This window comes from Mizuhopecten yessoensis, unplaced genomic scaffold (assembly GCF_002113885.1).
Source record: "Mizuhopecten yessoensis strain PY_sf001 unplaced genomic scaffold, ASM211388v2 scaffold3575, whole genome shotgun sequence".
Classification (NCBI taxonomy): domain Eukaryota; kingdom Metazoa; phylum Mollusca; class Bivalvia; order Pectinida; family Pectinidae; genus Mizuhopecten; species Mizuhopecten yessoensis.
This window is the reverse complement of record NW_018405113.1, coordinates 1,195,911-1,322,707: the sequence shown is the minus strand read 5'-3', so window position 1 is coordinate 1,322,707 and position 126,797 is coordinate 1,195,911. Positions and strand designations below refer to the sequence as shown.

At 34.7% G+C, this 126,797-nt stretch overlaps 4 protein-coding genes across 6 annotated transcripts; 1 reads left to right on the top strand and 3 right to left on the bottom strand.

Annotated features, from left to right (window-relative positions):
• Nucleotides 1–12,653: 12,653 nt before the first annotated feature.
• On the bottom strand, nt 12,654–17,847 carry LOC110447692 (UPF0676 protein C1494.01-like). The gene is made up of 8 exons (XM_021493538.1): nt 17,667–17,847; nt 17,056–17,174; nt 16,707–16,773; nt 16,398–16,496; nt 15,334–15,433; nt 14,463–14,551; nt 14,029–14,139; nt 12,654–13,640 (listed from the first exon to the last, which is right to left on the bottom strand). Exons 1-8 carry the CDS (start codon nt 17,829–17,831, stop codon nt 13,464–13,466), a joined length of 927 nt encoding a protein of 308 aa, XP_021349213.1. The 5' UTR covers nt 17,832–17,847; the 3' UTR covers nt 12,654–13,463.
• An 11,265-nt stretch (nt 17,848–29,112) lies between these two features.
• Nucleotides 29,113–37,397, top strand: LOC110447730 (Williams-Beuren syndrome chromosomal region 27 protein-like). Of its 2 annotated transcripts, XM_021493616.1 has the most exons (6): nt 29,113–29,182; nt 31,825–31,959; nt 32,830–32,958; nt 34,136–34,271; nt 34,856–34,948; nt 36,781–37,397. In XM_021493616.1, the coding sequence occupies exons 2-6, from the start codon at nt 31,861–31,863 to the stop codon at nt 36,900–36,902; spliced, it is 579 nt and encodes a 192-aa protein (XP_021349291.1). In that variant the 5' UTR covers nt 29,113–29,182; nt 31,825–31,860; the 3' UTR covers nt 36,903–37,397. The 2 variants fall into 2 exon arrangements, with proteins under 2 accessions (XP_021349291.1, XP_021349292.1); XM_021493617.1 differs by lacking the exon at nt 34,856–34,948.
• A 7,406-nt stretch (nt 37,398–44,803) lies between these two features.
• LOC110447727 (sulfotransferase 1C3-like) lies at nt 44,804–71,625 on the bottom strand. Of its 2 annotated transcripts, none has more exons than XM_021493611.1 (5): nt 71,212–71,625; nt 49,400–49,711; nt 49,000–49,109; nt 48,346–48,544; nt 44,804–45,208 (listed from the first exon to the last, which is right to left on the bottom strand). In XM_021493611.1, exons 1-5 carry the CDS (start codon nt 71,381–71,383, stop codon nt 45,093–45,095), a joined length of 909 nt encoding a protein of 302 aa, XP_021349286.1. In that variant the 5' UTR covers nt 71,384–71,625; the 3' UTR covers nt 44,804–45,092. The 2 variants fall into 2 exon arrangements, with proteins under 2 accessions (XP_021349286.1, XP_021349287.1); XM_021493612.1 differs by having other exon boundaries at nt 48,346–48,532; nt 71,212–71,624.
• A 12,907-nt stretch (nt 71,626–84,532) lies between these two features.
• Nucleotides 84,533–100,420, bottom strand: LOC110447728 (sulfotransferase 1C3-like). The gene is made up of 5 exons (XM_021493614.1): nt 99,908–100,420; nt 89,115–89,426; nt 88,700–88,809; nt 88,188–88,374; nt 84,533–84,885 (listed from the first exon to the last, which is right to left on the bottom strand). Exons 1-5 carry the CDS (start codon nt 100,077–100,079, stop codon nt 84,770–84,772), a joined length of 897 nt encoding a protein of 298 aa, XP_021349289.1. The 5' UTR covers nt 100,080–100,420; the 3' UTR covers nt 84,533–84,769.
• Nucleotides 100,421–126,797: the final 26,377 nt, after the last annotated feature.

Here is a 126,797-nt window from a genome sequence, read left to right as displayed (position 1 = left end):
GCTATTTGATTGGTTGGGAGAAAATTAAACAAAAATCTCTGTCACCCTCCGAAAATACATTGGTTTTAAGGGGCGCGGGTGATATTGCCATGAGACAGTGAAAAATATCACATGCGCAAAAAATGTGCGTGCACCGCTTCGTTTCCCCACCGTGATGGTCACAAGAACGTTTGACGGCAACAGCAAATTTCATCAAGCGCCGGTGCGATAGCGATTGTAAACAGCAGACTATCAACAAATATTATCGAGGTTTGCTGCCGTTTCTGAGCTACAAAGACTTTTGGTGTAACAAAATAAATATGACATTCATTAGCAGGTGACAGTGAATATTGTCAACCCTCAAAAACCCATTGTCACCCTCGGCTTCGCCTCGGGTGACAATGATTTTCTCGGGTTTACAATATTCACTGTCACCTGCTAATAAATGTCATATTTATATAATGTCAATCTTCACACCCAGGATATAACTCCATCTACAACGACCACAAACATATGTCTTTGATCACTATAGCTACAGAATTCCTCTTATAGAAAACCAGGTCATGACAACGTCTGTAGAATATCTACAGCGGAGGTTGAAACCCCTATGATTTATCACACTAAGTAAAGTAGATATGGAGTAGTAAGGTAGTACATCAACTGTTAAACATAACCTAATAATTATTGTCTGAAGGAGGTGATACATTCTGCCAAGCTGTAAAACACTGACAATGAAGAGAATGTTGTGTCTTATATTTCCTATTTTTAAGGTTAATTGAAATGCATGCAACTATTTAAGTCTTATTTTTCAAGTAAAAACATTATCGATTGAATGTTCGCATCCCCATCTTGGGACACATCTTCGAAATTGTTCATAGTCTTTTCTTCATCAGTTATAAAATGAAGGTTATTACTCAAAAAATGTTTTATGCGGACAATATCATCCTCGACGTACATTTATCGCTAGTGGAGAAGGGTAAACGGTCTCGTTTCTATTGACAACAATAGAGTGGTGTCATCATTTGACAGTTACAAGCAAATACTGACATACAAAATGTTTGATACTTGATGTGTATTTAATACCGTTTCTTTTAGAAAATTAGACAAATTAGGTTTGATGTTTCCCAAAAGTTCCCTTTTGTCTCTACGTATACAGATTTTTGCGCATGTCATTAAGTGGATAAGTGTATTGCTTATGACTGTACTCATTAGTTTGCCTTGCTTTTTCGTTGTCACGTCTCTGGTTCGTTCTTATTTTTAGGACGTGAAATAGCTTACATTTGATTTAGAGTCGATGGAGTTTAAAACTCTTTCTATTCTCCTTGCACTTCGCTTTTTCAGAACTCTTTAGAGTTTACGTCCATGTTGGTTGTTTGCATCGAAATAAATAAAAATAATCACAGTAATAAAAAGTTTCGGAAATAATCTATGTAGCATGCTTTAAGGCATATTGCTGGTTTGGACAGGAGACATCAAGGGGATGTTAAATGTGGTGCAGAAAGTGGTTACAAATGACAATATCAGAACTCAAACAAAAAACTAAAACAGAAACTAAGCCAAGCGATAAAAATATAAAAAAAACCCACCAAAATGCTCTCCAATAGTGTAAAATATCAGTCGTCGCTTTGTTAATCTGAAAATTTACATATTACTATATTCATGACTCTGTGTGAAAGGTATGCTATTGAGACGAATGCAAAATGATGGGTGTAAGGCAAACGAGTTTTCCCCTTATTGTCAACTGACTGACATAATCATTTTATAGAATATCCAGCAAGGGGTTGGCTTTCTTTTCGTGCTTTTTTCGTTGAAGATATTTTAATTATAAAGAGACGGGAGGATTTATATTAATTGAAACGTTTAAAGCCCCATTTCGAAGGGTTGTGATCTGTATCGGGAAAAAAATATGCTTATGCTTGGATATTGGCAGAAAAACATTTATAAATACTTGCATATAAATGGTTCACAATGTTATAAACCACATGCTACAGGGAAATAATTCTTTACAAGGACACACATTACTATTTGTATATCTTTTGATATATATGTATATAACGCAGCATATAACATGAAATCGTTTGTAAGGGAAATACGTAACGTTCAATGAGACTGTTATATCCACATGATAGGTAAAAAACCCGAAGGAAATAATACCTTTACAGAGCCAAATATAAAGAGCATCACTTACCTCCTGCTTTTATAAAAATATCGCAATATAGCGGACGTGTCCACTTATCTGTCCTGATAGAAGCTACTTGCACTTCTAGTCATGCGCTTCCCTCGTGCAATACTCATCTGTTAAGTGAGGAAGTTCACCAGTGACCCCTAGTGTTAGCTGTATTCGCCTATTCATATCTCACTTTGCACACAAATTCGGTTAAATGATTAGGTAATCTGAACAAGATAGTATCCGCCCTATCAAGTTTCCGGAGAATCGAGCAAATTGCAAGAGCTTTTCTGCTTCTATTTTTTCTTATACATCGCATTGTCACCTACAACACAAGAATAAGCACCTAGTTACCAACAGAAACGAAACGGTAAAATACGAATAATTAAAGTTCCCATGGTCATGTTTAACTTTGAGTATCAGACAATATACGATTTTTCATCAAATGCATCGCTTTTATGGCATTACTTTAATATTTTTCGGCTGCGCCAAACATTTAAATACACTTAAGCTTACAAAATGCAGTGACAAAGGGTATACAAATATGCAGAAACACAAACATGACCTGCATCTAAAAAACCAACCCTAGTAAATGCAATGAATGGTCTTACCATACCAACGACGTGATCAATTTAAATGTTTTACGATTAACAACTTATTATTAACGTAGAATGCTATTTTTAGGTACGATTACTAACCAATATATGAATCACTTCGAAATGTTACATATTGGGTGATTTTTATCGACTGTTTTGGCTGATAATAAAGGTTAAGGTCATATATCTGGCATACAAAGATTGTGGTAAGATATCATAATAAAAGCTTATAAAGAGAATACCTTTTTTTTTTAAATTTCATATTCTTGAGGATAAATGGAATACAAATAATTTTACTGCGAATTGAAAAGAAGAATGTGATATGGAAGGCTTAGAACGCATAGCGTATTCCTTTTTGAATGCATTCATATTACAGTATAACTTACTTTTTCACCCATTTTTTATGCAGACAAGTTTATCCTCGCTTTCTATTTCTTGGTAGCAGTGTAGTGTTTGACAAACTAAGTATCACTTACAGTAATTGGCAACAGCTAATATATTGGACTCTCTAATATTTAATTCAAACTAAGCATGGCAAATGATAATACACAATGCGAAGAAGTTTTTGGATTGATCTTTTGTTAATTTTGTCGAGTTGGGTTTACAAAGATCCCTATTTAATTTTAGGAATTACAAGATAAGCGCTGTTATTTTTTGTTGTTTGTCGTTTGCAGGATAGGTTCAAAGCTGCCGGCAAAATAGCTTTCCATAATCATGGAGAGGATAAAGATACACTCATAAATAAAACAATAATACAAGCTAGTGTTTCCTGATATTAGTATGTTCGTGTGCTTTTGACTGTTCACATATTAGGATAACAAGGCTTCACTAGTATTTGGCTCTTGTGATGAGACTGACATTTGCAATATGAAACAGAAATAAGCGACTTTGGTCCATTAATTTTTGCCACAATGCTGCAAATCTAAACATGACTCTCAACTTGCAAACATGAATTCGGTTAAATGATCTGATTAAGTATGTGTCATGCGTGTTCCCACGGTCATATCTGTCTTCGATTACACGGATAATATAAGGCATTTTACCTCCTGTATCTCTGTTTTTTAATTCTAGTTGAGGTGAAAAGATACAATGGAACAGGTTACACAGGTGTGTGCAGGTATGATTTACCACTATGACGTCAATAGGAGTTCACCCAAACGACAAGTTCTAGTAAATGTTACGGTCTAGCAATGATGTAAATGTATTTTAATTCCAGCTGATGTGAAAAGATGCAATGGCACAGGTAACACAGGTGTGTGCAGGTATAAATTACCACTATGACGTAAATAGGAGTTCTGTGATAGCGTAATTTGGGATAGTTGGCTTTGCCAGAATTTGCTCAAAATTGGGTTGTCAAATTTTGGAGCGCCAAAAATTGGCGTTTGATAATCATGTGTTCTTAATTTTGGTGCTTTAAGCTATATTTAGCTACTAAGTCGCTCCATCAGTCTATTGTTTAACGTTGGTTGTGCAGCTAAATAACGGAGCTCGATAGCCTCTATAGCCTTTCCTTTCCCAGGTAATTTGCTGATTACATGTCAGTAGGATACGAGGTATTGTCAGATTCCATGAGTCTTTTTTATTTCGTCACTTCTATCTGGGAACCACCGGGAGAACGTATACTTACCGCGATACTTATCTGCATACCTTGGAACACAACTAACACAATAGCCGATATGAACATTTATGACACCTCCAGATGCAGACATACCTTTATTGACATGTCATGTATGGAGTGTGTTAATGTTTTGAAAAAAATCCATGATTTGTTCAATATGAAAAATTATAGCCCACGGAAGTCAGCATTTGGTGCCTAATAAATTAGTAGGAATACGGTCTGTCGGAATCCGCATGTTGTGGAAGCTTATTTTTGGCATCGTAAAAATTTCGTTGTGTTTGTTTTGGCTCATTCACTCCAAACGCTAAATAAATCAAACTATAACCATATCCAAAATACCTAAGTATAGTAACAGTAATACAGAACGATAAAAACATAAAGTTTAACGTAGAGTTTTGTTTTTGTGTATAAATAATAAAAAGAAAAAGCTAGCATTGGTACTTATTTTGGTTATCTGGTATAAATTGTTTTGCCTGAAATTAAAATTAAAGCATACAAAATACTGTGCATTTCTATGTCTCGTAAATTGACACTGAATAATAATATTTTATTGCTGAACTAAAAATTAGAAATAATATTAATCTTTCTTTATATAACAACAATAAAGAGACATGCTTAACTATCGATTACACTTTTTTGTGCGAATGGAAGCGTGCATGAAGTGTGTCTAAATATGGGAGGTAAAAAAAGTGTATCAGCTTTAAGCCGAGATGGTACGTCCTACGTCCGACCTGAGAATGGAACTCTGGCCATCTTGGAGACTACCTGTAGCATATTAACAGTCAGACAATGGTGCTCAATTGCTATAAGATCAAATGAGTAAATATGCCGTGTGGATAATAAAATGATAGTAACATCGTGAACTGTCAGGGTCCTGGTATGAAAACAATCACCTTTCAACAAATCAAAGTATTTTAAGTATTATTTGTCTTCAAGATTTGTTTTAATAAGTATAAATAATCCTAACTTGCGATATTGTATTGCAGATTCTATAAAAAAGATTTGACCCTGGTTGATTGCAATCTTATATCTGATAAGCTTATTATGTTCATACCTGAACAAACACAAATGCAGGATTAATAACGGACCCCTCATTAATACATTAATAACTGACGTATTCTTTCATTAGATGCAATAGTTTATGTGACAATGGATTTTAACTTAGTAAAACTCAATATCAGAGATATAGCAAAATAAATTGCATCACCAATTTAGAATGAATATATGAACAAAAATCTGCATATTTAAGTTTAACTTTATGTAAGACGATCAGCTGTTTGCAGAAATCATGTTTCGAGAAATTAGCGGATTATCTTTAAGCAGTGCATCATATAATTAAGCAATGAATGTTTTAGCAATTGTTGTTATGGTCCTATAACACACATTGATATTGATGACAAACTTAATAAAGCCCGGTAAAAACATTGGGTAGTGTGTTTTATACATACTATGTTAAAATAAAATATTTGTTTCATACATAAACAATGTTTTTTTCATATTTTGTAAGTGTCTAATTTAACAAAAATGAAAATAAAATAAAAAAGGATATTATAAAGCGCCTTATCCTCCTGTAGCCAACAGCTCTAGAGCGCTTAACAATATAAAAATAATATACATTATATGTAGTAAATCTACAAAAAAATGTATATATACAGTTCATGAAAAATATATATAAGATATTTGTCCTTATTTTAAATGATACAGCTCCTGAACAGCACTATTCCTCAACGAATTCTGCTGGTAAGTTGTAGACAGATGGAGTCTCTTTAAGGATCCCTGCCCCAGTGCATTTTGTATTTATATACAACAACCTCCCCTTAACTTCTGTTCGGATATAACTGTAGCACAGTTGGACAACGACACAGCTGTTGACCAGGTAGCCCAAACGGTTAGAGCAATATTACATCAACTTGAAGTCCAGGGTTTGAATCCCGATTGAGACCCGTTGATTTGTTTTACAATCAGAACACTGTTGTTGATTTTGTTTTGTATATTTCATTTTGACTCGTTCTTATTTAAGCCCCACAGGGTATGGTTTTAGTTTCAGAAATGATTTATCTAAGCTATAATCATTCCTGAGGAAAACAACAGTTCCAACACCTAGTTACAGTATTTACAGTAGTATAGGGATATTTACCATGTACCAAGGAACGGTCGTGGAGCTAGGTCCGTAAGGTTTGTATCATGGTGGTTTGCGAATAGCCAGTTTTACAAACAAAAGGACTCTGAAGGTGTAATTTTATACTGATGTTTAATACACAAAATACAAATAAAAATACAATACAATACACATTCGTAACTTATATATTGATATCATTTTGTTGTTATTTCAGTCGCGGCAAACTTAGCTGTGACCACTTATAATTTCATGGTAGCCAAAAATACATTAAGTGAGGACGGATAAGCACATTCACACTGAAACTTGTCACCTTAAAGAATTGATGTTATATCAACCAATACTGTACACTCATTTTGTGGTATGGACAATTTCGACTATTTCTTGTTTTTTGAATTTAAACTTGTTTAAAATTATAAATATATTGATGTATTTGTATAGCAAGTCAATTTTGCATCTCTTTGGATGCTTGAACAAATAACACAACACGTTTTAATGCTATACGTGTAGTGGGTCCTCATATTTAAGGGTCTCCGTGCTACCACCAACAACTATAAAACAGTCTTGGAAATTGTAGGACTATAGCTTTGATAAATCATTTCTTAAAAGATAACCAAACATTGTGAAAAGATGAAATGAACAAAATGTAATCAACAACAGTATTTTGTGTGTAAAACAACCAGCAGGGCTAGACCACGAACCGAACACTGTACTTCAGATTGTTACAATATCGCTCTACCTGATCAACGGATGTGTCCTTGTCCATTATAACCAAATGGTAGCTAAGGGTAGGATAGTGTATAGAGGACAATCACGGTCAGTGGGACAGGGATTCCTAATCTATAGACAACTACACGCTTTATGTTTGGTCGTGGGGCCAAGGTTTGGGAAATTAGGGTAAGCATTATCTAGAAACAAACACAGTTATCTTTTCCCGAAGGTTATTTTTATAGTCTTTATATTATCCACGTACTTTGAATGTCGTACACAAGTTTCAAGGAGAAGCAATCCTCAAATGAGACTATGTCATTTAGACCTATGTCGGCGATATTTTTCAGCAACTTCAAATATTACATCTGCGATATTGATTTCGTTCGAAAGAATATTAATCCCATTAATTATCTTGTGGACGATTTCTTGACAATTCTTATTGACCGATGTCTATTACAACAATTTTGTTTTAGTAGCAAATATCAATTAATGTAATAAATGAAGTGAGTTTTTTTCTTGTGATATGAAATATGTATTAAGTTCAGTAATACATTGTATGTAAAAATATTTTGTAATATCAAATCACAGTGTTTACGAAATATGCAATGACATACATTTGCCGACCCTATGCAAATATAAAACTACCTGTTATTTACGCCGGACTATGTTGGAATTGTCACGTAGCGGGTTACGGCTGATGCGCGAGGACCCTTCGTGATACGGGAATGAAAGCTGATATATGTGGGTCACACTAGGTCCTATGCACTTACAAATAATGTAAAAAAAAATATGCAGACGATATGCTTTTTAATATATAACAACAAAATTTGGAAACAACATTAATATATTTTTGTCCTATCTTGACACGGAATGAATGACTCGGCATTCTTAGGGGCTGCTCTCTGTTACTTAATCTAACTACAACATAGTTGGTTACAAACATATCTATTTACAGCAAAAGGAAATTAAAACAACACACTTAACTTAAAAGAAGAGTGGGGCGATCCCCGGCTTGAGCGATCTCATCAAGGCCTTTGATAGAGTTTGGCACAAAGGGTTACTACATAAACTAAAAGCATATGGTATATCGGGCAATGTTTTTAACTGGTTTGAGAATTATCTTGAAGATAGAAAGCAGAGAGTTCTATCTGAAGGTCATTTTTCTACTTTTAGGGTTGTTAATGCCGGTGTTCCTCAGGGATCAGTTCTCGGTCCTTTTTTATTTCTATTATACATTAATGACATCACTGATATAGTCCAGAGTAACATTAAGCTGTTTGCAGACGATACATCATTATATGTCATCGTAGACGAAAACCCACAACTAGCAGCAGATTATCTTAACCAAGACCTAGATAGAATTAACAACTGGGCTAGTACATGGGACATTAAATTTAACCCCTCTAAAACCAAATCATTAATTTTTTCTAGAAAAAAAGAACCTATCCATCCTCTAATTAATTTCTCTAATACTTGTGTAGATAATGCCCATGATCACAAACATCTTGGATTAACTTTTTCTGAAGATGGCACTTGGTCTACCCATGTTCAATTAATATATGAAAAGGCTAGTAAAAGAATAACAATACTTAGGTATCTGAAATATAAGATTGATAGGAAATCACTATGCAAAATATATACAACATTTATCCGCCCAGTGCTTGAATATGCAGATATTGTCTGGGACAACTGCTCTGACAATCTTAAAAATTTATTAGAATCTGTACAACTAGAAGCTGCAAGGATTATCACAGGTCTAAGGAAAGGTACATCACACCAAACTCTATATAAAGAACTAGGTTGGGAATCCCTGTCTGATCGAAGGATGAACCATAAGCTAACTCAGATGTATAAAATAACTAACAATTTATCACCCACATACCTCCATGACATAATTGATCCTCTTACTCATAACCCAGAAAATGATAGGTATACTCTAAGAAATGTAAGAATGTTTAACCCACCACTATGTCGTACAGAATCCTATGCTAAAAGCTTCTTCCCAGTAATGTGCAACAAGTTCAATGGACTTGAAAATGATATAGTACATTCCCCTACTCTTAATAAATTTAAGGCCAAGGTGTATAATAAAATATGTTGTAATAATGATATCTCGGATGTATTTAAAAATTGTGAAAGCAGAAAGGATAACATAATCCTATGTCAACTGAGAAATGAGGCGAGTAACCTGAACTATGATCTATTCAAAGATCACTTGAAAGAGTCTCCATCTTGTCTGTGTGGTGATGCTTATGAAACTGCTACACATTATCTTTCACAATGTCCAATGTATACTAATGAGAGACAAACTTTAATAAATGAGATTTTTGAAGTGTGTCCGGTTAATCTTGATACTAAAACACTTCTTAATGGAAGCACTGTGTTAAACAATACTGAAAATAAATCTATACTTGATAGTGTTCTAAAATATATATACAACACAAGAAGACTTGTTTAACTAATTAAAACAATCTATAAATTTTGTTATATATAGTCATAAATGATAAAATTACTGTCCTTAAACCATTATGTGATTCTACTGATTGTTATATTTACATTGATGTTTTAATATTATACACCTAAGGGATTAAGCTTTGTAAGCTGTTTTTACTGATGGGTGCAATAAAGTAAAACATAAATGTGCTAAGTTTGAATGCTTAGTGTTCTGTGGTTTAATCTGGATTCTTCTCGAGTGGATGATATGTGAACGGTAAAGGCCGTTAGAGACTTTTTGTCTGAAACTCGATGGGATGAAAGATTTACACATAGAACACTGGCAATACATCTTACACATATACTACATTATCAAAATCTTCTAGCTGAATTGCCTCATTTTATTTTTTCATATTTTGATGTTGTTGTATCCCTTACTTTTTATCACTCCTACCAATGATATATATATTGATACTAAATGGTTCTATACTTCTAACTACTTCATGCAACAGCAGCAGGGTATGAACAGGGGGCACTAATGACTTGCAAAACAAAAAACAAAAAAACAATTGTAGCAATTTCTCTGTTTAATATATCATTAGGGCATTGCTTTCCTATTACTAATTAATTATGATTGACTTTTTAATATGAGCATTGTATAGCTAAAAATATCAATTAAATATTTATATGTAATTGAAACATACATGGAATTATCTCCCCTATACCATCTGCTATATATATATATATATGTCTATGCTACCTATTATATATGATTTGCATCAATATTTTCTTACAAACCATTTCATTCATCTTTGTCTTTGTCATGTCAACCAAAGGAGAGAACTTATATAGGCCTAGCCTGCTGTTCAATCCTATTGTTTACTCAATAAAATATGATGAAATAAAATCTCAAGCTGGTGACTAAAATAAGTTGTGGGGTTATCCCCAAGGCTTGAGCGATCCCAAGCTGTGGAGCGAGTAGCTAACAGGCGGCCCTGCAAACAGGCATCGAGCGACCCCGGTGCCTGAGTTTTTCAAAGTATAAGTAAGAACATGGTTTACAGAGCGATCCCCATACAGTATTAAAGAAATATTATGATGTACCTATATAAAAAATAAATAAATAAATAAATTAATAAACCTGAACAAGCAAGGTGGTGAAGGGGTGGACGGTGGGAACAAAAACAGACAGTGCTGATGCTGAGACTGCTTGAAATGCCTGAAGACAATATCTAAAGGGCTATCTCTATAGGCTGAATGACCATTGGTCAACCAGGTCACGTGACATACTGTACAATTTACCAAATATGGTAGCGTAGATCGAATAGTAAATATTGTGTACAAACAATTATTTAGGTAAACACAAATAAACATTTTATGCACAACAAAACAAAGAATTAAAGTTCAAAAACTTATTGAGTCTAAATTTAAAGTAACTTGTTCAGGTTATATTAATTATCTTTTGGCATTCTTAGGGGCTGCTCTCTGTTACTTAATCAAACTACAACATAGTTGGTTACAAACATATCTATTTATAGCAAAAAGAAATTAAAACAACACACTTAACTTAAAAGAAGAGTGGGGCGATCCCCGGCTTGAGCGATCTCAAGCTGGTGACTAAAATAAGTTGTGGGGTGATCCCCAAGGCTTGAGCGGCCCTGCAAACAGGCATCGAGCGACCCCGGTGCCTGAGTTTTTCAAAGTATAAGTAAGAACATGGTTTACAGGGCGATCCCCAACAGGCACTCTGACTAGCTAAGCACGCCCTATAGTCACCTACCCTAAAACTATGTTAGATTACCAAAAAGCAAACCAGGATTAAGAAATGTACGTGATTTAAAGGGGGTGCTCCCCGGCAGGCACACAAACTGGTTATGATTACAAAAAATAAAAATACAACAACAAGCATATAATGAATTGGGGGTATAATTCCCCGAATTACATTTCCAAGACAAACGTGCCCACTTAGTTTTCACTATAATATCAGTAATAAAATATCAGTCTATTCAGGCCATGGTTTTTACATGTAACGATATATTTGCTTCTCCAGAGCCTTTTTTTCTGATGTTTGTGTCCTGCTGATAAATAAATTACTTAGATAATGTTTTCTGTACAAGGTAAGTCGATCTATGCCGCAGCTACGCTATATTCGCCATCACGACCTGTTTTCCATCCATCTACCAGCAGTGGCGTAGCAAATAATTTTTCGCAGTGTATGCTTACGTAGATGGAATAAAAAATCTACCAGGCCTTAGAAGCAATCTCCCGTGTTCTGGGAACACCTTTTTGTCTGATTATTAACAAGTAAAAAATATACCGGCTAAAATAATGCTAAAAGACCATTATCTGAGGATAACACGGTAGAGTCTATAATATGTTCCATCGGACTAAAATTTTCAAGAATATTTTTTTTTTATTTCTCTTCCTTTTTTTTAATTGATACGGACGGTCCATATAAATCATTAAAAAACCATTAATAAAAATATCAGTTAAAAAATATCTTTAAATGTTTAGTGAATGCTTGAGCATACAAGCATACATGTATGCTACGCCACTGGCCAGTATTATAAATCTGATCACGTTTCACAGATTTTTGGTGTGATCGATAAACATTAACATGAACATCATGCAAGAAACCCTTCTCTTTTGATGGCACATACCTTGTTATATACCATTTTGACACCTGTGCCTTTGCAACTGTAAAAAACACTTGGGTTACACTAGCCCATTCACTTAAACTATAAAGCGCAGTTTGACTTAAAACTGGTAGACTACAAAAATAATCTAGAAATGCAAAATCTTTTTCAAATATAATTGGTTTTGGTCAAAAGTCGACATGCACTGTCTTGGATTAAAGATTAACATTCAGCATCATACTCATTATATACCCATTAACGAAGGTAAAGGGGAGACATACTGGATTTAATGTGGTCCGTCTATCTGTCAGGATTATACCCGATCAACTACAGTTTTCATCTAAACTTTCGAAACTTTGTGGATATAGTCATCCCACATTGAAGTTTTGCACCTGGACTTATTTTTTGGATCCGACTATTTTTGTTGCAGTTATGCCCCTTTTAGTTATGATGAAAGACTGAATCTTGTCAGAACAACTACAGTTTTCATCAAAACCTTTCGAAATTTCCAGTGATTAATAAGCGGGTAACTTTGATGGTTAATAGTTTTAAGTTTAAAAATAAGCACTTTCTCTTGAATGTATATCAATAATAGTGTTGGCATTTATAATTGCTTCATTTCAAATTTCACCTTTTACATTTCATTATTTTCCATGTTCAAATATCTGACTAACGCCTCTTTCAGTACTTCGTTACTTTGATCACCGTCTGATGTACTACTGTGGCTATTACATGATACAAATGTGTCTATTATATATATGAATATTAAATTTGTATAACCGTGCAATAATTTATTTCACGTTACTTTATGTTGTATATAAACATAAAATTCTTTTTTTTTCCTTTTTCAAATTCGGATTCATTGCAACACAAATACGTGCTGTGATTTGCTGTTTGTGAATCAATCCCTCATTCACCAGAAAAAAAACAGCATATTGGGTAATGTGACCTATACGTGAACATGTATGAAAAATTATAATTTCATTTACTTTCAAAACTATCACACTATGTAATACCAATAATTACAAGTCATTGCTCGGGGATTATATGAAGTAATATAACAATACGATACTATCTTGGATACATTACAAGTCTCTTCTTTTTAGAAGCTGTACATACATTTTGTATTGTTAGTAGTGTAGACATAATACGCTTGTATGTTTTGAGAATGACCCCGTAACACTGGTCTGATTGTAACATTGTACTGTCAGTACGTTGGTGATAGTCTCTCCTGTATATACCTCACACTGGAGATGGGCTCGTATTTATCAGACTTATCTAGACAGCTGATCACCACATCGTTGTCTGGCACAACAAAGAACGCGACAGACTGACGACTCTTTGTCTTCCTAATTTCTTCATCCGGAATCACCACTCTGTGTTTCTGAAATATAACAATTAAAAATATTTTCCATGCTTTTAATTATCTAGTACATGGGTATACTTTCAAAATTTGTGTAAAATCTAATTGATGTTATAAATAAAAAAGCAGCCGACTGTTTAGACGTTTAACGATTCACTTCCTTATATTGCACAATACTACGATTTATTACATCAGAGGATAGTGACAAGTATGCAACAAAAATGTATCAAAACACTAGGCCTCCAGCAACCCACATTCGTCAAATTAAGGTTTCGAAGCATTCAATGTCTACTAAGACAGTAGCTTACTGTTTTAATATGGCTTTGCCGGCAGTCAGAGTCTTGCTATTGTTAAAATTGTGAAATTGATGAGCTGAACACCCAATTCGTGCACTTATTAATAAACTTACAGTTGCAATGAGTTTGTCGGAAGTCCATCTTTGCATCAGGTCTCCAATGTTAATCAATATGGTACCTGGAATCGGGGAGGCTGGAACATACTCTCCTTGTAGGTTACAAACCTATTTATGAAAACCAATATAAATGCAGTTGTATCAAAATATTGTTAAATAATATTTCCAGAGAATGTTTACTTCTGGTTTCGGACAGAAAAATAAATATTCTCAATACATGCAAGATGAATTTGAAGGCAACACTTTCGGTGTTGCAAAATATAAGAAAAATGCATCAGAATCTTAATGGATATAAATATAAGTTCAAGCCTCCATTTTAGACTGGCTGAACCGTGAAATACTATTTCGAATTGTTCGAAATATATCTCATAAGAACTCTTGACATAAAAGGAGACATATATTGTATGCATGGATTTTTAAAGTCGATTTACTTGCAGACCACCAACGTCGTCCTGAAACAGTAGTGTGAGGGAGCCAAAGTCCGAATGTTCTCCACAACGAATCTGGTTCGGTTTGATCTCTACAAAGTAAACGTGACCATTATATTGGTGACGAAGGGTACACGACCGTAATATTGAGTGGAATTTTCACAATTAATGGCTAAGCAAGGACTATTCAATTGTTACTATTGTTTCCATGACAACATAAAAGTACAATAATTCAATGTACCTTTTCACATGTATACTTTGGTGATTATTCCGTCCGAAAAAAGTTATTACGAACCATTTTGAATCAAGCACAAACGGCTTTATACTACAAGTATATCTAATTAAATGAAATACTGTCAAGAATTTACCGACGATCGTTCTCAAAATTGTCTACTTATGAACTTGTGATGGTAGTTATAAGCAATTCTTTGGAGAAATCATTACGATTTATTGAAAAAGGTATGACGTATGGAGTAGTAATCAAATGAACGACAACATCCTCTTTGCTAAGAATATGTAAATGACTTGATTATGTATGACTTGTCTAATCAATATTCCAGCAATATCGCGAACAGGAAAAGAAAAAATATCAAACTTTAAAGTAGCACACTTTTAGAAAATGTTATTCATGCTTGCTTCAGGATAACATTTGTTTTATATTCCGTCTTTGCGTATTGCAGAGTTATCTTCTCTTGAGAGCAGGGATTGATTGTTACGTCATTGGTTTGTGTGTGAAAATTACGTCGTTTTCTCAAAAAATGATGACGTTACTCTCAAAAACAAATGACGTAACAATCAATCCCTGTTCTCAAGAGAAGATAACTCTGCAATACGCAAAGACGGAATAGGTGTGTCACACAGAACATTTCGGTACCTTCATCAGACAGTAGTGATGGGTAAAAAATCGTTCTCAGTGTTGAGGTATTGCTCTTCTGTCCAATGGTTTGGTGGCAGTTTCTCAGGAAATGTTTGTCCTGCAATGCATTAGTAGAAACACACATTTTTTAAAAAGCGATTTATTATTCAGAAAATATATCATAATGGTAACTATTGAAATAATGTTCGTTCAGTATATCTTTTATATATTACATTGGTCATACATTTGTGGGCCAATAAAGCTAATAACGTCCCGACTTTACATGCAAACAGCCGGGGTTCGATCCTCTAAGCTGTCGTAGTGTACAATATTTAGAGAAATTGTCTTTCTCCTTCCCACACAAAGTGGTCTAGATGAGGCTGCAGTGTCTGTGGTGAAGAAATAAAGTGAGGAGGCAATATAAGAAAAGATGCCATTAGAAACACAGACTCAAATATATGATCACTGCATGCTAGATAATGTAAGATTACTTTATCCATTGAAATTGTACAAGCAGCTACATATGTACATTTTATGTGTAGTATGTGACTAAAAAGCAATGCCCCTTAAACATCAGTGTTATACGGACCATGGAACCAAATCAAAAATAGATTGTGGCCGGGATATTCCCTTTTGGGCAGAAGATTTAATAGGTAGGTGAATGCCTCGGGGCCTGCTGGTTGGATATTTAGGTGGCAGAAGTTTCAAAAGTTTTATTTGTGGGTTGAGCAATATATATAGTTGTAATATGCATAAAAAAAGAATAAAAAATCAAGTCTGCTTTTGTCTGGGCGAGTTTATTAAGTGTGTAATTTGTTGTAAAATTTTTGGTGCCGAATTAAATACAAGATGGCGGTCCCCATGTAAAAAAAGTTCAAATTGGCAAATTTTTTAAATATTTTATTTACAGTTGTGTGAGATGATATTCTTCAAAATGAGGGCAGGTAAACCAGTGATGATAACCCCATTTAACCAGGACAGTGTTAAACGTTAACACTATCGTCTATGGAAAATCATTTGGTTCTGCGGTCCCTATATCTATCGTCTTGAGTTTCCCATTTTTACGATAAGATAACACTCACCTCTAAGTCTAGGCCTATTGACATCAGGTCAAGAATTCTATGAGACAGCTGATGACATGCTGCACGGACATTCTTCATGGTAACCTCAAAGCTTGGACATCAGGGAAGATCTGATGAAAATAAATAACAATTCTGTTTAGGGAAAAAAGACATATTTATTCGGACAAAGAGCTATTTGAAAAATATACCGATTCAAATGTGGTAATTTGTCTGTAAAACATGACTTAAAGTATGGTATGAGTACACCTTTGTATTTAGTATCGTTTTACCTGTATATATAAGTCTGAAACGCGTTACAGTGTACTATACCTCAACTCCATCAATTGGTGTGTAGTTGTAAGCCTCTTTATAATCACAGGGTCGGTCTGGATTTAATCTTAATAAGACAATAAGTGATTCTAAACGTAATTGTGAGTAACAAACAAACAAAAACTAGCAGCAAAAAGCAACAATAGGCGACGATATTAACAACAACTTACAAAACAAAGAAAAGAAAATGCATCTGATTTACACAGTTGTTAACGGTTTACTTATACCGAAGTATTTTTGTGTCTTTTGAAATGGAAATTACTTCATTTTAATAGATACGAGTGTGTTTCTCGAATGTTGACTTCCTCAATAACAGATCGACCGGGCGTTTATATTTTTATGTTTTTACGTTTCTGTCTCCCGAGGAATCCATCCATGAATTTCACTAATATGTTGTCGTCGATATGTATTCTTGTACTCAAGTGGCTTTTCAAAGAACGTCCTCGACACTGCAGTCACTTGATTGATCTATGAAACAAGATATTAAATGAATGCACTAAGTAAACGGAATTCATAAAAATAGAATTGCAACCTGCATACATCTAATGATTATTATGTTGGAAGATCATTGGTATTTCATGTTCATCTATATATCCTAGTCATTGTACAATTTATTGATACATATAAGGAAGGTTTATTAGTTATACATATGAACATTTTTTTTTTATATTGACCTTCCATAGTTCTACACATATAAATGTCTCTGATCCCTTACCGTTTGTCAAAATGGATGACAACGAAATGACTATCACAGACAAAATTACAATGTTTCTGGAAAAGAATTCTCATCGCGTTTAAAAGGTATATCTTTATAATTATGTACATGTGAAAGGTCCGAGGTGAATGTAGTATCCCTAACGATGCTGGTATACTTGCTTGACAAAAAAAAGTCCACACTATACGATTGAATCAATAGAACTAATTCTATTGTTGCAGATAAGGCGAGTTATATTAACATACCAGAGACTGGCTAATTCCATGATTTTTGATGTAACAGAATCCAATGTCCCTCAAAGCTCCGCATAGACTGTCAGCCACAGGTCGGACAGTTTCTGTGTCCACCTCTTTTGCATTGACCACGTCAAGGCCGTACGCTGATATGTCTACTACTGGAACTGTCACCATATTCGCTATGCCACCAATTCAGACCTTGCTGGTTATATTGATATCTGTTGTGAAATGAGTTATGTAATGTTATTTAACATGTAAGGCGCCTTTAAACCTGCAACCGCTGAGCAAACTGTGTCTTTACACACTCGACAAACTAATTTCACAATGATTCTAATGCCAAAGTGTATAACATATTAAAATCATTGAAAGGAAAATTAGCCATTGCAATGTATTTTATAACCTGCGAAAATGCAATACGAAGTATGTGGGTGAAACTATCACAAAGCTCAGTATCAGAATAAACAGCCACTGCTTCTCTATTAAGAAGGACAAACCAGATTTCCAGGTAACAAGGTATTTTAATCTACCTAGCCAAAGTTGGAAGACATGCTGATGGTAACAACCGATCATTGCCCTACCTGAAATGATTTGACCCATTTTTAAATCATTTGACCCATGTGACCTTGATTTTCGAACAAGGTCATTCCGTTGAACAAACTTTAAAGCCTTTCATTTCAGCATGCAACTTGCCAAATATCACCATCCTAGACCTTTTGTTTAATGACATTAGGTCATTTACAGATCTGACCAAATGTGACCTTGAACGTGGGTCAAGGTCATTCAAATGACTTGAAAGCCCTTCATCCAAATATCAAAATTCTGGGCCTCATGGTTATTCAGAAAAAGTTGTTTAAAGATTTTAAACAAATTTGACCCGTGACTTTGAATATAAGTAAAGGTCATTCATTTGAAAAAACTTGGTAGCCCTTCATCCAAGCATGGTAATAGCCAGATATCATCATTCTGGGACTTTCGGGACATACGTTTCCAGCGTAGCCGAAATTGACATCGATTTTATGGACAACTCGTACACATTTGACACCTTTGTGTGCATACGCTTCACTGGTCATTTGTCTGATGAAGGTGACAGTGTACATATCGTACTAGTCATCGAAACGTCACATAGAAAATTGTATTGGGTGTGTAAAAGAACTTCTTATAAGATATGCAGAATTATTCGCAATATTATATATAAAATGTATATAAAGAAATATACCAGTATATAACTTTAGTGCATTTTACCTTTGTTCAGGGTGAAATGCCCGGATGAGAAATGTATACGATTAATAAAGACATTCAACCGTGTGCATAAAAATTAAATTGTGAATATGACATTAAATGGCAAAAACAAAAACAAAAAAATATTCCAAAACACCAATAAATGGGGACATAATACAACTTTGATGTCGCTAGTGTGTATCAATGAGAAATCGAATTCTCAATTATCTGACCCCGTTTTTAACGGTAACCCTTACAGTAGAACACTCATGATATATTCCGATGCGCTGCTTTAATTGGTGTTTCGTATACTTAGTCAAAATCGGGTACATTTGAGAAATATTTCATCCCCATCTCCATTCCCTCCTTAAAAAACCCAGTCATATCTTTGCATCTTTCTGACCGATTAAGAAAACCTACTTCTGAAGACGCAAGGTACGCCTTAGTTGCCTCATAAATTATATTGTTCTGCCGCCAGTGTGTATCAATTATATTGATATAAGATGTTTTTAACTTTTACTATTGAACAATATATTCATTTGAGCATTGGTAATATGCTCTGTTTCTTTTTCCATATATTTCATTGACGCATTTAATGCAAATACATTCATGCAATCCTTTTAAGACGTCGTAATTTCTAGACGTCCGCATTATGTGTACTTATATATACTTTATGACGTCATTTTTTGACGTCTTTTAAAAGTATGTGTGCTCAATATATGACGTCACAAATAAATTCAAATCGCATGAAGAGCCCCAAGGTGGGCGAAAGCGCTAGCCGATTATACTCATCCTCGATTTCCAGGGGTCACGATCACCTACGCAGAGAGCGTAGGTGATCGTAACCCCTGGAAATCGAGGATGATTATACTAGTCTTCGTGTTTTGTTTTATTTATATTTTTACTGTCACATGGACATTTAAAACTATTTATCGCTATATATATATAGAATTAGTTTCTGGAAATAATGCCGGTGTGATTTCTGTTAACATTTCCAAAAGTGCCTCTGGCGTTTCGCTCTATACCTCTATACACTACCAAATAACATATTGCAAAATAAATACAAACACAATTACAGACTAAGGACTTAGATAGAAGGATTGGCAACAGTTCAGTGATGTCGCTTATGTTTGCCCACCTAACGTTTAAGCTTGATCCTCACTTTGACTAGTATCTCCNAGGTGATCGTAACCCCTGGAAATCGAGGATAATTATACTAGTCTTCGTGTTTTGTTTTATTTATATTTTTACTGTCACATGGACATTTAAAACTATTCATCGCTATATATATATATGTACAACTGATCCCTTTGCACAAGAATTAGTTTCTGGAAATAATGCTGGTGTGATTTCTGTTAACATATCCAAAAGTGCCTCTGGCGTTTCGCTCTATACCTCTATACACTACCAAATAACATATTGCAAAATAAATACAAACACAATTACAGACTAAGGACTTAGATAGAAGGATTGGCAACAGTTCAGTGATGTCGCTTATGTTTGCCCACCTAACGTTTAAGCTTGATCCTCACTTTGACTAGTATCTCCCTGTAATGCACTTGCGTGCTGTCGTAAACAATTGGCTACGCCACGTTGTTTACCTACGTGACTGATAATGTGACACTGGTCAGTAAACAAATAATAACAAGGGCAAAAGCGGCAGGATTTAGAAACAATTTGTAACTAGTTTCAAGTTCATAAAAATACACTCTGTGAATATTGACTTGTATGAAAATTTATCATGCAATAATTATCAAAGCAAAGTGTTGTTTAATTTACAGTTTAAATAATTCATTATCAACTACAAAATACGCCTTTGATCGCAGACTTCCGTCTGACAACTGGTCATTTACGTCCTATTATATCACAATGTACGTAAAGTAATAAATCAGTATTTCAGGAAATCATAGTATAAGCTGTCGAAAAAATATAAAAGTTATATATTGTTTTAAACATTTATGAGGTCATACTAACATCGTGTTTCTTGGACATATTTACCATAAATCGCTAAAATTGAACATGTTCGGTAACAGCAAATATTATCAAATACAATAATAACAGTTACTTTGCCCTGTGAGAGAGAGACAAAACATAAACAAAAGCAGTACGTCTCATGACAGCGAGACTCATGTCAAATCCGATGCGACCACTCTTCCAGAGAACGGTTAGATTAGCCTTGCTAAGCGAAAGAAAGATATTTCCAATGTCGTAGAGATAGTTGGTCTTCAATCTAATCTTATTTCGTGATAGAAAGCAAAGGAGACATTGTAAGCGTTTGGTCTCCTCCAACATTAGCAGAGGAAATAACAAATATTAAAGATAAAACTAATAATTATGATCAAACCGAGTCCGTGTACGTACATGAAGTTCACCTTCCTGAAAATTGAAAACGTTTTTGAGAAACAAATGAACCTGACTTACCATGTACTGCAATCAGCAAAGTGCAATGATCTACATTTTATCTATCAGGTTTTCAGCGAACGTTATCATGATAAAGGGTGAAGATTAACACATACGCATACTATAAAATCTCTGTAATAAACCTGAATTAAAGATTTATGCATTTTTTTAAAGAATGAAATCAGAACAACCTAAACAGTTAATGTAATATTTGCATGCAAATAATTTGTTAGGTATGCATACTATTTCATTGACGCATTTAATGCAAGTACAGTCATGCAATACTTTTAAGACGTTGTAATTTCTAGACGTCTGCATTGTGTGTACTTATATATACTTTATGACGTCATTTTTTGACGTCTTTTAAAAGTATGTGTACTCAATTTATGACGTCACAAATAAATTCAAATCGCATGAAGAGCCCCAAGGTGGGCGAAAGCGCTAGCCGATTATACTCATCCTCGATTTCCAGGGGTCACGATCACCTACGCAGAGACCGTAGGTGATCGTAACCCCTGGAAATCGAGGATAATTATACTAGTCTTCGTGTTTTGTTTTATTTATATTTTTACTGTCACATGGACATTTAAAACTATTCATCGCTATATATATATATGTACAACTGATCCCTTTGCACAAGAATTAGTTTCTGGAAATAATGCTGGTGTGATTTCTGTTAACATATCCAAAAGTGCCTCTGGCGTTTCGCTCTATACCTCTATACACTACCAAATAACATATTGCAAAATAAATACAAACACAATTACAGACTAAGGACTTAGATAGAAGGATTGGCAACAGTTCAGTGATGTCGCTTATGTTTGCCCACCTAACGTTTAAGCTTGATCCTCACTTTGACTAGTATCTCCCTGTAATGCACTTGCGTGCTGTCGTAAACAATTGGCTACGCCACGTTGTTTACCTACGTGACTGATAATGTGACACTGGTCAGTAAACAAATAATAACAAGGGCAAAAGCGGCAGGATTTAGAAACAATTTGTAACTAGTTTCAAGTTCATAAAAATACACTCTGTGAATATTGACTTGTATGAAAATTTATCATGCAATAATTATCAAAGCAAAGTGTTGTTTAATTTACAGTTTAAATAATTCATTATCAACTACAAAATACGCTTTTGATCGCAGACTTCCGTCTGACAACTGGTCATTTACGTCCTATTATATCACAATGTACGTAAAGTAATAAATCAGTATTTCAGGAAATCATAGTATAAGCTGTCGAAAAAATATAAAAGTTATATATTGTTTTAAACATTTATGAGGTCATACTAACATCGTGTTTCTTGGACATATTTACCATAAATCGCTAAAATTGAACATGTTCGGTAACAGCAAATATTATCAAATACAATAATAACAGTTACTTTGCCCTGTGAGAGAGAGACAAAACATAAACAAAAGCAGTACGTCTCATGACAGCGAGACTCATGTCAAATCCGATGCGACCACTCTTCCAGAGAACGGTTAGATTAGCCTTGCTAAGCGAAAGAAAGATATTTCCAATGTCGTAGAGATAGTTGGTCTTCAATCTAATCTTATTTCGTGATAGAATGCAAAGGAGACATTGTAAGCGTTTGGTCTCCTCCAACATTAGCAGAGGAAATACCAAATATTAAAGATAAAACTAATAATTATGATCAAACCGAATCCGTGTACGTACATGAAGTTCACCTTCCTGAAAATTGAAAACGTTTTTGAGAAACAAATGAACCTGACTTACCATGTACTGCAATCAGCAAAGTGCAATGATCTACATTTTATCTATCAGGTTTTCAGCGAACGTTATCATGATAAAGGGTGAAGATTAACACATACGCATACTATAAAATCTCTGTAATAAACATGAATTAAAGATTTATGCATTTTTTTAAAGAATGAAATCAGAACAACCTAAACAGTTATGTATTATTTGCATGCAAATAATTTGTTAGGTATGCCTACCTTTTTCTTGAAGTATAAAAAAATGTATCCATGCTTGCATTAATGCTTACATGAGGATAGATCTACCTACAACCCTATGTGAATATTTACTCGTACTTATTAATAGGTTAATAAGATGTCGTAATGGTATAACTATACCAGTAAAGCAAATTGATCTTAATGTCCATGTGCATATAATTATCTTACAAACATTACGTGATTGCTCGTGATAGCCACAAGTGGTCTCGTTTTGTAGTATAATGTAGTTTAAAGGTTACTAGTGCATGCACTACATCAGCGTGACTTCATAACTGATAACAAAATGAGACATTGTCTGACCTGTAGCATTAAACTAGGTCAATTTTGGACGGCGAAAATGGTAAATAAATGAATAAATAAATAAATGCGAAAGTTCGGAAACTGTCCATGCTGCGAGAATGGACTGATCGATGCCCAAAATGCTGATATTTGTTCGTTCTCTGACAGAATGGACAGTTTTGGGTCTTTTGCCTATTTAAAACAAAGAACCCATTTGCATTAATAATAGACGCCTATTTGGGTTAAGACTGGTATAGAACAATGTACCCAAAATGAAGTTAACAATGACGAGGCATATGAGTGTGTGCAACATGAGATTTTGTAGTTCATGCATGATTGCATATTGTAAAGTTATTTGACAATTAGAGGTAGCGGTAAAGTAACTCTCGTTGAACCTGATTCTCATATCCAAATACATATATAATTAATCCTGGGCATTTCAGAAAAGTCGTAATTCTCAGAAGATGACAATATCAATTTCTTCATGATTTTGAAATATTTTTAATGTAATACTTTGTTGACTAATGCAACAAGCTCAACAGAAAACAATAGTGAAATTGTACTCAAATACATCATGGTAAAGAAAAATGCTAAATCGGAGGATAAATCAATAACAATCTCAGTTAATACCTAAACCAATACGGGTGGCAGTTAAATGATCTCACTTCCAGGAAATACACAGTATTAATTTGTGAAAATTGATTGTTATTCATCAGGAAGTGTCTATTAACTCTACCTCCAAGAATGGATGTTTGTGTGTGAAGATATTTTGGATTATTCCTGAATCAGTTTTTTCCATTCCATTAATAATTATATTTTAAAATAATGATTGGATGATTCCCTCATCCAAATAAGTTTAACAGCAGTCTATTGGATTGATTTGTTCTAAAAAAAATTCTCAACAAAATTTGATTATTGCCCTAAATATAACGATCGGTGGTGTTTCGTTACTGATCAATTATTAGTGCCAGCGATTTGAATGAGTACTTTTTCTACTGACGTGGTCAGTACAACGATAGCTGGGGCATTTTATAAAGCAAAAGTAACAGGGATTTGACAAATAACACAGTTGTTCAGTTAATTTTTATTGAAAAAAAAAAAACCCAATTCATACCGTTATTCAAATGGTTATGAAATGAAGATCAAACCTATGTGCAAAATCCCCATCAACGTCGCTGCGATCCATGTCAGATGGCTGATGAGTGATGGCAGGGTGATGGGTGATGAGCGATGCAACCCATGTCAGTTGGATGATGAATGATGACAGATCATGCTAAAAGCAATGCTGTTGCATTTAGTCAACGATCACACCAGATCATTTTCAGGCTAATGTTTCATTTTCCAGTCGAATGACTTATGTCTTTTATTGTATCATATTGTACGAAGTCACTAGCATATTTTCAGAATTAGGGATAAGTCGGAAGGAACAAAGTATAGCTACGAATGTTCATGGGTAAAATATGATATGGGGATGACTCATCCATCCCGTTCAGTAAGCTCCATAACAAAATAGTGCCGAAGGTCCAAATGATTTTCTCAGTGAGTTTTGGGGTCTGTATACATAATTTAACGCTTAAACACCTTCAACTAAAATGAAAAGTATTTGAAAATAAACTTATTATGAGGACACACATGTCTTACCTTATGTTTGTTCTATTTCATGGAATTTCGCTTTTGTTCACACGAAACCGTACCTCTTGCTCCCTCACTTCAAGATTTATAAATCTGTCGCCAGCGGGTTCACTCTACAGATTGATCTTATCCGTCCACATAAACTAACGAAACGAACTGCAGTTAGATTTATTAGTTGCTTCTTGATATTATGTTCCAATCTGTTAAATGTAATAACCGCTGGCTACAATTTTAAAATGGATGGGCGAGATACAAACGAATTTCTGCAACCGATCTTTGTTTTATTTTCATTTAACAAACAACCTCATAACAATTAATTTGAAGCGGAAAATTTTGAGAGGTCACACCTACCGTTTCATTTGCAGAGCATGTAATCTAATACATTTTCACATCCGATCAAGGAAATGAACCCCGTCCAACACGATAAAATGCTGTTGATATCAAAATAATAAACTGATGAATACTGAGGTAGAAACTATCATAGATAGATATACAACGTTTGATAGATATACAACATTTGATAGAGCGGCCTGTTTAGCTAACATAAGCCACTCTAAAGCGCTTTACAGTACATAGATATACAACTTTATACAGTCAAATTTTAGCATTAATTAATTAGCATGATCTATAGTTCCACCCCACTTAAATGCTACAGCACAGATACCGCAACACCCACCCCGGACCATTTTATACTCCACCTGGGTTGTTGGAGTTGTGTGGTCAGGAGAAAACACTTTCTCTGAATATTCCATGCGTACGGCGACTTCGGGGATCGAACCCCGGCCACCTGCTTGGAAGGCCGGAGTGTTAACCACTCGACTAATCCGCCCATCATCCGACCAATCATAGCATACATCTAATTTATTCACTAAGATAGACTCGGTAAAATGTCAATATATTAGTACCAGTGCCTCAACTTTGTCTGCTACTCAGACAGAAACGACGCTTTGTCAATATATTGGTATCAGCCTTTTCTATTCACTGTGATAGAAACGGTTAATTGTTAATTGATTAATGTCAGTGTCTATATTTTCTGCTACTCAGACAGAAACGACGCATTGTCGATAAATGGCTGCCAGTTTCTCCTGTAAGTACTGCAAATCTGAAATTGGTTCGTATTTATTAGAATTATCAAGGCTCCGGATCATCAGATCAATGTCTGGCTGGATAAAGAACATAATAGATTGGCGGCTCCGTCTTTTGTTCGCCTCTTCCTCGATAATTTGTCTTAATTGATTGCATTTTAAAATGAAACTGATACATGCTATGATATTGAGATTTGATTTCGTACTGCAAAAATGAACACTGAAATAGTTTATGTAAAATATGTCTAAAAATGATCAGTGTTCATTTAACCACTGCCTTCTGATACTTCGCAAATGATGCACTTTCTTACTGTGACGATTAAATGGTCAGAAGTCCATCTCTGCATCAGTTCCGCAATATTGATCAATATTGTTCCATGGATGGGAGAGGCTGGAATGAAGTCGCCGCGCCGGTTACACACCTGTAAACAACAAACCAAAAAGAACAACTGATATTTCCAATTGCTGATACTTAGGATCCCGAACGAGTGCCGGTTGGTTATCATGTTATCTAATTCGTGTTTGTTTGTATTTTTCATTTTTTTTAAAGACACCAGTTAACCGAGTGTTTTTTTGACACTTTAAAAATTCACCAATCATAGTTAATTGACACTTTGAAAATTCCCTAATTACAAATTCTCTTGGATATACTATTTTTTTACGATCGGAGACGGACAGACCGACCGACAGACTTACCGACTGACAGACCTACAGACCGACCAACCAACCGGCAGACAGACAGACAGATACTGTGAAGAAATAACATAGCATAGATGAAACATACATGAAAGATAAAAAAAAGATATAAAAATATATAATAATCCATTCTGCATAATATTTGCTTAAGAGTCGTTTGTTTTACTCAATAGTATATCCATAGCTTTATTTAGTGGCAGTAGTGGATACAATATTGACCATAACATGGAAACATTGGCCCTTTCCCCAAGCAGTTCATGGCGTTTTCTCTGGAAATATCTGTCCTGAAATAAGATTGTATACCGTTCAGACATAGCACATACTGGAAATTCAATTAAGTGTAAGCAACAGTATTTGTTTTCGGTTGCTAATGGCGGACATAATTGTGTGTGCATGCATGTAAATAAATATTATCTTACACAGAACAGATCAGTTTGTTGACTATTATTAACTCTTATAAAACAAAGATTAATTCAATGAAAAACGTATATTGGATGCACAGTAGGTGGTCATAATTATTGTAGCGCCTTTTGTTGCTATACAAATATAATCTTTATTTACTTTACAACAATTATGTTTAATTGTTATTTCAACTTATATTAATCACACTTGATGTTAGCGCAGGGGGGGGGGGTCTTACTCTGGGAGGAAACCAGAGTAACCCACGTGGTCGGGCTGGTGACCCAATACCTGTTCACGTCCGATCGGGGAATCGAATCCCGGCCGCCTTGGTGAAAGACGAGTGCGTATCCACTGCGCCACTCGACCATTTTTTTTTTTACAGATTGTTTGTCAGTTTTACTTTGCTCATATTCACGCTTGGCATTTATTTTCAAACTCTGGTCGATAAGACCAATTGAAAATAGATAAAAAAAACCCCTTAAAGGTTGGGCTTACTTTATGGCTTCGAGATCATGCTGAATTACCTAAATGCACTAGAGAGGAAACAATCGCTACAAGGTTTTATTTAACAAAACATCAAGAGAATAAACCGATGTGTCAATAAAACCGCAATTCGAACTCGAAATCGATAAAACTACAGTAAAATAGGAACAAAGGAAAGACTTACACGAGGACCATTCACAAATCACGAGGAGAATAAGACCATGTGTTCCAGAATTGATAAGCGTCTTGCATCGACGACACCCGCCATGTAAATATAGGTCAAATCTAAGTAATGTTACGTCCTCTTATAGAAAACCCCAGTTGAGATAACAAAACCACAAGGTCCACTAAGCATATTTTCCAGGTGATTATAATGCCGTTCACAGCATGCTTTACTGTTTATTGCATCCTTTTAGTACTCGTTTGACACCATTCCTAGTCTTATACAGTGCTCTTTTTGTAGTAGATAGGACTCTAAGGTTATGTGAATTCATGTTTTGTAATTGAAAATGGGTGTTCATAACAGTCATAGACCGTTCTCGTACTTATTGAAGGATTGATTCTTTGTTCTGTAGGTTTTATGGGGTGATGAATTGAGTTGTCCTTGAGACAAAACTCTGAAAACCTGCATTCATACGCACAGGCAATGTTAGTCTGATCAATCCCATGGGCAAATGAAACAGGATAGATAAACGTCATTAAGTCATTAAGTCTAACCTGAGTAGAACTTGAAATATTAAATGTTAAAGGATTCTATAAGAGGCGGCTCATATAGTAACAATTCATTATCGGAGTTTTTCTTTTGTCTTCTGCTAAGGGGGACATGGAAGAATTCGATGGTGTTCATTGGGCAACCGTTTTTTTCTGGAAGGGGTGAGGAGGTGGTACACACTTCTTTTTACATGGTCATGGCTTTTATTGCTGGTTTGCTTATTTCTCAAATTTTGCTCAGTAATAGGCTACAAGCCCTCATATTTTTGTAAAGAACTGCCCTGCTGAAGCCTTCCACTAGCTTATCTCCCCTTAGTTTGAAACAACCTTTAGGCAACCAAGAGTTCACCAAGAGTTCACCAAGAGTTCACAAATATAACAAAAGTATCATGTTCGCTTTAATATTAAACATTTTAGAGACAGGGACTGCCTTAAATGTAATCAGTAGACCTGAACCGTCCTAGTTTTTAGATGAGTTCTTTTCACCGGTTGACTGCATTATTTATGTAGGATTTTACAAGTGAGTATAATGAGAGTCTTCAGCCTACATACACACATTCCAGTAATACATACACAGGGTACTGCTTGTACGTTATACAGAGTCACAGACAGTGTAGCCAATGCGATAATATTAGAAGGTAAGATGCATGATTTATATAATTATTATCATATACATTGGCATATTTTGTACTTATATAGAATTTTTGTAAATATGTAGAATTATTTCTATTTTCAAAATCGTTTCATGTCATGTCGATATCAATATTTTACAGTACTTTTACGTTTCAGACTACAAATGTTCACCTACAAATCATTAAAACTCGTTTCCCAAAACGGGACACATTTGCAAAAGCGGCCAAAGAAATTGGCATGTCTTTATATTTATACACTTTTCATATTATGATACTTTTATATCAACCGATATTTTTATCAGCTTTATTAGCTGCCGCTGATGGTTACATGGACAGTTTAAAATTTGAAATACATTGTAACTACGAAAACATTAATTTCTTAATTTACCTCCTATGCGAAGCTTTTTATTTGGGTATCAATTTCATCAATTTCAGACACCTATTTTCTCATCTATATTATCTTTACTGATATCTACTTATGAACAAACACTTCCTGAATTGATAATATGGTTTGAAATACATCAATATTTAACCGAAAGAACTGTTCTTGTTGATTAACAACGGTTCGCTCCGATTTTAGTATGGGTTTGCACTACGGACCTGCCATGGTAAGCATCCGTATTCACGCTAGTGTGTTCATTCCACAACTTGAACGTGAATGTGTGACCGGGGCATAACGCCGCTGTCACATCTTACGGTCACGCAAAGTTGTGGAATGAACACACTAGCGTGAATACGGATTGCTATATAAGCTTATGAATCAAAACTATGCTAAATATTTTGATGGATTTATTAGGTTTTTAAAGTTTTGCAACAGCAAAGGTCACTATATGATGTCCACTGACTATTGGTCCAACATACCAGGACATATTTAAGCCTACAATTACGAAATCCAAATGCCTCGATTTTGGGGCAATATGACCAAATTTTACAAGCAACATTTTACAACGTTTTTGCACAAAGAAGTGAACCCAATATTCAAAATTGTTTATAAAACAAATATAAGTGAAACGTTAAATTACAATATGTATTTGTTATTAATCTTAATATTGGCAAAGCTTAAAAACCACAGTGAAGTATTCTGTCATGCAACGATAGCAATATAATAAGAAAAATACTTGCAAAATAATAACCTGTTTAAAATAGCTGGTTAACAACGATGGATCCCTCCATAATAATTTGATATGCTTAACGTCTTAATGAATAGCAATAGACTTTTGATTAAAACTTGCATGTAGTAATTATATTATAGAAAAAAAACATGATCTATGTTGTATCATTTTTTGTTTTGGTTAAATTGTCAAATTAATGAATGATTGTCAATTTTCATAAAAACTACGGCTATTGTCATATATATGTCATGTGACATGTTCTGTATAACTCGTAAGTTTTATTTGTTTCCTGAAAATTGCGTGGGAACACCCCCATATTACTAACAAACATGTACTTCAGACAAGCTAAATGGCCCCGGTTGCCAAATGGTTGGTTAACTTAAGTCAGTTGTTAGTGAACAATCGCAATTTTTGCCAATAAGAAGAACGGTCTTTCAATGCAAAATAAATCAATCAAAACACATCAATCTTATTTGTTTCAACCAATCTAAAGTAGAGAAACGATGTTAGATGCTCTTAGTTTTGTTATATTTGTATTTTATTTTTCACAAACCACTGCTTAACTCTAACCAGCCTTGGAGCAAACAATGTCTGAATTGTTCAGAATTTTGTTACATGCAATATTAAACAAAGTCACGCTGTGTAATTTAATGTAGTTTAGGTTCAAATATCTATCTGTAATGTTTACGTTACTCTACATTTATACAAATATAACACATCACAACAATTGTGAATGTTTCATTGTTGGTCACAAGCACTTTTTGTATTTCTCAAGAAGCTTCCTTAATTTATTTCTGTGTTTTTCATTGTAAATCGCTGTATGATGAAAACCGTCGAAGAAAGCTTTTATGAGTTAATTCAAGACATAAGCTGTACTCTAATGAGGCCGGAGTTAGATATTAGAATTAGGCGTATTTGTCTACAATGTGAGTTTTAAGAAAGTCCAATCGTTGTTATTTTTAATATAAAATGTGAAATTTTGCATTAACTGCTGGAAGTAACTTATAGTTGAAACTTACCAGTAGTGTTTTCTTCCTTGAGATATCAACAAAATTCTGAAGCAGGTGATTTTTATTTTTTTTTCAATATTGTTCCCTCTTATGTTGGTTTTCTGGCGAGTCTAAACAAACTTATAGAAAATATAATATTAATGAGGAATAATTATAATGTCTGTTTAAGTATTAAACTTTAAATTCAAATATAGACACCGGGTTAAGGATAATGATCAAGGAGAAAATGATAAGATTCCATGTAAAACAGTAGGTCATTTTTCTCTTAAATGTAAAAGAACAACAACGCCAATTCAACATAACCACAACATCCTTTTTTCTCTCTATCGATAATGTACAGTGTTTTTTGGGATTATTACAATTATCAATGATATATCCCGAAAATGATTAAGGTTTCTATGAACTAGCTGTGCGTGTTTCGAGGGAATTTAGAAAATAAAAATCGTATCCTATACGTGGCTTGGATCAGGGAGCTTTCTAAAGTGTTTTTTTTTAAAATATTTTTTTCCATTTTTGTTTCTTCAAGTGTTTTCACGCATCTGCAAAAAAAAAAAAAAAGAATATGGATCCCGCAGAGAGGTGTTTTGAAGGCCATACACAAACCAAGACCCGTGAGGAAAAGACACAATTCTACGACTCGTGGAGCAAACAGTATGAAGAGGTACGACTCACTATAATATTTTTAGTGTTTATTTCTCTCTATCAGTTAAACGTATTATAACGTCCTTATTTATGCTTTTTTTTGGTTGTTTTTTTCTTTTTTTCCCCACTCATCATTTAGAGGCCGGCAAACTTTTAATGTTGTCTTATTTTCGATGTATTTTCTGCGATTTCGCAGTTTGGCAGTTTGGATTGGAAACACTGGGCTGTTTTTAAGACCGTAATTATTTTGCAACGTTATGACGCCAGTATACCACATCCTTGACATTCCAGAGGCTATGCTCTCCTAAGTTCCCTGCACTCCTGTTATATGTCATGACAAATTCGTAAGCACGAAGCTAGCTATTTGATTGGTGTCTGGTATAAAAAATGACCAGTTCCTAGGATAAAACCTCTCCTTTGAAGATTATATTTATATATAAATATCAATGTAGTCAGTCCAGTGTTTGATCAGTGAAGTGGCTTTATATAATAAAAATTCTGATAGTCTTGAAAGCCATCAGACATTTTCATCTTATGCAATCTAAGTATTTAAAATGATTACTTTCAAAGTCGCTTACCCTCATGTTTTAAGTATAAACGGCAACATATACTTAGGTATATAACTAGTTAAACTTACTTTTATTGTGTAAATTATCAAATTATTAAATTTATAATAATATGGAAAACGTAATTTTACTAAAGCCTTTTATCAGCAATGTATATTTTTATCTGTATATTTTTTAACATGTTATGTGATGTGAGAAAGGAACTTTCGGTGGTTTGAAATGGACGGAGGATTTACAATTAGCATAATACTTTCAATTAAGATCTATTTATAAAGAAAAGATATGCATGCTTTTATGTCGGATTTCACTATTTTCATGGAAAGGACATGCACACTGTTGAATATCGTGGTCCAGCGATTGTTGCCGATGTACTTGCTGAATTATACCCCGGAACACGAGAGAATGTCTGCATACTAGATGTTGCTGCAGGAACGGGTTTAGTTGGTGTAGAGGTATTGTATTTGTTCTGTCTTCATGCAGGTAAAGATATTTATAATTTTGGAAACCAAAACAAGTTGCTGTAATTATGTCTATATTTGGGCAGTATTTGCGGTTAAGTCGGATATTTTATCTGTTGAAAGTAATAGTTTGATAGCTCTACGATGCAGTGTAGTAATTTTTTTGGGCATATTGTATCTATTACAAAATTGTATGTGTACAATCACGTGTGTATTTTGCTTTCATTTTTAAAGATACAGGGTGGTAGATTCTGCTGGTGGATTTCTTATATGTTGATATACCGTTAGGTTCAATATGTCCATACATTAACTATCATTATTTATTGAAAAGCGAAGACCAGCCTCAATGCATGGCATGTCAAAAACCATTTACAGTAAAACACTTGTTATCTGATTGCAGCAACAAGATAATTTTTATGTAATAATTTAACAGATCTCAAATTTCTTTTCGAAACAGTCAATATCTTACCTACCTAAATATGTTGGTCTGTTTAAAAAGAAATAACTAATCATAGCCACTTTTACTTTTAAGTTAACGTTTATCTTTTCCCTTTTCATTTGTTTGATGTAATTTCCTTTAGTATGTTTTATCTACCTTTTGATTGGCTCTAATGCCCTCTTTAGTGTTGATGGACCGTTAAAATGCAGTAATAATAACATTCATTAATATACCTCTACTTTATTTACTCTATATAAAAGTGATTGGTTAAATCGAATACATCCCCACTTTTGCCTGTCTGTGTTCTAGTCCTGTGTTTTAGTCTTGGAACTAAAATACACATACACTCGGGTTTCCGCCAAGCCAATCAGGCGAGAGGTGAGCGGAGCATGTTACCGAACTCGGAAACGACGCGCGAGGTGGGCGGAGCTTGCTACCAAACTCGGAAGCATTTGGCTCTATTGCCATCAAAAGAGTAGTTGGGACGTGAAGCAATACAGCTTATTGTTTACAAATATTTTCTAGTTGAAATTATCTCTCTTGTGTGTATCGGTATAATAAAACGGTTAAAGTATGGGGTTGAGGGATATATCAAGTTTCTGGTGTCCCTTGACCATGCCTATTTCCCTCGGCGCTCGGGACACCAAAAACTTGCTATAGCCCTCAACCCCATACTTAAACTGTATACTATGATCCCTAATCAAACCATCTTTAATTGTCTTTGCTTTTAAGCTAGCCAAGCAAGGATTTGTCAAAGTCGATGCATTGGATCCGTCTCAAGGAATGTTGGATGAAGCGAAGACAAAAGGTGTCTACCAAAAGATGATATGTTCTTATTTTGATGAAAAAGAACTTAATATTGAACCAGGTTTGTAATTTTTTCAAGACAACTATTTAAATATCCTATTTTGTTATTAATCACTTCAAGCCTAATATATTAACTATCATGATCAGCTGAACTCTGTATAAAATATAAACTTGTTATACTACAAACATTTGTCCAGCAAATTTCGCGATACATCGAGGGAGATGATTTAAGAATTGTTCCGGAAAAACTGAAATGAGGATTTCGAAATAAATTGGCGGTCAGCGAGGTGGCAAATGACACGATGTACACAACTATAAAGGTTTTTTCGCGATGTTCATAATTCTCCGAAAAAAATAGAAATTTCCGCGAGTATCACAACTCAAATAATATTTTAGTTCTACATGATGTGATACAAATCTTGCATTAATTTTGTTTTATACTAAGTTTTCCTGTATACAGTATTTTCACATAGATGTGTCGCCATTTATTCTGATTCCAAATCAAAATCATACAGCTGTACAATAAATTTAAATAATTTAAAATGAAAATTAAAGTAAGAGACCAGTTGGTATTAGAACATTGCAAAACGTTTATACACGCACTGTTTATGTGTAAAATAAATCTCATATTGTAATTTCCAATAGATACCTATGACGTCATCGTTATATGTGGAGCTTGTAGCAATAGGCATCTGCCATGTGACTGCTTGTGGGAAGCCGTACGTCTGGTTAAACCAGGTAAAGTGGAGTTATAAAGATATTTCTTTAAGACGTTCTTAACTATTATTCATTTATTGAAGACTAAGCAGGCTATTAGCATAAAAACGCAACTAATAGGAGTCCCTCGCAGACTCTGGTGTTTTCATTCTTCTTTTGACCCTAAACATGTCGTAGTAGCCAGTTGGAATGATACGACCGGTTTGGTGTCGTGCTGATGAATCTAAACGTCCTGCTGCTGTGTCTAGAATATTATATTGCATTGATGCACTCTAAAATAATCTTAAAGCGGTGCCAATATAGTGGTCTGGGCTCAATCCGAAAACCCTTACAGACCAGATCCAAACTACCAAGTGTCTAAGGCCAGTTAAGATGCACTTTTAATATGCCACCTAGCTGATGTGCCATAAACTAGACACAATAGCATAGCATTCCATATGGTCACCAGGTGTGCAGGACAGACTCGAAAAAACTGTTGCAATGGGTGCAGCCGATATATTTTGATCCCTTCAATGTCCTCTTATCAGAATTTAGTAATACTTAAACCACTCAACAGCACTTTTTTACTTTTCAGTCTTCGCCGACAGACTATTTAGCGTATTTGCACCAAGCTCCGATGTAGCCGTCCCTTCCGAACCGCTCAACATGTGTTGAAACTTTCTGTTAAACTAAATATAAATAACGAGCGATTACCGGCGTAGGGGAGAAAACTCGTATTACCTGAAAAGATAATATTATATTTTACGTGGAAAGTTTTGAACTTTAGTTAATAACTGTTGTTATAATTTTGAAACGGTAACCATGTGCATCATAATATTGCGCTTAAGTGCATTTATGCTTCTTATACGAGATGCAATTAAAGTTAGTGATTAGCTAAACTATCTTGACTTTGTTTAGAGAATAATTAGCCTGAGGCTATTGTATAAGAATTGTGTCTCCAACAGAAGCATGGGTTCTTGTTTACTTTCTGCTTAAACCATTTAAGGTTGAAAGAATTTACCATACATTTGTGATGAATTCAGGGAAAGCTCTACCCAAGGGTTAGCTCTATGGGGTTAAGTAATTAAGGGGCATTGTCGAATGTTTAACTTAAACAAAATCTGATCCCGAAGATTGATATTTCTCTCCCTGCAACACACAGAAATGATCGATTACTTTTTTCCAAACTTTTCTATTGTAAAAATTAGTTGCGAAAGGCCAAGAATAGTAATAAACTCTTTGACTGAGATTTCTTTGTCAACATCATGCAGGAGTTATAAGAACAAGAATGCACATGTGAAGCGCGGAGAAATATTTTTGCATTGAATCGTAAGGGATATATAAAAATATCTTTTCTTCTCTCAAATCTGATATACATTTTATTGTAAGGCCATCCTCGATATCCAGGGGTTATGCTCACTTTCGCTCTCTGCACCCCTGGAATATGTCATAGCAAAATTGAAGGCAATAAGATAGCTGTTTGATTTGTCTCAGGTAAAAAAAACCAAAAAACGCTAGGCTAATACCTGTTCTTTGAAGGTAACAATGGAGAGACGCCCGACTTCAAAGCCTGTCAATGTTTACCGTTACACGGCCGCGAGATTCTTTTGATGTACATCAAAGGATCAAACTAGACTTCTCGTCTTATCTTCAAGGTGCTGCAGACTGAGCCTTCAATATTGCTATTACATATTCCAGGGGTGTAGAGAGCGAAAGTTAGCGTAACCCCTGGATATCGCGGATGTTGTAAGGCATACAAATACCACTGACCAATGTTCTAGAGTTTGGCTATGAATGATGTTTTCTGTAGATAGATATTAGGACAACTTTTACTCTAATACTTATAATACGGATCATGCGTTTATATGTTGTAGGGGGCTATTTTGTGATGGCTACTCGTCCAACACAGCTGAATACGATACAGGAGTACAAAGGACATTTGGAACCCTTAATGGACGAGATCGAAAAGGAGGGGAAATGGGAAAAAGTCCGTTAGGAGATTGTTTCTGAATATCACAAAGAAAAAGATGGAATCGTTTTTGTTTATATAATGAAATAGATTTTCGAAATTGACACGGTTAATCGTGATAGATACGTTCCCTTAATGCTTTTGGTTTTCACTTTGACCGCAGATCCGTAAGTTTGAACAAAAATCTTAAACAACTGGAGAAAACGTCAACAGCAACAACGAATATGACATTTAATAAAAAAAAAATGTGTTTCACGAAATGTTCAGGATACATATAGCTTTGGCTGCATTCATCGCAAAAAGGGACATCATCCAAGATGTAAATATTAAAATGTGTATGTCTTTTATTAAATCTTTATAATCAGTTTTAATCACCAACGAAAAAACAATCAAGATTATCACTCGATTGTGGCTTGTTTCTACTCCAAATATGAAAACAATGTGCATTTATGTATGTGTACTAAAAAAAGCGAATAAAAGACTTTTTTTACCTTTGTAAAAAAGTTCCGGTCACCTGAAACACTACTTTGTTTTGTCTTTTTGATGGTAGTTTGGTGTTAATTAAATTTCAGCAGAGTGAAAAAACCTACAATTCGGTTCAATTAATTTTATAATTGGTGTCATTGAGATTGAGTTTAGATAAATATGTACTATTGACTCCTTTATGTCTATGTAAAAGCAGTCTCTATGTCAACACATTTGTAGAGAGTCTCTTTTTTCTTTTCTGTTTAATCATTGTCGTGTGTGTTTCTATAAATAGCTATTTACTATTCTTAAGTGATTTTTTTCATATCTGAATATCAATTTTACAGTTTCAGTTTAACAATATTAAAGAAAGGTGTAGTGGTTAACAAACTCGTAAGTTGTAAACCTGTCTTCCTCAGTTCAAACGTGCATTTTTATGAAGAGGCCCATATCGCTTAAAGTTTAGATATAGTTCCAGGGCTCTTATTCATGAGTCCGTTCTCATGCTCAAACTCACATTGTGTGCTCAAGACAAATTTCTTGTTCTGTTGATGAATAAATTAAAAACCGTATGATTTGTAAGAAGTTTGAAGACACCTCAATCTGATTACAGTTTAAAAATGTTCACACTTTATTTTTTAACGTGTCACGTGATTTAAGCGAGTTGCAAGAAAGGTGGTTTGAGCACAGAATCCATGCTTGAGCATAAGAAAAATTTCATTAATACGGGTTCAAAAGAAATTATATTGATATATGTAGATTGTGTATGTCGATAAATCTCTCTTGTTGTTATTTTTTGCTGTTTTTTTTAAAGGGAGTTTCAGTATTTTGCTTTAAATAAGAAAATGGAAAACCGTCAATATTTCGTAAGTTTTAATACAGAAAAAAGGAAAAACAACAATTTCACGTTAATGTGTGGAACCGTCATAATCTTATTAGCAAATTAGTGCTTAACTGAGTAGTAGTAATATATTTAATCCAGTTATAGATGTTTAATAAAACTTCAAAGCGGTTTCAGAAAACTTCTATTGAGTCAAAAGGGTTACATAGTTCCTTTCTTTGTATCTGAGTCCGTGCGTCCGTCAGTCCGAAGTATAATGCTTGCGTACAAGATATATCTAGAATCCCCGTAATATAATTAGTATATATTTACAACATTGTATGGTGATATCAAGTTCTTCATCTTAGACTTTGTAAGTCATCGGTCATGGGTCATTTATGTACAGTCACGTAATTTTGAAATGAGAAAAAATGTGTACACGATATTTAACGAACCATTATGTATGATGCACTGTTACATGGAATTCTACTCCTGGTTCGGTCAAAGTTGAATGGGCCAAAGGTCACGCTTAAGGTTTTACGTGCCTAATAATGCTTCATACATTCTGGTATGGTTACTGTTATGCAAGAGTTTGACATTATCTACATATACGCTAGACAATGCTAGGGAGGTTGCCTTCCTTGTGTCAGGAAAATAATTACAATAGATTTAACAAAATTATCAATAATTATGTTAGGTAAACATAAAAAAAAATATCATAAATGACCCTAGACCCTTGACCTATGAAATGTACTGAACGTATATAAATCATATTCAATCAATCATTTATCAAATAACGACAACACATAACAGTGTATATTATATATGAATAAAAAACACAGTATACAAAACGTAGCCAATATAGGTAAACCGACATACACTATGTGATCATATCTTTGCATAAAGACATAGGCTAAGTTTATAGTTTGATATTCATGTAATGACCACTCTCCACTTCGTGATAACACATTTGTAGCCGTATCACATTGATGTGTTCGTATGCTGCGTAGAGAAGGGAAAACACCATGTCTGCTTTAGAGTCAACAACCAGGAATCCGCAACGGTAAGATTTTGATAAATACCAAAATTGTTTTAATACTAAATTGGGATATGTGCGTTTGTTTACATCGTCTTTAAATATGCCAATTTGAAATTGTATTGATATAATATCAAATTTTACTATAGCGTTAGATATTTGATATTTTTTATTTCTTTTCAAATTCGCAATGCAAGATCACTTTCATAACATTGCCCACATAATTGTTTAGAGATAAAACAAAAAACGCTAGCTTTTTCAAATATATTGCAGTTTAATATTACATTGCATTAAAACTCACGCATCAAAACGTATTTTGTAGGTGTAATATAATATTAAAAGATCACTACATTGGATATGTTGTTTCTTCATTGTTATACCAATACTTGTGATGCTTTCTACCTTAAATACAAAGCATGGCAGTATAATGAATCTATTATTCTCATCAGAAAACATCATAAGTATATGAATGTAGTCCTTTTGTACCTCAGTCTATATTGTGAACTACTATTGCAACTCTGGATAGCAGTTATCATCGTTGCCAAACAGTGATAAAATGCGTAATGGTTGACCTGAAGGTAGGGCAAAAACAGGAAAAAGAGGAAAGCAACAGTAATAAAAGCGAACTTGAATTTACTCAGCTTTTACTTCATTCAATAAAGTAGTTGTCTTCCTATTTCGATTAGAACATTGAGGAACCTGCAGTTGGCGCCTTTGTTTATATCTAAAAGCATGAGAGACATTACAGTCCAAAGGCATTTTCTTTCTATAAACATTACATTTCCTCATGTTCAAGCCGACACAAATATTTACATACTTCTGTTGACTTTACAATAGAAAACTATTCTAGTAGCACCTGGAGACTTTGCGACACCGGAGATGGCAGGTCAAAAGATTTACTCCCAGATACCGGACACTACCGAAATAACATATTCGGAAGACCTCGAAAAAGAAACAGTTATAACCGTAACACTCAACGATGGCGAAACGGTCCGGTATCGGAAACGAAAACAACAGAAAGGCAGAAGTTTTCCGAATGCATAGCAACGTACACAGCACCCGGTAACCAAGACGACCAAAGTCATCTTTGCAGCATTATTTCTGACGTATGTTGGATATTCTATGACAGTAGAATTCGGCTCTGAAACTCTTTAAGACTTCTGATTGGAACAATACTGTGGTATCTCCTTCTATCGTGGAATCTGATTAAAAAGTAGAAATGGTTTGCAAACATCTTCGGCAGCTTAAATGTCAGGGCAGAATTCAACTTAAGATCAGAAAATATATCCGACGGTAAGTTACTTTATAATTTCATATAGACAAATACTCAGTGTACCTAACAAAAACTGACTGAACAATTATGCTTAAGGGTGTACTCCTCTGAAAATTTCCGGTGTTACTTTTTTTTTTTTATCAATCATCTATTTTTGGAAAAGGGAGTTAATGTATATTAGGAAAGGAAAAAGAATCATATGTTCGTATGTTAGTTTTATGTGTTATGATCGGTCGAAGACACTAATTTAGCATAATATGAGATTTAAGGTGATTTTGTGGGTTTTGACCATTTACAGAACAATTTCATACAATATCATCCAAGTGTGTTATCCGATATGTGTCAATGTTTGCAGTATTTATTTAAATTAAGGAAGTAAAATTTCTTAAACTGATTCATATAACTAAAATAGCGATTTAAGTTACCCCTACAACATATTTGTAAATGAAAAAATACTCTACATTGTTTGGGTAATTTATATGTAAACCTTTGATTCTTATTTAGAAATCTAATCGCTCAAAGAAACATGATTACACGAACATTCAGAAAGATTCCTTTATGCGATTAACTGGTCAGAAGTTTATCTCTGCATCAGTTCCGCAATATTGATCAATAATGTTCTATGGATGGGAGAGGCTAGGATGTATTCGCCGTGCCGGTTACACACCTGTAAACAACAAACCAAAAGGAACAATTGATATTTCCAATTGCTGATACTTAGGATCCCGAACGAGTGCCGGTTGGTTATCATGTTATCCAATCCGTGGTTGTTTGTATTTTTCATGTTTTTAAAAGATACCAGGTTAACCGAGTGTTTTTTGACACTTTGAAAAATCACCAATTACAGTTTCTCTTGAAAATTCATTTTTTTACGATCACAGACAGACAGACAGACAGACAGACAGACAGATAGACATACATCACATTAAACAATGCAAACAGAAAGCATTGCTATGCGACATCATCATTGAAAGATTGACCAATGAAACCACGTCCAGGTTGTAACCCACTAATGCGTGTCCAAAATGCTTAACAACCCTTAGCAGTTTTATCTGTTGAGTCAGTTGTGAGTATACTTATTGTGATTGTCGGAAAACCGATGTTACAAATAACAATGTAATAGGAAATTTAATTGTTTATGATGTTAATTTCTTTGATTTCGAATCTTCCATGCGGACGTCTGTTAGATGTATCTTTTTTCCTATGGGATACTCAAAACGCTTAATTCAGCAAAATATTTATATAAGGCCTTCTCGGTCAGATATAAGGACTTCTCGGTCAGATATAAGGACTTCTCGGTCATTTGTCACCTTACTAGTTGTTACAATTAAAAACGGTAGCTTCCTATATTGTTGTTTCTGAATGTGCTATCGTATTGTTTTTTGTTTAAATTGCGATATGAACATCTTGACGTATACGAAGTTACAAACGATTTGTAGCCAGTAAAAGCACACCATGTCCATTTGATTTTAGTGTTTTCTATTTGTAAAGTAATCAATCAACTCTTTTCTAACAAAACAGGTTTGATGTAAATTTTGATCAGTCTACCCGAAACAGCAGTGTTAGAGAGCCGTAATCTGAGTGTTCACCACATCTAATGCTAGCTAGCTTATAACACAGTAAGAAATCGGATGCGTGTCACATGTTACATGTATTTAGCTAATAACACAGTAAGAAATCGGATGCGTGTCACTGAGCATTTATCTTTACACACTAAGTTGTAGTCATAATAAGGTTTTGTTATTAACAGTTGTGGCGAATCACGTTCATTTAATCTTTCTTTTCGATGTTTTTATCAACATTAAGCGTTAAACATTCGATAACCTCCAGGAAACGCTTCATAAACAAAACTGAATGATATAAACAGTTAACAAACCAGGGACTGCTTAAAGCCGTGATTTGTGATGTAACAGAAGCCGACATCTCTAAATGATCCACAAAGTGATTCAGCCAGAGACCGGATAGTCTGTGTATCAACCTCCTCACTGACCACATCCCGGCTGTATCGGGACATGTCCAACACCGGGATCGTCGTCGTCATGACTACCATCACACGATTCATAACATTTAAAATAGCAATGTGATATAATGAGTCGATACAAATAATCTAAAACTTGTTCTAGATATGGCATTTTTAGCATGCGCGATACTGCTATCTTAGACCAAATAGTCTGTGTATCTATGTCCTCACTGTCCCCATCATATCGGTTCGCACGCCCCCTATTCGCTCGTCACTTGCAATATCTGCCCGACACACGCTATATCCACTTTCCTTCCGGTTACGGACACGTTTAAGGAAATCACATCTCCATTACACTTGATTGGAGTTATTGATGGCATTTTGTATGTTGTATTCAATATTAACAGTGTGTAGTAAATGATGAAAAAGGTTATGATATGGCCATTAGTATATTCTATTCCTAATCAACTCTCGATCCATACCAACCCTTGGGCCCTTCGGTCTGATATGACGCTATCCAATAATTCTTCATAAACGATACCAGAGGTTAATATCACGTTATAGTTATATTCTTGAGACAAATTGATATGCATAATGACGATAAAATAAACGTTTTTACCCAATTTAAGTTTAGTCATGTAAACCAAGTACAAAGGTCGTTGATTGATTGATTGACATCGAGTGAACAAATCAGGCATTTCTCGATTGTTGCAGAGGGCATAATAATGCATCCTCGATATCCAGGAGTAACGCTCACTTACACTCTCTGCACCCATAAGCTATATCATAGCAAAACCCCTTGATAGCGAGGATGGTAGCAGTGTAATGTAACAGTTGTCCAAAGTGTTCAAGACAATAACACTTATCTCATTATTATATATTTCAGTGTATGCAACTGTACCATTTAATGTATCGATCTAAACACTTTATTGGCATATTTGATTTGATCATTTGTAGTATATTGATTCCTTCCTAAAGCTTTCGCCTGAAATAAATGCTACCTCAAACGGCGTACGGCGATATAAATAAATGGTTGTAAAATGTTTTGGAGAACATTTTAGGGAAATTCGACAAAGACCAAGTTGAAATATACTGGTGATGAATTCGTGACAAGGACTGAATTAAACTTGATGGCGCCTAATACAAGTTGTTTGGTGTTCATCATGCTAATCTTTTGAATGATTTTACCACCTTGAGCCACAGAAATCTATCTATCGACATGTTATACCTAACAGAGTCAAGGTTGATGATAATGTACTCATACGATACATTGCTTTGGTTAGTCTCAGTTGAAAGTGATTGACAATCTAAATGCCTCTATTTCTTGCGTCCCAGCTGTGTTGTCGTCCAGGTGGTGGTTCAAGTCCGTGGCTGTTCGCACAAAGAATACGTTTATGTATTGTCCTGTATTGCTTTATGGTATTATGACTGCTGTGTTATTGTTCCTGATTGAATTTGGAATTGTTCTTGATGTTTCGCAGTCCTTGAGCTTCCGCTGTAGTGCTTTCTTTTCCTCACTCGCTGGAAACGAGTGAAGTCTTTGATAGGCATTGTTAAAATTTGCTCCGCGACAGTTTTGTAAAAGAATGTTAATCTCGTTTTGTGTTTGTCTTGATGCTGGTGATAGTAGTAAGTTATACCAATACAAAACGACATTTTAATCATGAACTTATTTTATTAACTCAATTAGTATTTATATTCGATATCTGATGACTGAAATATAGATTACTGTTACGTCATGGTTCTTGCAATCGAAGTATTTATTATGATTACTTTCAAAGTTGCTTACCCTCATGTGTTAAGTATAAACGGCAACATATACATAGGTATATAACTTGTTAAACTTACTTTTATTATGTAAATTATCAAATTATTAAATAACAATAAAGTGTATTAAACATTTTAAGTGAACACATATACGCAAGTAATAGCATTTCTCAGTAAATATATGTTATTATACAGTTAAAGTATGGGGTTGGGGGATATAGCAAGTTTCTGGTGTCCCGAGACCAGGTCTATTTCCTGAGGTGAAGCCGAGGGAAATAGGCATGGTCAAGGGACACCAGAAACTTGCTATATTCCTCAACCCCATACTTTAACCGTTTTATTATACCGATACACACTGAAGAGATGGTTTTAACTAGAAAATATTTGTAAACCATAAGCTGTATAGCTTCAATTCCAAACTACCCCTTTGATGGCAATGGAGCCAAATGCTTCCGAGTTCGGTAGGAAGCTCCGCCCACCTCGCGCGTCGCTGCCGAGTTCGGTAACAAGCTCCGCCCACCTCTAGCTTGATTGGCTCGGCGGAAACACCCGAGTGTAGGTGTGTTTTAGTTCCCAGACTAACACACAGGACTAAAACACAGTCAGGCCAAGTGGGGATATATTCGATTTAACCAATTACTTTTATATAGAGTAAAAAAAGTAGAGGTATAATAAATGTTAATGTCAGATATTGCATGCTTTGTCGTCAACAGATGGAAATAGACGTCCAATTATTTATCCAAAATACTTCATTCGGGTCACTTCGGTATTAATGAAGATACATCCGATTTTGTAACAGAACATATCATACATTGCAAATTACGTTGAGCTTGCATATTTACATATATTGTTTATGAATAAAGAAAACGAGGAAAAGAATGCATGAACATCCTGATTCACTCGTAATCGAAATTCATTTTATCGGCCAAGTCACTCATCTTTTCTTTATAGACTTTATCAAACTTTTCATTCTGTGCCACGGTGAGCATGTTCTTCCATTCACCAACGATTCCTGCGTAATAAATAAAAAATAGAAATATATTTTCATATTGGATAGGCTTTTCAATATCAGAACACAGCAACATCATGTAAACATCAAAACTGGAGACCATTTTACTTTTTTTCTTCCAAATAGTTTTCTTTAATGTCTATTGATGTCCATTATATATCAGAAAATATATATAATTGTGTTTACATTCTCCGGTTCCCTCCCAAATAACAATCTCCGGGCCAACAGGAGTGATTAAAGATAAGTTTGTATTTAAACTAAATTGTAGTCCAGATTTACGTTTCCATGTGTTTACAAGATCATAACTGGTACAAAAATGCTTTAAAAAAATGTTTTAAAATAAAAAATGGAAAAAACCCCAGAAACAACATAAATCTAAAATATGATTAAAGAAAGTTGTTTTTTTATATAATACAATGTGGGTTCCAGATTTAAAATAATCAAAACGATATATTATATTCTGTCCCCTAAATATCAATTATGTCCCGTTATTGTCCTACTCAGGAACTGATTCATTAAAAAATGAAGTTCAAGTGACCACATATACAAACGCAATAGCATTCCTCAGTAAATCATCTATTTGTATGGTACAGATAAACATTCGAAAATTCGTTATATGTTAATGTCAGGTAATACATGCTTTGTCGACAGCAGATGAAATAGACGTCCTGTGGTCCTATGATACTCGTACGCTATATATATTTATTAATTTATAAATTTTATAAAATTATAAAGGTGGGTCAACATTTAGCCCCCACTTTAATTTCTTTTATTCTTTTGCCATATGTAGATTCATAATTACTACTGATAACCGTAGTGGACCTCCTTGCATAACTCCAGGTTGAGTGACGGGGTATCCTAACAAAATGACAGATAAATGTCACAGGCGAATGATATTTTAAAAATTAACTAGGATAGTGTACAATGTATAAAATTACTGTTATTGTGATACTAAATATGTCATATTGGTATACATGCAGTCAGCGTAATGATACTTTTAATTAGAAAAACCTTTTCACAAAATTTAAAATATAAACAACATGGTCAACTTGCCTTTATATAGTTACAATGTTAGTCTATATATTAAACTTCTTTAAAAACTCTCCATATACATATTCTGTCTACAGAATTATTTTTTGTAAAATCAAAACCGGTAAAGAACTTTTTTAGCATGCCAAACGTGATCAAGGGCCAATTTCACATAATCATGGAGATTTGATTATCAATGTTTATCATGGTAAATACCGATACTTTTTCTGTTTTTGTATCATACCAAAACACTTAATGATGTAACGCATGTTTTCAAGTTATGTGCAGCAGTTATGTATATGCTCATGCATATGCATTCTGCCAAAGTAATCTTCCCTCTGGCGAACAACTTAAGGTTGAGATTGTGTTATAGACAAAGATTTGCAATTAAATATACACAATAAAATGATCTTAATAGTTAAACTATTATACACTAAATTATACCCCCGCAACGAAGTAAGGGGTATGCTGGAATAAGCTTGTCTGTCCGTAAATAAAGTTTGTCCGGACAACTCCTTCTAAAGTAATGGACCTATCAACAAAAGTTTCCTGAAATTGTGCATCCATGTATTATATTTTACATTCTGACCCTTTCTTTTTACAAAATTATAACACTTTGTTGAAAATTCCTTGTCCGGACATGTCCTCATAAACTACTGGGCCGATTTCAATGAAAGATTACAGATAAAGTAATTACCCCTGATGTCGTGCATCAAGGTGGTATATTTTTTTCATTTCGACCATTTTTAAGGAGTTATGGCCCTTTGTTATAAATCTTTGTCTCGACAACTCTTCCTTAACTACTAGGACGATTTCAGCAGAACTGAATCATCTGGGCTTACACGATTTGGTATACAAGTATGTTTTGGCATGGGGAAGGAGTACAGGAAGTATGTAAGTGACCTATAAACTTAAATAATTACTGGTGGGAAACTATGGATTGCGGTATTAATTAACCTTTGGCTTACAGTTCTAGTTATTATTTTATTTTGCCTATTGCCCATTTATTAAACAAAATATGAAGGGACATTACACTATTTTATATCGTTAACTCTAAACAAATAAAGCAATGAAAGATATCCTTGTCTTACTCCCCATACAAACATTATATTTTGGAGAATTTGAGTTATGTTACCTTGAACGAAGGTTAAGGTCATCAACGTTTACAAAACTTAAATCCATTCACATTAACCACTTCCTTACCATATATCAAGACCCAATGAACTTTGGTCATGAAGAAACAAATGTTAAAGAAAAGGTGGAAAGGAAGTTATGTTCTTTTTTTGAATCAAAAGTGTTACATCACAAAATTACCGGTTGTCAAATATTTGGAAATTCCTGACGTTAAAAGATATCTTTGGTAGCCAACTTTTAAGCAAGTATGAAAAATAGATTTGTTTTAGAACTATGTAAATTAACGTGTCATAAATGGAAATTTACTCATTTGTATTGACATTTCACATACTTATCTGCTTAAATCTTCAATAAGAAGAACAATTCTTTCTTAAAATGTTGTAATATTTGGTATCAAAATAACAGTTGGAATATGTTGCACACGACGATGATATAATTGTATAGAAATTGTGTCATGTAAATGCTCGAGGATGAACTGTATTACCGCACCTTTAACAACCACACAGGTGTAAATCAATGAGGTCCCATTTATCATAAAATGACTTTTGAAACTAACTGTTCCTGATTGAAGATTCCTATACCCATGCCTTTTTGGATGTATCTTGTTTTGAAATTCCAAGCGGAGGCCAACGTTATTGTTAAATCTCCATAGTCGTTGACCCCACCTTTAACAGATTTATGCATTTTACAGATTTTTTTACAAATGAAAAAGTGTTCACAAATGACCAATGTAAAGGTAGGTTTAATGCTTTGAAAAGTGCAGTGACATCTGTATGTTTTCACATCAAGTAGCTATGCTATTGAGACAAACACACGGATGCTGGGACTTTTATTCACGATGACCACATTTTTGTTCTAAATTGTCGATATACAGAGAATAATTTGACACACAGCTACCTATTTCTAAATAGAAAACGAGGGTTTCAATATTAAGTATTACAGAGGATATAATGAATATGTCATTATGATGTATTTACCTTTCTTATATATCGGCATCCTTCCTTTATCTCCAAGATGTTTCCACAGCTCACTCTCACCTGCACTTGTTGCGTGCTCCTTCTTTAGATTGTCAAATGCAACAGTTTGCTCCACCTTTTTCAGAAAACTTTCCTCGCGATCGACTTCTAAAAAGTCTGCTATCTTTACGATATTCTGATACAGGTTCTGAGTTAAGAACAGGAAGAAAAAAACAAACAACAGACCCATCGTCAACAGACAAGAACAACATTTCATGTCAATAACAACAGCAATAAATCAGAAGAAAAGAAATCATTAAATAGTTTGCATTTGATATCAGTATATCTAAATAATATGTAAATGACATATTTTGTATCATTCAAATGACTTTTGACCAGTACGTCATTTTTGGAAAAAATAAGAAAACTTTTTTTTATAAACATTAACAGATCAAAAGATTCCGTCCATATGCTGTACCTAATTTAAAACAAATAGTTTATATTCATTTACTTAATGACCTATTTTTAGATACGATGCAAAATATCTATGCTTTACTTTTTTGTTCTATATCTAATTTATTCAAAAGCAATGACTATACACCATTGAAACTTCAGACATCCAATTTTGTTAGAAGAATATAACTACTGATTGAATATTCATAGTAGGTGTTCTACCTGTTTTAGATCTTCAAATCTGAGACACAATATCTTCAGATTAGAATTGGTCAACATCGCAGTGTTCCATTCCGTCGTGTGTGTAAACCATGATCCACCAGATCCAATAACTTTATGAAATAGGAAGAAGAACGACATTTGGCTAAGTTTATATTATATAACTTAGATAAAAACTAGAAACATTGAAATTTGCTCGCATTATATCATCTTGCACGATGAAATAAAAAAATAATATCTGCAATTTGTCATTATGAGATGAAACAGTAGATGTTATGTGAATGTAAGTTATCATCAAGTCGGAATCCATCTTGAATATGCAGAATATGTGAACGTGAGATGTGAAAACGGTTGAATCGTTGAATCAAAACAAATAGTATAACTAAAAAAGAAAAAAACTAACACTCTTCAGATAAAAATGCGTTAACATATCCATCCATATTCCCACTGTAAGAAGTGTTTTCGATTTTCGATTGAAAGGTGAAGTATGAACAGGCAGCGTCCTTTGGATTCCGAAGCACGTAAATGATTTTCAGTTGTCCAGCTTTTGCAGCCTTAGGGATGAATGGGTATGTCAGATGCGTATGAAACATTCTTGGAGATGTCATCTCGTCAATGATTCCAATGTCCTGAAATTCCATCATCTCTGGTGTTCCCGAGTATTGAAGATTCTTTGTTTGTATCATTCTGGCCGTATTGAACACCCAATGCGTACCTTAAAGTGTAACGCCAATAAAACATAAATCAGTTCTCATAATGAACACAATTTTATTCAAAAACCTTTATGTTATATCCTCAGTATAACGGCTGTTTAAGATAATGTGTATTTGTAGAAAGACAAAACCCATGAAAACATAAATCTGACAGGACTATATCGTTTAGACATTGTTTATTTTAATTATAACTCTAGAAATGAAAATCCAGGAAAGCGCCCATTAAATAAATTAGCAAGTCGATAAAGAAACCAAAACAGAGAAACTATTAAATGAACTCTCCGGTCATTTCGCCCATTTAGACTAAAAAATCTATAATAATAGAATAGTTTTATGAAGTGATCCAAACCATATGTTGAAATATAAAAACGGAAAAAAATGTCTATGATATTCTTAATCACGTTACTTTATACCGTATGGCAACAAGAATTAATTTTTATGTAAAACTTTCACACAACAGCAAACTTATAGACAATTGTAATATGCAGATGTAAACCAAACTTATCGATTGCGTTAAAACCAAAATTGCAACATCGATGGTTGGATTGTTCTCAATACAATGTTAGGAGAATATAACCTTTAATAATTGAATGATTTCATTATCCACTCCGAAATAATAATAAAAAGAAGTTAAGTTTGGCCGTATTAAAACAAATCGAACATGCATTTATTCATTCATGTTTGTCTTACAAATATAAACAAGAGAATACCAGAGTAACAACAAACTTGCAATTCGAATTAAAACAAATATTAACAAAGTGTTTAAGACTCTTAAAATGTACAAAGAATGAAAAGACCAGAAGGGCCAAAAGGGTAGGCGTTTTCCAATTCAACGACGTCACCAGTCATTTAAAACTAGGTAAAATCCTAGCAATATAAAGTCGTCATATGGAGTCCCAGGGTAGTGACAATGGAAAATCAAAGCACACTAAAAAGCATTATAAAAACATCAACCTTAATGAGATAATGATGACGAAAAACAAAACTTAATTTTGTTTCGTTTGTGATACTAGATCCAAGGTTGGATATTTCATCGTCACGTGTAGTGGTCTAAACCCGGCGGTGATATATCGAGAAAGTTTTTGTAACAAAAACAAAACGATCTTTATGATAAAATATAGCAGTTCCACTTATCAGGCCATACTATCCTGTTAGCTGCTTTTGATAAGCTCTAATGTGTTTAGTTTCTGTTTTACGCTTCAGACCAAAAACAACATATTGCCTAGAGGGGTTGTTATGTCGAAACGAACAAGCTGTCCCAGAAGAAAATTCCAACTACGCTGCTTTTAAAGTTAATGCTGCTTTTAAACCTACTTTTGAGATCCAAGGTGTAGACTCTGCTGGCAGATTTCGCAGTCCCTTAGGTTTACCATAACCTTGGTGGTCACATTAATTTTGAAATGATCAAATACTACTCTAATGTTTGAAATGCATTATGGTTTAAAGATTTTTACACACCTTCCCGTCTGTTTAATACGAAAGCCGATTAGTACCACACGAAAAATCAATGTGACCTAATTATTACTAGTTGTGTGATCTCATTGTTACAAATACGCTATCTCGTTATTACCATTTTCTGCACATTTACATAAGTTTAGGTGCGGTAATAAGCATACAATATAAATACCGCACAGACCATTCCTACGGAGTAGGGTTTTAAATATAAGCTCTCTTAAACCAAATTTCCCTAGATAATGCTAAATGTATCTTAGTGTAACACTAACAGGAGAGAAAAATAAAAAATGCACAGCCAGACTGGCATTCAAACCCTTGACTCTCTAACAGCCACCTGGTCACCGGCGAACAACCCAATCCAATTCTGCTACTTTCCTCCCTTCCTCGCTAAAGTCTTAGATCGACCTCGAACACTCACGGGACTTGGCCTTTACCACCTTCCTAGTGTCTATTTATTTTGGCACAACATGAGCTACCTGGTGGAAGGCAAATGACCCAGTCCAGCTTCACTAGTCTTCATAAGTATGGTTATGGTAAATATATAGAATATAGCTTTCTGGAGTGTTATAGATACAAGATTAATTACGCGATATGTGGTTAATTAATATAACTTCAGTCAAAAAATATATTTCCACATTAAATAGCTTCTGACTGCTTGTCATAACAAGACACAAAAAGTTGTCATTAAAATACAAGATTGAGAGATTTTGTTATAACTTGCTAGATCAGCCGTTTTGCACACTTTCCCCCCAGTTGGTGTACATGTAATAATCGTTTGTTTTGAAACTCAGGACACATACAATGCATGTGCAAAATATCAACTCTGTTTATGTATTGATAACGGTGGAGAAGAGTTAAAAATGCATTTGTTTGATTTTTTTTTGAATTTTGGCGGGAAAATGAACATATTTCAAAGTGGCATATCTTTGTCATTTTTAATTCTATACCTTGAAACTTTCCACATACCTTCATTAGATTGTGGTCGTTAAGATGTGATTAAAAATGAACAACTTATGATATTTTTATATTTGACCTATATTTGACCCTATACCGAGGCCTTAAACTTGACATATTCTCTGATAACATGTCAAGGGAAAAAGCTAGCCCCGACAAAATCTACAAGAACTGTTAAGCGTTCATGCAGTACAACGAACGCGTTTGAAGATATGGTCGTTCGAAAAATGTTAGGAAAACCTTCTATGTATAGATATGTGACTTTGACCTTTGACATTATGATCTTAATAGTTTTCAAAACAATTTAAAGTTGATGTCCTCTATTACATACTGAAATAAGAAGGTTATATCTGTTTCCGTTCATGAGATAAACTGTTAACAAGATCTTGGGAAATTATACTAAGACTAATAAAAAAAACCATAACGAAAATAATAGCTAAGGAAAAAACATAACGAAAACAATAGGTAAGGTAAAAACATAACGATAACAATAGGGATTTTCATCCGAAATGGAAATACCTAATACAAGTATGCATGGCCCCACCCATGGAGACTCAGTCCCTAGGTCATACTATTGAAAACATTGAGATCCTGACAACTCAACAAATATTGCAGAGCTGGGAAACTTACAAATTTGCGAGACGGAGTGATACATATTTAATTTGTGGCATGAAGCCCCATTCTTGCAAACAGTACTTGCGTTTTGTTGATCTTCTTTGTGCAACTTTTGACTTAAGCCATGTGTTGTCAAGTACCAAAAAAATAATTATTTGCAGAGTAATTTAACTTTTTGTCCAAGCCATAACCTCTATAATTTTTTTATTTAGGGCAATCTTACATCATGGATTGGCACATACTACTAAGCCCCGTACTTGCAGAGTTCCCGTCTTTTGAACGCAATAGCTGGGAGATGAAAGTGGTTTTGTGTTCCGAGTTCACAGCAGACCCATAGTCAATCACAATGAAAATCACTATATATATAAGCCTATGGGAATCACTGACTTCATCGACCTATTTGTCTGTGATGTTATTTCCAATGCTATTTGATATTCAATGACAAGTATAGATGTGAGCAATAAGTGTTTTGTTTTCTTACTTACATTTTTTCCTGCATTATTACACATATATTTCTTTAACTTCACATAAATATATGAGTACATTCTCTTGGTAAGGGTATGGTCGAGCAAAATTTAATTAGGTCTATTAAAAAATCTTAATCTCATAAACCTATTGTGTGTATATTCTAATTTCTATGATTTTTTAAGTGAGTTTTTCTTTGGAACTAATAAAGTTATTTAAAGTACCAGTATATACTTACATTAATGCAAATGAATGACCTTCACCCATATTAGAGGTCACAAGGGTAAAATATGTCAAAATAAACGACTTCTCCAAACTAAAAGTTTGTTTATGTGAATGACCTTTACACATTTTCAAGGTCACATTTTGTAAGTTATGTATAAATCATCTTAGTAATAAAAGGTCTAGAGTAGTAATATTTGGCAAGATGCATTTTGCGATATAGGACTATGCACTTTCTTACATTTATTGTACTCGATTGACTTTCAAGGTCAAAGGAGTCAGTCGTGTTTGAATCTTTTAACAAGTTCTTTTGAATGACTTTGAGTCTATACACTGATATTTTGCTTGTAGTTTTATTTTAATCCACATTTAAGGTTACAGTTTACAGATTTATACATATACCAGGTGAGTGATACAGGCCCAATAGCGTCTTATTCAAATAGGATGCACATTAAAATCGTTTGTACAGTATACCTCTCTGTGTCATCTGTAGCAAAATGGGCTGTAAATTCGTTCAGTAATGATGAAGAGTCGAACCATCTTATAACATGTAAGATAATTGGTATCAATAGAGAGCAGCACTTTGGTCAAAAGTACATTTGAGGTCAAATCTTACGATTCGGGTAACACCGTGCATTGGTTGACGAGGGACTGTGAGGTTGTAGATAGGGTTATCCATCCTAAAAAACACACCAATAAGTCCACATGTGTTGTCAAGTGTGTTATGTAACACATCATTTAAACCATGCGTTGATCTACGAGGCGCTATAAATCTAGATTTTTATGGAGGTTTATAAAGTAAACATTCTTCCATGTTCTCAACTTTATCATACACATAAAAAACACACTTGTCGCATGCATAGCTCAATGCAATTTGACACTGACCACGGGTCAAGGCTAATAAAATGCAAAGCAAATCATCTGTACACTTTGAACAATTAAACGGCTAATACATGCATAACAATATAATTGCTGGGCATAAAGATCAAGGTGAGTGATACAGACCCTCTGAGTCTCTTGTTGTATTTTTCGTTTTTTTTGTGACATGGCAAATATTCAGTAATGTGTGGTTCTTTCTGTTAACAAAAAATAAAGAAAGCCTAAAGGCACTAAAGGAAATAACTTATTTCGGACAAACTTTGCAGTGCAATATAAGCACACTATAGTGGTGACGACAGATGCAAAAACTAATCAATCCTTAACGCGGATGTTCTTTTAATCTTTAAAAGCCTTTATCGTGTTAAGGCTAAAACTGGCATCAAATGGTCACTGTGACATATCGACAAACGTTTCAACAATGACTAACATTTCAAATACATCGTACTAGAATATATAATTATAAAGTAACTTGATGGCAAGAAAGCATAACTAATAAAGGATGATATAAGCCTGTCTGCCTATATATTTCATTTTACAACTTTTAAATACCAATTCTCTGTATCCATCAAACCAAGTTGGGCACGAGTGGTCACCAATTTTGTTGAAACTTTCTGATAACAAACATTGATATAAGATATGATTTTTGTTTTGTTTATGTCACACTGTATGTTGTTTGGTTACCATGGCAACAGAGGTATAATTTTAGAAAAAGATGATTTTTGGGATTCTCTGCTTAGAGTCACTTATATATTATATAAAATGTTTGTTAAAGTTAAGATCATTTTTTACAATTGACAAATAAAAGTTCAATAACTTTTAAATACTTTTTTCTCATACTTTACACCAATTGTTTCTTCTATCCAGGTTAACAGTATGAATTTGGGCATTTTTAAAGCAATTTTGTATTACCTTCCTTCATCATTTATGCAAAAAACGCATCCGTTCCTGTATAAAGTAAATAAACTTTTATTTAAGTTAATTTATATTTCTTATAAATGTAAAAACATTTTTAGGGCTAATTAGATTTTTGTCAGAAATAAGTAATGAAAATGCATTAAGTTGGCTTGAATTTGGCAAGAGTTCCTCCCCTTTGCATAAATTGGCTTGAATTTTTCAAGAGTTACTCCTCTTTGCAGAACTCTCTAGATTTGTTTACAACCACAATTCATTCTACTATATGTTACTACCAAAGGAAAAATGAAATGAAATTATTTTAAAACTTTGCGCAGGGTCTGGTTCTTATTTTATATTATAGGTCTATTCAAACTGAACGTAGAGTGAGCTGGAAAGTACCTCGTGACCTTCATATAAGAAAGATAGTTTCATTTGAATGTCACTACCCTGCATGTATAGGGGAAAATACCAAAAATCACAAAATATCACTACTCAAGCCTCATCACTCATTGTGTCCTGCTACCAATACAAACTTGGAAACTGTGTCAAATAAAATTTAATCACTAGAATAGATATTGTTGAACAATTCTATTAAAACAAATGTACATATCTGTCATAGATAACGGACTTTGTATCTTGTATTGTATATTAAAGATGAAGTTTAAACCCAAATTTTATATTGATTTTTCAAAAGCTGAACAAATTAGAGTCATTTTCATACCCCTACCTTCAGCCAGGAGCCAGTTTTCAACATATGTATTCCGTCTTTGCGTATTGCAGAGGTATCTGCTCTTGTGAGCAGGTATTGATTGTTACGTCACTTGTTTATGAGAGTAACGTCATCAATCTTTGAGAAAACGACGTAATTTTCTCGCACAAACCAATGACGTAACAATCAATACCTGCTCCCAAGAGAAGATAACTCTGCGATACGCAAAGACAGAATAGGGTCACCATATAAACATTGTTGTTTATAACACAATGATGACGGAATACTTCCAACGACTTTATCATGATAAAAAGCAGTCAACAGGCTTTTGATTTCCATAATTTTATTATGATCACTTTAAATTTGTAGGTCTGGGGGCGTTATTATTAATTAAAAATAAAATGTTCTAATTTTGTGCAGTCTGAAAGACCACTTTTAAAGATCACATTGGTATAGACACACAGGGGGTCATTATGTACTTAGCAGGTTATTAGTGGTCAAGTGGTAAATGGTGTTCTGGGGTACAGTTTAGTGGAGGTCTACCTCAAAGTATTAAAGGGAGCATACAGGGCACTGACATCTATAATTGAAACTACTTTTGCATGGTTGTCACTCAAACAATGTTACAAAACATTAAAATATGAAAAATATGTGCTTTGTGATAAATCAATTTTTGAATAGAGTTTCAGATTTTAAATCTATATTTTATGAAAAGTTATAACCAATTGCTTAAAAGTTCAAAAACTATAAAGTTTTGAAAGTTGATACTTCATAAATATGAAGGTGAAATATATATGTACAACATTACAAAAAAGATATTTCAATAATTAAACTTGTTTACAATTGACAATAACTTTAATGTGCTTAGGCACCCCTCACTTTCTCCACAAAATGAGGTCCAAACCAGGAGCGGTATGACGTTTTTTCAACTAAGAGCAACAAATGCAAATAAATTATTTCCAAAGATACAGATGTTTGATTACCATTCAAAATTAAACATGAATTATGCTGAATTTGACTTTTTATCATCAAATGTGTCATTCAGGAGGAATTTTCTTGGATGTAATCAAATCTTGGCACCTGCCCCTGCATAAGTTGCAAAATTTCATTTACCTGTGCTTAAAAAAGCATACCAAAATATTTAAACTTTTCGTTAACAGTGATCGAAGAAAAAAAAGTATGAAAAGGTCGTCTTGCTGATGATTTCAATGAAATATTGTAAAATACCAAGATATATTGGGTAGGGGTTACCAATGTATGCAAGTTGGTTCAAACTTGGTATTATAATTGATTTAAATTGTCACTATACATAACCAGAAAGCTACATTACACATATATGACTTGCTACATTTTTTGAGTGGGAGGGGAAGGGGGCTCAATGGTTTTGTGGTAGCATGCTCCCCTTGAGTGTGCTAGGTCTTGGGTTCGAACCCCCGGCGGGTCAAACCAAAGCATGGTGATTATAATCAGAATGAATGATCAATCAATTAGATTTTGGCATCACAGTAGCAAAAAAGTAATGTTGAGGAAAATTTGAAAATAAAGTTTAAACATTTCAAATATGAATATATAAAATTGAAGAACGAAAAACGTTAAAAATGGGGAATTGTCCCTTCATTTTCACACCTCCAAATCAAAGGAACAGAATTAGCAATTATCGGTCGGTGCTTTAAAATTAATCGTATAAAAATACATGTCATGGTACATGTTTTTTTTGCATTAAGGTAAATCAACTGTATTTAAAATAGAATGACAAGGATATCATACATATAAGTGATAGATTAATTGGTAAATTCATCTGATGCAAATCTATCAGAAATGGGAAAATAGTGAAAACTTGTTTAAACATCAGGTTTATGTGAGTAAATGTTTTATTATGAAATTCTAAATTAAACTTTATTTTGTCTGGGTCAACATTTTACTATCCCTCAGAATCACATTTGGCATTTCTGTAACATTTCAACTCTATGTCCCCTGGTTTAGTCCTAAACTATTCTCTTTTATTCAGGAGGTAACTGTATTGTATTTTACGCTTTGTGGACGTAAATGATACATTTTACTGTCACAAATTGACACAAAGCTTAAAATACAGTACAGTTACCTTGCATTTCCAATTTAATGCAATACTAAACAAAATATCTAGAGAAGACAACAAGGGGTCCAAGTGGTAAAGATGTTGAGTCCATGTGTGTCCATTTATTAGTGCAACTATTTATTTAACCTGAAACATAATAATAATTTTAATTTCTTCAGTAAAGTGGCAGGGAGTTACATTTCTCTCTTTTAATCAAAATTTAACTAACAGAGGTAAAATATACACATGTATGCTATCCTTTTTGGGTTTGTCAGGGATTGGGAGTGATTTCTAACAATTTATTCCATTTCTTCCAAGAATTTTCCATTTTAAAAGCAGTATCCACTCCTTTGCCTATAGAAATATATTTTTGAATTCTGTAGTGATCTATAATAGCATTTTTTAAAGCATGAATTGATAGAGTTTGTTGCAAGCATCTTGATCTATAGATATACTGTTTCATTATTAGTAGTATAAGGTTATCAGTTGTATAGTAAGTACTTTTATAGTTATGCATGCCAAAAATGAAAGTTTCCTTATTAAAAGTAAATGGAATAAATAATGCGTCTAATAAAAATTCAAAGTTCTGAAAGAATGACTGTACTTTTTCACACTCCCATAGCATATGAACTATTGTTTCTATTTCTGTTTTACAAAAAAAGCAGTAAGGAGTTTCTACTAATCCTATCTTAAATATATGCGAATTGGTAGCACATTATGATCATAGAAACACTTCCAGTACAAAAGGTTTACATCGGACAGTTTTGGGATTCGTTCATGCTACAAATTTGGATGAAATCAGGTAAAAAAAGTTTTAGGTAGGCAGTTTTATTTATTTAACATGTTCATTGGGAAAATATGACATATTGGAATACAATATAGCTGCTCCCTGAATCCTTGTAAGAAGACCCATAGTTACGGCATGCAGATTGTGGAATTTACGCAGTGTGATGCCACTCAAATCCAATGATACAACACATTGCATTAGAAAGTGTACTTACACATTTGAGACCACTAAAAAAAAAACAAATATTTTGAAAAAGAGAAAGGTAAAATTGAAGTTCAATTTAGTTAAATGGCTTCTATAGTATGACATTTCATCAGCAAAGGTCATTGAGTTTCCACAGTAACCAATTTGAAATGGAATTTCTGATATACTGATTTGTCTATCTAAACAATAGACAACAATAAGAAGAATACAATTGTTACAAGGGGATTTTACACCAGATCTGATTAGATCCTGCATCAGAGAAATCTAAGTGAACAGCACATCAATTCTTTTAATTCTACAAATCAAATTATACTAACTTTAAGAATAAAATAGGCCTCTTTAACAGACTACTGTCATGAAAAGCACTATTCATGATATATTTGTTGCATTTACAAACAAAAAAAGGATATATATGTTATTCATAGATTTTCAGATTTATTTCCATGCAAATATCATGTACTTCGAAATTAGTGTAGATCGTATGATATAATTAAAATGTTACCATGGTTACCAATCTCTAAATACAAGTTTCTTATTTTAACATGAATGCAAGTCAGCCCAAAGTCATTCTGTCTCTATATTTTTGGTAGTTTCTCTTCCTTTTAATTTAAAGAATTACAAATTTTCACATTTTTTCATGAAATAGCAATTTTTGACAGACCTGTTTCCATAGCAACAGATAGTTTATTTGGTATTTTGTTGTATCTCTCTTATATAAAATATATAATAAGAAAATAAAGATGAAATAAAGAGTTTGTTTGAACTTTCAATTACATTTTATTTGAAAAACCCCTGAAACAAATGTGAAATTAGCAATTTTAGTTTCCATGGTTACACCCCTTGGCAACAATTCCCCCAAGAATTTTATTGCGTATATTGAAACTAGAATATGCCTCCTTATTGGAAAGTATAATGTCCTATTTGAATATGGATGCATACGTTTGCTTTACTTCCTTATAGCTGTTTGACCCTGCCATTTATCAGGTGGTTAGGTAAGGATAACATTTTTTTTTAATTAATTTTAAATTAAGTCTTTGTGTGCAATTTGAATGATATTAATATATAGCATTGGCATTTAAACCAAGACAGTGGCATTTTAACGGATATAGATGCCTGAAGTTCACCTTTTCATAGTGGAGGGAAAAATAAAATTCTCCGTTGCCATGGCAACCATTGTCCATAGCAACCATCGTCCATAGCAACCATATGTTTATATATTTTTTTATTTATATATAAAAGTGTGACAACTGACAAAGTTTGAAGCTTTTCTGAGACTAGGCGTGCCTCACCCTATATCTGACATGGTTGATATTTACAGAGAATCCATGTGCATAAAAGGGCATTATTATATATATATGATCTTTCCGTTAGCTTGTTTAACATAACTAAACATAATATATATAATATTAATAAATAGATAGCAAACGAGATATCTTCCCTCCCATACATCAGATATACACCTCCCATACATCAGCTATACATCTCCAATAAATCAGGTACACATCTCACATACATCAGATAAACACCTTCCATACATCAGAAGTATACCTCCCATACGTCAGGTAAACACCTTCCATGCATGAGGTATACACATCCCATACATCAGATATACACCTCCCATACATCAGGAATACACCTCACATTCATCAGGTATACACCTCCCATACATCAGATATACACCTCCCATACATCAGATATACACCTCCCATACATAAGATATACACCTCTTATACATCAGGTATACACCTCCCATACATCAGATATACACCTTCCATACATCAGGAATACACCTCCCATAATCAGGTTTACGCCTCACAAACATCAGATATACAGCTTCCATACATCAGAATTATACCTCCCATACATCAGGTAAACACCTCCCATAATCAGGTATACACCTCCCATACATCAGATATACACCTTCCATACATCAGATATACACCTCCTATACATCAGGTAAACACTTCCCATGCATGAGGTATACACCTCCAATACATCAGAGATACACCTCCCATACATCAGATATACACCTCCCATACATGCGGTATATGACTCCTATACATCAGGTATACACCTCCCATACATAGGATAAACACCTCCTATTCATCAGATATACACCTTCCATACATCAGCAATACATCTCCCATTCATAAGATATACACCTCTTATGCATCAGGTATACACCTCCCATACATCAGATATACACCTACCATACATCAGGTATACACTTCCCATAAATCAGGTACACACCTTCCATACATCAGATATACACCTCCCATAAATCAGGTACACGCCTCACATACATCAGATATACACCTTCCATACATCAGAAGTATACCTCCCATACGTCAGGTAAACACCTTCCATGCATGAGGTATAAACCTCCCATACATCAGATATACACCTCCAATACATCAGTTATACACCTCCATACAACATATACACACCTCCTATGCATCAGGTATACACCTCCCATACATCAGGTATACACCTCCCATACATCAGCTATACATCTCCCATACATCAGATATACATCTACTATACATCAGATATACACCTCTTATACATGAGGTATACACCTCCCATACATCAGATATACACCTACCATACAACAGATATACAACTCTTATACATCAGGTATATACCTCCCATACATCAGATTAACACATTTTATACATCAAGTATACACCTCCCATAATCAGGTATATACCTCACATACATCAGATATACACCTTCCATACATCAGAAGTATACCTCCCATACGTCAGGTAAACACCTTCCATGCATGAGGTATAAACCTCCCATACATCAGATATACACCTCCAATACATCAGGTATACACTTCCATACAACATATACACACCTCCTATGCATCAGGTATACACCTCCCATACATCAGGTATACACCTCCCATACATCAGATTAACACATTTTATACATCAAGTATACACCTCCTATAATCAGGTATATACCTCACATACATCAGATATACACCTCTTATACATGAGGTATATACCTCACATACATCAGATATACACCTACCATACAACAGATATACAACTCTTATACATCAGGTATATACCTCCCATACATCAGATTAACACATTTTATACATCAAGTATACACCTCCCATAATCAGGTATATACCTCACATACATCAGATATAAACCTTCCATAAATCAGAAGTATACCTCCCATACGTCAGGTAAACACCTTCCATGCATGAGGTATAAACTTCCTATACATCAGATATAAACCTCCCATACATCAGATATACACCTCCTTTACATCAGATATACACCTCCATACATCATATACACACCTCCTATGCATCAGGTATACACCTCCCATACATCAGATATACACCTTTCAAACATTTGGTATAAACCTTCCTTAAATCAGGTAGACACCTCACATACATCAAATATACACCTTCCAAACATCAGAAGTATACCTCCCATACGTCAGGTAAACAACTTCCATGCATGAGGTATAAACCTCCCATACATCATGTATACACCTCCTATACATCAGGTATACACTTTCCATACATCAGAAGTACACCTCTTATACATTAGTTATACACCTTCCATACATCAGATATACACCTTCCATACATCAGGTATACACCTAACATACATCAGATATACACCTACCATACATCAGATATACTACTCCAATACATCAGGTATACACCTCCTATACATCAGATATACATCTCCCATACATCATGTATACACCTCCTATACATCAGGTATACACTTTCCATACATCAGAAGTACACCTCTTATACATTAGTTATACACCTTCCATACATCAGATATACACCTTCCATACATCAGATATACACCTACCATACATCAGATATACACCTACCATACATCAGATATACTACTCCTATACATCAGGTATACACCTCCCATACATCAGATATACATCTCCCATACATCAGATATACACCTCTTATGCAACAGATATACACCTCCCATACATCAGATATACACCTTCAATACATCAGGTATACACCTCCCATAAATAAGGTACACACCTCACATACATCATATATACACCTCCTATACATCAGGTATACACCTTCCATACATCAGATATACACCTATACATCAGGTATACACCTCCCATACATCAGATATACATCTCCCATTCATTAGATATACACCTCTTATGCATCAGATATACACCTCCCATACGTCAGGTAAACACCTTTCATGCATGAGGTATAAACCTCCCATAGATCAGATATACACCTCCCATACATCAGGTATACACCTCCCATACATCAGCTATACATCTCCCATACATCAGATATAAATCTCCTCTACATCAGATATACACCTCTTATGCATGAGGTATACACCTCCCATACATCAGATATACACCTCCCATACAACAGATATACAACTCTTATACATCAGGTATACACCTCCAATACATCAGATTTACACCTCCCATACATGCGGTATACACCTCCTATACATCAGATATACACCTCCCATACATCAGCTATACAACTCCCATACATCAGATATACATCTCCTATACATCAGATATACACCTCTTATGTATCAGGTATACACCTCCCATACATCAGATTTACACCTTCCATACATCAGGTATACACCTCCCATAAATCAGGAACACACCTCCCATACATCAGATATACACCTCTTATGCAGCAGGTATACATCCCCCAAACATCAGATATTCACCTCCTATACGTCAATTATACACCTCCCATGCATCAGATATACACCTCCCATACATCAGATATATACCTCCCATACACAAGGTATACACCTCTCATACAACAGGTATACACCTTCCAAACATCAGAAGTACACCCCCATACATCAGGTATACGCCTTCCATACATCAGAACTACACCTCCCATACACCAGGTATCCCTATACATCAAGTATCCACATATCAGTTATACATGAGGAATACAACTCCCATTAATCATGTCCGTATTATCTGTAGGTAAGGTATTAGTATACCTCATATATATAAGACTTGTCTGACTTGTTCATATTGATCACATGCCTAAGAAATATAACATCATGTTGCTATATTGTGTTGGAGTTTTCCAATCATGTTCCCTTATTGTATCCACTCTAGAACAAGAAGCTCAGGGACATTTATTAATAGCTCATCGGGAATTTTATGTTTGATTCAAAGCTGTTGATAACCTTTCACTATTCAAGAAATATCAGCTTGGAGATCTCAACAATATTCATGTTATGACCCACGGAGTAAGTCCACAGGGGTGGGGAGGGCTCCATTAAAAGCACTATTTTGGTAGCATGCTTGTGTTTTCTCTACATGCCCAGCAACTTACCGGTATGGAAGGGACCTGAACTGGTTTCTTGTAAAACTTTGGGACTAAGCCCCTAGCGGCAAGGTTGGACCATGGATCAAATCCAGTAAGCATGGATGTGTTGAGATGGTACATGGTGGGGGAATTTAAGCATTTAAAGTACACATAGCTTTACACCCAAATTTCCTCTATTGGCACCCCAATGTTCTGGCTTAATGTCTGCTTTGCCTCAGTGTTTTTCAGACCTGAGATATGCTAAAATTAAAGTCCGATCAATTGCTACTATTAAAGTCTGATCACTTATTCAGAAGATGAAGCTCGGAGTGAAATAATATTCATCTTTGGAAAACAAAGAATTGTGTTTCAATACAGTAAAGGTGAAACATTACATTAAAATGTTTAAACATCCTTTACATGAGTTAAATACCTACTTAACTTTAGGTATACACCTCGATCCATTACGTATAGTCATTCCATATACATCAATACACACCGTCTACAACACTGCACACTCTGTACAAAAGGTATGCAGACACTGTACACACACTTTAAGTCAAGTACAGCTTGTGCATGGTATGACATACACACCATATATTTATATACAAGTTTGGGTATGTAATTATGGTTTTCGTTCAGATGGTGTGCACACCATGGACACATTCTTTTTTATGTACAGTGCACCTTCTGGAACATGAGTCAATACACTATTATATATAACCGAGATGATACATACAGGTAGCTTATGCTGTGAGGCTGTATAAGCATGATACCAATACCTCATAAATGATGACTTTTCATGAGGTAAATGTAATGGTATGAGCTTATTATGCAGTTTTCTCCAGACCACTGGACTTGGTTGATCGTCGGCGATTGGGAGAAAGTCCTTTTTCAGTTCGGAGGGTCCTCGAATCAAACCCCAGTCAGGACTTTGCATTTCTCTTTCTCCAGTTAGAAAATTGCTAACCCTTGTTTCAAGCACTTGGTGAATATTAATGTTAATAGTCGTGTAATCGAGGGCGAAGACTAAAGGACCGAGGAATGTAGTGGAACTGGACTAGATTACAGTGGTTCAATACAAATGTCTGAAATACACATATGCTTTACTGATATGGGTCACAGCACACATAAACATACACATGTAAGACACATACGCTATACTACGCCGACAGAACACTGACTTCCGTCAGTGAGATGAAACCCCTAAGGGCGGATTCATGTAGGCGCGAAACCCGTCATCCATCCATCCATCCATACGCTATACTGATATGGGTCACAGCACAAATAAACATGCACATGTGTGACGTACACATGCTCTATACTTTTATTGGTCACAGCACACTAAACATACAAATGTGTGAAGTACACATACTCTATACTGATAAGGGTCACATCGCACATAAACATACAAATATGTGAAGTACACATACGCTAAACTGATATGGGTAACAGCACAAATAAATAAACAAGTGCATGTTATGTGTACGGTGTCCTATATCAGTATAGCATATGTGTATTTCAGACATTTGTAACGAACCCCCTGTGACTAAATTGAACATTGACTATTTTTTATGGAACAGTTGGTACTGTAACAAAGAGCGTATGTGGTATCGACAGACACAGTGTTTATGAATGAACATTGATTCACTGTGCCTAAATTTATGTAAACATGCGAAGAAATCGAGGATAAAATTGATGGGTGTATTGACAGACGAGACTATTACCCGTGGATGAAACTGTCATTTAAATTTTAAAGCCTAGCTATATACAGTACCACGAATCAAAGCAAATGTAAAATGATCTGTATTCAGCAAACAGTGTATGGTTACATTCACTGTATTTGTTAAATGTTCACCACACAAATGACCTGTAGGTAATGTGTCGTTACTGAAGTATATCCCGGGTTTCCTCTAGCCACGCCATCAGATTTGACACGATCTATGAGGCGCCATAAACTATATGGAGGCTTTGGGAGTAAACAGTCTTTCATGTTCTCAAATTGATCATATACATAAAAATACACTCTTCAGGCGCGTAGCTGGGATATAAATCTTGTGTAGGCACTAGAGCAACTTGCTGAAAAATGTCTATTGTTTTAAATTTAACGACAGCAGTTTTTAATAAAATGAATTGATAGGTGTACCAGTACATTTTGTGACTAAATATACAGATAGCACGAACTTATATATGAATGAGTGGTAGTGATTTAAATGTAAGGTGTTCAGCAGGAGTTTCCAACTAGTTCTCACTGAGAATATTTATGAAATGATTTTAAAGTAGAGTAATCACTGATTGTTATCCAAAAAACTATAAACTAAATTTAAGCTCTTATTGATTGGAGAGTGGTTCTAGGAAGAAAAAGAAGACTACCGATGCGTAAACGAAGTGTGAACTCAAAATCGAAAAAACTAGGGCAAAAGTTGAGCAAATGCATGGATACCCTTGAAAAAATACAATAAAAATAAGATCAGTTATTCCGGAAGAGTAAGTGTCTTCTGTATTGAATATAGGTCAAAGATATATATATATTACGTCCACAAAGCGAGAACTGGGGTAGTGACAACAAAACCACACTAAGGAGCATAATCAACAACATCGACCATCGATCACACAAAAATGTGTGTCCTGGCATTTAGAGGTTCTCCATGCAAACATTCCCCAGACGGCCCTCCTACGTGTACATAATGACATAGCTTCTCCATTGGATAACAAGTGCAGAGCGGTGCTTGTCATGCTAGATTTGTCAGCTACATTTGACGTCATCGACAATGGCATACTTTATAAACGTCTGGAGTACTCTCATTTGTCGTCGACATAGCCTTCGCTATCATTGCTTTGGCTGATGACACACAAATTTGCATGGTCATCAAACCACAGGACAGTTGGGATACAAATACAGAAAATCTGAAAGCCTGTTTGACAGATATCAGTACCTGGGTGAACGCCAACATGCTAAAGCTGAATCAGAAAAAGACAGAACAAATAGTCTTTTCCCCAAAGTGTCAGCAAACACTGGCTCTCCAGCTCAAGTTCGGTGCCAGAATTGTTGAGACTGTCCCAGCTGTTAATAACAGTAACAATAGTTTACTGAACATGGAGAAACAAGTGAACGCTATTGTCAAAAAGGGTCCAGAACACTGCAGCACGGTTGGTTACTCGTACTCGAAAGAAAGAGCACATCACACCTGTGCTATATTCATTGCACTGGCTACCTGTACGATACAGGTCGCGGAACAAAAAATGTTGTTGCACACATACAAGGCACTGTGTGGAACAGCTCCCCAGTACGTACAAGAGCTTGTTACCCTGTATCAGCCGTCACGATCACTACGGTCGGAGTCAGAATTATTGTTTTGTGTTCCAAAATCTCGTTCTGTGACGTATGGAAACCGGTGCTTGAGGAGGGTTTCGGCCACGTTGTAGAATAGCTTACCATTTGCTATTAGAAAGTCAAATACCCTGGTCAAATTCAAGGAAGACATCAAAACTCACCTCTTCACGTCTGCATTTTAGGCTCTTTGCAAAGACGTCATGTAAATACCACCCTTTATTTATTCATTTATGTGCACATTGCAATGATTATATGCTTGGTTAATGTATAAAAGTGATTGTAAGCGTTTGTTTTTTGTTTCACAATTATAACTAATATATATAATACTATTATCCATATGGTGTAAAGCGCTTTAGAGTTATTTTACAAATTATATAGGGCGCTATATAAATGTTGTTTATTATTTATTATTATTATTAGAGAATTAACACATATGCTACCACTTCTTTTGATGGCAATACCTATATTTATATATTTATTTATTATTCATATACTTTTCATTCCACTAAATATCCTAAACATAGAGACGTTTATAAAAGACAATTTGCGCGAGATATATCGTTTATAAAATAATATGCAAGTGATTTCTAACAAAAGACACATTTCTTTGGCCAAAGGAACAAAGGACACGATTTTTTTTTACACATTTTAACTTACTAAAGCAGTTGTGAAATCATTGCTCTGAAAGGGTACATACATTTCCATTGCTTTATTATAAATTATAACAATATATATTCGTAACAGGAACCGTTACACCATAAGGTGCCGAAACTAACCGAGTTGTCGCAAGTGATGCATCAGAAAATGATCGCAATGCCATAATACTAGGGTTGTCAAACCGGTCTTATTTTTGTAATCAGGTACTCGAACAATCTACCGATCGAGTAACCGGTTAATCGGTCAATTGGTAGTGAAATAATTAAACAGCAAGACATACATTATCTGTTTGGAAAATGTTCTATCGAAAACGAATTTACACCACAAACATACATGTATATATTAGTTTGCATGATAGGTTACTCGTGTATTTCAAGGTTAAAGGGGCTGGTCGGGGACAAAATGTCATATTTGCTAAAATGGCATACACATGTTTAAAATACCTTCTTATGAAATTTACCGATTCAAATTTTGCTGAAATTCACTCCCGAAAAGTAAAAAATATAATTATATTAAAGAAATCCTAAATCGTCACCTGACAGTCTAAAACTCTCAATTGACCCAGATCAGTGATGTAATTTTACCGCACGCGCGTCATCAACAAAGCCAAATGTAAACATCGCGACGAAATAAAAAGATGCATGCAAAAGTCATGACAGGCACGAGGTATCAATACCGTTATATATAACAACAACATATAGGTAGGAATACTACACTTGCATCATACATGACCTTTGAAAACAATTATTTACGTATGGTGTTGCTGTCTTGTCCGCTAGTTGAGTCCAACATGGCACGTAACGGCGTGATATTGTTGTTATCTTCATTGCCTCACTTTCGAAACAACCACGTGACATATATAAATAGATCTGCGCCAAATTTACGCGGGGCTTTCCCGAGATTTCAGTGGTCAAAACTGGACATTGCAAGCAGAACTCGACCATCATATTGCCGTAGTATAACCATTCGAAGGCCAGAGAACGCATTTAGACCCATTTATTTTGTAATTTTCCCCCGACCAGCCCCTTTAACACATGAAATAGTTGCATGTAACCTCAGTAAGTATATTTCATCGACAACGAATGTCGTAATGCAGTAAGACGGATTCAATTACTCGAAATCATATGCGGTAATATTATTCTTTAGAATAAAATTTGCTTTACAAACATTTTAAGACATGCTTGCTCATTCAAGTGTGTACTCTTCAGATTACCTTTACATCTCGCATGTCAAGGCGCGTTCTATCTCAGAAAGCTGATATTTCACAGCTTTGTATTCTGTCTTCCTTTTAAAATGTGTTCAGACCTTTTAATTTGTTGTCGACACCTCTTTGTCAGTATTTAAATTAGAGAACAAAATGAACACTAACATGTAATCCCCAAACACTGTTTTTATTACAAAACTTTCCAATTTTGGTCGCATCTATACAAATACAGATAGTTTGTAGGTTTAAGCCAAGGAAACATGGGGCCCCCAAAAAGGGTAAGTAAATGTCCGACTTTTCGGATAAGGATTTTGGTACCCGGTTCGTGGTCTTTCGCCCGAGTAACCGGTTAACCGGCTAACGGTGACAACCCTACATAATACATATACATACCAAATCTATAACATCGGTCAATATCTAAATGTCGACCAATCAGGACCCGACCTAACACAGACATTTTGTCAAATAATAAAATCTACGCAGATCGCAGTAGTGTGCTTAGTGACACTGCACACTTAAATAGGAGTATTGGACAATGTATAAATTTCGACTATTCAGAAGTCAGTCTACAGCAGCAATTTTGCAGGCCTTTTCCCCCCATCTTCAAGAACATGATTAAAATATGCAATTAAACAACTTCTATTGTGGTCCATAAATCAGAGCAGAAATTGTTATAGCCTGAAATGACTCAACAAACGATAGGTCATGGTTTAGATTTGTTGGAAACTTAACCTCGAATATCATTAGTGACTACATGTATTATATGTAACTGCAGTACACCTCTATTACTATGATACTTGTATCCCCCTGTACAACCACGCATGCTTATACACTAAATCTGTGTATGTTACATATCTGTGTATACCATTGTAAGTCAAAGGTGTTAAGATAAAGTAAAACAAGAAGTCCAGAGGGCCTGTATCGCTCACCTGGATAATAAAGCAACCATGGGAAATTATTCTTATTACAAACAATCCCTCCAATGGTACAGAAGAAGGAGTATTTTAAAGAGTTAAACCTCAAATCCCCATATTGAGCCCCGCAACTCAACAAAATTAAGACCCCTTTGCCCAAAGATACCCTATGCTCAATTCGGATAAAATCCCTTAAATGATACATGAGCAGGATTTTAAAGATTTAAACCTCTATTTTTACTTTTGACCCCCGCCCTTCTGTACCCAGTGGGGCAACACCCACCGTTTATAAATGATCAAAACCTTTTTTGCGCAGGGATGCTCCAGACCAAATAAGGATAAAATCCCATTATCCCTACGGTATAAGCGGGCATCGTTTATACAAAATTGAGTCCCCTTGGACAAAGGATGTTCCAGACTACATAAGGGTGAAATCCCTTTATCCCTATGGTAAAAGAAGGATTTCAAAGGTTTTACATCTATTGCCCCTTTTGGGCCCCGCTTCTCTGCCTCCAGGCGGGCCACACCCACCGTTTATACAAAATGAGTCCCCTTGGCCTAGAATGTTCCAGGCCAAATTCAGTCTGAATCTGCTGGGTCGTTCAGGACAAGTAGTATTTTAAAGGAAAAGTTGACGGATGGACGGACGGACGGATGGACAAGCTGATTCCAGTATAACTCCCCTAACTACGTTGCGGGGGTATAAAATGAATAATACAAAGGCAGAGACAGGTAGAGTGAAGCTTCGTAATGTAGTGTAAAATCTCTATCATACTAAATACATTAATTAACCATTACAAACTTACCTGAACGTGGGAATGTACAAAGAAGAACATCATCTGTCCTGCACTGAAACGATGCTATGGCCTTCAGCTGATCGGAAACATTACCCCGGGTATCTCTGTCGAACGTTCGACCCAGACACCGCTTGAATATGATGGTATTTCCCTGGTCATCCATCTTATGAACAAGTTCCATATTGATTCGATACGTCACCAAAAGCGTTAGTTGAAATTGAAAAGAGCTATGGCGGGTTTCCTATGCCTATTTCCCCAAAATTGTGATCCACCAATGCGCGCGTACCACGGTGTACTGTATGACGATTGGTTGGTTGATGGGTTTTACGTCTACCCTTTGAGGTCGGACAGCTCATCAGATCCGGTCCGGACAACCTGTCACAGCGGCTGCGGTTCACGGAACGACGTCATTAGTGTAGTCCCTCAGGTATTTTTTATTCAGGTAGCTCTATCGGAATCCTGTGTCTAAATATAGATTATTATTAACAGACGAATTTTAGGCCGAGAGTATTAAAACATGCGTTTCATATGGTGGCTTATATATGACATTTCGTCTTTTTGCTTCGTCGCTCGCCAAAAAACACCAAGCGTGAAAACGAAATAACAAAAAGACGAAAACCCGCCAAAGCAAAATTACGAAATACGCCAGAGCACCATGGCGGAAAACTGCCCGTATTTCTCAAAGTCGACATTTTTGAAAACGGAAAAACTATCGAGGAGTAAATAATTTTTAGTAACGAAAATGCATTGAATAGATATAAAAACAATTGATAATGCAGTTTTGAACTGTTGATATATAGCTACATTCACCATATCTATGAAAGTGACGGGGTTTCCCAGATGTTTCTTGGTTTAAAACAGTTTGTATTTCCATATTTGTCTATGGCGTTTTAGCCTATTGTGTAACGCAGCTAGCTTGTGACAAGAAGAAGTGAACGGTGTAGGTTCGAATACACGTTCAGGTAAACTTTGTTTTAATATAGAGGCATGTGATCATTTTTTCTTAATTAAGTGATAAAATATTTTTCAAATCAAAGGAACATTTTATTGATATTTTAAAAACATATCTTAATTAAGTGATAACATATTTTTCAAATCAAAAGAACCTTTTATTGATATTTTAATAACATATTTTAATTAACTGATAAAATATTTTTAAAATCAAAGGAACATTTTATTGATATTTTCATGACATACCTTAATTAAATGATAAAATATTTTTCAAATCAATGGAACATTTTATTGATATTTTAATAACATACCTATAACGTGATTTATCTTCTACGGATTCAAGTCAACAAATCCCTGTACGCGTGTACAGTACAGCAACGCTTTGTAGTTAACACATAATTTTGAAATATATAAAATCAGTTTTACCCTCCAATTGGCACGATTATTTAAACACAAACAAATGATGCCGAAATACGAAATATATGTGATTGTTGCGTCAGAATAATAAAAATAAATGAACTGTTATTATCGCAAAGATATAACCGAACATGCGGGAAAATTCATCGACGAGGAATACAAAATCAAGGTGTGTGCTTTTTAAGAAAACACGTAACGGCATGTACGTACGTAGGCAGTAGTAATGAAAGGTTAATCTTTTCAAACTTGTTGGTAATGATTGTACGATCTTGTTTTTCATACAGCATAACGCGAAATAGGCATTTTGTTGAGTCTTTATCGTGAAACGCATGTATTAACAGCCATGGCCTTTAATTTTGCTGTTAACATGCTGTGGTATTACTGGGTTTTATTTGACTATTGAATTACTTAATTCGGGAGTAGAAGTTACATTATTCAAACTTTAAGTGTAGAAACATTTGTTGGCCTCTCGGCATTATTTATAGTCACCAAGAAATATCTATTACCGGAATGAGACCGGTACAAACGGATACGGGGCTGAAACATTACCTCAACCAAGGGGAAAACCTTTCTGTAAAAACGAATATTCACGAGACAAATATCATATTTCAAACGTTTTCATAAAGTGTATATATGCACTGACAAGTATAAAAAGAAGAGAAACGTTTGTGATATTGTTTTAATATGACTCGATGTCCTTGGCCTACCGAAGCCCTGGAGGGACATTTAGAAACAATTAAATGGTAATGCATAAGTTGTAACCAAAAATGTCCTTCGATGTCTTCCGTATTGGCCTCTTTTTTCTAGACCATGCATATATATCTCCATTTACACTCTAAAGTTAACACTTAGTATGTCATATAAACCATCACACACAATAGACATTTCTGGCAAAACCACTACGTGTACAGGTAAATATGTGTCAGATATGGAACGTTTTGAGATATTTGATAATTATATGTTTTCAATACTTTACATATATTAAAGCATACTTGTTAATGGAACCTTTTTTATGCTGAGATAACTTTTCTTTAATCAGTTCCTTTTGTCCGACACAGAAGCCGTAGTTATCGGTAGGACGCCCGATTTTTGTAACGTGAACAAACAACTTTTTTTCCCGTTTTCAATGCGTTTTCCGATAATATCTTATATCTTATATCTTTTTATGGCACCTACTTCCTGCTGACGCCCGGAGCTGTTTTGTCGGTTTGGTTTTAGTGCCAAGTCAATTTATTGCGCAGTTTGTGTGCTTTATACCCATCTGCCCTTGTTACTACAATTATTTGTTGTTGAAAAGTATTTCTCTCGTGAGCAGGGGATGGCCCTTCCTGTTCAGGAACTCCCTGGAGTAGGGGAGGGGCAGCCCGACCCTGGCTTGGCACAGCCCAGGGTTGAATTGGCCGGGAAGGCCCGTAAGCTTTCGCGCTTGCCTTCGGGTAGGGACTACCAGCCGCCGGTCACTGACTTTCGGGTTCAGGTCCTGGTGTGACTACAGATTTTTTTTCATGATTGTCTGTGTCTACCAGGATTTGTGACGCGCAGCAATGCTGGTCAGGCTTACCCTCCCGGTCAGTTACCCGGACCCGGTCCTATAATTAGGTCCGGTCCGGAGTGTCATTTGCCGGGAACCTGGGGGGTTTCCCCTCAGATGTTTGGTTTGCCTGACAGGGGGCCGGTTTCCGGCCTCCGTTTCCCCCTGGCTTAGGGTATACGGGTGCCTGCGGGCAACCATCCTTGGGCCGCCCTTACCAGCCTGCGGATGGTTTTGGGTTACGGCAGCATCCTGGCAGTTACGGGCTTAGCCCGTACATGTCCGGATTTCCAACTGGAGGAAATGGGGGTCCACCTTCGCCCTTTGGGCAAGGTGGCCAGCCCCAGTCTGAGGCAGGCCAGTTTGGCCAGTTCTGGGGTCACTCCCAACCGCTCGCGAAATAAACACCAAGCGAAAAAACGAAATAACGAAAAGACGAAAAAACCCCAAAGCAAAATAACGAAAAAACACCAAAGCACCATGGCGGAAAACTGCCCATATTTCCCAAAGTCAGCATTTTTGAAAAAGGAAAAAAATATCGATGAGTAAATATTTTTTAGTAAAGAAAATGCATGGAATAGATATAAAACCAATTGATAATGACGTTTTGAACTGTTGATATATAGTCACATTCACTATATCTATGAAAGTGACGGGTTTTCCCAGATGTTTCTTGGTTTAAAACAGTTTGTATTTCCATATTTTCATGTTCATAGATATAAATAATACAATATGAACATATAGACAGATTGTACTAAATGTCTGTATCAGTGATGCACATTTATGCATTGTAGCACAAGGTTTGATAGCATTTGAATTAGCTGTGTTATTTTATAGTTTTAACATAAGAGATGAAAATATTCTATAACGGTTTTGTATACACCTTTCTAGTTGACAAAGAAATGATAGACATTTGTTTAATTTTTTTTATATTTTCATTTTTTTTTTTCATTTTTTTAAAAAAATTGTTATTTATAATTCATACCATTTTTGCACAAAGAAATGAAAGGAGCTTATTTCATTTTTTTTTTCATTTTCATAGAAATACACAGGAAACTACCAACATATAGACACATTTAACATAGTTAAATATATAGATACATATCTTCATACATATGCCTATTAAAGTGATATATAGCACGATATTTTGATAGCTCTGCAATAAGTTTGATAGTTTCGAACAAACAGAGGTGAAATTATTCTACAATAAATTATATATACTTATTCAATATTTACAAGAAATGTTAAACGTTTATTTAGTAATTTTTATATATATTTTTTTCATTTTAATTTTCATAGACAGAAAAAAATCAATACAATACCTACATACATGAATCTTTAAAAAGCAGTTGAATTCTACTCTATGTATTTGAAGCATTATTTGTTCTCCCGTGCTTTTTAGAGTTCAGTAAGTGTGTTTCTTGTCTTTGCAAAAGTTGATAACAACATAGAGTGGCATGGGTCATGATATTATTTGTAATAGACTTTTGTAGTTCAGTAGTTTTGCCTATAAGTATAGTGTACTCTTTAATTCTACATATATTACCATACGAATGCCATTAAGCGATACATTTATACGTCTTAAAGTAATCAAGAAGTTATTACTGACGTCGGATCCCCCCGAAAAAGTTATAAATCGATAGTTTATGAAAGAGAGTGAGGGGTATAACGCCATGAAAGAGAGTGTGGTGTATGGTAACGATTTGTTAATTTGTAACATACTGGGATTTGTTTTACTTGTACATAATGAATACATGTACATGTATAATAAAAAAAACCCACGGACTTCGAAAAAAAAACCTTGAACCAAAATTGAACAAGATAAGGATTACACAAACTTCGTGAATAATTTGTAAAACATCACAGTTTAATATTACAAATAATATTTTAGTTCTACATGATGTGATACATTTAATCTATTTGTAAGAAGGAATAAATCTTGCACTATGTATTTTTGCACTAAGTTTTCGTGTATATTGTATTTTCACATAAATGTGTTGCCATATATTTCAACTCAAAATCATCAACTATATATGAGGATTTACATCTGTACAATAAATTAAAATAGTTTAAAATGAAAATTAAAGTAAGAGACCAGTTGGTTTTGGAACATTGCAAAACGTTTATACACGCACTGCCTATGTGTAAAATAAATCTTATATTGTAATTTCCAATAGATATCTATGACGTCATTGTTATATGCGGAGCTTGTAGCAACAGGCATATGCCATGTGACTGCTTGTGGGAAGCCGTGCGTCTAGTTAAACCAGGTAAAGTGGAGTTATAAAGATATTACCTTAAGACGTTATTAATTATCATTCATTTATTGAAGTCTAAACAATCTATTAGCATAGTAACGCCGCTATTAGGAGTCCATCGCAGTATCTGGTGTTTTCATTCTTCTTTTGATCCTAAACATGTCGTATTAGCCAGTTGGAATGATACGACCGGTTTGGTGTCGTGCTGATGAATCTAAACGTCCTGCCGATGTGCCTAGGATATTACATTTCTTTGATGCACTCTTAAATAATCTTATGTCTGAGCTCAATCCGAAAACCCTTACAGACCAGATCCAAACTACCAAGTGTTTAAGGCCAGTTAAGATGCACTTTTTATATGTCACCTAACTGATGTGTCATAAACTAGACACAATAGCATAGCAACCCATATAGTCACCAGGTGTGCAGGACAGACCCGAAAAAAACCTGTTGCAATGGGTGCAGCCCATATATTTTGATCTCTTCAATGTCCCCTTATCAGAATTTAGTAATATTAAAACCACTCAACAGCACTTTTTCCATTTCAGTCTTCGCTGACAGACTATTTAGCATATTTACACCAAGCTCCGATGTAGGTGTCCCTTCCAAACCGTTCAACATGTGTTGAAACTTACTGCTAAACTAAATATAAATAACGAGCGATTACTGGCTTAGGGGAGAAAAACTTGTATTACTTGAAAATATCATATAACATATAACGTGGAAAGGTTTAGTTAATAACTGTTTTTATAATTTTGAAACGGTAACCGTGTGCATCATAATGTTGCGCTTAAAGCATTAATGCTTCATATACGAGATGCGATTAAAGTAAGTGATAAGCTCAATAAGAGAATAATTGACCTATTGTATAAGAATTTTGTATCCAAAAGAAGCATGGGTTCTTTTTTACTTTCTGCTTAAACCATTTAAAGTTGATAGAATTTACCATACATTTGTGATGAATTCAGGGAAAGTTCAACCCGAGGGTTAGCTCTAAGGGGTTTCGTAATTAAGGGGCTTTGTCGAATGTTTAATTAAAAAATAATCTTTTCCCGAAGATTGATATTTCTCTCCCTGGAACACACAGAAATGATCGATTATTTTTCTTCCAAATTTTTCTATTGTAAAAATTAGTTGTAAAAAGCAAAGACTAGTGATACACTCTTTGACTGAGATTTCTTTGTCAACATCATGCAGGAGTTTTTTGCATTGAATCGTAAGGGATGTACAAAGATATCTTTTTTTCTCTCAAATCTGATATACATTTTATTGTAAGGCCATCCTCCATATCCAGGGGTTACGTTCACTTTCGCTCTCTGCATCCCTGGAATATATCATAGCAAAATTGAAGGTAAGAAGATAGCTGTTTGATTGGTCTCAGATTAAAAAACCAGCCCAATCGCTAGGCTGATACCTGTCCTTTGAAGATTACAAAGGAGAGACGTCCGACTTCAAAGCCTGTCAATTTTTACCGTTACACGACCGCGAGATTCTTTTAATGTACATTAAAGGGTTACACTAGTCTTCTCGTCTATCTTCAAGGTGCTGCAGACTGAGCATTCAATTTTCCTATTGCATATTCCAGGGGTGTAGAGAGCGAAAGTTAGCGTAACCCCTGGATATAGAAGATGTTGTAAGGCATACACATATACCACTGACCAATGTTCTAGAGTTTGGCTATGGATGATGTTTTCTGTAGGTAGATATTAGGAAAACTATTTTACAATTACTTATAATATGGATCATGTGTTTATATGTTGTAGGGGGCTATTTTGTGATGGCCGCTCGTCCAGCACTGCTGAATACGTTACAGGAGTACAAAGGACATTTGGAACCTTTAATGGACGAGATGGAAAAGGAGGGGAAATGGGAAAAAGTCCGTAAGGAGATTGTTTCCGAATATCACAAAGAAAAAGATGGAATCGTTTCTGTTTATAAAGTGAAATAGAAATTCGAAATTGACACGGTTAATCGTGATAGATACGTTCCTTTAATGTTTTTGGTTTTGACCGCAGATCCACAAGTTTGAACAAACAAAAAGCTTAAACATCTGAAGGAAATGTCAGCAACAGCAACAACGAATATGGCATTTAATAAAAAAAAAAAATATGTCTCAAGAAATATGCGATGGCGTTGTTCAGGGAACATAGCTTTGGCTGCATTTATCGCAAAAGGGACATCATCCAAGATGTAAATATTAAAATGTGTATGTCTTTTATTAAAACTTTATAATAAATTTTAATCACCATCAAATAAAGAATCAAGAGTATCACTCGATCGTGGCTTGTTTCTACTCCAAATATGAAAACAATGTGCATTTGTGTATGTGTACTAAAAAAAGTGAATAAAAGACTTTTTTACCTTTGTAAAAAAGTTCCAGTCACATGAAGCACTACTTCATTTTGTCTTTTTGATGGTAATTTGGTGTTAATTAAATTTCAGCAAAGTGAAATAACCTGCAATTCCGTTCAATTAATTTTATAATTGGTGTCATTGCGTTTGGATACACATATAATATTGACTCCTTTATGTCTATTTAAAAGCAGTCTCTATGTCAGCACATTTTTAATGAGTCTCATTTTTCTTTTCTTTTTAATAATTGTCGTGTGTGTTTCTATTAAATAGCTATTTACTATGCTTAAGTGATTTTTTTCATATCGGAATATCAATTTTACAATTTTAGTTTAAATTAACTGCATCCAAATGATATTACATAAACCTATAGTGCTGAACGAACTTAAGTACGTTGTATACTTGCCTTTCTCAGTTCAAAAGTGCATTTTTAATGAAGAGGCCAATATCGCTTAAAATTTAGATGTAGTTCCAGGGTTCTTATTCATGAGTTCGTTCTCATGCTCAAACTCACATTGTGTGCTCAAGACAAATGTCTTGTTCTGTTGATAAATATATTTAAAAACGTATTTTATCAATGATTTGTAAGAATTTTTAAGACACCTCAATCTTGATTACAGTTTAAAATGTTCACAGTTTATTTTTTTAACGTGTCACGTGATTTAAGCGAGTTGCAAGAAAGGTAGTTTGAGCACAGAAATCCATGCTTGAGCATGAGAATAAATTCATTAATACGGGTTCAAAAGAAATGATAATGATATTTGTAGATTGTGTATGTCGATAAATCTTTGTTTTTATTTTTTGCTGTTGTTGGTTTTTTAAAGGGTCTTCATATTCAATCAATCACATATCAAATAACGATAACACATAACATGCCTGCTTTAGAGTCAACAACCAGGAATTCGCAACGGTAGATTTTGATAAATACCAAAATTGTTTTAATACTAACTTGGGATATGCGCGTTTGTTTACATCGTCTTTAAATATGCCAATTTGAAATTGTATTTATATAATATCCAATGGAAATATAGCATTAGATATTTTTTATTTTTTATTTCTTTTCAAATTTGCAATACAAGATCACTTTCATAACATTGCCCACATAATTGTTTAGCGATAAAACAGAAGACGCTAGCTTACTTTCCAAATACATTGCATATATAAAATTCAGTTTATTATTACATAATATTACTCACGCAGCAAAACGTATTTTGTAGGTGTAATATAATATAAAAAGTTCACTACATTGGAAATGTTGTTTCTTCATTGTTATACCAATACTTGGGCTGCTTTCTACCTTAAATACAAAGCATGGCAATATAATGAATCTATTATTCTAATCGGAAAACTTCATAAGCATATGAATGTAGTCCCTTTGTACCTCAGTCTATATTGTGAACTACTATTGCAACTCTGGATAGCAGTTATCATCGTTGCCAAACAGTGATAAAATGTGTAATGGTTGACCTGAAGGTTGGGCAATAACAGGAAAAAGAGGAAAGCAACAGTAATAAAAGCGAACTTGAATTTACTCAGCTTTTACTTCATTCAATAAAGTAGTTGTCTGCCTATTTCGATTAGAATATTGAGGAACCTGCAGTTGGCGCCTTTGTTTATATCTAAAAGCAAGAGAGACATTACAGTCCAAAGGCATTTTCTGTCTATAAACATTACATTTCCTCATGTTCAAGCCGACAAAAATATTTACACACTTCTGTTGACTTTACAATAGAAAACTATACTATTAGTACCTGGGGACCTTGCGACATCGGCGATGGCAGGTCAAAAGATTTACACACAGATACCGGACACTACCGAAATAACATATTCGGAAGATCTCGAAAAAGAAACAGTTATAACCGTAACACTCAACGATGGCGAAACGGTCCCGGTATCGGCGACCAAAATCATCTTTGCAGCATTATTTCTGACGTATGTTGGATATTCTATGACAGTAGAATTCGGCTCTAAAAACTCTTTAAGACTTCTGATTGGAACAATTCTGTGGTATCTCCTCCTATCGTGGAATCTGATTAGAAAGTGGAAATGGTTTGCAAACATATATGCTGATCTACGGCAGCCTAAATGTCAGGGCAGAATTCAACTTAAGATCAGAAAATATATCCGACGTAAGTTACTTTATATTTTCATATAGATAATATTATTAAACTTATAAAATTGAAAATATACAGTGTACCTAACAAACACTTACTTAACAATGATGCCTAAGGATGAATTCCTCTGAACATTTCCGATGCTACTTTTTTTTTTTTTTAATTATCTATTTTTGGAAAAGAAGTTAATGTATATTAGAAAATGAAAAATAATTGATAAGCTCGTATGTTAGTTTTATGTGCTATGATCGGTCGAGGACACTTATTTAGCATAATATGAGATTTTTGATGATTTTTGGGGTTTTGACCATTTACAGAACAATTTCATACAATATCATTCAAGTGTGTTATCCGATATGTATGATTGTTTGCAGAATTGAGTATTTTCTTAAATTAAGGAAGTAACATTTCTTTAACTGATCTATATAACTCAGAATAGCGATTTATGTTACCCCTACCACATATTTTTTGATGAAAAAATACTACATTTCTACGTTTTTCGCAATTTAACGTTGGGTAATTAATATGTTAACCTTTGATTCTTATTTAGAAATCTAACGTAAATCGCTCAATGAAACATGATAATTACACGAACATTCAGAAAGATTCCTTTATGCGATTAACTGGTCAGATGTTCATCTCTGCATCAGTTACGCAATACTGTTCCATGAATGGGAGAGGCTAGGATGTACTCGCCGCGCCGGTTACACACCTGTAAACAACAAACCAAAAGGAACAATTGATATTTCCAATTGCTGATACTTAGGATCCCGAACGATTGCCGGTTGGTTATCATGTTATCCAGTTCGTGTTAGTTTGTATTTTACGATTTTTTAAAAGACACCAGGTTAACCGAGTGTTTTTTGACACTTTGAATTCACCAAATATAGTTAATTGACGCTTTGAAAATTCACCAATTACAGGTTTCTCTTGGAAATACCATTTTTTACGATCACAGACAGACAGACAGACAGAAATGCCATTAATCAAGACATCACATTAGACAATGCAAACAGAAAGCATTGCTATGTGACATCATCATTGAATGATTGACCAATAAAACCACGTCCAGGTTGTAACCCACTAATGCGTGTCTAAAATGTTTAACAACCCTTAGCAGTTTTATCTGATGAGTCGGTTGTGAGTATACTTATAGTGATTGTCGGAAAACCGATGTAACAAATAACGATGAAATAGGAAATTAAATTGATTATGATGTTAATTTCTTTGATTTCGAATTTTCTATGCGGACGACTGTTAGATGTATCTTTTTCCAATGGGATACTCAAAACGTTTATTTCAGCAAAATATTTATATAAGGCCTTCTCGGTCATTTGTCACCTTACTAGTCGTTACAATTAAAAACGGTAGCTTCCTATATTATTGTTTCTGAATGTGTTATCGTATTGTTTTGTTAAAATTGCGATATGAACATCTTGACGTATACGAAGTTAAAATAACAAACGATTTGCAGCAAGTTAAAGCGCACCATGTTCATTTGATTTTAGTGTAAGAAATCGGATGCGTGTCACTGAGCATTTATCTTTTACACACTATGTTGCAGTCATAATAAGTTTTTTTATTAACAATTGTGGCGAATCACGCTCATTTAATCTTTCTTTTCGATGTTTTTATTAACATTTAGCGTTTAACATTCGATAACATCCAGGAAACGCTTCATAAACCTAAACTGAATGATATAAACAGTTAACAAAGCAGGGACTGCTTAAAGCCGTGATTCGTGATGTAACAGAAGCCGCCATCTCTAAAGGCCCTACAAAGTGATTCAGCCAGAAACCGGATAGTCTGTGTATCAACCTCCTGACTGACCATATCCAGGCTTTACCGGGACACGTCCAACACCGGGATCTCCGTCGGCATGACTACCATCACACAGTTCATAACATTCAAAATAGCAATGTGATATAGTGAGTCGATACAAATAATCTAAAACTTGTCCTAGATATGGCATTTTTAGCATGCACGATACTGCTATCTAAGACCAAATAGTCTATAATAATGTATATATGTCCTCACTGACCCTTATCCGCTCTTCACTAGCAATATCTGCCCGACACACGCTATATCCATTTTCCTTCCGGATACGTACACGTTTAAGGAAATCACATCTCCATTACACTCAATTGGAGTTATTGATGGCATTTTGTATGTTGTATTCAATATTAACAGTGTGTAGTAAATGATGAAAAAGGTTATGATATGGCCATTACTATATTCCACTACTAATCAACCCTCGATCCATACAAACTCTTTGGCCCTTCGAGCTGATATGACGCTATCCAGTAATTCTTCATAAATGATACCAGAGGTTAATATCACGTTATAGTTATATTCTTGAGACAAATTGATCTGCATAATGACGATAAAATAAACGTTTTTTTCCAAATTTAAGTTTAGTCATGCAAACCAAGTACAAAGGTCGTTGATTGATTGATCGACATCGAGTGAACAAATCAGGCATTTCTCGATTGTTGCAGAGGGGATAATAATGCATCCTCGATATCCAGGAGTAACGCTCACTTACACTCTCTGCACCCATAAGCTATATCATAGCAAAACCCCTTGATATTGAGGATGGTAGAAGTGTAATGTAACAGTTGTCCAATGTGTTCAAGGTAATAACACTTATCTCATTATTATATATTTCAGTGTATACAACTGTACCATTTAATGTATCGATCTAAACAAATATTGGCATATTTGATTTGATCATTTACTACTTTCTTGCCAACATTTGTAGTATATTGATTCCTTCCTAAAGCTTTCGCCTGAAATAAATGCTACCTCAAACGGCAATATAAATAAATGGTTGTAAAATGTCTTGGAGAAAATTTTGGGGAAAATTCGACAAAGACCAAGTTGAAATATACTGGTGATGAATACGTGAAAACGACTGTTTATGGTGTTCATCATGCTAACCTTTTGAATGATTTTACCACCTTTTAGCCACAGAAATCTATCTATCGACATGTTATACTTAACAGAGTCAAAGATGATGATAATGTATTCATACGATACATAGATTTGGTTAGTCTCAGTTGGAAGTGATTGACAATCTGAATGCCTCTATTTCTTGAGTCCTAGCTGTGTTGTCGTCCCAGGTGGTTCAAGTATATGTCTGTTCGCACAAAGACTACGTTTATGTATTGTCCTGTATTGCTTTTGTGTATTATGACTGCTGTGTTATTGTTCCTGATTGAATTTGGAATTGGTCTTGATGTCTCTCAGTCCTTGAACTTCCGCTGTAGTGCTTTATTTTCCTCACTCGCTGGAAACGAGTGAAGTCTTTGATAGGCATTGTTATAGTTTGCTCCTCGACAGTTTTGTAAAAGAATGTTAATCTCGTTTTGTGTTTGTCTTGGTGCTGGTGATAGTAGTTAGTTATACCAATACAAAACGACGTTTTAATCATGAAACTTATTTTTCTAACTCAATTAGTATTTATATTCGATATGTGATGACTCAAATATGGAATATTGTTACGGCATGGTTCTTGCAATCTAAGTATTTATTATGGTTACCTTCAAAGTTGCTTGTCCTCATGTTTTAAGTATAAACGGCAACATATACATGGGTATATAACTTGTTAAAACTTACTTTTATTGTGTAAATTATCAAATTATTAAATAATAATAAAGTGTATTAAACAGTTTAAATGAACCCATATACAAAAGTAATAGCATTTCTCAGTAAATATATGTTATATTTTAATGTCAGATAATTCATGCTTTGTCGTCAACAGATGGAAATAGACGTCCAATTATTTATCCAAAATACTTCATTCGGGTAACTTCGGTAATAATTGAAGACGATTTTGTAACGGAACATATTATACATTGCAAATTACTTTGAGCTTGCATGTCTACATATATTGTTGATAAATATAGAAAATAACGAGGAAAAGAATGCATGAACATCCTGATTCACTCGTACTCTAAATTAATTTTAATGGCCAAGTCACTCATCTTTTCTTTATAGACTTTATCAAACTTTTCATTCTGTGCCACGGTGAGCATGTTCTTCCATTCACCAACGATTCCTGCGTAATAAATAAAAATCAGAAATATATTTTTATATTGGATAGGCTTTTCAAAATCAGAACACAGCAACATCATGTAAACATCAAGACTTGAGTCCGTTTAACCTTTTTATTTCAACTATTTTTCTTCTATGTCCATTGATGTCCATTAATGTCCAATATAATAAAAGTATATAATTGTGTTTACATTCTCCGGTTCCCTCCCAAATAAAAACCCCCGGGCCAACAGGAGTGATTAACATAAGTTTGTATTTTAATTAAATTGTAGTCCAGATTTACGTTTCCATGTGTTTTCAAGATTATAACTGGTAAAAAGTAATGTATAACAGATGCAAACTTTTATGTTTTAAAATAAAAAATGGAACAAGAAAAGAAACACCATCAATCTTAAATATGATTAAAGTTATGTCTTTTTTATAATACAGTGTTGGTTACATAAAGCATATCGGCAAAAATACATAATAATAAAATATGATTGTACCTATCATGTCAATATTTTGAAAAAGTTCGAGGTTTTAAATAATCAAAACGATATACTATATTCTGTCCCCTAAATATCAATTTCATCCCGTTATTGTCCTATGCAGGAACTGATTCATAAAAAAAGAAGTTTAAATGAACACATATACAAAATTAATAACATTTCTCAGTAAATCATCTATGTGTATGGTACAGATAATCATTCGACTATTCGTTATATGGTTATGTCAGATAATAATGCTTTGTCGACAACAGATGAAAATAGACGTCCTGCGGTCCTATGATACACGTTGGCTGTTTATATATATTAATTTATTAATTTTATAAATTCATAAAAGTGGGGTCAACATTTGGCACCACTTTGATTTCTTTTATTCTTTTGCCATGTGTATATTCATAATTATTACTGATAACCGTAGTGGACCTCCTTTAATAACACCAGGTTGAGAGACGGGGTATCCTAACAAAATGACCAATAAATGTCGCAGGCGAATGTTATATTAAAAATGAATTATGATAGTGTACAATGTACAAAATTACTGTTATTGTGATATTAAATATGTCATATTGGTATACATGCAGTCAGCGTAATGATACTTTTAATTAGAACATTGCCTTTATATAGTTACAATGTTAGTCTATATATTAAACTTAAACTTCTTTCAAAACTTTCCATATATATATACTGTCTACAGAATCATTTTTATGTAATATAAAAACCGATAAAGAACTTTTTTAGCATGCCATACGTGATCAAAGGCCAATTTCACATTATCATGGAGATTTGATTATCAATGTTTATATTGGTAAATACCGATACTTTTTCTGTTTTTGTATCATACCAAACACTTAATTATATAACGCATGTTTTCAAGTTATGTGCAGCAGTTATAACTATGAATATGCATTCTCCCAAAGTAATATTTCCTCTGGCGAACAACTTAAGGTTGAGATTGTGTTAAAGACAAAGCTATGCAATTGAATAAAACAATAAGATTATCTAAATAGTTAAACTATTATACACTAAATTATACTCCCGCAACGAAGTAAGGGGGTATAGTGGAATCAGCTTGTCTGTCCGTAGAAAAAGTTTTTTCCGGACAACTCCTTCTTAAGTAATGGACCTATCAACGAAAGTTTCCTGATATGATAACTGCCACCTGAAATTGTGCACCCATGTATTATTTTTTTAGATTCTGACCCTTTTATTTTAACAAAGTTATGACCCTTTGTTGAAAATTCCTTGTCCGGACATGTCCTCATAAACTACTGGGTCGATTTCATTGAAAGATTACAGATATGGTTATTACCCCTGATGTCGTGCATCAGGGTAGTATATTTTTTCATTTCGATCATATTTAAGGAGTTATGGCCCTTTGTTATAAATCTTTGTCTCGAAAACTCTTCCTTAACTACTTGGACGATTTCAGCAGAGCTGATTCATCTGGGCTACGGGATTTGGTTTGCAAGTATGTTTTGGCATGGGGAAGGAGTACAGGAAGTATGTAAGTGATCTTTAAACTTAAATAATTACTGGTGGGAAACTAAGGGTTGCGGTATTAGTTAACCTTTGGCTTACAGTTCTAGTTATTATTTTATTTTGCCTATTGCCCATTTATTAAACAAAATATGAAGGGATATTACACTATTTTATATCGTTAACTCTAAACAAATAAAGCAATGAAAGATATCCTTTTCTTACTCCCCATACAAACATTATATTTTAGAGAATTTGAGTTATATTACCTTGAACGAAGGTTAAGGTCATCAACGTTTACAAAACTTAAATCCATTCACATTAACAACTTCCTTACCATATATCAAGACCCAAGGAACTTTGGTCATGAAGAAACAAATGTTAAAGAAAAAGTGGAAAGGGAGTTATGTTTTTTTTTTTGAATCAAAAGAGTAACATCACAAAATTACGGGTTGTCAAATATTTGGAAATTCCTGATGTTAAAAGATATCATTGTTAGCCAACTTTTAAGCAAGTATGAAAAATAGACTCGTTTTAGAACTATGTAAATTAACGTGTCAAAAATGGAAATTTACTCATTTGTAATGACATTTCACATACTTATCTGCTTAAATCTTCAATAAAAAGAACAATTCTTTCTTGAAATGTTGTAATATTTGATATCAAAATAACAGTTGGAATATGTTGCACACGACGATGATATAATTGTATAGAAATTGTGTCATGTAATTATAAATGCTCTAGGATGAACTGTGTTACCGCACCTTTAACAACCACACAGGTGTAAGACAATTAGGTCCCATTTATCATAAAATGAATTTTGAAACTAACTTTTCCTGATTTAAGATTCCTATACCCAGACCTGTTTGAATTTATCTTGTTTTGAAATTCCAAGCGGGGGCCGACGTTAATGTTAAATCTCCATAGTCGTTGACCCCACCTTTTACAGATTTATACATTTTACAGATTTTTACAGATGAAAAAGTGCTCACAAATGACAAACTATGTACAAATATGAGAAATTGGTACAAAAATTCTGTATGGGGTAAAAGTGAACAAATGTTTACTTAAATTAGTCATAGTCTTTTGATGGCCAAATGCAAAAGTAGGTTTAATGCTTTGAAAAGTGCAGTGACATCTGTATGTTTTCACATCAAATAGCTATGCTATTGAGACAAACACACGGATGCTGGGACCTTTATACACGATGACCACATTTTTGTTCTAAATTGTCGATATACAGAGAATAATTTTACACACAGCTACCTAATTCTAAATATAAAACGAGTTTTCAATATTTAGTATTATAGAGGATATAATGAATATGTTATTATGATGTATTTACCTTTCTTATATATCGGCATCCTTCCTTTATCTCCAAGATGTTTCCACAGCTCACTCTCACCTGCACTTGTTGCGTGCTGCTTCTTTAGATTGTCAAATGCAACAGTTTGCTCCACTTTTTTTAGAAAACTTTCCTCGCGATCGACTTCTAAAAAATCTGCTATCTTTACGATATTCTGATACAGGTTCTGAGTTAAGAACAGGAAGAAAAAAACAACAAAAAAATCATCGTCAACAGACAAGAACAAAATTTCAATGTCAATAACAGCAGCAATAAATCAGAAGAAAAGACATAATTAAATAGATTGCATTATATCTCAGTATATCTAAATAATATGTAACTGACATATTTTGTATCATTCAAATGACTTTCGACCAGTACGTCTTTTTTAAGAAATAAAAGAGAACTTAGCTAAATTAGTTTTTTTATGAATATTAAAAGATCAAAAGAATCTGTCGAATTTTGTTAAAAGAACATTGGTACTGGTTGAATATTCATAGTAGGTGTCCTACCTGTTTTAGATCTTCAAATCTGAGACACAATATCTTCAGATTAGGATTGGTCAACTTCGCAGTGTTCCATTCCCTCGTGTGTGTAAACCATGATCCACCAGATCCAATGACTTTATGAAATAGGAAGAAGAACGAAATTTGACTAAGTTTATTTCATATAACTAAACTAAACACTAGAAACATTGAAATTTGCTCGCATTATATCATCTTGCAAAATGAAATATCCCTTTGCCTTTTAAATAAAAAAATCATTTCTGCAATTAGGCATTATGAGATGAAACAGTATATATTTTGTAAATGTAAATTATAATCAAGTCGGAATTCATATTGAATATGCAAAATACGTGAATGTGAGATGTGATAAAACAGTTGAATCGAAACAAATAGTATAACTAAAAATAGAAAAAAAACTAACACTCTTCAGACAAAAATGCGTCTACATATCCGTCCAGATTCCCACTATAACAAGTGTTTTCGATTTTAGATTGAAAGGTGAAGTATGAACAGGCAGCGTCCTTTGGATTCCGAATCACGTAAATGATTTTCAGTTGTCCATCTTTTGCAGCCTTAGGGATGAATGGGTAGGTCAGATGCGTATGAAACATTCTTGGAGATGTCATCTCGTCAATGATTCCAATGTCCTGAAATTCCATCATCTCTGGTGATCCCGAGTATTGAAGATTCTTTGTTTGGATCATTCTGGCCATATTGAACACCCAATGCGTACCTTAAAGTGTAACGCCAAGAAAACATAAATCAGTTCTCATAATAAATACAATTTATTCACAAGACCTTTATGTTATATCCACAATATAACGGCTGTCTAAGATAATATGCATTTGTAGAAAGACAAAACCCATGAAAACATAAACTTGACAAGACTATATCGTTTAGACAATGTTTATTTTTAATTATAACTCTAGAAATGAAATTTCCAAGAAAGCGTCAATTAAATAAATTGCTTGTAGCAAGTCGATAGAAAAACCCAAACATAGAAACTATTAAATGAACTCTCCGGTCACTTCGCCCATTTAGACTAAAAAATCTATAATATGAGAATAGTGTTATGAAGTGATCCAAAACATATGGTAAAATATAAAAACCGGAAAAATGCCTTTGATATTCTCAATCACGCTACTTTATAACGTATGGCAACAAGAATTTATTTTTATCTCAATTTTCACACAACAGCCAACAAAATTGCAATATGCAGATGTAAACCACACATATTGATTGTGTTAAAATCAAAATTGAACCATCTATGGTCGGATTGTTTTCATTACAATTTTTGGAAAATTTAATCTTTAATAATATAATAATTTCATTATCCTCTCCGAAATAATAAAAAAAGAAGTCAAGTTTGGCCGTATTAAAACAAATCAAACATGCATTACACTTGCATGTTTGTATTAGAATATAAACAAGAGAATGACAAAGTATTTGCAAATTTGCAAATTGAATTAAAACAAATATAAACAAAGTTTCTAAGACCCTTGAAATGTACAAAGAATGAACAGACCAGACGGGCCAAAAGGTAAGCGTTTTCAAATTCATCGACGTCACCAGTCATTTAAAACTAGGTAAAGTCCTAGCAATATAAAGTCGTCATATGGAGTCCCAGGGTAGTGACAACGGATCAACAAAACATACCAAAAATGCATGAGAAAACATCAACTTTAATGATATCATGATGGCGAAGACAAAAACTTAATTTTGTTTCGTTTGTGATACTAGGTCCGAGGTTGGATATTTCATCGTCACATGTAGTGGTCTAAACCCGGCGGTGATATATATGGAGATTTTTTTTGTAACATAGAGAAAACGATCTTTATGATAGAATATAGCAGTTCCACTTCTCAGGCCATATCTTGTTAGCCATATCCTGTTAGCTTCTTTTGATAAGCTCTAATGTGTTTAGTTTCTGTTTTTTTTCGCTTCAGACCAAAAAACGACATATTGCATGAAGGGGTTGTTATGTCAAAACGAACAAGCTGTTCGAGAAGAAAATTCCAACTACGCTGCTTTAAATTAATGCTGCTTTTAAACCTACTTTAGATATCCAAGATGTAGACTCTGCTGGCGGATTTCGTAGTCCCTTAGGTTTACCATAACCTTGGTGGCCACATTTATTTTGTTTGCAGTTGCACAGTTCATAAAATACACACTACTAATTATCAATTTGAAATTAACAAATACTGCTCTAATGTTTGAAATGCATATGGTTTAAAGATTTTTACACACCTTCCCATCTGTTTTATAAGAAAGACCTCATTATTACTAGTTGTGTTATCTCATTGTTACAACTTAAGCTATCTCGTTATTACCATATTCTGCACATTTATATAAGTTTAGGTGCGGTAATAAGCATACAATATAAATACCACACAGACCATTCCTATGGAGTAGGGTTATAAATCTAAGCTCTCCTATTCGAACCATGGACTCTGTTAACAGCTACCTGGTCACCGGCGAACAACCAGATCCAGTTCTGCTACTTTCCTGCTTTCCTCACTAAAGTCTTATATCGACCCCGAGCACTATGGGGACTTGACCTTTACCACATTCTTTATGTCTATTTATTTGGGCACAAAATGTAATTATAACAGTAGAAATAAATGCATTGCCAGACTGGGATTCGAATCCAGAACGCTCTGAACTCTAGATGGATGCTGTACTAATAGCACCAACTGAGCTACCTGCTGGAAGGCAAATGACCCAGTCCAGCTCTACTAGTCTTCATAAGTATGGTTTAGGTAAATATATGGAATAAAGCTTTCTGGAGTGTATAACTTCAATTAATGAGTATATTCCCACCTTAAATAGCTTCTGACTGCTTGTCATAACAAGACACAAATTTGGCATTAAAATACAAGATTGAGAGATTTTGTTATAAACTTTCTAGATCAGCCGTTTTGCACACCTTTTCCCCCCAGTTGATGCACATGTAATAATCGTTAGTTTTGAAACTCAGGATACATACTATGGATTCGCAAAATATCAACATTGTATATGTTATGATAACGGAGGAAAAGAGTTTAAATGCATTTTTTTTTGAAAAATATGAATGATGGCTGGAAATGAACATTTTTCAAAGTTGCATATCTTCATCATTTTTAATGCTATAACCTTGCAATTTTGATATTTTTATTTAATTGACCTATATAATATAAGACCCCATAGCGAGGCTGAGGCCTTGAACTTGACTTATTCTCTGATAACATGTCATGGAAATAAGTAAGCCACGCACAAGATCTACAAGAAGTATAAAGCGTTTATGCAATATAGCGAACGCTTATGAAGTTATGGTCTTTCAAAAAACATTTAAAATGCTCAATTTATAGATCTGTGACCTTGACCGTTGGCATTATGATCATGATCGTTTAAGAAATGATGGCCTCTATTACATACTGAAAATGAAATGAAATATGAAGGTTATATCTGTTTCCGTTCATGAGATAAACTGTTAACAAGATCTGGGGAAATAATGATAATAATAAGAAAAAACATAACGAAAACAATAGCGATTTCCATCCAAAATAGAAATCCCGAACAGGAATGAAAATATCAAAAAACATAACGGAAACAATAGGGATTTCCATTCTAAATAAAAATACCTAATAAGAAAAACCATATCGCAAACAATAGAAATTTCCATCCGAAATGGAAATCACTAATAAGAATAAGAATAATAAGAAAAAACATAACGAAAGTAATAACAATAAGAATTATAAGAAGAAAAAAAATCAAGGCGAGTGATACAGGCCCTCTGGGGCTCTTGTTGTTTTTTTCGTTTTTTTTGTGACATGGCAAATATTCAGTAATGTGTGGTTCTTTATGATAACATGAAATATAGAAAGCCTAAAGGAACTAAAGGAAATAACTTATTTCGGACAAACTCTGGATGGTCACTGCAATGTAATACAAGCACACTATAGTTGTGACGACAGATGCAAAAACTAAGCAATCCTTAATGCGGACGTTCTTTAAATCTTTAAAGACCTTTATCTTGTTAAGGCTAAAACTGGCATCAAACGGTCACTGTGACATATCGACAAACGTTTCAACAACAGCTAACATTTCAATTACATCGTAATTGAATATATAATTATAAGAGCGAAGCTCTTGTCCGTTAACATGTATGTAACAAATGTAGTCATGGTAATGTCGATATGCTAGGCGATCAAAAATCCTTCGTCACGGAAGTAGCTTGCAGAGTTACTGCGACCCTTTTTTTACAATGCTGTTTAGCTTTGCTACACATTCTCAAAAGTATCTCTATATTTGATACTTTTTTCTGTGGTTATGTAAATTCATGACATTAAAAAGTATAGAAACAGAAGCTTCTTTTCAAATTTTCAGTCGTTTCTTCACTCCACATAAACCGGAAGTATATAGTTACTACCAAACCAGACGGAAATCCGGATATGTTTGGGCTATCGTGATTCTCTTTTTACACGATTTAGAGGGATCAGGCAAAGGTTATCATGTCGGAAAATAAAATTGGAATTTAATCACCAATGTACTTAACTTTTCTTATAACAGATAATAGCAGTTTTATTTGATAAACAATACATATTCAAATATGAAGTCCCTCTACAGGGCCTCACTCTTTCCGAAACATCACGCTGAGGCCATAGACGGGGCAATTAAATGCAACAGTACCAAAAGCATTTGTGTTTTCTCTTGAACTGCATAATTCATTCGAATGCTTTTCTTTACTTCTTATTTATTTTACATTGATTGCTTTATCGCTATAAAACGAATAAATATATAATATTTTAAATAATGTTATTTCGAAAAAAAGATTGAAAAAACAGCATTTAGACGCTTTGCTCGTTTTAGGCAATGCCTGTTTTCACATTATGGTAACTTGATGGCAAGAAAGGATAACTAATAAAGGATGATATAAGCCTGTCTGCCTGTATATTTCATTTTACAACTTATTTGTTGTTGCAGATATTATGATATATATTATATTCCAGTTAGCTTCTTAAACATAATTAAAATTAATACATATAATATTAATTAATAAATAGCAAACGAGATATCTTCAAATTTTCAACTGTTTCGGATGCAAAACAAGTATCGACAACACGAATATAAAACAAGTTATAACACATAAACATCCAGGTGTATATTTCAACGCTGACTAAAGTTGGACTAACCAGGTATTATTTATTATTTCGAAAGCACCAAAAAGGCTCGCTGTGCTACGGAACTTAAATTCCTTCTTGACCGTAGCACCTTAGAACGTATATATTTCTCCTGTACTATGCCTATACTCGAATACTCAGACGTTGTATGGGATTCTCTACCTTATTACTTAACTGGAATCAGTAAGAATCGCCAAGGATAGTTACTGGAGCACCAAAACTAGTAAGTATCGACCTATTATACAAAAACATTTGTCATACTGCAAAGAAAAATGTCGCACGGTGATTGGTCGAATTGCCAAGGTACCTGAAGCTATGTTAGTATCCTTGCCGGGGTACATAAGAGCACGCGCGCCTGTTGTAAGGGAGATAACTCGCAGATTCGAATCGAACACACCGGAGAACGTTCGTCTGCTAATGTCAACAATGAACAAAATGGCGAAACGGTTTGCAAGCCACACGGAGAGTGAAATTGAGACAAAACGGGCGTCACTTATACCTACAAACACAAAGAAAAGTAACAATTCAGCAAGCAAAACCTTCAGAGCATACTTAAGCGAAAAGGAGCAAGACACAGATTTTGAGGACTTCTCGAAGCCAAGATTAGACGAGGCATTGGGCCATTTTAATCTCGATGCAAGGAAACAGGATGGGAGTCTTTACAAGACGACAACGCTTGAACATTGCTTTGCAGTATGACAAATTCGTTATACAGGTCTTTGACAGGGTACATGGTCTCATGTTCGCTGTCAGGACCTTATGTACCCTGAGCTTCGGCTCAGGGTACATAAGGTCCTGACAGCGAACATGAGACCATGTACCCTGCCAAAGACCTGTATAACTAATAATGTTTGGGCATATTAGCAGAACGCACAAAAAAACCCGCAAGATAATCAAGTTTCATAACATGGTCCATCATCATACTCCTTCTTCCCTTTCTAACGTACAGTGTACTTCCAAGAAAACATTCTTAAAAACATAGCCTAAGAACTAGACAATCAAACCAATTATCTACCATCAAATCTAATAACAGTTCATACACAAACTCCTTCCTTCCAACCACTGTTCATCTGTGGAACAACCTACATTCCACCATTAGAGAAAATTATTTTGTGCCGTCCTTAAAAAATACCTTGATAGAGACAGAAACAAATCGCCAATCTATCGTTCCTATGGAAACTGTAAAGCTCAATGGTATCATACCAGACTCAGATTACAATGTAGTAGCTTACAAGCACATCTTTTGGAGAAAAATAAAAATAATAATAATCATAATTCGAGGTTCTTATATACCGCTTTATCACAACCTAGTTTGTAGGTCGTCTCAAAGCGGGTCACAAATAATTATCCGTGGTTATAGGGCCGTTGCAACCAGCCAATATCTTCCTCAACTTTCCGTGGAGCATATAGCCAGTGCTGCCATTTCGGCGCTCACAGCTAGCATTCTACAATTCTATCACTGCCCAACCACGTACTCGTTTACAGCTGAGAAGACTGGAACAAGCGGAGTAAAGTATCTTGCTCAAAGATACAACAACATCTTAGTGATGATAATTTTTGTACCTGTGGTTACATTGAGGACAACTTACATTTTCTATTTGTATGGTAAAAAGTATACAAATTTAAGAGAACAAACCATCTGGACATCGGATTATGATTTGAATACTATTTGTTTACTCTGGGGAGGTCCAGACTTTATTTTACAAAAAAACGAGGAAATTGTTTTGGCTGTACAAGAATTTATAATGAAAAATGAGTGTTTTGTTTATTCAATTCATGATTCCACTGCATATTTTCAATTGAAAAACATATACATGTGTGTGTGTGAGTGTGTGTATCGGTGTGGATGTATGTTATTCTATGTATTTATGAAACATGAGATGAATCTACTTTAGTACATACCTATACTATATGAATGTCTTACTACACCTAAACATGGCACTACTGTTGTATTTTATGTTGTTACTAAACACATGATTAATTATATATGTATGTGTAGTATGTAAAAATCTATTCTATATGCACAGTCAAATATTACAATCTACTTACGTGAGTACAATGTAATCACCTTTATTAGTATTAACCGTTTATACTCATGTAATTACATTGCAGTTACATTTACTAAGTTTATCCGGTAATACTTAGATAATTACATTGTATTTACCTTTACAAGGTTTACCCGTTGATTTTTATGTATTTACAATACAGTTACCTTTACTAGGTTTACCCGATTATACTTGTGTAATAAGAGCGTAGCTCTCGGGCGCCCAAGCCAAGCTCTTGGTAACAAATGCGCGCGTAAACAGAGTTGTTTTCCCTTGCTACATCTTGCCTTTATTTGTTTTCGTTCGGAAGTAGACGTCCAGTGGGGAAACAGGAAGTGTATCATTGAAGCAAAGACAATTGTGTTTCAACTATAGTGAAAACGATACCGATGTTTTATTACTTGTTTATTTAGGTAAAAACTAATATACATTCTGAGTGAAAAAAACGGTCACATACATTTTGATACTAGCAGGCATGAAACGTCTTTCAGAGATTATCATAATATTACGTCACAAGCACGTCACATTCCATTGGCCTTCATCGGTTATTTCCGGAAGGATGAAAAATAACCAGAGTATCTTGGAACTGATGGCTGTTGCATTTATCTCTTTATCGGTGCTTCATGACTTTTTAATTTCAGTTTTTGCAACAGGCACAAAAAGTAAAAACTCGGATGTTTTCTGAAGATTGTTTTTGTCATCAACCAGGTTCTGTTAATATTTCTACCGGGAGATCTTTTCAAAAAGAGCCGCATTAAACCAACAGGTCAACGTGTACATTTATGTTTTATCTTCAAAAATTTCATCAGCTTTTGATTTCGATTTGTTGAGAATATGAACGAAATATAGTTTTTACATAATTTATGTATGCTTCACCACCCATAAAAGAAACAATGAATAATTCATTTATATCGAAATCAATAATAATTGTCCAGACAACGAACTCGAGTTCAACGCCATTTTTCAGCAAAGTATCACTTTTTCACAACGCATGCCGATTTATAACTAGTTATAGACAGAAGCTTTTTAATTTGATTTGGCATCAACCTAAAGGTCAACGTGTACATTTCATTTTCATCGTCAAAAATTTCATCAGCTTTTGATTTCGATTTGTTGAGAATATGAACGAAATAATTAACATTTTTGAAAGTCTGTTTATAATCTTTGCATAATTTATGTATGCATCACCACTCATAAAAGAAACAATGGATAATTCGTTTATGCCGAAATCAACAATAATTGTCCAGACAACGAACCCGAGTTCAACGCCATTTTTCAACAAAGTATCACTTTTTCACAACGCATGCCGATTTATAACTAGTTACAGACAGAAACTATTTAATTTGATTTGGCATCATTACCTGTCAGACCTCAGTGACAGTTACAAAACTTGGAATCATTCCGGTGTTTCAGGATGGAACAGGAATTCAGACTATGTATCGATATAACGAGAATCTCAGTAACATTAAAGTATTACAATGTTTTCTTTTTTTAATTTCATTTTTTTAACTAACATCTCTATACATTTACTTTGGTAGACTTATCGTCAAAAATGTAATATGCACTTTTTTCTATAGCAATTACCAAACAGTTTTTCCCCAACTTATTTCAATCATTCTTTTTGTGACCTGACGGAAGCACGCAGAGGTTTTAATTCTTAATTTAGGAGGAAGCCGGAGTATCCGGAGAAAACCCGCGTGATCGGGCAGGTAACTGTGATTGAATCCGGCCATCTTTGTGAAGACGAGCGCGCTATCCACTGCGCCACCCGACCCATCATATATTTTACGCACAGCAACAAATAACTACTTTAGCTTTGAAGATGGCGTCATTGATGCAAAAATTATATTGCCAATACATTTTTACCAATCATCAACGATAAAAAGTATCTACATACAGGAGACCGGGGCAAGTTCGACATTTTTGTTTTTGAGCTAATATTTACAACTTTAAAGATCTTAGCAGTTTAGTTGACTGGGCATTCACACGAAAAAATGGCGAGGAAAACTCTAATGTGGAATTACTAAACAGGAGAAAATGACTTTACAGAAAGAAGAAAGAAAATCATGATCTCGCTTCTAGTTATGCAAACTTTCTGTAAACGGAATTGCTATTTTTTTACGGTCAAACGATATACATAAAAGCAAAGCCAAGCACTCACTACCATATTGCTGTACGATAAGAATTTAATGAAATATCAATTTGGGCCTGGACATATTGGCCCATGTAATACATAAAAAGTCGTAAACTCGGCGGTAAAATCTGTCGTTGCATGCTTTATGACGTCATAATTGAGCTGATTCCAATGGGGCCAAAGTTACCCGAATGCCGCTCCGATCTTATCCCATGGCGGGGCTCGTTCGGCCATCCGATCATCCGACAGGGAAAATTAAATAATGTTCAAAAACGGACGTGCTGCCATACTTCCCAAAACGGACTTTATAAAAAAAGGCCGAATTTGCACCGATCTCCCCTATTATTATGTCGGTCTTAATCTCAATAGAGTTTATGTTTTATTGTTATCCCTCGACTAGCCGACTTTAAATAAATTTTAGCTTACCTCATTCTGAAAGCAGTATTATCTCATTCTGAATCAGTAAATATCAGAGATTAAGAAAAGCTTCGCTAATTAAGGCTTTGCCTTTTCATATTAACAATGTACTTACCTTCACTAAGTTAACCCGTTTATACTTATGTAATTACAATGCAGTTACTTTACTAGCGTAAGCCGATAACACTAACTTACGTATCAATAATGTACTTACAATGTACCCTTACTATATTTACCTTTTATACTTGTGTTATGATATAACATTATCTACCCTAGTCTATACCTATAATGTATACATGGCACATTGTATATCTTTATACCATTATTGGTTTAAGTTATATTTACTTATGAAACACAGGATCAGTACTCAGACAGTAACATCATTGTTTAACACCCGCCTGCCTTGGTTTAATAGGAGATGGTTTTACACAAACTTTAAGCTTGTTACCAAATCCTCTTGCATACTCTTGATATATAACATTACTTTATTCTTCAATGAATATATAGATAAATATATAATAAAAGTTGATATGCATTATTGAAAGGCGATAATTGGCACAGCACCTACAGACAATCTCTCTAGCTATTTTATATTTCACATAATGTGTGTTTGTTATTAAAAGAAATAAGCTAATCAGACATGTGTGTATACTCTGTTTATCTAAAACATCTTAAAATTTGGAAGGAAGCTCATATTATGCAGAAACCAAACAAAGTAGAAATGTATTGCACCATAAGGCTGCCATATCAAACCAGGACTCATCAATGATGACAACGTCACCCAATGGTAAAAACTTGTCAAAACTGTTTCGAAACATATGTAGAAAAACTTTCATCGAAATTGGTCCAGAAGTTCTGGAGAAGGGCAATAACTCTGTAAAAAAGATTCAGAATGAAAAAAATAATACCTGGATACACAATATTAGGTGGTAGTTATCATATCTGAAAACTGTCTTTGAAATTGGCCCCATAGTTTTGGAGGATATGTCCGGACAAGGGTTTTTCAACAAAGGGCAATAACTTTGTAAAAAAAGGGTCAGTATAAAAATAAAATACCTCGATGCACATTTTCAGGTAGTAGTTATCATATCTGGAAATTTTCAATGAAATCAATTCATAACTTTAGAAGGAGTTGTCCAGACAAAATGTTTCAGGATGTTTTCAACAAAGGGCGATAATTTCGAAAAAAAAGGGTCAGAACGAAAAAATAAAACCTGGATACACAACTTCAGGTGGTAGTTATCAAATCTGGAAAGTTTCGTTAACATCGCTCCATAACTTTAAAAGGAGTTGTTTTGACGGACGGACAGACAAGCTGATTCCAGTATACTCCCCCTAACTCCGTTGCGGGGGTATAAAAAGGAAATAAATCATACAAAGGCAGGTAGAGTGAAGCTTATTAATGTAGTGCTAAATCTCTATCATACTAAAGTACATTAATTAACCATTACAAACTTACCTGAACGTGGGAATGTACAAAGAAGCACATCATCTGTCCTGCACTGAAACGATGCTATGGCTTTCAGCTGATCGGAAACATTACCTCGGGTATCTCTGTCGAACGTTCGACCCAGACACCGCTTGAATATGATGGTATTTCCCTGGTCATCTATCTTATGAACAAGTTCCATATTGATTCTATACGTCACCAATAGCGTTAGTTGAAATCAATTTTTAATTGAACATTAAATTCGAAAAGAGCTTTGGCGGGTTGCTATGCCTATTTCTCCAAAACTGTGATCCGCTAATGCGCACGTGCCACCGTATACTATATGAAGATTGGTTGGTTGATGGGTTTTACGTCTTCCCTTTGAGGTCGGACAGCTCTTCAGATGCGGACAAGCTGTCACAGCGGCTGCGGTACACGGAAATTTCACTTAAACACCAGAGCAAAAACCATCGCCAATTTTTACCTAAGACGAAAAAACAATAAACCTAGCACAAACACACCGACAATCAAATACAATAAAAACCGAAACGTACGACAACGTTTCAGGTGGCGATTTAAATGTCCGGGTAAGAGGATTATTAAATGTCCAGTTTATTTGTCTGGAAACCTTGAGGTCACCGGGTGCTTTCCCTGCCGTTTTGAAAACCGCGCCAAATAAGAAAGCGCGCTAATCACTCCCGAACTATTTGAAGACCCTAGTCAGAGATAAGAGGATTATTAAATGTCCAGTTTATTTCCACCCAGAGATCAGAGGATTATTAAATGTCGCTAATCATGGACCCAACTCCAAGGTCGTATGCAAATTCAATTGCTCATGAATCATTCTTATCATACTTATACACAAACCTTTCCGTAAGAAACAATAATTTCAAAGAAACACATAAAAACAACATCATTCTTCCATACTTACACACAACCCTATTCATAAGAAACACTCATTTCAAAGAAACCACCTAAAACAACATCATTCTCACATACTTACAAATCTTTCCGTAAGAAACACTCATTTCAAAGTAACCACCTAAAAACAACATAATTCTTCCATACTTACAAACCTTTCCGTAAAAACAAATCATTTCAAATTAACCACACACACATACATACAATCTTCCATACTTACAAATCTATTCATAAGAAACACTCATTTCAAAAAACTCCCATCTAAAAACAACATCATTCTTCAATACTTACACACAAACCTATTCGTAAGAAACACTCATTTCAAAGAAACCACCTAAAAACAACATCATTCTTCCATACTTAGACACCAACCTATCCGTAAGAAACAATTAATCTCATTCCTCTTTTATGATTTTGAGTTGAGAGAAAACAGAAGTATACTATTTTTGCCAAGTCACAATCGTGTTGACGGGTTTTAATCCCCGTTCGTACCCCAGACTTCACACCGTTATGTAAGAATTTGACCTCAGCGGACAGTAAAGCATTTCTGTGTGATCTCAACCAGTTTTAGTTTACGCTACCACCAGTCATCCAGTTTTAATCCCCGTCCGTGCCCCAGGCTTTATTGACATAGCACGTGTCCACTGTTCTTGGTAAGATCGTCTAAATGGATGTGTGTCAGTCTAACCGTATATCATACTCTGAATTTGTAACGATTGTATGTTTTCTTGCTCTTTAATCTCTGTTTAGTACGCAAATATTGGAATGCCCAATGGAAATATATCAAAAGTATACATTTTTCAAAAGTGAAATACCTGTACATTTCATTCATCTTAAAAGGGACCACGTGTAGAGAGCACATGGCAATATTTACATTCATAAGTCCCCGATTATTATACACAGATAGAATTCGTACATAGTGAGCATGTCAGAAACATTTCAAAATTAGATAGTGACGAAAAATATATAGATACGATTCGTTCATAGTACGCATGACGATGGTTACAATCTCCATATACATTATCATACACAGTCTTAAACTTATTAAACGTATTGAAAATTGATAGTCGAGCAAGAAGTTTGTTCATTTCATTCAAAGTAATATAGATGTCATGGTGGGCGATGAAAAAGGGCCACGCGTATGATTTATAGATAGGATTCGTTCATAGTGCGCATGACGATGATAACAGTATACATATACATTATGATACACAGTCTTAAACTTATTAAACGCTGACACCCCTAGCCTGATACCAATACTTATATATTCTGTTTACCACTCTCTATACTCCGTATATCACTCTTTATGGATTCTGTATACCACTCTCTATGCTCTGTATACACCACTCTTTATGTGCTCTGTATACCTTTTATAATCTGTATACAAATCATGATATGTAAAAACATCTGGATTATATTTTATAATTAACAGGAGGCTTGTATTACATATGTATATACTATCACGAACAGTGAGGATGACGGAGTGTAATGATGATGTCATTCTATGAAATGATGATGATGATGATGCATGTTATGATGTTGAGTTTAAATAATGGTTAAGGTCGTGAGGGTTATTCTGAACCACGAGTAGTTTTAGTTGTGTGTGTGAGCTTGTGTGTATGTATATGTCATGTTAATGTATTCAAGGATCAATCAAATATCGTTTTAGCTAATAATTTTGTATCAATTGTTTTAAATATGGAAACTTAGTGTGCTGTATCATTTAACGGTACTCAGTACAATAAGGTGACCTGTACTTACAGACTAGCAACGTATGGCGTCATAAATCATGTTTATTATCAATTCTATTCACCACATGTATATGTATATATGTTATCTGCTAAACTTTATTATTATTTATTCCATATTGAAATAAGGTGTACTCCAGTACCAAAGATTCATTTGCCTTTTGATTTGTTTGGGAAAGGAATTAATATAAGCTCCAAGCTTGTTTTCCCATCCCATATTTATAGTTGTATTTGTAATATTGTTGATTATTGAATAAATATTGTTTATTGTTTAAACTAAATATCGTTACCTGTGTCTTACTGCCAATTATGATGCATGCATCTTCAACTGCCTATATAGTGAGCTGTATGTTTATATCTTTCTTATAAATTATATTTCTGTGTATATATATCTGGATTAAACAAACCAACACAAACTTTCTACAATACCATGGACCAGTCTCTGCTATCAAACGTTATTTAAGAAAATATGATTTCCTGATACAAAAACCTTCCCAGCCTATTATACCTCTCCTGTTTGATATATTTTAAAGAGTAAATTGATAGTTGCATAAATGTGGTGAGCTTCAGCTAACAAATGTCTTCTTGTATAACAAAATTAAAATACAGAACATTATATTGCATGGACTGAAAAAGTGACTGCATCGTCATAGTAAGATTCACCAGATATGTTTTAAAGCTCTTTAAAGATCGAAGCATATAGATGTCATTTAGATTTCTTGCAAACTATAAAAAACACATTAAGAAAAACATATTTGACAATTATCATATGAGATCTGCTTTCGTCACTTTAAATTAAAACATGCTATTGATGCGACAAGAGTGTATTTGTATGTGTATGATAAATTAGAGAACATGAAAGTCATAGTAAGATTCACCAGGTTAGTTTTAAAGCCCTTTAAGGATCGAAGTATATAGATGTCATTTAGATTTCTTGCAAACTATAAAAAACACATTAAGAAGAACATATTTGACAATTATCATATGAGATCTGCTTTCGTCACTTTAAATTAAAACATGCTATTGATGCGACAAGAGTGTATTTGTATGTGTATGATAAGTTAGAGAACATGAAAGTCATAGTAAGATTCACCATGTTAGTTTTAAAGCCCTTTAAGATTCGAAGTATATAGATGTCATTTAGATTTCTTGCAAACTACAGCCATACAAACCACATTAGATATTATTTTCGGCACTTGAAGTTAAAATATATTATTGATTCGACAAGAGGCTTCTACGACCTATCCGTTACCCTACACTTACATAAACGCTTAGATCCACTGACTGTACTTGCGGAAAACCTAGTTATCCGTTATAAATGGAAAGTCTTACCCATAATTATCTGTATCTTTCTATATAACAACGGTGTAATAATAAAAGGTTTAAACAAAACACTCGACAAGAGGCTTCTACGACCTATTCGTTACCTTACACTTACATAAACGCTTAGATTCACTGACTGTACTTGCGGCAAACCTAGTTATCCGCTATAAATGGAAAGCCTTACCAATAATTATCTGTATCTTTCTATATAACAACGGTGTAATAATAAAAGGTTCAAACAAAACATTCGAGAAGAGGCTTCTACGACCTATTCGTTACCTTACACTTACATAAACGCTTAGATTCACTGACTGTACTGGCGGCAAACCTAGTACTCCGCCGAAATGGAAAGCCTTACCCATAATTATCTGTATCTTTCTATATAACAACGGTGTAATAATAAAAGGTTCAAACAAGACATATGCCTCTTAATTCAGTAAGTATTGGTATGTCTTACTTATTTCGATTTTATTATTAGGCATCCTCTTAATTTTGTATGATCTTCTTGCTCAGTATGGGGATGTCGAAAGTAATCAAGGTCATATTACAGCTGACAAACATATAAGTATTGCACATTAAAACGTACAGAGCATCTACCTAAACTTGATGTGTTTTTTACTGAACTTTATATGTTCAACGTTCAGTGAAACCAATTCACTGAAGCGTGTTTAAACCCCTGGAACATGTCGTTGAACGATCTAATTCACGATCATTTATATCCACCTTTTTGTCAAAGTAGACAAGAACGAATTGGCGGCGGTGTGGCGGTTTACGTTCGGAAAACAATAATGGTAAAACGGCTTAAAGATCTCGAGATTAGGAACATCGAAAGAGTATGGCTAAAATTTAAACTGAAACCACAAAAAATGCTACTTGGTGCTTTTTATCGTCCACCAAACACTAAGTACCACTATTGGAATTTGATCCATTTTTCTTTGAAACTTACTTTTATTGCCGGTATTACGAACATCCCGATTACTGGTGATTTGAATGACAACATGCTAACGACGAGTAACTGTGCCCTTAAAAACACCAGGCATCAATTTGACTTAAAGCAGTTAATTAATGAGCATAATGAACATTTCACTAAAACCTCGAGATCTTTACTTGACGTGTTCCTCGCTAGCAATGACAACATTGTTGAACATGCCCACGTGGGTTATTCTTTTCCTAATAGAAACCTATAGGTACCATTGTCCTATATATGCTTTTTTATTTTAACGTTCACACAATAATAAATGCACTAAACGTCGTATATTCATTGCACTGGTTACCTGTACGATACAGGTTGCGGAACATTTTGTTTTTACACAATATGAACTTACTAAAGCAGATGTGAAATCATTGCTCTGAAAGGGTACATACATTTCCTTTTTTATTATAAAGTATAACAATATCTACTCGTAACAGGAACCGTTACACCATAAGGTGTCGAAACTAACCCAGTAGTCGCAAGTGATGCATCAGAAAATGATCACAATGCCATAATACTAGGGTTGTCAAATCGGTCTTATTTTTGTAATAAGCTACTCGAACAATCTACCGATCGAGTAACCGGTTAATCGGTCACTTGGTAGTCTGATAATAAACAGCAACAAATACATTATATTTTTGGAAAATGTTCTAAGATCTAAAACGTATTTACACCACAAACATACATGTTTATATTGATTAGCATGATACTTTACTCGTTTATTTCAAGGTTAACTCATTAAATAGTTGCATGTAACCCCAGTAAGTATATTTCATTCACAACGAATGTCGGAATGCAGTAAGACGGATTCAATTACACGAAATCATAAGCGGTAATATTATTATTTTATTATTCTTTGACAAACGTGTTACTGCTTGCTCATTCAAGTGTGTACTCTTCAGATTATCTTTACATCTCGGATAAGGATTTTAATAACCGGTTCGTGGTTTTTCGCCCGAGTAACCGGTTAACCGGCTAACCGTTGACAACCGTACATAATACATCTACATACCAAATCTATAACATCAGTCAATATCTAAATGTCGACCAATCAGGACCCGACCTAACACGGACATTTTGTCAAATAACAAAATCTACGCAGATCGCAGTAGTGTCCGTAGTGACACTGCACACTTTTAAATAGGGATATTGGACAACGCATAAATTTCGACTATTCAGAAGCCAGTCTACAGCAGAAATTTTGCGGCAAATGTTGGCCTTTTTCCCCATCTTCAAGAACATGATTAAAATATGCAATTAAACAACTTCTATTGTGGTCCATAAATCAGAGCAGAAATAGTTATAGCCTGAAATGACTCAGCATATGATAGGCCATGGTTTAGATCTGTTGGAAACTTAACCTCGAATATCATTATTGGCTACATGTATTATAAGTAACTGCAGTACACCTCTATTACTATGATACGTGTATCCCCTGTACAACCACGCATGCTTATACACTAAATCTGATAAAATAGAACAAGAAGTCCAGAGGGCCTGTATCGCTCACCTGGATAATTAAGCAATCATGGGAAATTATTCTTATTACAAACAATCCCTCCAATGGTACAGAAGAAGAAGTATTTTAAAGAGTTAAACCTCAAATTCCCCTATTGAGCCCCGCAACTATGCACACAAAGGAGCCACACCCATCATTTATACAAAATCAAGACCCCTTTGCCAAAAGATATTCCATGCCAAATTCGGATAAAATACCTCAACTGGTACATGAGAAGGATTTTATAGATTTAAACCTCTATATTTAATTTTGACTCCCGCCCCTCTGCACCCAAATGGGGCCACACCCACCGTTTATACAAGATCAAGTCTTTTTTGCCCAAGGATGCTCCAGACCAAATTAGAATAAAATCCCCTTATCCCTACGGTATAAGCAGACATCTTTTATACAAAATTGAGTCCCCTTGGCCCAATGATGCTCTAGACTACATAAGGATGAAATTCCTTTATCCCTACGGTAAAATAAGGAGTTCAAAGGTTTTACATCTATTGCCCCTATTGCCCCCGCCCCTCTGCCCCCATGGAGTCCAAACCAACCATTTATCAAAATTGAAGGATCTTGGCCAAAGGATGCTCCAGACCGAATTGGTATGAAATCCCATAATCTCTATGGTAGAATAAGGATTTGAAAGGTTTTACCTCTATTTCCCCCTTTGGGGCCCGCTTCTCTGCCCCCAGGGAGGTCATACCCACCGTTTATACAAAATGAGTCCGTTTGGCCTTAGGATGTTCCAGGCCAAATTCAGTCCAAATCTACTGAGTCGTTCAGGACAAGTAGCATTTTAAAGGAAAAGACGGACAAGCTGATTCAAGTTTACTCCCCCTAACTTCGTTGCGGGGGTATAATAAGTAAATAAAGAGGCAGGTAGAGTGAAGCTTGGTTATGTAGTGCTAAATCTCTATCATACCTAATACATTAATTAACCATTACAAACTTACCTGAACGTGGGAATGTACAAAGAAGCACATCATCTGTCCTGCACTGAAACGATGCTTAGCTTTCAGCTGATCGGAAACATTACCCCGGGTATCTCTGTCGAACGTTCGACCCAGACACCGCTTGAATATGATAGTATTTCCCTGGTCATCCATCTTATGAACAAGTTCCATATTGATTCGATACGTCACCAACAGCGTTTGTTGAAATCAACTTTTTAATTGAAAATGAAAATTGAAAAGAGCTATGGCGGGTTGCTATGCCTATCAATGTCTCCAAAATTGTGATCCGCTAATGCGCGCGTGCCACCGTGTACTGTATGACGATTGGTTGGTTGATGTGTATACGTCTTCCCTTTGAGGTAGGACAGTTCTTCAGATGCGGACAAGCTGTCACAGCGGCTACGGTTCACGGAACGACGTCCTTAGTGTAGTCTCTCAGGTATTTTTATACAGGTAGCTCTATCGGAATCCTGTGTCTAAGAATAGATTATTGTTAACAGACGAATTCAAGGCCGTGACTATTAATACATGCGTTTCATATGGTGGCTTATATATGACATTTCGTCTTTTCGCTTTGTCGCTCGCGAAATAGCACCAAACGAAAAAACGAAATAACGAAAAGACGAAAACCCGCCAAAGCAAAATGACGAAATAACACCAAAGCACCATGGCGGAAAACTGCCCGTATTTCCAAAAGTCGGCATTGTTGAAATAGGAAAAAAATTATCGATGAGTGAATATATTTTAATAAAGAAAATGCATTGAATAAATATAAAACCAATTGAAAATGAGGTTTTGAACTGTTGATATATAACCATATTCACTATATCTATGAAAGTGACGGGGTTTCCCAGATGTGACTATGTTTACCTGTATACGTAACCGTGTCAATACGTGTATGAGCTATTTTACATGTGTCGATTCGGGTCGCTTCAAAAACAACAACACCGAAAACACGATTTCTAAATTAAGAAAACATACATAGAAAGATCAGCTGATATATGTAGCTAGAAATTTACTTAAAAAGTACAGTTTATATGTTTAAACACGAGGCCGTATTTATTGTTAAGCCATTTCTCAATTTACATCAACAACGATTGTCTTCGCACAACGTTCCATCCATCGTCCGCACAAATGTGCGCAAACAATAATCGTACAGATTTCAATCGTTCGCACATCGTGTATGCATCGTGCACACTCCGTGCGCGCATCGCGCGCATACCGCAAATCGTATAACGTAGTGCGTTCCCACAACTGTAGCTTGTGACCAGAAGAAGTGAACGGTGTAGGTTCGAATCCACGTTCAGGTACACTTTGTTTTGATATTTAGGCATGTGATAATTTTCCTTAATTAAATATTTTTCCAGTCAATGGAACATTTTATTGATATTTTAATAACATACCTATTGATTTATCTTCTACGGATTCAAGTCAACAAATCCCTGTACGCCTGTACAGTACAGCTACGCTTTTTAGTTAAGACATGATTTTAAATGATATTTATGAATTGTTTTACCCTCCAATTGGCACTAGTATTTTCATTTATTATTTAAACACAAACAAATGATGTCGAAATACAAAATGTATGTGATTGCTGCGTCAGAATAATAATAATAAAACATATGAACTGTTATTATCGCAAAGATATTACCGAACATGCGGGAAAATTCATCGACGAGGACAATCTCATTTGTTTTAAATGCAGGAAGACTGCAGCACAATCTACGGGGTGCAATACACATGTAAGACATGCTATTCGAAAACGTTATGTAGTTGTACCATTTCAAGATGCAGGAAATACAAAATCAAAGTGTGTGCTTTTTAAGAAGAGAGGTAACGGCATGACGTAGGCAGTAGTAATGAAAATTAAATCTTTTCAATCTTGTTTGTAATGATTTTACGATCTTGTTTTTCATAAAGCATAACGCAAAATAAGCATTTTGTTGAGTCTTTATCGTGAAACGCATGCAGTAATAGCCATGGTCTTAAATTTGGCTGTTAACAATAGTTTATTTCGTAAACATAAATCCTGTGAGACTGCCCTTCTCAGTATTGTCAATAATTGGGCAAAAGAAATTGACAATGGAAATATCAATGGTGTGGATTTTATAGATTTTAGAAAAGCCTTTGATAGGGTCAACAATAAAATGTTAATTCAAAGGCTAGCATTATATCATATGTGATTGCATATCTTTGAATTGGTTTAAATCTTACCTTACATGTTACTGTATTAAGTCAAATCTCAAGCAGTAAGCCTATTGCGCATGGTGTACCACAGGGGTCCATATTAGGTCCTCTCATGTTCCTTATTTTTATAAATGATTTGCCACTTAAACTTCAGTCTTCCACTGATATGCGTGCCGACGACTCAACTTTAAGCGCGTCAGGTTGTTGCAATCAGACCTTATCAAAGTCCAAGAGTGGTGTTGTGAAAATAAAATGATTATGAATACAAGTAAAACCAAATGTATGGTTATTGGTACAAAACAGAAATTGAGAAGAACCAATGATGTTTTAAACCTGACATTAGATCTGAAAATTATCGAACAGGTGAAATCTGAAAAACTTCTGGGTGTAAAAATTGACAAAAAAATTATATTGGTCAGATCAGGCTGTATCTATTGTCTCTAAAGCAAGCCATAGTTTGGGTTTACTCAGACGTATAGGTCAATATTTGCCACTTCCAGCCAGATTGAATTTTTTTCATTCCTGTATTTCCCCAAATTCGTGTATTGTTGTACGGTGTGGAGCGGATGTTCTCTTAATCTAATACAGAAATATAAAAAGCACAGATACAAGCTGCAAGATTGCCTTTAGATGCTTCTTTTGACACCCCATCTGTGGAAATGTTGTCTGTATTAAGATGAATGCCAATTCGCGACTATTTGAAATTTAATAAAGGTGTTATGGTGTATAAATGTGTCAATATTCTTGTACCTGAACACCTTTTTACAGAGTTCATTTTTTCTAATGACACCCGTACAAGATCAGTACCAAAACATCGTAATTCTTTTTATTCAAAACAGTTGATGGTGGAAGGGAGCCAAATTTGGAACAGCTTACCAGTAGAAACACGACTTTCATCCTCCCTTCCTAAATTCAAACAAAATATGATTGCAAGCATTAGGAATACAGTTTGAGTCTTTTTTTATTTATATAAAAAAACCTCTTAATATAGCTTTTTGATGTTTTAGTTACGCTATAGTAGCGTGTATTCTGTCAATTTGTAGTTCTTGCTACATTAGCATATATGTAATTGAGACATTTGGTCTTTTACTGAATACCATATTGGTTCAGCTTTAAATAGTGTATTTTTTCTTCTGTGATAATTTTAATGAAAAGTGTAAATTACCCTTTAATTGTATATACAGTTGTGAGATCGCACAACGCACCAAAAATAGCGAGCGCACATCGTGCATACATCGTGCACACACCGTCCGCACATCGTGCACACATGGTGCGCACAACTGTGCGATTTAACAATCGTTCGCCCCGTTGTGCGCTTCTCTCCCCACAAATGTGCGATTCGGTAGAATTGGTTCATCAATATTACGGAATGAAAAAAATCCGGAGCCTTCGAATTCGTATGTAATCAGGAACACTGTATATATAGATTGCTCATGAAACTAATTAGGATTATGTTTAATTTTACACTGCGTGTTACACAGCAATACATACGTACAGTGACCGTTAGACTATCAAGAATGGATTTAACTTCCAGGTAACAGAACAGGTAAATAACATTTATTTGATTGACCGGAGTTTTACCTGATACGTGTCTTACAAAGAGAGTTGATATGTCATACCGTATTAACCGTTATGAAAGCACAACTGGACGTTAAGTATTTGCTTTGGTCTATAGCACCCATTCACCTGGATTTTCACACCTTGGCGAGTTACGTAAGTGCCTCGGGTGTGGAAAACTACGGGCAAGGTACAGGTACATATAGTGGATATGTTTACCTGTATACGTGAGCGTGTCAATACGTGTATGTGCTATTTTACATGTGTCGATTTGGGTCGCTTAAAAAACACCATTTCTAAATTAAGAAAACATACATAGAAAGATCAGCTGATATATGTAGCTAGAATATAGAAATATACTTAAAAAGTACAGTTTATATGTTTAAACACGAGGCCGTATTTATTGTTAAGCCATTTCTCAATGTACACCAACCACGATTGTCATCGCACAACGTTTGCCCATCGTCCGCACAAATGTGCGCAAACAATAATGGACCAGATTTCAATCGTTCGTACATCGTGCACATTCCGTGCGCACACCGCGCGCACATGTACACCACACATCGTGTTACGTTGTGCGTTACCACAACTGTATATTTAGTCAAAGTATAGTAATTTAATAAGCTCAACTACTATTATGCATATGCTTACTTTGATAATAATTTGAATGTTCATTTGTTTTCTATTATATCATGATTTTAACTAACCCTTTTTCTAACAGAGGAAGATTAGCTTTGCTAAACAGGTTTTTTATCCTCAATAAATAACGTTTATTATTATTATTATTATTATTATTATTATTATTACAAGCTAACATGTAATAAGATTTATATATATATTTATTTATTTTGAATGCCGCCGTGACTATTCTCCATAATTATGTTTATTGAAGATTTAAAAGAAACTGTGGTAAGGTATACATGTAGCAAACACTGGTGAAAGCAAGTGCTTTCTTTTATGAAAACACTGGATAAAGTCTTGAGTGTAATCAGCCTAACATAACTCAAAATATAAGCAGTGCATTTTATAAACTGATTTTCTATTCATATAGTAACAGTGATAGAGACCTAACCCCCGAGCCTGGAAAGTTATCCAAAGCAGCCACTTTCTTTGAGGAAGCACTGGATAAAGTCAGAGTGTAATCAGCCCAAGAGAAATCAAGAGATTGTGCATTAGTGCATTAAACAGATTTTCTATTTATAGTGACCCATTAACCTTTGACCACTGGACTTGAAAAGTTATCCCAAGCAGGCACTTTTTTTCAGGAAGGACTAGATAAAATCTGAGTGTAATCAGTCCAACAGAATTCGAAATACAGTGCACAAACTGATGTTTTAGTTATAGTAAGTGACATTGACCTTTGATATTAAAGGCTTAAAAGCTATCCAAAGGCTTAAGCAAACATTTTATTACACTGGATAAAGTCTGAGTGCATACGGCCCAAAAGAGCCCCAAATATTGTGCATGAAATATTTTTCATTTAAAGTCACATTAACTTTGACATCGATGCCTCAAAAGCTACAATTTGTATCCTAAGCAAATACTTTCTAAAGTAACGATGACCTTAATTTTTAACCACGAAAGCACCAAAGCAGGCACTTTCTCCGATGTAGCACTTGATAAAGCCTGAGTGTAATCATCCCAACAGAATTCGAAATATTGTGCCTCAACTAATTTTCTCTTCATGGTAACAGTGACCTTGACCTTTGACCGCCGGGCCTGAAAAGCTAAAAAAAGCAAAAAAGCACTGGATAAAGTCTGAAAGCAATCCAACCAACAGTACTGAAGATATTGTGCAGAAATTAAATAAGAATCCCAATGGGCCTGTATCGCTCACTTGCTTCTAATGCAATTTTGAAGCTGATTTAGGTCTTTTATGTGGATGCTGAGCTCATTACCACTTTATTCAAATATAGCACATTCGACCCATGTGACCTTAGATGTAGACCTGGTAGCCCTTCATTCAAGCATGCTACAGGCCCAATATCAGGTATCTGGGCCTCTTGGTTATTGGGAAGAAGTTGTTTAAAGATGTTAGCACATTTGACCCCTGTGACATTGAAAGTCGGTCAATGTCATTCATTTGAACACATTTTGTAACCTCTCATCCAGGCATGATATAGGCTCAACAGCATGGTCCTCTTAGTTATTGAGAAGTTGTTTTAAGATTTCAGCACATTTGACCTATGTGACATTGAAAGGCAGGCAAGATAATTCATTTGAACAAACTTGGTAGTCCTTTATTCAAGCATGCTACAGACACAATATCAGGTATCTGGGCCCCTTGGTTATTGAAAATAAGTCGTTTAAACATTTTACCTCATTTAACCCGTGTGACCCGGAAAAGTTGGGCAATGTCACTCATTTGAACAAACTTGATAGCCCTTCATTCCAGCACGCTACAGGCCCAATACCAGATCTCTGGGCCTCTATTATATTGAGAAGAAGATGGTTAAAGAGGAAAGTTGACGCCCGAAGGCCGGACGATGGCCAGACGACGGACGCCGCACCAGGGCAAAAGGACAGACAGACGGAACACCTGATTACTAAAGATGTACAGGAGTCCTAACAACAAATTGTGTAATTGAATTGGAGAATCCCCCTTTGGGACCCCACTCCTCCCCCTAGGGAGCCAGAGTATTATGAGAGAAACCCTCTATTAAACGGCATTCAGTCTTCTTAACCAAGTAATGTTCCAGACCATTGGTTTGAAAACATCATCAAGCCATACAGAAGGACTTCAAAGGATGTACTCTATTAGGTGATTTATGTCCTCGCAACAGCCAGGGTCATATGAGGACGGTGTCAAGGAGACACCTATAGAAGAAAACTACAATTCAAAGGAAGTGGATATGTTGCCGGAAAAAATACAGTTACTAATAAGAATTTCCTAAGTGCAAAGGGCTATAACTCCAGAAAAAATAGAACATTGACACTGGATTCTAACTCAAACTGTAATCCATTATACATGTATACTAAGTTACAAATAATATGGAAAACAATTAATTGTAAGATTTTCCTATGTGCAAATGGGCCATAACTCCAGTCAAAAATGGAATATTAATACATGGTTCAAACTCTGTAATCTATTACGATAAAGCCACAATCAAAGTTTCAAATTGATATGGCAAGCGGTAGCGTAATACGTCCAAAAATGCTTTGTGCATTTTTAAATATCTCCCATTCTCCTCAGATGTATATGAAGTGCATAACAAATGGAAAAATAAATATATGAATGTTAAACTGCCAGAATAAGATGTATAGGAAAGCAAACAAAGGGGCATAACTCTTCAAGTTCGTGAAAATCCAGCCCTGAATTTCTGCCATTTTTAGGATGCTTCTACACCAAAGTCAAATAACTTTGGCTACTTCAACTTCTGGCAGGTCAATGACCCTTGATGAGACTTATATAACTGTCAAAAATCAGACCAAAAAATACTGCAGTACAATTTTATGTCAACTTATGTATTAGTGGATTTGAACACTACTGTAAATATGAATGTTTAACAGAAACATTTTAACATTTAAGCGAACACATATATTCTTTTTTACAATCCTTTTAATCACTGGTTTAGGGAATGAAGGGTTTAAATGTTGTTTATTGATGTTTAGTGGATCGAAGCGATACATGTTTAACCCTTTTTTAAACACAGTATTCTAAAAGATATGATTAAGGGTTCAGACTCTTTTCGGTTATCAGCATCTTTTGAGGACACTCCATGTATTGTAGCAGAAAAATGTCAACAAATAATATGAAGTGTATATTGGCGATTCATTCTCTTCCTTGACTCCTTCTCAGAAATCACCACTCTGTGTTTCTAAAATAGTTGTTCAAAGCCTTGTTTAAAATATTTCTAAGCATTCATAATGATAATGATAACAATAGCATGAAATATAATTGAACATATAATAATTGGAAAATGAAAATCCATTTACGTCGCTCTGAAATATTTACTCATTTTTGTACACGACATGAACAGGTCATTTGTACCAGGGGCGTGATTTACATATGACATCATCAGATGAGCTCTTTAATTATTGTTCTATCCGCCAAACGACAATTAATCATTTTCTATAGTTTTTAGTAAATTACAATTATATTTAGCCCATGTTGTGAATATTTTTAAAACGAGCATCCTTCTCTATGAAATCTAATTGGTATTAATCAATATTCAAGGATCCCCGTTCCACTGACCAAAATATTTTACAATACATGTAATTTTTGTCGATATGACTATTCCGTCTTTGCGTATTGCAGAGTTATCTTCTCTTGGGAGCAGGTGTTGATTGTTACGTCATTGGTTTGTGTGAGAAAATTACGTCGTTTTCTCAAAAATTGATGACGTTACTCTCACAAACAAGTGACGTAACAATCAATACCTGCTCTCAAGAGAAGATAACTCTGCAATACGCAAAGACGGAATAGCCTGGATATATCATTTCTGAAAAGAAATTGCAGGACATGCATGAAAAAACATAGAGGTGAAAAATATTAATAACTGTTCTGAATGTAAAAATTCAGTGAGGCCATACCAGAATTGAATCCTTGACCTTCGGTCATTATTCTGTAGCTCTAAGCAACTGAATGTCTTGGTCAGCGAAAGTATACTGGCTCAATCTTACTTCAGTTGTATTTGTATATTCAAAGCAATAACATAAGATTATTCAGTATTTTGTCTGCATTGGAACAGAGACCCATAAAAAGGAGGCACGGTAGTCTAGTGGTCGGACGCCGGGCTCGTGACCTATTTATTTAAATAGCAATGGAATGTTTATTTAAATATTTTGTACTTCAGTGTATATGTTGATTCAGCATTAAACTCCTTTTCTGACATTGCTAATACTGTTATAAAACAGATCAATTTAGGTTTGAATTGTTATGTACATGAAAAGACAAAGCCTTAAAAGAGCGTAGCTTTTGTTGATCTCTGATATTGACTTATTCAGAATAATGCTTTTTCAGAATGAGATAAGATAAAATTTATTTAAAGTCGGCTAGTCGAAGAATAGCAATACAGCATAAGCTCTAATGAGATTAAGACCAAAATAACAATAGGGGAGATCGGGCAAGTTCGGCCCATTTTGATTTAAGTCCGTTCAGGGAAGTATTATTTAACATTATTTAATTCTCCCTGTCGGGAGATTGGGCGGCCGGGCCCAAATGGATATTTGGGGATCGTTTCTGTTGATATTTGATCCAAATTTGGGATATTACCTTTATATTTTACAACTAAAACTGTGGAATTTCAATGTTAGATCTGCTTGTACAATAGATTGAATCTAGTTTCATCTAATGCAACCTAATCACGTAAAAACAAACATTATCTGTACAGTTTTGTACAGTAAAATTTCTTTATTGTTACTTAGATAAATATAAACTTTAAACGTTTGACAATTTGTTCTTCCGTTCAACTGTGTAAATCATTACAGCATTTCGATTAGACATTGAAGTGAATACATTAATTGCTCTGCTTTATGAATACTAGTACAGAAGAGAATTAGAAACATTATATTTTCACCATTTTTATTTTTTGTTAACAGATTGCATAATATGCGGGCGTCAGCAACCATTTCTAATCAAAATCAACACTATTCCGCATATGTTGTACCTGGTGATGGCAATTATTTTTATTCAACAACATTTAACACCAATATTGACTCAAGAACAATAAGTTGATCACGAAACTGACATCAATGCCATCAACACAATCATCACTGAACACAACACAACTAATAATCTTTGACCCTCAAATTTGACAATGACATATTTAGGTTATCAATCAAACATCGAGGAAAACATGGTCAATTCGAAAAAAACAATTTTAAATTTCATCATTTTACGTGAACTATCTAAATTATTAAAAAGAAAAATCTAAAATCTTCATTTTAATCTTATAGTGGTGGGAGAAGTGACATTCTCTAATCTGCTGTGTCTAACATGCTAAACATATTTAAATTAAAAACAGATTCATCCTTCATGGATTGGCATATCAGCTCAAACCATTTGTTTAAACATTCTGCCTACAACTCACATTATCGTGTTTACTCTATGATTATTTTTCAAATGGCATTTGTTTCTTTTGGATAAAAATGAAAATAAATATTATTATAAACATACATGAGAATAGGGAGGGGGTATATACTGCTATTCTTGGATAAAAACAAGAACCAAATGAGGATACTATTACTATCAATGTGGTCTAGTAGTACTGTAGTACAAACCAGGCAACTTCAAACTAACATGTGATGAGTCATATATATTAGTGTAGTGTGAATGTGGATCATTCTAAAACAGAGCACGACATAAGTACAAGAATGAATGATTTTGCCCAGCAACAGATTCAAGTATATTATAAAAAAAACCCAACAATTACATGTATTAAAATGGGTAATGTTATGATTCAAAAATTATACTATACTATTAAACAAATATACGAGCTTCGCTCTCTCCAGGCCATGCCTGAGTCATATTAGCAACACACTGTACGGAAAGTACGGGAAAATGAGAGTGAATTGGTTCTATGCTATATGAAGGCTTCAAAAACTTTCGTCCTTCCGGTCGTATTTTTGTCGTTTCTACGGCAGATTTTCTTGTTCAGAAACAATTCCACATTTTTTTACATGTCGATGTTACTGATGAAATCCTTCGATGTCCTACATTTTATTTTGACATTTGCATTTTTTTTTAAAATGAAAATTGTTTCTATGTAGTATATAGACGTATCAACAAACTTTTTTCGTGTTATCGCCCTTTGCAAAGCGACGGTGGCGCCCGGAGTAAAGCAACTTTCGGTTTAGGTAGGCGTCTATGGAAACAATAGAAGCGATCGTTGAGTAGATATAACGCTATCTAATGTAATTTGTGTGCGATATATAATACCTCATTGTAATCATTATATACTTTAATAACATTTTATACAACTTTTTCGATATGTTATAGTTATTACACGTATTTTACAACGTAAACAATAGGCTGTAAGGAGGCAGTACCCAAATCGGACAAAAATACTTATAAATAAATAAATGTGTCAACAAATCAGTTATACATGTAGCAATGATGTAGTCTTAGAATAGATAGCCATGTACCATTTTTTGTCTACAGATGATTAGTTTTTCAGTTCAAATAGCACCAGAAAACGTAATTCAAACTCAAATGTCATTGTTATTATCACGTTTTTAAAAAAATGGTGCGTGCGACGACTATGCATTCTGTTTTGGACTATAGAAATAAACTCACACTATAGAAATACTTTTTTTTGTCATATAAATTCTAAAGGTCATCATAAAATGTTAATATGCTGACAAAAAAAAATCATTTGAAGCGTAAGATACTGCAAAATTCAAGCCTTGATCCGATTTGGGTCCTGACATTCGCAAAAACCGGAGACGCTGATTGGTGACTTCAGAGCGTTCTATAAATATCTCAAGGGAGCCCCGGGTGCTAATTTCGTTTGTAAGAACACCCATCGATATTCTTCCTTTAATACAACCTAGATGAATATAATTCCTGTTCAAATTTTTCAATGACTTCAAGTTAATAAAATGATGGTGTGGTGATTCATTATATATTTCCGTGTGACTTTATCTATGTAATGTGTTTATTGCTTTTTTTATTTGAAGACTTATGAATAAAAAAAACCCCACTTTTACTTAAATAACCGTCGTTTTTTTCATATGCAGACACGCAAGGTCAAATTTCAATACAAAAACTATGTAAAAATGTTAAAACAGTACTTCATTTAACGTAACTGTCCTCTGGTAACAAATTGCAACTTTGGTTGTTTAATAATAGGGCCGTGCGTTTCGGTAAAATTATTGCTAGCACGTTTTCACGTCCTGTTTTTTTGGCGATTTTGCGGTCTTCGGTATTGCTTTATCAAACGTTGATAATTCCCGCAAGACAACTAAGCTTGAAATTTTGCGCTTGCGCGGCCAGTTCATACTCAGCGGTACCAACGATCTACGTATGCATAAAGAGTACTGCGATTGTTGCATGCTGAATCAGCTCGGGAGACTTGTTAGGTTTGACGCTTGATGCTGTAATTTATTATTTCGAAATTGTTATTTTTCAACCTTTACGTACATTATCCACGGACTTAGACTTAATATAATCCCGTTGTGTAAATATCTTGGTATATAGGTACATCCAAGTCATATAAATAACATATCTTCTGATTTTACTTACTTTATTAAGCATTTTGGTTTAAAGGGAAAGAGGGTTTATGCCAATGGCCGCCCATATACCTCCGTGACTTAACAAAGTTTTTTTTGTGGTAGCAGCGGAATACCCAAATGCTGATAAGTATTTAAACTCATGTAAAACAGTAAATGCCTGAGTATTTTACCAATAGTTGGATGAAAGAGGTGTACTATCATTCAATATATAGGCAACAAACAAGTACTGTCTATTTAGGTCACAATGTACACTATCTCAAAGAGTATCTGACACAGACCATGGGATATGGGTGGGCGTGTGTGTGAGGAGACATCAGGATGAACAAAACAACAGAGATCTTAATTTTATTTGAAGATTTTCCAAGAACCAAGAATTGCGTTCAAATTAGCCAAAACGACTGGACACGCGGCAGTAATAAAAAAAACACTTAAAGAACATTACATTTTTTTTAAATGTATCATGCCTCGTTTGTAAACTAAGATCAGGAGGTAATATATGTATGCTTTGCATTTTCTTGAAAATTTGAACAAATGCTGCTTTTCTGTTTGTTTGTTTTTCATGATATTTAAAGACAATTTTTACATTGCAACTTCTATAAGAAAATTCAATACATTGACTTCAAAAAGGAATTCGACATTTAAAAAATTAGATACATTTGTATGGGAAGTGAGAAATACATATACAGTCTATTTTGATCTTCACAAGATATGACGATACAAGAATGAACAAGTGAGTGTGAACAATACTGTAATATTGTAAGATATTTTGTAATACTGAAAACTTTTCAAAAACTAAAATTATCAAAAAATCCCACTAAAACAGTGCCAAGGTCAGCACTTCAACAGAAAAGAGAATATTCAGCAACAAAACCGGGATTCAAACCCAGGACCTCGAACTTGAGACTGAAGCTATGACCAATTGAGCTACCTTGTCACGTGCGAATGAGCCAGTCAAGTTTCGCTTCATTCTTACGGTGTCTTCAATTCTAATAACACACAATAGTATACCAACTTCTGTACGTATATTTGTTTGTCACCAAAAGTAACAGGAAATAAAAAATGCAACAGCCAGACCATGATTTGAAACCAGGACCTGGTAAAAACTATAGTGAAAGTTACAGCAGCATCTACTACACAAACATATAACTGCTTATTTGAAAGGTATCACTGGTATGGTGTAATAAATATCTATATACTGCAAATGACTGAAACAATATTTCTAAACCGTCGGTGGAATGACAGTTTTACTTTTTGCTTTGTTCATCAATGTTGTTTTTTTAAAGCCAACACCCTTACTCCCCCAGGCGGAGATTGGTCTCAGCATCAACCTTTGTCAATGCTACGCTCTACTGTGGATCATCCGTTTACATATTAGACGTATGTAGTAAGTCCTGCTGTATCCCACTGCGTATAGTAAGATACAACTAATGTGCACCTAGCTGCGATGACATAGCTCCTTACAACCAGACGATTTTTATGTATATTGCGTGCTCAGGTTTTAATATAGTAGTATGTATGACCCAATCACAACAAATCCTATGGCATACAGACAAATAAACTGATATACATGGACGATTGCAATGTTTGATGATCACTAATCTGTAACATATCACAGAGAACATCCTATCGTTACTAATTATAACAACATACAACTTCTACCCTCGGAATTTTAGAGAACAGCGTCCCTGATAACAGATACCGCCAGTATCGTGTACACGTGTGTCATGGGAAACCGGAAGTGTCTTTACTCCGATTTAAGGGACGTAACTCTAAACATCCAATATGGCGGCTTTATGTTGATACGTCTATACGCTTGGTTATTTGTCCTTAGCTTCAAAATAGCATCAGTTGCTACTGATAAGTCCGTATATACATGCCAAGCAAACGTATTTTGCATTGAAATATGACGAATTGACGTTCACAACAAGCTGTGACGCGACTGTGACGTCACTGTTAATACGCGTCATTATATAGTGTTGACAATACATTCACTGACTCGAATTTTCTGCAGCTACAGATGTATACTACATAATTTAGAATATTTGGATAAAGTTTAATCTTTATTCAACAGTTCAGTGCATATTTTTTTTTATATGTAACTACATTGTAGGCATGGACACATAATTGACATCTTTGATGTAGTGTACGTATTTTTTTGTTACTGTTTCTTCTGAATTTTCATCTTGGAATATTGTTATTGGATGATTTTGCTGTGCCATCTACTTCTTCACTTTACCATTTTTTTTGAGAAAAAGATGCAGTAAACTCTCGTACAGTAATTGTGTGTTTATATGTTTTTGTAATATAATCACTCTTGGCATCAGAATAATTGAATGAAGAACAGTGGAAGTGCGGCATTCAATAAACAGTAAAGTATAATCATGGATAGGAAGATATTTAGGCTTATAACTGACATGTGCAAGTATAAATACATGTAGTTTCTAGAGGAACACCAAATTAAGGCCTAGGTCAAAATTATTTTTATAAATGTATTTATTATTGGATATTCGACTGTTCTTCAAGACTTAGCAATTCCTCTGTACTTTTGTGTCTTTGAATGTGCTTTGTCTTTTAAAACTGGAGAAAGGGTAGAATCTCTTCAATATGTTCTGCGTAATCTGAAGAAAACAAACAAGTAGACCGGAAGTTAATGCTTAGAGGTTATTATATGACCAATTTTGATATCATATCCCTTATGAGCCCGAGAGTCCCGATATCAGCCCGAGGGGCAAAAGGCCCCGAGGGCTGATATGGGGACCGAGGGCTGATAAGGGATATGATATCAAAATGGTCATGTTATAAACTTTTTATCATATGTTCAAGTAACAAAAAATCAAGTCAACAGGAAAAACAATTAGATAATTTAATCAACAATGTCAACTGAAACAGATTATTACTCGCTGCCGTCTGCCTTGCGCACATTCATAAAGAATCGGGCCAAATAATTACCCAAATCCACTGAGGAGATTGCTTCCAGGTTTCGTAACTCTTCAACAGAGGCAAGAAAAGATCTGATCAGTCGGACGTCCGACTCCGTTTTTCTGTGAGTGTTTGTGTTTTTCATACTTTTGACGAAGTTCTCCGTGTCATCGTCACAACCGCAACTTGCACTGTTCTCCGCATTTTCCTTATCAATGAGGTCATCCAATTCAAGTAATCTAGACGCTAGATAATTAAGTATTTCCTCTCCATGGTTTGTTAACATTTTGTTTGTTAACGTCTGCTCAACACACTGTCTAAGCAAAAAACCAACTGACAGCGCAAATCCGGATTTTTACTCGGAACGCTTCGGGTGCTTCCCATATCCAATATAGAAGTAGAGGTGTTCCGAACAGGGGGTGCATTACGAGAATTGTTATCAGATGGGTGACCGGAAGCGGTATCAGGAGTGGTCAGAAGTTATCAAATATGCAAAAACACTCATTTCATATTCTGAGTAAACATATGATAATAAAAATTATTTTTGACTCCATACAGCCACTGATTTGAAACCTTCTTCTGATTTCTTGAGGTAATCCAACAGATCAATAAAAATGTTTTTGACATTGCTATTAACAAGTGTTGCTAGATCGATTAAAATTCTGAGATGTCCATCGTGCATGATCTTAAATTATTCAAAAGCCATTCATTTTGTTGTCCAGTTAATATAAGAAAAGAAAGAGATAAGCTATATGGGTCTTTAAATCCTCAGCTGACTGTCTTCATTACAAGTGTTACGACTGCCCAGCATGTAATGTCATGATCACTTTTTAACAGAATGACTTACCAATCAGAATATTACAATAAAAAAATAATGTGCCTTAAAAAATAGAATGGAGAAATAACAGATGCAAAAATAATCTATAAAATTTGTTTGTTTAGACTTTTGCATCATTGCAACAGCTAAGAGAAGAAAGTCGAAGGGAAAAAAATAGATAGAAGTACAAAATATCCCATTTTTTTACAACTTTGAGGATCTTAGCAGTGCAGTTTACTGGGCAGGACATTCATACGAAAAAAATGGCGGGAAAACTATGATTTTAGATTATTAAAAGCTTTTTTTTTTTTTGAGAGGGGAGAAAGAAAATCATTACCTCACTTCTTTCTAGGTTTGCAAACTTTCTGTAAATCGAAATGCTACTTATTGATGTCATATGTGTAATGAACCGACAGCTTCACACGATGGAAAAACATAAAATCCTAGCATTAGAGTTTCGTATTACTATGATATACAGTCCCATGACACCGGGGCAGGTTCGGCTCATGCCATTCACGAAAAGCCATAAAATTGTCGGGAAAATATTGGCCGAACTTACCAGACATCCTGTCCAAACTTACCCCAAGGCGGTGCACATTAGGCCATACAATCCTCCGACAGAAAAAAGTTAAATAAATGACTTTTCAAATATGGACATGTTTGCCGTTTTGTTATAGTTTTAAGAAGGGCATGGAATTTCTCTTTCGAATGGTGTAAATACACATATATTTAAAAAAAATGCTGTCCAGAACGACTTTAATGAAAATGGGCCAAACTTGCCCCTGCTTACCCTATATGTTGAAAGAAAATCCAACAGGCTGGCAGGGGTTTGGGGAGGGATGAGGAATCCTTAGCTGTACCTCCCCTCCCCCTCCCCCCGTAATATATATATATATATATATATATATATATATATATATAGAATGTTACGTCCATTAAATTATGCAAGAGTTATGCAAGAATTATACTATTCTACTGACTGTACATAAATTGAAAGTAATAAAACATGAGGATTGTTTTCACTATATGAAGATGTTCATGTATGGGTTGAAACACAATTGTCTTTGCTTCAAGGATACACTTCCTGTTTCCCCACTGGACGTCTACTTCCGGACGCAAAAAATAAAGGCAATGTGTAACAAGGGGAAACAACTCTGTTAACGCACGCATGTGTTACCATTAAAGATCTTCGCTCTTATTAATCAGGTTAACTTGGACTAACAATACATATTGATACACAATTGCTTCTATATGTGTTGTCGCTAAACGAAACATATACCTACTCTCGAAACCAAAATCAAGATATAAGTTATTTAAAGCTTTATTCAGCCTTTTAATACACAATGGTAAATTTAGAATAAGTGATGTTTTAAAACTTATTTCTATTGAAAAAAAATATGTATATCCAGAATTCTTAATGATCATTTTTGGATAATATACACAACCTTTTATATATTTTTATGAAAACATATCTCGGGTATGGTTAGGTGAGTCCAGATCACTAACTTACTGTGGATTTAACTTTGTCGGAAGTCCATCTCTGCATCAAGTCTCCAATGTTGATCAATATTGTATCAGGGATGGGTGTGCTGGTACATGTATGTACTCTCCAACGAGATTTCCTACATATCAAAGTGAGAACGATACACTATGGGATTAAAGCTTTCAAGTACATAGATCAATCAGATGAAAGTTGTAATTTAAAAGACAGGTAAGGGTGTCAAATTTTGAGAAGAACACTTCCTATCTTATGACATGAGGTTAAATGAGTTATATTAACATGCCTTTGGTCTTGCAAATGATAATATTTACATTTGCATGTCATTGTCATTAGATAGCCTCTTTGAAAGCTGTGTCGTTGATGGGACTTTAATAACCATGCAGCACGAGACACAATTCTTAGCGTATTAATACAACACTGACCGGAACTACAATATCCAATGTAACTAAACATGACGGCTGTTGAAATATCGCTGGGCATTTTGAGACTGGACAATGTAATTATAAATATATGTGCAAAATAAAAAATAAAATATAGAAAAAAAATACTTTTATTACAACAAAAACAAGACCAAGGTCTGCGATGCCGGCAATGCAAACAATTTTAACACTCATGCAATTTATCAGAAATATCGTCTGTTACAATGTACTGATCAACAGGGGTTCGTTATAAATGTCTGAAATACACATGTTCTATAGACCTACTGACACATACGTTACAGATCTACTTATATGAGTCACAGCACACATAAACATTTCAGACATTTGTAACGAACCTATGTGCTCCGTCGCAAGATCCCTCTCTCCAAACGCTATCAGTTGCACGCGTCTCGCAGCCACGGTTTTCTCAGTTTCTGACGACATGTCAAAGAACGAGGATGTTATAGAATCTACCGACTGTTGTCAGATTCTCATACAAACAATCAACAAATAAGTTCACGTCTGGATTCTTCACAAATTCGAACTTTTCTCTTTGTTTAGTTATTTTTGGAAGTTAAATGGTCGGATTTACGGTGTTCACTGTATTTATCCATACGCAAAATTTGTTCCGGGGGAAAATCGAAACAATTTCAAATCTAACTTTCAGCTCAGAGTTCTATTGATAAACTTAAATCACCCTATAGACATATCATACCAATTGTATTGATACTGAATTGTGAAATAAAATTGATGTGTTTGTTAAAACTTCAAAGTACAACTTTGTTTGCCAATTAGCACGCGACAATACGCTGTTCCAACTATTGAACGAATTTGTGTGGACTGTCGGTGAGGCGGGGATTTTAAATTTTAAATATCAATTGACACAGCTTTGCAAGCAAACAAATCATAATGCGCTAGCAATAGATCATAAATACCATACAAAAACAGTTCAATGCTTAAGTAAATCGGTATACCTCCAGACCACCTGTGGGATCACACAACGTTACACGACGTGCGGCGTGCGCACGTTACAACTCTGAACGATTATTGATTGCGCACATTTGTGCGGACGATAGACGAACGATGGTCGATGACAATTGTGGTTGGTGTAAATTGAGAAACGTCTTTACAATATATACGGCTTCGTGTTTAAACACATAAACTTGATTTTTAAGTATGTGTCTTTATTCTAGCTACCTAATATATATTTTCTTAAATTTCAAAATGGTGTGTTCGGTGTTTTGTAAACGACCCAAATCGACACATGTAAAATAACAAATATTGACACGGTTACGTAAACAGGTAAGCATAGCCACTTTGTACCTGTACCTGGACCGTAGTTTTCCCCAACAGGGACAATTATGTAACTCGTCGTGTTTTTCATAACGGTCATATGGTATCACGTATAAGCTCCCTTTGTCAGGCACAGACCAGGTAAAACTCCGGCTCATCATTCAAATGTTATTTACCTGTTCTGTACAGTGTTCCTTATTCCAAACGAGGGTTCCGGATTTCTTTTAATCCGTAATATTGATCAACGAATTCTATCAGATCGCACATTTGTTCAGAGATCAGAAATGCACAACGGTGTGAACAATTGTTAAAACGCACAGTTGTGTGCACAATGTGTGGAAGATGTGCGGACGGTGTGTGAACAATGTATGCACGATATGCGCACGCTATTTTCGGTGCGTTGTGTGGTCACACAACTGTACATGCATACATAATTTACGTATGTACAATATAATGTGCTTATCGCTATACAGTCGTTGTCGTTGGTGTAGGGACACGTTCAAGGTCTTGCTCCAAACTAATGCGGTATACATGTAGCTTGCCATAATCTATTCATCATCGTTCGACCTACATGTATAGGTAGCCAAGATTTGTTTTACATCAGTTTTTTTCTTTTATATAATAGTTGAA

Bases quoted from the DNA above. Each gene is read 5' to 3' on its own strand.
- LOC110447692 (XM_021493538.1), bottom strand. From the start codon at position 17,831: ATGGTGACAGTTCCAGTAGTAGACATATCAGCGTACGGCCTTGACGTG. The intron at 16,774-17,055 runs GTAAAAACATAA...TGTCTTATTAAG, and splicing joins ATTCCTCGGGAGACAGAAAC to ATTAAATCCAGACCGACCCT. The intron at 16,497-16,706 runs GTATAGTACACT...GATCTTCCCTGA, and splicing joins CACCAATTGATGGAGTTGAG to TGTCCAAGCTTTGAGGTTAC.
- LOC110447730 (XM_021493616.1), top strand. From the start codon at position 31,861: ATGGATCCCGCAGAGAGGTGTTTTGAAGGCCATACACAAACCAAGACC. The intron at 32,959-34,135 runs GTATTGTATTTG...TTTGCTTTTAAG, and splicing joins CGGGTTTAGTTGGTGTAGAG to CTAGCCAAGCAAGGATTTGT. The intron at 34,272-34,855 runs GTTTGTAATTTT...AATTTCCAATAG, and splicing joins AGAACTTAATATTGAACCAG to ATACCTATGACGTCATCGTT.
- LOC110447728 (XM_021493614.1), bottom strand. From the start codon at position 100,079: ATGGAACTTGTTCATAAGATAGATGACCAGGGAAATACCATCATATTC. The intron at 88,810-89,114 runs GTTAGTTTTTTT...TATTTCATAAAG, and splicing joins CGCATTTTTGTCTGAAGAGT to TCATTGGATCTGGTGGATCA. The intron at 88,375-88,699 runs GTAGGACACCTA...TTCTTAACTCAG, and splicing joins GATTTGAAGATCTAAAACAG to AACCTGTATCAGAATATCGT.
- LOC110447727 (XM_021493611.1), bottom strand. From the start codon at position 71,383: ATGGAACTTGTTCATAAGATGGATGACCAGGGAAATACCATCATATTC. The intron at 49,712-71,211 runs GTAAGTTTGTAA...TTACACTTTAAG, and splicing joins TTGTACATTCCCACGTTCAG to GTACGCATTGGGTGTTCAAT. The intron at 45,209-48,345 runs GTAAATACATCA...TTTATTACGCAG, and splicing joins GATGCCGATATATAAGAAAG to GAATCGTTGGTGAATGGAAG.